Source organism: Mchenga conophoros, linkage group LG4 (assembly GCF_057382185.1).
Source record: "Mchenga conophoros isolate Kocher_MC1m ecotype Shallow Benthic linkage group LG4, M_conophoros_male_GT1.1, whole genome shotgun sequence".
Classification (NCBI taxonomy): domain Eukaryota; kingdom Metazoa; phylum Chordata; class Actinopteri; order Cichliformes; family Cichlidae; genus Mchenga; species Mchenga conophoros.
In genome coordinates, this window is record NC_140529.1 from 7,295,688 (window position 1) to 7,439,866 (window position 144,179).

The 144,179-nt window shown below is 41.0% G+C and overlaps 4 protein-coding genes and 2 long non-coding RNA genes across 6 annotated transcripts in view; 3 read left to right on the top strand and 3 right to left on the bottom strand.

Moving 5' to 3' along the window:
• The window catches only part of LOC146575436 (uncharacterized), a 4,026-nt gene extending 3,550 nt beyond the window's left edge, over positions 1 to 476 (top strand). The window contains exon 3 of the mRNA XM_085270152.1: positions 1 to 476. This exon is cut by the window's left edge and continues 1,677 nt beyond it. Within this exon, the coding sequence (XP_085126278.1) occupies positions 1 to 468 (468 nt within the window). The 3' untranslated portion in view covers positions 469 to 476.
• Positions 477 to 60,472: 59,996 nt separating this feature from the next.
• Positions 60,473 to 76,610, bottom strand: LOC146575437 (uncharacterized). The gene is made up of 3 exons (XR_014892122.1): positions 72,068 to 76,610; positions 68,026 to 68,280; positions 60,473 to 66,370 (listed from the first exon to the last, which is right to left on the bottom strand). It is a non-coding gene; the product is annotated as an uncharacterized LOC146575437 (long non-coding RNA).
• On the top strand, positions 65,999 to 85,468 carry col1a1a (collagen, type I, alpha 1a). Its single transcript, XM_085270154.1, has 49 exons — positions 65,999 to 66,248; positions 68,068 to 68,259; positions 68,517 to 68,539; positions 68,639 to 68,674; positions 69,724 to 69,816; positions 71,397 to 71,465; positions 71,549 to 71,593; positions 71,951 to 72,004; positions 72,091 to 72,144; positions 72,281 to 72,334; positions 72,433 to 72,486; positions 72,596 to 72,649; positions 73,405 to 73,449; positions 73,554 to 73,607; positions 73,703 to 73,747; positions 73,859 to 73,912; positions 74,415 to 74,513; positions 74,703 to 74,747; positions 74,876 to 74,974; positions 75,219 to 75,272; positions 75,370 to 75,477; positions 76,039 to 76,092; positions 76,208 to 76,306; positions 76,401 to 76,454; positions 76,546 to 76,644; positions 76,738 to 76,791; positions 76,883 to 76,936; positions 77,093 to 77,200; positions 77,289 to 77,333; positions 78,280 to 78,378; positions 78,474 to 78,581; positions 78,884 to 79,045; positions 79,151 to 79,204; positions 79,309 to 79,416; positions 79,533 to 79,586; positions 79,863 to 79,916; positions 80,006 to 80,167; positions 80,348 to 80,455; positions 80,708 to 80,815; positions 81,120 to 81,173; positions 81,559 to 81,666; positions 81,790 to 81,843; positions 81,938 to 82,045; positions 82,153 to 82,206; positions 82,299 to 82,406; positions 82,571 to 82,850; positions 82,941 to 83,131; positions 83,424 to 83,666; positions 83,809 to 85,468. The coding sequence occupies exons 1-49, from the start codon at positions 66,167 to 66,169 to the stop codon at positions 83,953 to 83,955; spliced, it is 4,344 nt and encodes a 1,447-aa protein (XP_085126280.1). The 5' UTR covers positions 65,999 to 66,166; the 3' UTR covers positions 83,956 to 85,468.
• Positions 85,469 to 98,392: 12,924 nt separating this feature from the next.
• On the bottom strand, positions 98,393 to 99,815 carry LOC146575439 (uncharacterized). The gene has a single exon (XM_085272555.1). The coding sequence runs from the start codon at positions 99,780 to 99,782 to the stop codon at positions 99,150 to 99,152; it is 633 nt and encodes a 210-aa protein (XP_085128681.1). The 5' UTR covers positions 99,783 to 99,815; the 3' UTR covers positions 98,393 to 99,149.
• Positions 99,816 to 110,856: 11,041 nt separating this feature from the next.
• LOC146575440 (uncharacterized) lies at positions 110,857 to 111,620 on the bottom strand. The gene has a single exon (XM_085270155.1). It carries the CDS (start codon positions 111,596 to 111,598, stop codon positions 110,903 to 110,905), a length of 696 nt encoding a protein of 231 aa, XP_085126281.1. The 5' UTR covers positions 111,599 to 111,620; the 3' UTR covers positions 110,857 to 110,902.
• Positions 111,621 to 122,803: 11,183 nt separating this feature from the next.
• On the top strand, positions 122,804 to 125,299 carry LOC146575441 (uncharacterized). Its single transcript, XR_014892124.1, has 3 exons — positions 122,804 to 122,923; positions 123,009 to 123,571; positions 124,717 to 125,299. It is a non-coding gene; the product is annotated as an uncharacterized LOC146575441 (long non-coding RNA).
• The last annotated feature ends 18,880 nt before the right edge of the window (positions 125,300 to 144,179 follow it).

Below are 144,179 nucleotides of genomic sequence, written 5' to 3' on the forward strand. Positions count from 1 at the left end.
ACTGAGCATCCGATATTTGTAAATGAGAAAGAACTAGGTCCTGTATCAGAGGTTGCTAATATGGACCATTTGCAATCAAAGGTTGTAGATTTTTTGGGGATTGAAGATGCTATACATCATGCCGTTAGAGTAAAGTGGCTTATTTTACATGGAAACAAATACATCTGTGACAGGTCTCTTATACTCATTTCAGCAAATGGTTTAAACCCTATCTTTGGACTTGTAAAAAACATTTTTATTGTTAATAGTGTACTTTATTGTTTTGAATACCAGGTGTATGAAACCTTGGGTTTCAACAAAGACTTTCTTGCCTATGAAATTGCAATTCCCAACCTTGCCCAAGCAACTGAACTGACTGATGTTGAAGACCTACTTGATTTTACGTCATATTACCCAGTCAATTTCAGAAACAGTGTCTATGTTATGACAAAATATAACCTTGAAGATGTCCTTTCTTTAAAAACCTGAAATAAATACCTTCCAATGAGTGACTTTCTTATTTCAAGGAAAAAGGTGAATGTTTCTTATTTTGAGATAATTTTTGTTTTACACTCTATCTAAAAGCTATTTTTGCTTGAAATAAATGTAAAATGGTTCATTTTTAGATATACAGACTAAATAAGGAAAAAAAGTAATATATACTTGAAACAAGTCTAATCATCTAACACATGAGACTGGAAACTAGCTTGTAATGTTCAAAACAAGATGGACAAGATAATCTGGCTAAAATTAAGACAATAAATCTTGTCAAGCTACAAGGAATTTGCAGTGTTGACGTTTCAGCTTGTGTGTCTTGTTCAGTGGTGGTCGTCTTTCAGCCTTTCTTACCTTGGCCATGTCTCTGAGTATTGCACACCTTGTGCTTTTGGGCACTCCAGTGATGTTGCAGCTCTGAAATATGGCCAAACTGGTGGCAAGTGGCATCTTGGCAGCTGCACGCTTGACTTTTCTCAGTTCATGGGCAGTTATTTTGCGCCTTGGTTTTTCCACACACTTCTTGCGACCCTGTTGACTATTTTGAATGAAACGCTTGATTGTTCGATGATCACGCTTCAGAAGCTTTGCAATTTTGAGACTGCTGCATCCCTCTGCAAGATATCTCACTATTTTTGACTTTTCTGAGCCTGTCAAGTCCTTCTTTTGACCCATTTTGCCAAAGGAAAGGAAGTTGCCTAATAATTATGCACACCTGATATAGGGTGTTGATGTCATTAGACCACACCCCTTCTCATTACAGAGATGCACATCACCTAATATGCTTAATTGGTAGTAGGCTTTCGAGCCTATACAGCTTGGAGTAAGACAACATTCATGAAGAGGATGATGTGGACAAAATACTCATTTGCCTAATAATTCTGCACTCCCTGTAGAGAACCTGCACTACCTGAACTACAGCAACCCCTACAACTAGCTAAGTAATGGCTGGCATGCATGGGGATGGTTGTACTGTACACCTTCTGAAAAACAAAACTATCCCCATGATGATGAGTAAACACATTTTACCTGGCCTACTCAGTTTTTTCAATATAATTCAGTGGGTGAAAAAAGCATGCAATCTTTTTGCAGCTTAGTATATATTTTCTAGCAACAGGCGACTGTGTGTTAAGGCTGAGGTGAGTGTTTTGTGACCTAGATGAAACCCTGGAAGATCATGAAGTGCTGGTCAATGCAGAATAATAGGATTAAGAACCATATTTTGTGATGGGGTCTCAGTTTTTATTTGTTGAATCTTACTAATACAACCTACCTTACGCTGTGTTATGACTCACCCCAGTAGTTGGGTAGGCTATAACAATGGAAGTCCTTGGTTCGACATTAGTAAGTTTACTGAGTGATATGATTGAACAGTCATTACTGCTATGCTAATTCTTAGCTTAGCAGGAAGTTTTGATTTAATATTTACTATAAAGACATGAACTGGTGTTTACATAACACTTTTCTGCTCTAATCAAGCACTTAAAGTATTTTAACTCCAAGCTTCATTCACCCAATCGCACACATTCATCCATCCATCCATCCATTCGCTTCTGCTTATCCTTTTCAGGGTTGCGGGGGGCACTGGAGCCTATCCCAGCTGTCATAGGGCCGAGGCGGGGTACACTCCAGACAGGTCGCCAGTCTGTCGCAGGGCTAGTGCTTTTTTTCTCTACATAAGAATCTTCTCTAACATTCACACACACAGATGAGATCAGGAGCAACGCAGTGTTCACTATCTTGCCCAAGGTTACTTCAACATGTTGCCTGGAGAAGCCAGGAAACAAGTTTAATGAAGACCAGGACACTGAAACGTTGACTATCATTCATATAACATTACGAACACCCACCCAGACCTCCAAAGTCTGCTGCATCATAATACCTGACTGACTTTGTCATCACAGGACAGTTATGAACTGCTGAATTGGTGATCATCAATTATTCAATAAACAATATGTAAAAAAGAAATAGATTTAAAAAACAGAAAACCAACCCTTCAGGAAACTATTGTAGAGGATTTGATCACTGTACATTAAATCTGTCTGTATGAGAACGTCATTAGTATTATTAGTAGTAAAACAATGAGTTTTACTTTAGAACAAAAGGTGACTGTGGATTTTTGGTTTTAGATTTTGTTGCCACACGCTTAATGTCAGCTAGAAGGAAATTCTTAGATAAGGAAGTACGGTGAAGATTACAGGGGCAGACTAAGACTACCAGAGGGGAAGGAAAAGAAAAAGAACCCAGCCACACGTTAGTCAGTGATGAGTAACAAACGCATTCAGTGTGTGTGTTAGCATTTGTGTGTGCATGCGCTGGTCTTCTGCAGACCTCATCAGCCAGCTCAGAACACAGCTGCTATAATGTCTCTGCACCACGACCAATAAAATACATTAGTATCAACCAATCAGTAGCACTCAGTTTGGGTGAACCCGCCCACCTCTTTGCTCCACCCTCTCAGGGATTTTCTGTCAAAGTCAAATTTAAGATGACTACATTGCAAATAAATGCATAATCCAACACAAATAAGCTTAACAGTGATGTGATGGGGCTGTTGCTGGAGTCAAGAGGCAGTCTTTGAGGCAAGTAGCCAGATAAAAAAAAAGCATCTGTGTCTGATGAAAACAAATATTACTCTGCTTGGCTTAAGCTCTGGTCCACCTGCAACCCTGAAGTAGGAAAGTGGAAGAAGATAGATGGCTAAATACAGAGTTTCTAAATTTATTTAACCAGAAAATAGGAATCTGTGTCTATCAATATAGTGAGTTTTGTCATTTTAGCTTGTTTAAATTTGAAAATATTAAATAATATAACCTATAAATGGTATCAAACAGTAAACAATAAGATAATAAGTTGAAATTGACATTTTTAAATAAATATTTTTTTTTTTAAAAAAGCAGGTGTGCCATGTATATACACTGTTCAAAAACCTAACGGAACACTTTAAGAAACACTAGATCTCAATGAAAAAAGATCATGCTGGGTATCTATACTGATATGGATGGTAAAATGCGTTATGAATGAAAAAAAGATGCTATTTCATTTGATGGAAAATATAGTGATTACAACAAAGAGTTGAATTCAAAGACAACCCTGAAATCAAAGAGAAAAATGCCTGGCCCATTTTATTGAAATTCCATTTCAGCAACCAAAAATGTTGCTCAATAGTTTGTATGGCCCCAACGTACTGTAATGCATTCCTGACAATGTCAGGGCACATTCCTAATGTGACGACAGATGGTGTCCTTGAGGATCTGCTCTTGGACGGTACCCACATATGGCCTTCAATTGGTTCAATGATTTCATCCCAATATCCATTAGCAGTCAGGGTGTCGTTGCCTAGCCTCCATAAATATGCCGCATCATTGACCAATGACAAACATGACAATTCTGATATTCTATGGCAAATGCCATTCAGGCTCCACAGTCAGCACAAGACCCACTAGAGGACATTGGACCACCCTTGTGAAGTCTGTTCTGATCATTGAGTCAGAAAATTTTCACACCGTTCTGACATTGCTCATCCTGTTCCACCATGAGTAACTGCCCGTCTCCTGGAATCTCCTCCATGCTCTGGAGGCTGTGCTGGGAGACACAGCAAACCAACTGACAATAGCAAATATTGATGTGCCATCCCAGAGAATTTGCAACCTTAGTAGGGTCCAGGTATCACCTGATGCTACAAGTAGTGACACTGACCCTAGCCACATGAAAAACGAGTGAAAGAAAAAAACAGTCAGAAAAGATGAGGATGGAAAAATGTCAGGCCATTCCTGTTTTGGGGGATGTATCATTGCACCTCTTGCTAATTTGTATATGCATTTTCTCTTCTATTTCTGCTTCTTTGTTTTCTTCTTCTTTCACCTTTTCCCTTTAGGTTACACCTTTAGGTATCATTTATCCCTACCATTCTCTTCTGTCACACCAGCACACTGCGTGTCCTCCTTCACTACATCGGCTTTTCCTGCTGTCTGGCAGGTTTATCTAATAACTTTCCTTCTCTCTCACTGCCTCCAAACAGGCCTTTTCTCTTCTTTTGTCTTTACACTGCAGTAGCATAGTTTGCACTGTGCTGGTCAACAGCACCAGATTTTAGGCTCTTCCTGATGCAACCCCCGTCATTTATCTACACTAATCTAATCTATACTGCCTGACACAGAACAGGAGTGGTTTGTACAACCAATTTAATCAGTATTAATAATGTTGAGAAGGCTAACTGAACGCATGCAGTCATATACCCAGTTCAAAACTACATCTGACCTCTCTTTCTAACTTATTATTTAATGTTGAGGCCAGTCAAACTTTGTAACACATCGTCTGTGAAGGTTCTCAGTCATCCAGGTCATCGTAGTCTGAGGAGCTTGGAAAGAAAAGCGTCTGGACTTGTATAAGTTGCTTGAAGATGTTTCACCTCTCATCTAAGAAGCTTCTTCAGTTCTAAGGTCAAATAGTGGAGAGTCCCAGATTTAAACCTAATGGGAGTTTCCCCCAAAGAGGGACAAAGGACCCCCTGATTAGATTAGATTAGATAGAACTTTATTAATCCCTCGGGTGGGTTCCTCTGGGAAATTCGATTTCCAAAAAGCACAGCACCGACAGAAGTTTCAGAGTTATGATCCTCTACCTAATCACATGAGCTGAGGTGTGAAAATGGGTGTGGGTCACAATCAGCCAGAGTTTCGGGTGAGCTCATTGTGAAATGTAATCCACATCAGATTTGTGAGTTCTGCTCAGTAGCGCTTTTTGATACGGGCGACACAGGCGGTTGCCCGGGGCGGCATCGTGCTGGGAGGCGGCATCACGGGCATCGGTAAAAACAAAATTTAAAAAATTGCTCGTAGCTACTCATGCTGCCCTGACATCATGTTAGGCACAGATCGGTTTTCTATCACCCTACGTTTGCGAGGTGCGTCTGCTGCTTGCGGCACAGGGAGGAGAGGGCGGGGCAGCAGGGGAGTCTCTGGCTGGCTGGAGCAGCATCTCATAACCAACTCGCAAAATAAAACAAGATAAAAACAAACCAACAAACACAAAAACACCAGACATTATGATACAGACTTATAATTTGCACCAATGTTTTTTCGAAATTCTATAAAGTGAGCGCGAGAGCCCTCAGTGCGCCTGCTCGCTGCTGAAGTCAAAGTAAACTTTATTGTCATCTCCGCTATATACAGTACAGTATATCAAGAGACGAGACAACGAGGCTCCAGTTACAGCAGTGCAAGTAAACAAACAATAAATATAAGAAGAGTAAGAAAAGAAATATAGACTTTAGGGGTAAAGGGATCAATAACAATTTAAAATTTATAATTTACAGTTTGATGATTTAAAGTGTCACACACAACCCGTCGAAAGGGGAGGGGGTGGCTGCTTCCAAATAGAGCACATTTCATTCATAATATTGTCAATCCAAGCCCATTATGTATTCATGATTTGAATCCTGGGTTGTGCGAAATCCCAGAAATAAACCCTAGACAAAGCAAATCTGTGAACTAAGGTGTAGGTCTATTAGGTTATGTTGTGGTGATCCTCGGATTGGGGGATGGGTGTTTGTACTGGAGTGCAAAATTAAAACCAATGGAAGATGGACAAGAAAAGTTCAAAGCAATCAGGTCCTCAGTTTAGAAAAAAGAGAAAAGAAGAGGAGGAGAAATGAGCCAAAGATACATTGTGTTACAGATTTTAAAATTAATTAGTCAGTGTCAATTGTTGATTCGTCCCGTTCTCATTGTATGGTGAATTATGATGGCTGTTTGGTAACTGTTTGTATACTATGCATACTCTCTCTCTCTCTTCATATGTGTGTGTGTGTTTATGTTTCTCTGGTGAAATTCTGTATGGTCCCGACAACAGTTTTATGTTAATGTACAATCCTTCATATGTTTTATGTGTGTGGGGCGCCAGAAGTGTTCGCCCAGGGCACCAAACAGTATCGGACCGTCACTGGTTCTGCTGATGAATAAAGTTGGATGTGTAATTTCCTTCCCCGCCACTAGGAGGCGAGTACGCCTTGAGATGACTTTCTGTTAGTCAACATTTCCTGTTGTGAAAGCCGTTACTCACGAGGCAACTGCCAAGTTAGCTGAAAGATCCCGGTAAGAAAAGCTAAAATAAAAGTTAAATTCACAATTTATCTTCACATACTAGTAGTTAATAGATGGCTATTTATTAGGATCTGAAATCTGTGAGATACAGCCGTGGGAAGCTGCGTCAGCCGGGCGAGCTATCTCACCACGAGCTCTGGTAAGGGATGCTACATGAATGTTAGCACCATAAAGACATGTAGTTGACTGCTGTTAATATATTTTCTGCTTTAAAAAACAAAACCAGTCGGAGTTGTGATATTTATGTTTAAAGAACTGTAACATCACTGATGTGCAGATGTTTAATTTTAAGTGCTAAAGAATATATTAAAATGTGCCCAGCTAACCGCTAGTATTAAGCTACTGCTTAGCGATTTCTGTGTATCTCTGTGTGTTCTAACATTACTGTGATTCATTTGAGTTTGTTAGCTTTCCAAAACTTTGTGCTTAAATGCACCCTTTTAGTTTTGTTGACTTAGAAGTCAATTCATTTCATTTCAAGTCAATTCAAAGATGCAAAAAGTTCATAAAATGTGATTATAAAATGTGAGGGATCTCATTACTCTTTTGAAGTATTAATGTTTTAAGAAGTTGATATATTTTTCTGAGAAATAATTCAAGTTGAAATATCTTAAAAAGAAGAACAGTTAGAAGGAAGCTGTTAAAAGGATAAATATGGGAGAGTGAATCTTACAAGTTTATTTATTTTTAAAAGGGTAAATATAAGATAAATATATCTGGGATGATCAGGAAGAGGAGTACAGAAGTCTGGTGAGGAACTTTGTCGCATGGAGTCACACAAACCACCTGCAACTCAACACCTCAAAGACTAAGGAACTGGTTGTGGACTTCGGGAGGTCCAGAGAAGGTCCACTGCCGGTTCAGATAGAGGGGGAGGAGGTGGAGGTGGTCAACAAGTACAAGTACCTCGGGCTGTGGGTGGACAATAAACTGGACTGGTCATGCAACACAGAGCACCTGTATAAAAAAGCCCAAAGCCGACTGTACTTCCTCAGGAGGCTGAGGTCTTTTAACATCTGCAGGAAGCTCCTGAGGATGTTTTACCAGTCGGTGGTTGCTGGAGTACTTTTCTATGCTGTGGTGTGCTGGGGGAGCACAGCAAAGAGGGACTCATGCAGGCTGGAGAAACTGATCAGGAAGGCTAGCTCTGTGGTCGGCATGAAGCTGGACACTCTGGTGACAGTGGCAGAGAAAAGGACATTAAAGAAACTGATGGACATTATGAACAATGCTGGGCATCCTCTGCACACGGCCATAAACAATCAGAAGAGTCTGTTCAGTGACAGGTTGCTTCTCCCCAAGACAAGAACTAACAGACTTAAAAACTCCTTTGTCCCACACGCCATCAAACTGTTTAACTCCTCTCTGGAGGGGAGAGGGAGGGGAAACAGGAGGACAAAGGAGGGGGGAACAACTAAGCTGTAGTGCCTCTTCACCTCACTGTACAATACCTTGTGCAATACTTTTGTAAATAGTCAACAGTGCAATAGACTCAATACTTGAAATGTGCAATTCACTTGTATTTTTATTTTTTATTCCTATTTATTCTATTTATCCCCTTTGTATATTTTATTTATATTTGTCTCTGTATTTATATATGTGTGTGTGTGTGTGTGTGTGTGTGTGTGTGTGTGTGTGTGTGTGTGTGTGTATATATATATATATATATATATAACAATTCTGTAACTGTAACTTCGGTCGTTGCTGTGCTTTTTGGAAGTCGAATTTCCCAGAGGAACCCACCCGAGGGATTAATAAAGTTCTATCTTATCTTATCTTATCTTATAAGGTATATTTTCTGTTGCGCTAAAACCTTGTGTGATGTAACTCAAGTTATTTCATGATGGTTGAGACATTGTATAACTAAAATAATTTGTTATACTTGAGCAATACCTGACTGAAAGATGAGTAATGGAAGAAGCATAGATAAAATAGCAATGTATGCACTCCGAACTGTGTGCATAGATTGGTTTTTGACCAGGACTGGATCATTCGAGATCTGAACCCTGTGGGTTCAGTGGCCAGCCAATCCCAAGAGAGTGACTGTAGACGGACCAGAGTACGGTGTGGCTAGCCGTGGGATCCATCTTCAGCGAACCTCAGGACTATAACTGCATTCCTTGACACAGATAAGACTAACACTTTAAAAATCTACCCGGGTAGTGTTAAAACCAGTGGACAGAAACACACACGCACACACAAGAAACTCTAATTTGTCTTTCCAAAGAGAAGTGGACTGAGCAACAGGAGCAGAAGCTCTTTAATTGAAACTCTTTGGAGAATTTCCTTAAAGAGCATATTTGGTTTTGATTTTATCTTGGGCCCTTTAATGTACGTTTGTGCATTGTAGGAAGCCGGCTTTAGACAGGCAGGGTTTGTAAACTTTACATCTTTCAATACAGTTTCTATTCAAATCACATCTTATCTATCATTGTGTGGTTCCTTCTCTGCTGATCCTTTCAAGGCTCCATAGTCTTACCTAGAACTTTCTGATACTGGTCCAAAGTTGTCGAGACAATAATTTAATGCGTATCTCATATTATTTATTTGTAATACCTGCTACAGAAACCATTGTGAAACCATTGTCAACCACCATTTGACCCTTAGAACTGAAGAAGCTTCTCGGATGAGAGGTGAAACGTCTTCAAGCAACTTAAACAAGTCCAGACGCTTTTCTTTCCAAGCCCCTTTGTAACACATCCTTTTGAATCCTTTTGTTATAGCTAAAGGCTGGCAACAGAATTGATCACTACTGATGATTAGTCATTGTCATAAAAATAGAAATAAAGAGAGGTGCTCATTTTAATAGATGGAGTAACAATTGAGTTAAAAAGAAAAGAGAAATCTGTCTTCTTTCAGTCCTTGGTCTTGTGGCTTGGAGGGAATTCCTCAGTGCCTCTTCCACAACACTTCAGGAATCACCAGTAATATATCAAGAAGGAGCCACTTGGCTCTCTGCGTCTCTTCCTGGACTGGTAGTAGTCCAGTTGCATGCCTGACCTTTGACTTTCACAGTTCACCTGGGACAGCCATCGCTACTGAAATCTAGTAAATGCCTTTAGTTGACTGTAGTGACAACATTTTCAAAACACCATGCAACAATTGGAGAATGGAGAGAGGTTAAACTTTATGGGTAGAGTTTTGCAGGTTACTTGACACAAGTGAGACAAGAGAAATCTGGGTTTTAAACTCTATCCCTCTGGGTCCAAGATTAAACATGTGACTCAGAATAGTGCAACAATCATTGAGATGGTAAACAGACTGGTTCTCCTGTAGCCCTTTTTCTACTCTTCCTGAGCACTCAAAGCACTTTACACATGCCTCGTTCACCCATCCAAGCACTTTTCTATCTAAGTGTATTCAAACTCTGACAGATGCAACCCTTGTGTTAGTATGTTGCCAACTGAAGCAGCCAGGGATCGAACCAGCAACCTTCTGTATAGTAGACGACTTGTTCTACTGTCCTTCACAACAAAATATGGCCCTTCAGAAGTATAACTTTGGATATTCAAAAATGACAAGCTGTGAAAGTGAGCTCATTAATGCCATACTCCAGTCACTTAGCCCAACCCAAGGACATTTGTGTTATTTAGTGAAACACTACCTCTCTAAAAGATGATTGTGTAATATTGTTGCCACCTGAAACACTCTTCTCATTATCAAGTTAATAAGAAGAGCGAATCATAACCGTGTTCACCCACAAGGCACAGCTATGATTAAATTTCCATCTTTCTGAGATGGCAAAAGCAATTCCCCATATGAACAAATTAAAGCAAAGCAGCCATAAACAACCTATTTTGTAACCTAAAGCCCCAGAAATCCCATTTAAAACACCACCATAAAACTTCAAAAACATGCAGGTCCAATCTAAGCAGTTTCTCCTTTTTTGCCCCCGTGTATATACAGCTTTTTTATCCATAACCCCCTGCTAATGTGGCTAAACGCTAACAGAAACCAGCAGTGGGTTTAGTGGTGTGTTAGTTAACGGGCTTTCAGAGCAGCTAATATGGAAAGAAGGACTGTATAAAAATTGCTGAGAGGGAGAAAAAGAGGGACATGAAAAGAGGAGAAGAAAGGAGAGGAAGAGGTGACCCGTGGCCCCCCGATGTAATGCTGGAAACCATCAGTGGGGGGGCCATTTAAAAGTTGCTCCATAAAGACATTTAACAGTTTGGGGGTGCCAGCGTGGCGAACAGGTAGCTGCTGATCTTTTAACTTAATGTGTGTTTTTTTTTCCAGATACTACAGCACTGAAGTCAAAGGTGGACAACATTTGGTCTTTCCTCAGTTATCTAACTGTTGTGAGAGTCTGGCATCTGAACAGCTGATCTACAGCTGATACAGAAAGATGGTCTATTTGGCAGAGATACTGACTTTTTTTTTTTTTTATTGTCTCCAATGTTCTTAATGTCAGAAATGAAGTAATACACTTATTCTTACATTTCACATATATATTTATATTAGGGGTGCAATGATACTCGTATCGATATTAAACCATTCGATACAGTGCTTTCGGTTCGGTACGCATATGTATCGAACAATACAAATTTTTAAAATGTATTTTATCAACTTTTCTTCTGACGATGCTGTCTGTGTTGAGCGCTCAGTGGATCTGCGTTCGACTACTCTGCCTAGGCTGCACTGTCGATTGCAGATCCACTGAGCGCAGCGCAAGCTAGCAAGACAGAAGTTAAGCTCGTTGCAACATGGCAACTGCCCGAAATTGAACCTCCCCCGCCCTCATTCAGATCTGGCGTTTGGAACTGTCTTGGTTTTCATGTGACGTATGACCCTGATGGTAAGCGTGTCATGGACAAAAGTAAAACAGTATGTTGGCTGTGCCACGCAATGCTCAATTGGTGGGAACTAGTACGTTAGCGCAGTTAGCTTGTTAACGTGTTGGCGCCGTCTAGCCCCACGCACGGCGCGATCGCTGTAACTCGTTAACGGAGATTTGCTGCATTATGGTGTTGATGTCATTTCAACGAGATTAACGCTGACAGCACTAGTGGGAACACAACGAATATGACTGCACATTTACGCCGACATCATCCTAGTGCAAAGACAAGTGGAAGCAGACAAAAACAACAAGCACGCATGCTACAAACTTTACCCGAATTATTTAGACAGCCATTAGCACACGATTCTCCTTATGGGGACCTGATATGTTTAATATGCTGCTGAGAATATAGCCCAGAAGAAGCGTATAGTATAGCTTTTATTTTGGAAAGAGCCATTTCTCTGTAATAAACTCTCTTTTCCAAAGATGAGTGATTTCTCGATCAGATAGATTTATTTTTTTTCATTATTTGTTGTTTCAGCAACATTAAATTTAAAAACTGTACTTTTGAGTTAAAATATATATTTATAATTTTAATAAATGACAAATTAAAAAGGCATGAACATTTTTTGTATTGAAAAAATATTGAACCGTGGCACCAAGGTATCGAACCGAACCGTGAATTTTGTGTATCGTTGCACCCCTAATTTATAGATCTATATATCATGCAGCAACATTAAGCCATGTACACTTGAAGCTAATTTGAAACTATGGGCTAAATAACTCCTGGCAAATAAAGTGGACGGGACCTGCAATAGTCATTGATAGTCTCTTCAGGTGAGCAACTGAAGAGACTATCAATTAATATTTTTGATTGACATATGACCTGCAATGATATATATTAGAGGATCGCACACCTGAAAGCAGCCAGTTGGCAGCTTCAAAGCAAATTGGTACCAGTGCGTACGTGACATAGTGTTTATTTGGACTTGTGTTTCTGACTTCTGACCAAAATGAGAATATTATATTTTTCATTGTTTCTACCCTATCTGAGCTATTGTGTTGAAGTATGGGGGAATACATACGTGACTAATATGAAACCATTATATTTATTACAGAAGAGAGCGCTTCGAATTATGCATAATGTTAAATATAGAGAACACACTAATAATTTGTTTATAAAATCGAAATTGTTAAAACTAGAAGACATAGTGAAATTACAGACTTTAACTATTATGTTTAGGGCGAAAAATAAAACACTACCTCTTAAGTTACAAAGTTTATTTGTATTGTGTTCAGAAAACGGGGACGGCAGAAGGAAGTTTTATTTTAAGCACCGGTTTGCTCGAACCACGCAAAGGCAAATGTGTCCAACAGTCATAGGCATAAGAAACTGGAATTCTCTCAGTGATCATCTTAAGTGTTGTATAAATGTTTCTCAATTTAAAATCTGCTATAAGAATAAAATGATAAACCAATATGAAGAAGTTGAAAAGAATAGAATTTAATTGTAGAAAAATGATCCTTTTAGTTTGATATTTAGTGGTATTGCTCATTGTTGAGTATATTGTTCTGTTTGCTTTGTTTTGTTTTGTTATGTGCAGAAAATTGTCATAGTGTAATTTTGGTTGCCTACTTGTATTATCACAGATAGGGGGCAGGTATCAATAAGAATTTATTCTTCTTCCTGCTCCTTTTCATGCATGGAAACAGTGTTACTTTAATTGAAAGGAAGGTTGTGTATGGGAATGCATTACTACTGTACCATGTGTGAAACAAAAAAAAATAAAAAAAAATAAAATAAAATAAATTATTCTAATTCTATCAACTATCACCAAACCTTTGTGTAAAGTATCTAGTTTAGCTAGAATGATCTAGATTGCTCCACTTTATATACTTTTTTGACAAATTTCAAATAGGAGCACAGGCAGTTTACCTGAGTTTTAAAAATCCAGTGAAGCTGAGTCCTAAATTAAAGTACACTAATACCAAAGCAGTCAGAAAACAATAGTTTCAAATGGTAAAGGAAAACCATAGAATCTACACAAGAGAAGTCACCATGAAACAATGACTTCAAACATTTGCTTTTTTGTTAGGAGACTTTTTTGTGTGTATGTGCTCTTATGTAAAAGTTCTCCAGGCTCACTGAAGGTCTTTCAAATTCGTTCTGTAAATATTTCATGTTGGTGTCCACAACATTATTTACTCTGGTCCAAATCAGTTGATGAGTTTTTAAACTAAACCTTTTGGTGATTTGGTTTCTTTTCACACAGAGAAAAAGTAAAGGCAATTTAACAAATTTGAAAGTGAATGTCAAGAGTTTGGAACCACACCACCACCTTTGAAGGGTCTTGTTTTGGTCCACAGCCAAGTGTGATTACTGTGTTCATACCTGCACAAATGAACACCACTAAGGGGAGAAACAAACAAGTACCAAATTAACCAGTTTTGTGTTGACACATAACACACAACAAAGAAACACTGTATCTTAAAATGCGAGACATAATACTGTACTTTTTCATCAACAAGCCGTTTCCCAAAAAGCTCTTAGCTGAAACCTTTGCATATCTCAACATGGTGTCCAGTGTGTCCTTAAATGTTTGAGGAAACTGGCGAAGAGGAAGGCAAACAAATAAGTGGCAGGTCTAAAAAACACACACCTCAGTCAAAGTCTGGACACAGCTTCTCATTTAATGGTTTTTCTTTATTTTTACTACTCTCTAGATTGTAGATACATACTGAAGACATCAAATATATGAAGGAAAATATATGGAATTATGTAGCAAAAAGAATTGATAAATTTGTCATATATTTTACATTCTTTAAAGTAGCCAACCTTTGCTTTGTTGACAGTGCTGCAAACTCTTGGCCTTCTCTCAATGAGCTTCATGATGTAGTCACCTGAAATGGCCTGTATTTATATAGCGCTTTACTAGTCCCTAAGGACCCCAAAGCGCTTTACATATCCAGTCATCCACCCATTCACACACACATTCACACACTGGTGATGGCAAGCTACATTGTAGCCACAGCCACCCTGGGGCGCACTGACAGAGGCGAGGCTGCCGGACACTGGCGCCACCGGGCCCTCTGACCACCACTAGTAGGCAACGGGTGAAATGGTTTCGCTTTACAGGTGTGCCTCGTCAGGGTTCATTTGTGGAATTTCCTGCCCTCTTAATGGAGTTGGGACCATCAGTTGTGTTGTGTAAGTTAGTACACAGCTGAGTACAAAGCCTTATTTGACAACTGTTAGAATTTTTATTATGGCAAGACCCAAATAACTAGGTAAAGAGAAATGACAGTCCATCACTACTTTAAGAACTGAAGGTCAGTCAGTCTGGAAAATTGCTAAAACTTTGAATGTGTCCCCAAGTACAGTCGCAAAAACCATCAAGCGCTATGACGAAACAAGCTCACATGAAGACCGCCCCGGGAAAAGAAGACCAAGAATCACCTCTGCTGCTGAGGATAAATTCATCCAAGTCACCAAACACACCTCCAGCCTGTGTTAGGGCTACGGAGAGTGACGGAGAGATGAACCAGAAGACCTGGCATCTACAGTCACCTGACCCAAACCCAGTGGGGATGATTTGGGATAAGATAGAAGCACTTGTTGGCAAAAGGGCCAACAAGGGCCAACAAGTGCTCAGCATCTCAGGGAACTCCTTCAAGACTGTTGGAAAACCATTTCAGGTGACGACCTCATGAAGCTCACCAAGAGAATGCCAAGAGTGAGCAAAGCAGTAATCAAAGCAAAGGGGGGCTATTTTGATAATAATCTAAAATATAAAACGTGTTTCTTTTTGGTTTACTGGTTTACTGTCATGAAAATATAGAAAAATAATTAAATGAGAAGGTGTGTCCAAACTTTTGACTGGTAGTGTATGTGGAACACCATTTACTTAGAAGGAAAAAGAAAGAGGTACAGCTGGCCCTTCAGTTGATCCATCTACTGTTTGTTTTCCTAATTTATCAGTTGGCAATCTTTTGTTATGATGAGTCCCGATGAGAGGAAACAAATATACACAAAGTAAGAAACAAAGGAAAGAAAGTTAACTGAAGTACTCACAGTTGCACTGTGATGAGTTCATTTAGTTCTGGCTTTCTCTTACTCCCTGACTTAACAAAAACACACAGAAACACCCCAATAAAGGCTTCTAGTTTCTAATGATGCAGTAAACACACCAGGTTTCCACCACGTTCTGAGCTTCTCCTTGATCTTTTTATATGCAAGAACCTGTTGCCGCCAGCAACACCAGCCCCAGTGAGAGTGCACACATGTACAGGTAGTAAAATCAGCTCCAGTGCTTTTTGTTTGATGTTTGTTAGTCCTGACCTGAACACAGCTGGAACAGTAGCACTGATAGAAAAATACTAAAGATTTTATCCTGTTAACATTTATTTAATATAGATTTGCATTTTTTAATTTCCCAGTTTACCATCAACAAGTTGTATAGAGAGCACAGTACAGCTATCAGTCTTTTATCTGTTTATGGTTATCCTTAACATCTTTACTTTGAAAAAGACTTTTAAAAAGCCAGCAATTACAAGTTAATTATATGTTTAATTACTGTCTTTTTTTTTTTCAAGTTAATGCATTTAGCATTTTTTTAAAATCATATTTAATTTAAGTATTGCAAAACTACAAAGTAGCAGCGACACTGCAATGATCAATGGCAACTCTGCATTCACCAACGAGCTGAACGAGTTCTACGCCCATTTCGAGGTTAGCCAGGCAGCTAGTGCTGACTGCAGCCTGAAAACAGAGGATGGTCACATCATCCGCGAGGAAAGGGGGACCAGCATCGGGTAGCACGACATCCAAGCTGAGAGTGAACACCAGGAAAGTGGCGGAACCAGGCAGCATCATCAGCCATCTGCTGCGTTGCTGTGATGAGCAGCTAGCAGGTGTGTTCATGTCCATCTTCATTGAGTCGCTGGCTACGTCTGTGGTCAAATACCGACAAGTTGCACTGACTTTGTTGGTTATTAAGGTGTTCGAGAGGCTGCTGAAGAACATCATCTCCTCCTCCATCCCAAGCACCACAGACCCGCTTCAGTTTGTCTACCGACCATCTCCCACGTCCTGCACACCACTCTCAGCCATGTGGACAAGAAAAAGGGTAAATATGTGAGATTGATGTTTGTAGATTACACTTCAGCGTTCAACACAATAGTGCCCTGCAGACTGTTCACAAAGCGCTAGGATCTAGGACTCAACAGCCAACTCTGTGCATGGGTGTTGAACTTCCTCACTGGCAAGTGTGTCTCTGACAACATCACCACCTCTGACAGCATCACCACCAACACGGGAGCACCACAGGGGTGGTGTACTCTCGCCACTGCTCTACTCCCTCTATACCTCAGACTGTGTGTCCACCCATGGCTCTAATACCATCATAAGGTTTGTTGATGACACAGTGGTGTTCGGCCTCATCTCCAACAATGATGAGATGGCCTACATGAATGATGTGAAGAACCTGGCATCATGGTGTCAGGACAACCACCTCCAGCTGAAGGTGTGAAAGACCAAAAAGCTGGTGGTTGACTTCAGGAGTAAGCACTGAGTCTACAAGCCCCTTATCATCAACGGAGCTCCAGAGGAGAAGGTGCTGTCCTTCAAGTATCTACAGTGTCTACATCTCGTTAGACCTAACATGGTCTTGTCACATTCATTTCCAGACCAAAAAGGCTAGGCAGCAACTGTACCATTGCCGACAACTGAGGAAGTTCAGGGTCTCTCTAGTGATCCTCAGGACTTTCTAATTAAGCACTGTGGAGCGCATCCTCACACAGAACATCAAATCCTGATATGGGAAAAGGTGTGTTCAGGATCAAAAAGCTCTTTAGAGAGTCATCTGTGCGGCAGAACGCTGCTGCAGGTCTGTTCTCCCTTCCCTACAGGACATTTACACCAGGAGATGTTGATCTAGAGCAGCTCAAATATTAAAGGACTTGTCCCATCCCAGTAATAAACTGTTCCAACTTCTGCAATAGGCTGAAGGTTCAGCACCATTAAGGCAAAAACAGAGAGACTCAAGAGGAGCCTCTATCCTCTTTAGGATAGCACCGTTTACACTACTCTGGTCAGTCTGTTGAATTACTCTGTTTATATTACTCTGGTCACGTGTTTACTAGGGGTGCAACGATATTCGTATCGATATTGAACCGTTCGATACAGTGCTTTCGGTTTGGTATGCATATGTATCGAACAATACAAAATTTGTAATTTATTTTATCAACTTTCCTTCTGACGATGCTGTCTGTGTTGAGCGCTCAGTGAATCTGCATTCGACTACTCCGCCTAGGCTACACTGTCGAGCGCAGATCCACTGAGCGCTCAACACAGACAGCATCGTCAGAAGGAAGAGTGCAGGGTAAGCTAGCGAGACAGAAGTTAAGCTCTCCTTGCAACATGGCAAATTGAACCTCCCCCACCCTCATTCAGATCTGGCGTTTGGAATTATTTTGGTTTTCATGTGATGTATGACCCTGAAGGTAAGCGAGTCATGGACTAAAGTAAAACAGTATGTTGGATGTGCCACGCAATGCTCAATTACATGGGTGGGAGCTAGTGTGTTAGCGCAGTTAGTGCAGTTAGCGCAGTTAGCTCGTTAACGTGTTGGCCGTCTAGCCCCATGCACGGGGCGATCAGGGGTAGCTCGTTAATGGAGATTTGCCGTGTTGTGGCGTTAACGTCATTTCAACGAGATTAACCTGAAAGCACTAGTGGGAACACAACGAATATGACTGCACATTTACAACATCCTAGTGCAAAAACAACAAGCATGCATGCTACAAACTTTAGCCGAGTCATTTAGACAGCCGTTAGCACATGATCCTCCTTATGGGGACCTGATATGTTTAATATGCTGCTGAGAATATAGCCCAGAAGAAGCGTATAGTATAGCTTTTATTTTGGAAAGAGCCATTTCTCTGTAATAAACTCTCTTTTCCAAAGATGCATGATTCCTCAATCAGATACAGGGCTTGCAATATCGCTAGCCCGACGTCCAGGGGCTAGCGGTGAGCCACTGTCAATATGTGACATATTGAAATCGCGTTTGAATTTGCGCTTGTTTTTTTGCTTTCACTTTGCAATCGCTCAGACAGCACTGATTGGTGAGTGATGATAATTTGTGCACCAATTCCTCTGACATCGTCTTATTAATCGTTAGCTTACTACACAAACATGACAAGTGAAATCTCCCGCAGCAAGCTTAAACATGTGAGAGGTTGATCACGCAGAGAATCGCTGAGCGTTATGTGTGTGTAAAAGCAGCAGGATATATATTTTAGTTCTGCTGAGCCAAATAAGACAGGTCAGGGTGAAGAAGTGACAGCCAAAGAAAAGCTTACCACAAAACGGAAAAGTTATGACAAATCAGACTATAAGGCAAAAAGAAAGTGCAGCTTTATGGTTTCATGGACAAAATAATTTCTGTGGCTGCAATATGATGAGCTATATAACCAGGGCTGCACATAAGTGGTCCACAGGTGCGCATTCACTGTCAAAATAAAAAACACGCACAAGGGTTAGGGTTAAATTTAAAAACTGTACTTTTGAGTTAAAATATATATTTATAATTTTAATAAATGACAAATTAAAAATGCATGAACATTTTTTTGTATCGAAAAAATATCGAACCGTGACACCAAAGTATCGAACCGAACCGAACCGTGAATTTTGTGTATCGTTGCACCCCTAGTGTTTACTCTACTGCACTGCTCTGTCAATACATTACTGTGCTAAAATGGCACAAGACACTTTAACATTCCATTCGCACAATGTACATTTTCAGATTTTTAATTTAAAGATTTCCAGATTTTTTAAATTTAACTTTCTTACTGCATATATTGTCTCATTTTGCACAGTAAAAGGAGGAGTTCAGGACACACTTTACTGTGTGTTGCACTCATATGACTATGCATGTGACAAATAAACATTCTTGAATGTACTCATTTAAAATTGGGCTGCTCTTACCACAGCTGAAGCTTTGAGATTTTACAGTGATTTTACGCCTACTAAAAGAAAACACTCTTAAAAACTCTTAAATCTCTTAGTTTTTATTTTCACTTGACTCCATTACCCACAATATACATTATCTGCATTCTACTTTCATTTTTCTAGTGTTTTCTACTGTTGTCATTTTTAAATGCGTTGTGGTTGGCTATATACACAGCCCTCATTATTACTTATTTTAGTAATTTGTGATAGGTCGCTTTATTACCCAGTCTTATGGTTCAGTATTAGGTCTGCTGCCAAATTATTAAATCATTAGTTGCAGATATTATGCTCATGTGGTAATTATTCATATGATTAGTATATGTAGTCACATTAGACTGAAACAAATAACAAAAACAAAATTACAGATCTGTTAAAAATCCAGACCTATCTGTATCTACCATGAATTAGAAAATGACAAGAATGAAAATAACACAGCCTACAGCTGCTTTCAGCTATGTTTTACAGGAGTTTTAATAGAAGAGCACCAGTGTCAGTAATGTTAATAGCAGCATAGTAAACCGGTACCTAAAGACACACGTTATCTCTTCTCTCCTCACTGTACCACTGAATGAAAGGAGGCTTTTAAAAAGCTCTTCACACCTGCGTGGCCAAACTGTGGAGAAAAGGGAGTTATAGTTGCTGACAGACAGCTAGATTTATTTCTCAGTAGAAGCCTGAAGGATTATTGCCTTTTAGGATAAAAGGGTATTTTAACATAACGCCTGCTGTCAGAAAAAAGAAAGAAAGAAAAGACAAGTGGTCATTCAGTCCGCACACGTAGGCAAATAAGACTTTTCAAGTTCTCTCAGTCGGAGGACCATTAGTTCCCAACATACGCACATAAATATACACACACACGCAGTCTCTAATTTGACGTGTATTTATAGTAGTCTGAGTGGCCTGGACACCACAATGGATGGAGGAAAATGTAGAGGCGTGATTACACACTACTATTCCCAGCCCTCCCCCTCCCTTCCTTTAAGTAGCACACCAAGTCTTTACTGTTCATGCTGAAAGGTCAAGAATAAAGAATCCTACTTGATCTCAACATAATTAAATTCAAATATGCAGAATAACAATAACAAGTAATACTAGTTCTGCAAGGGTAAAGTGGTGGAACAGCATAATGATTACATGAAAATGAGGACTACCATTTTTTTTAACCATTGTACATTTGCACCACTTCTAGTTTTAGATGATTTAGGAGCTCTCCAAGAAACTTGAGCACAATTTATCATTCCAGCATGGAGTACAAAGCAAGGACCATAATAAAAATACCAAGCACAAAAAAGATTCAATTTACTGGCATAAACTTCTGGACAAAAGTATTAGACCACACCTTTTTTTATGTAGCTGTTTTCAGTCCCTTTGCCTTAATGGGATTCCATTGCTGATCTGCTCCTGACTCAGTACTTTGATTCATATGGTTCAGTCTCAAAGGACTATGAACTATGAAAGTTCCCCCTATTACTGATAAGGTTTCCGAAAGAGACTCAGGCGCAGGCCAGGGTTTTCCTTTAAGCGAAGGACAGTGCGTTTATTTACAGTGAACACATACACCAAGTGGCTATATACAACGTGCAGGGGAAACGGGTCCGGGTCGCCAGGGTCCGTGGGAAACAGGGTTGGGAGAAGGGTGTTCCACACTTTCTGTACAAAAACGTTCCCCCTCAATCACTCCTCTCCGCATCGGGTTCCAAAAACGATCTACACACAAAATGTCGGGTTAGCAGAATAATTATAAGACATTCTCAAGGTACAGGTTAGCAGAAACACAAGTCTAACTGACACTGATAGCTCAACGATCCAGCGAAGACTAGTGCAGACTCGCCATCTAAGTAGTGCAGTAATCAGCTGGGATCAGCGGCCGGTGTGGTGATGAGCAGGTGTGTGGGCCAGCAGCGGGAGCACGCAGTGAGCATCGCTGTGGCGAGAGAGAGAGAGAGTGAGAGAGAGAGGGCGAGAGCGAGAGAGCAAACAAACCACAAACATATTGCCCAATAGAGGATTGACCAGCGGGGCACAGGGACCATGACAATTACTGTGTCTAGGAATTAAGAGGGTAAGTAGCAGCTAAATGCTGCTAATCAAATTCCCTTGATTAACTTGGGGCAGGGATAGCTCAGTAGGTAAAGTGGTCGCCCCATGATCGGAAGGTCGGCGGTTCGAATCCACTTAACGGCTACCCTGAGGTACCCCTGAGCAAGGTACCGTCCCTACACACTGCTCCCCGGGCGCCTGCTTAGTGGGCTGCCCACTGCTTCACAGAGTGAATGGGTCAAATGCAGAGAAAAACAAGTAATTTCCCCATGGGGATCAATAAAGTATCCATTATTATTATTATTATTATCACCAACTGCCAGTGTTGGGAAGGTTACTTTTAAAATGTATTCTATTACAGAATACAGAATACATGCCCCAAAATGTATTCTGTAACGTATTCCGTTACGTTACTCAATGACAGTAACGTATTCTGAATACTTTGGATTACTTAAAATATTATCATGCTTTTTACAACAACGTGAATGTACTATTGCTGTGTGATTTATTACTATTACTGAAGGTCCGCGACTCCGAACTGTAGTAAAGGGACCTCTGACTAATACGGGGTCCCTGTTGGCTCGTAGCCGAAAAATAGCTTTACTTTGTTGTGTGGGTCAACTTTTCTGGCGAGAGACAGAGACAGGCGTTGAAAGGCTGCTCCAACGGAACTTATTGTTTTCGGAGGAAAACACGAACACAGTGTACAGTCGAGTCTTAATAGCTTACTTACAACTGGGCTCGTCAGGCTCTCTTCTTGGCTGAAGTGGTTATTATTACATTTATATGCTTCCAGCTCCCGTTTTTCCTCGATGACAACTCGTACCTTTCCACTCCCCTTTTTCTCCTTCCTCGCGCTCACAGACCCATAACGTGTATGGCAGTCCATTCTCCCTGCAGCACGGACTACACTGCCCATGATGCTACATTCTTTAGAGCTATGCTTGTAGCATTCTGCCTGTTAGCTTAGCACAACAACAACAACAACAACAACAACGAAAAGGCGCTCTCTCACCCAGGAAACACACAGTCGCAGAGAGAGAGAGAGAGCGTCGCCCTGTAACCATGGGAACCGTAACGCTGCCGCCTGGAACAACAGAACGTAGCTGTCAAACAAAACCCAAACAGTCCTGACCCGCGACAAAATGAAACAGGAAAGTACCGCAGTGTAATCCATTTATTTCAACAAAGTAACTGTATTCTGAATACCACCTTTTTAAACGGTAACTGTAACGGAATACAGTTACTCATATTTTGTATTTTAAATACGTAACGGCGGTACATGTATTCCGTTACTCCCCAACACTGCCAACTGCGACTATTTGTATAAAGAAGGAGTTTTGGCAGTTTGAAGGTCTGGAGCGTTCAGGTGTGTATTAACACAATGCTGTCAGTGCAATATTTTCAGGAAGTCTCAGCCAGTCAGGCTATATACTCAAATATAGGCAGCAAAACACAAGAGCTACATTTCAGGTAATGACAGTTCAGTTATAAAAAGACTGAACAATTAAAGCATGTCTTTCACAGGTTACCAGAAAAAAAAATCTACTCTCTAAACAGAAAATGATACTTATATGTAGGGATGGGTATCGTTTAGGTTTTATCCGATACCGGTGCCAAATCGGTACTTTTGAAACGGTGCCGGTGCTTAAACGGTGCTCGAACCGGTGCTTAAAGAATGGAGAACACAAACTTTGTCCAAAAACCTCTCATGTTCAGCTGGTTTTTTTTGTAAAAAGATAACAATGTGTGCCTTTTCTGCAGCTATGTGGCATATATGGCATCACTCTTGGCTGGAAGCAGTGCTTAATCAATAGAAAAAACACAAACTTTGTCCAAAAACCTCTCATGTTTAACTGTTTCCCACTTCTTCTTTGGTCATTTTAGCCTTTTTGGCCAGGGTGAAGGGAGTATCTGCCATCAAACAAGAAGACAGCTGCATGTAGCTATGATGATGTTTGCTAGTTCACCTTACATGCATTAATGTAATAACGTGGTTAGCCTACTCAACGTAAATTACACACAAACAACATGAAGCTACTCACGCAGAGAAGAACGGCTGCTGCTGCATCATCATCCTCATCATTTCTGCTACACTGGCAGGGCTAGGGACCAGGACTCTATTCTTCGGGTTTTTGGGGGATGTTGCTCCGGGTCCGATAACTGGCAACCCACCCAACGTGCACGGTGTGAGGTCTCGCAGCAAGCTATCAGATACGGCGCATTTCTGGGCTTTTAAAAAAAACGCTATGCGTCGCCAGGTGTTTCATCGGATTTGAGGTGTTACCTCCTTTGACAGTATCACAGTATCAGCTTAAAGCACTTGTTGCAGGCTGCTGAGTTTGCATATTTTGCTGTGAAGTACAGCCAGACTTTTGACCGCTTCGCCTTGGACATTTTTAATCTGTAGCTCTGCTCTAACAGAACGTACGTACCCGGCCCCGCCTACTATCCTCGGAAACGTAAAATGATTGGCTAGAAGTTTATCACAGCTCAGGAAAAAAAAGCACCGAAATAAAGCACCGAAATGTGCGCTGCTTTTCGGTCTGGTTACTACCGTTTATGTCAGAACCGGTGCCATCATGGCACCGGACACCGGTACCCATCCCTACTTATATGTGAATAAATAATGTCTTTCTAAACAATTTTCTTTGGCCAGAAGAGACAAAAACAGAGGTGGTTGGCACTGCTCTATATTTAATGAAAACCAAACACAGCGTATCAGCACGGTGGTGGAGGAGTGAGGACGTCACCTTATTTTGGAGCCATAGTATTGCATTTGACCACAAACACCTTGGTTTATCAGAGTACCTTTTCAACAGCGAAAGTGTGGCTAAAATTGGGTCATGCAACAGAACAATGATCCCAAGAATGACACGACGAAAACAGACAATCAGCAAACAGTCACTCAATCTACTAACGTAAGGACTCGACTGTTTCCATTTCAGAGAAATCTCAGTTAATGTGAAACTTTGAAAGAAATGAAGCAGTGGAGAGTTTTGAGAGTTTAAGGGATACATTTGTGTTTCCATGTAGCTTTAATTTTTTTAATTTGCTTTCCACAAAGTCCCGCACTCTGTTTGGATTGAAACATGCCGATATGAAAGATTATGCAAGGCAATATTAATCAAGTAAAAAACACTAGAAGCACACCTCATAGCCTTTTTAATAGAAATAATCTACTTACTGTGTGTGTGTGTGTGTGTGTGTGTGTGTGTGTGTGTGTGTGTGTGTGTGCGCGCGCAATTTGCACTCAAACACCTGCCAGGTTCTGGAAGGACACAAGGGAAGGAAGAGAAAGGGCCTTAAATTTCCAGTGGTTGCGTTTACTGTGCCTCCAGAAATATCAGTTATGACAAATTCCTTTCATGTGTTCAAGTCATCACACACACACACACACACATTTTAAGGTATGATCTTCAGTGAAAATGAACCAAGGCCAGGTATTTTTGGCTCATTTGGAATCATTTTTCCACTTGCTGCTCCAGCAGAATGTGTGTGCATGGACACTGGGACACTGGTGACAGAGAGAATTTCTGGAAAACTGCCCTCTATCATCTCCTCTTGCCAAAAGACTGAAGAGCAGATATTTGTCTCAATATTTTGTTTTTATTCTGTCACCAAAATTGAGCTTAACACAAGCTGTGCATAAATTTAGAAGTTCATCAATTTCCTGTTGCACCCTCCATTGCTGTTACTTAACCTGGCTGCAACTTGCACACCAAGCAATTTTTTTAAGATTTACTAATAACTTGCTCATCTAAATCTGGTCACTCCTGGGTACAGAAAACGAAAATATTGATGGCTGCAAAGCTTAAGTGGAGGATTAAAAACCAAGGGTCCATGTTTTATATATTTAGTATCAGGTTAAATCCACTGGAGTTGGATGGTTGAATTTATTTAGTCATTTCAAATGCTGCAAACTCCAAAGTAGTGACATTTAAAAAACGTTTCATTTTCCCACACATTTTCACACACACATGCTCCAGCACACTGATCAGTGCACATGCCCTCACATCAGCTCCTTTGTCCACGTGGAGAAAGTAAAAGTAGCAGGTTTTTCAATCAGGCAGTGGGATGATACACACAGACACGCACACACTTTAAATGCATATATGCGTTCTTCATGCTATGGCACTGTATCAATTAATACAGGAAGACTATCACTGCAACTGACCAATCAGGATGTTGTGATGTCAATATTAAGTCAAGGAAAATTAGCAAAGGAAGGGTATCACAACAAAGTAAATATGGAAATATTATTTTCATACCATGATTAAGTTTAGAAGTCTGTACACTAAAACTACCTGGTTATGTTTAAAAATGGGGTCATTAAAGTAAACTCTATTAAAAAGCCCTTCTGGATTGGTGTTCTGGCAAAAGGCACTGAAGACAAACACTGTCCACGTGAAGTCTTCTCCCCCAAGTTGTAAAGTTGAGACATCAGTAAACTGTAACTGGTCCGATACACTGATGATCCTGACAACTGTTAATAAGATGTAAGAAGAAAACCAAACAACAATATCTGTGTGCGCATTTGTGTTGTTTGCTCCAACACCTTTGTCATACTGTAGTTCTTTTTAGCCTTTTCATTGAGTATGATGAAAAGTGACTTACTAATATCTTCTCTTAATCTTTTAAAGTGTAAACAGTTTTATGAAGTCCCAACTGAAAAAAAAGGAGAAAGAAAAACAAACTCTAGCCTGAGTTTTCATTTAGGGTGTTATCAGAGCTCTGTATCCCTCTCTCTTTGTCTCATTCTAAATGTTCCTTCTTAATTGTCCTTCAATACCTGACACCACATGATAATGAGGCATGACTAAACAAAAACATTTTCCCCATTCCACACATTTAATGCTCATCTGAGATTCCTTCCTCATCCTCACAAACACACACACACACACACACACACATATACACCTCTTTCAGTATAGCTAAACCACTAATCATAGGAAAATAACAGGGGTAAGAGCATGATCATAAAACCACATATTTCTCCCTCCTGCTTCCATAATGTCACATATTACAGGCATGTGAAACACCTGCTTCAGAGCACACAAGCGGCACGATGAGAGTGTGAGATAAGAGATAAGGAGAGCCGGGTTTAGGCAGGGAAAGGGGGGATCTTTAGGGGATGTGGACAAGCATGAAATTTGAAGGGTTTAAACAGGACAGAGAAGCACTAATAGAGGAATGTGTTTAAAGGTGTATAATTATTCAGCAATACAATTTCCAGCACATTGCGTTAGCTATTAACACTCAGGAAATCTTGTTAAATTTCTGCTTCAGCATTTTCTCTGTTGGCTCTGTTCTTAGGCTCATTCACATGAGTGGCCATCTTTCAAACCATCTTTCTGAGTAAATACACCTATTTAAACATCCTACATGACCTCCTTCTCCAGCTATTGCATTACAAGATTTTCAGCAAACTTGATCTCTGAACTCATCAAGGTTATCAAAATTTGAACCTGTACTGAGTTTTTAGTAGATGCACCGATGTTATTACTCTGTTACTGCGTTCCCAAATGATCAGATTAGTGTCCATGCTGCCCAATGCCAGCCCACACCCAGGTATGCACCATCAGTGAACAACAACTGGTAAGTAATAATATTCAGACATTTGTGTTCAGGAGCACAAAAAAATAGAAAATTTGTGTCAAACAATCAAACAATAATGTTGTATTAGCTATTATTGTATTAGTCCACTTCAGTTGTTTCTTGCACATTCCTGCTCAGTTCGTATATACATTTGAATGCTTGGAAATTTTCCTAACCTTGAAATTTGCTTTCCGTGCCTCTGGAATAAAACTTAAAGGTGTTTTAAATCTCTAACGTCTTGTGCTGCTGAAGAGGTTAAATCTACATCTGAACCTCAGCTATCTTGAGGATCATAGGAACCCTTCCTTTTAGTGATCAGAAGCTCCAGTGTGTAAATCCACAGATGCTAAAAGTCACTGAGTAACAGTGCAATAAATCAGTAGTCAAGTAAAACTAATGCATTTTAACTGGAATAATTAAAAGAAAAACCCAAGCAGGTTATTAGGTTTTATTTTCTAAACCTAATAAAGAAGTTTTACTGCCTAAATCTTCTGCCTTTAAGGGCTGAGAAAAGTCTGTTTATGTTCATGCACATGAAGCATTAGCTGTGAGACTGATGTGATAAAGAATCATGTTCGTGTAAAAATGCCCAGGAACACAGAAAAAGGGAAAGATTCATATCCAAAAATTCATTTTGTGACAATTTCATGATCTGCTGTGAGTCTCATTTTTTTAAGTATTTGTTTTGTTTTGTTTGTCTTTCCATAAAGGACAGGTCATCAGTAAATATTTTTAATCTGAGATAAAAAACTGTAGGAAAGAGAGAAAAAGGACAAAGTGAACCTGCAGTAACAGAAGGCAAAAGGAAGAAACGAATAAAAATACAGTGAACTGCACAAAACTATGCATGTGTGTTTAATTATTTAATTGTGATTATACTTAAAATACAGAAAATGATTGACTTTCAAGTAACACACACATTTTTGAATTATCTCTGAGTATCAGTTGTGTCAGAAGAGTATTTAAAGGGAACCCCCGCTATTAAGACATGTTTGCGCTATAATATGTACAGTGCTTTCAATAACACATATGTGGTATTAAAATACACCAAATGTTTTCCTTTTAAGCACATTTTATATTAACAACCGATTTACAAGTAGGTCGCCATTGTTATTTATTTCTCAATGCACTCTGGGTAGTGATGTCATACAGTTGCATCGCATCCAGTTCACAGTTAGCAGCGCACTGGAAATGGCTTCTGTTCAACCTTTCCAGTTTGAACCAGAGCGAACCGAGTGAGATAATGAAAATAGTCAACCAGCACTTAGTTTAGATGAAGATGAAAACAATACGCCACACGAGGATGAGAGAGTGACGGAAAACTACTGGTGTCTATGCGGCTACTGCTTTCCAATGGCAACGGCGACTGATCTTTAAGATGGCGCCGGTGAGGTCGGCTGCCGTCACGACTGCTCCGACCACTTTTTCTTTGTCTTTGTTTTTTAAGTTAGTTTTCAGCGTTTCTAAATCGGCAAAATCATCACCATTGGGTACATTAGGTATGACAGTGACACTCTTGTTTCTATTGGTTTACAATGTACTCACAATTCGAAGTTTTTAACTCCGGATCCGAGCTGGCCGAGTGAGATCTCGAGGGAGAACAAAGGGAAGCGGCGGCGGCCTAGAGGGAAGCGAGCCGGCGTCAGGAACAGGCTGAGAGCTCGTGCACACCGCACACCTCTGCCTAGCATCCTGCTCGCCAACGTCCAGTCACTGGAGAACAAGCTTGACGACCTCAGGGCCAGGATAAAGTTCCAGAGAGACATTCGGGACTGCAATCTCCTCTGCTTCACCGAGACATGGCTGAACCCAGCGGTGCCGGACCACGCCATCCAGCCGGCCGAGTTCTTCTCGGTTCACCGCATGGACAGGACACGGGACTCGGGGAAGTCAAGGGGAGGCGGCGTGTGTTTAATGGTGAACAACAACTGGTGCAACAGTGCGAACGTTGTTCCTCTCACACGCTCCTGCACACCAAATCTGGAACTACTGTCCATCATGTGTCGTCCTTTTTATCTACCTCGGGAATTTACATCGGTCATTGTAAGTGCCGTTTATATTCCACCACAAGCGGACACGGTCACCGCCTTATGCGAGCTGCATGAGGCACTCACACAGCACCAGACACAACACCGGGACGCTGCGCTTATTGTGACGGGGGACTTTAATAGCGCCAACCTCAAACGCGCAGCGCCGAACTTTTATCAACACATCACCTGCCCCACCAGGGGTGAAAGGACACTGGACCACTGCTACACTACGGTCAAGGACGGCTACAAGGCACAATCCCGCCCCCCGTTTGGCAAATCTGATCACGCCGCCATCTTCCTCATGCCAAAATACAAACAAAGGCTGAAACAGGAAGTTCCGGTTCAGAGGAAGGTCGCGCGCTGGACGGATCAATCGGTGGCCGCGTTACAGGACGCACTCGATGACGCAGACTGGGGCATGTTCAGAAACAGCTCCGACGATGACGTCAACGTGTTTACGGAAGCGGTTGTGGGATTCATCGGGAAACTAGCGGATGATACCGTGGAGACAAAGACTATCACAACGTTTCCCAACCAGAAGCCGTGGGTGGATAAAACCATCCGCGACGCTCTGAGATCCCGCACCGCTGCCTACAACACGGGACTCATGACGGGGGACATGGACCCGTACAAAGCCGCGTCATATAACGTGCGGAGGGCGGTGAAAGAGGCGAAGCAGCGCTACGGGAGGAAACTAGAGTCACAACTCCAACAGAGTGACTCTAGGAGCCTGTGGCGGGGACTAAGGACAATAACGGACTATAAAGCACCAACAACCGGTATGACGAACGTGGCCGTGACTTTGGCAGACGAGCTGAACACTTTCTATGCTCGCTTCGAGGCTGCAGCTAAGGTCTCCAACAATGCTAGTGTTAGCGGCGCTAACGGCTGCAGACAGGAAGATACTGCCAGCACCGGAAACGTGCTCGTCATCTCCGAGCATGAAGTAAGGAGAGCCTTCAAGAGAGTGAACACCAGGAAAGCAGCAGGACCAGACGGCATCCCAGGTCGTATCCTAAGAGACTGCGCATACCAGCTAGCTCCTGTGTTCACTGAGATATTCAACATCTCTTTATCTCAGTTGGTGATCCCCACATGCTTCAAAGAGTCCATCATTGTTCCTGTCCCGAAGAAACCCCACCCTGCTTCTCTCAATGACTATCGCCCTGTAGCCCTCACCTCAGTAGTGATGAAGTGCTTTGAACGCCTGGTCAGAGACTTCATCATTTCTTCACTACCAGACACACTGGACCCACTACAGTTCGCTTACCGTCCAAATCGTTCCACAGACGATGCCATCTCTCATCTCCTCCACACATCACTCACTCACTTGGACACTAGAAGGGGGAATTATGTTAAAATGCTCTTCATAGACTACAGCTCTGCATTTAACACCATAATTCCCTCCACACTCACCACCAAGCTGGAGCATCTGGGACTCAGCTCATCTATGTGTCAGTGGATCTCCAACTTCCTAACTGGCAGACCACAGGCAGTAAGGATGGGCGGACATGTCTCAGCCTCCACCACTCTCAGCACTGGAGCCCCCCAGGGGTGTGTTCTGAGCCCCCTGCTGTACTCTTTGTACACATGACTGTGTGGCCACTACCAGCTCCACCACCATCATCAAGTTTGCTGACGACACCGTCGTGGTGGGCCTGATCTCTGATAACAACGAGACGGCCTACCTGAAGGAGATTAGGAATCTGGAGCTGGTGCCAGAGGAACAACCTCCTTCTAAACGTCAGTAAGACAAAGGAGCTGATAGTGGACTTCAGCACTAAGCAGGAGAGGAACTACCAGACCCCCGTCATCAACGAGTGCCCAGTGGAGAGAGTGGACAGCTTCAAATACCTCGGAGTTCACATCACGCAGGACCTGTCATGGTCCTGTCACATCAACACCGTGGTGAAAAAGGCCCGACAGCGTCTCTACCACCTCAGACGCTTGAGAGACTTCCAACTGCCCTCCAAGGTGCTCAGGAACTTTTACTCGTGCACCATAGAGAGCATCCTGGCGGGAAACATCTTAACCTGGTTCGGGAACAGCACCATGCAGGACAGACGAGCTCTACAGAGGGTTGTGCGGTCAGCTGAGCGCACCATCTGCTCCGAGCTCCCTGACCTGCACTCAATCTACAGCAGGCGGTGCTGGACCAAGGCCAGGAAGATCGTGAAGGACCTCAGCCATCCCAACAACAGACTGTTCTCTCTGTTGAGGTCAGGAAAGCGATTCCGCTCCCTGAAGACCAACACAGAGAGACTGAGGAGGAGCTTCTTCCCGCAGGCGATACGGTCTCTCAATCACACCACCACACAGTACTGACCCACACATATGGTTCTTACACACACACTGGACTTTCTGGACTTTGGTTTTGCACAACACTGGTCACTATATTCTTCATTTCCGGTTAATACTTGTACAGCTGCTGTTATTGTGTATATATTTATTTAGATTTAGATTTCTTCATACATTCTTATATAGTTCTATATTGTGTATTTTGTTGTACAGTTATTTTATTTTCAACTTTAATTTATATATTTATCTTTATCTTATTCTTCCCAGTTAAATTTACCCTTCATTCTAATTTGTGTTGTACAGTTATTTCATTTTTAACCTTAATTTATATTTTATTCCTTCCTAGTTAAATTTACCCTTTTTAATTTTTCATATTTATTTCCTATCTTATTCATAGCCTTTTCCTTTTTTGTTTTCTTTAGGTCACGAGCAGTTGTCCAAGCATTTCACTACATATCGTACTGTGTATGACTGTGTACGTGACAAATAAAATTTGAATTTGAATTTGAAAGCGTTTGTTGTAAAGCACTAAAACTTTGAAGCCGTATGGCTTAATCCAGATGTTCTTTGGGCAGCACTTGTTAGCCTCCATGACCGGTGTCCGGTCTTTAAGTGATAACGTGATGAATCCTGCTTCTGGGCCCAAAGTATTCTGCATTTAATAAGACTGTTGTGTTTTTAACATGTTTTAATGCTTTGTATCTTGTTCGATTTAATCTCAACAAGCCCCTAAAAACAGTCAGTGATCACTGTCGGCTTCTCACGGTTTTTATTACCGCTAATTGTTTTAAAGTTGAGTTTTTAAACCTTTACGATGTAACTAGCCCAGCCCATGCCGCAGTATGTTAATGACTAACCTCGTATTGTGGATGGATTTTCTAGGTAGTTCTCCTGACTGACGTTTGGTCCGTTTACAGGATCCTGCCATGTGATTGCATTTGCCCCTAACCATCGGGAACCCTCATCTTAACTTTTATCGAGTGGAAAAAAGTCCTCCGTTTGTTAGCGTTTGTCCTCCAGCTTTACTGTTATGCTAACATAGCTTTGTCACACTCGCGGTCACATAGCACATTGTTATATACCAGCTAGTCCAACTTCAGTAACTCTACAAACGTCACTGCTGTTTACTTTCCTGTCGTCATGTTATGTCGGAAGTGATAGCAGAGCTGTACGTTTGAATTTGATAATAAATCTAATAAATCAGAACATGGTATATTATATTTAGATGGAAGCTAGCGAGCTAACTCCCTGCTAACTTCTAACTCAGTTAAATATCATGAAATTCCGTTTTCATGGATGTTAAACTTAATTGTTACACCTAGCAGAGCAGCTACACTGATCATTTTATTACAGAGTTTGGGCTCAGACTAATAACGTCAGACTCAAAGGCCGGATAGTAGTGATATGCGGATTGATCCTGAAATATCGATTCCACCGATACCAATCATTTATGTTCTAGAATCGATTCTCACATTAAAATATCGATATTTCAGTAATTTAGGTTAAATTTGTAGTTTATCATTAACAGGAACACAGTGGAAAGAAACTATAACATTTGGATTGTCTACATTCAAAGGAACTACTTCCTCTTCCGCCTTTCATAGTCATGTGCGAAATATGGCTGTATAAATGTCTTGCAGCCCCCTGGCGCGCGCACTCACAACCGTGACTGAGCGTAATTGTGCGGACGTATTTTACCTCCACAAACAGCTGAGACGTGGTTTGCGATACATGTGGCAAAAAGTGAGGTGTTGTGGCCATACTTTCTCAACCTTGAGACCTCAGAATTAGGGAGACATTCAAAAGGGCTGTTGGGGGGGGATAAATATATTTTACAGGGTTTATTTATCGGATAAAATACGTTAGATGTCACCGTTATTATTGGCCGGCCCGGAAACAGTGGGGGTGTCCAAATTCAGAGGATGCTTCCACCTGAGGACGCGGCCTTTGCAGTCTAAAGAAAGCCGGGTAGTACGTCACGAGCTCCCTCGGTGGAGTGAAACTCTGCCGTCTGCTCCTTGCTGTCTAAAATATAACCGGGCGCTGGCATAAACTCTCGACCGTCTCACACTTTCTTTAATTAGTTTTCTGTTTGATGTTTATTCAGCTGTGTGAAAACCCCGGAGGAACCCACTCGATGGATTAATAAAGTTAAATTTAATTTAATCTAATCTAATAACTTTAATCTCAGCCAAACCGATTTACTCACGAACAAATAAAACACTGAAAAAGGCAAACAATAACATTTTTAAGTTATCAAAGTGACTTATATATCATGTTTAACCCGAGTAGTGAAAGACCGCGGGGGTTTGAAGACGATGCGTCGGTCGGCTCAGATATTTGAAGTTTACACAGCTACATTCTGAAAACCTGAAACCTGAAAATATGTTAAAAGTTGTTTTTTTTTGCGACCCAGAAAGAGAAATAAGAGTAATATTAAAACTAAGTAGCTGCCGCCATTGTTGGAAACTGGAATTGGCTGGGCCATGCTAGGAATTCTGCAATATGGTTTTTCAATTTTGTGGTCCAGGTGGAAATTCGGGAGAATGGTGGCTCCGGGATTCTCCCGGAAAAATCGGGAGGGTTGGCATGTTTGGTTGCGGCAACACCACTAACCTTATCAAACACCTCAGAGTAAATCATATCACAGAATATGACGAGCATATGTTGAGACAAACTGTAGAGGAGGACAGGGACAGATGCTGCTAGGGCTAGACAGACCTCTCTCTTGGAGTCCTTTAGTGCTGCAGGCAGGCAAGGTGTTCAAATAGCCACAACTTCAGTTTTTTTTTAAATTTCTATATGATGAACTCTGCATTATTAAGTGATAAGAACAAGTAATCTGATGTCCTGTAATCATTATGACGCTATAATTCGAGATACAATAAATAAAATACGTTTTTGTATAAAGTATCGGTATCGGATCAGTATCGTCGATACCACCCTGAATATTATTTGGCATCAGATCGGAAAGGAAATCAGTGGTATCGCACATCACTACCGGATAGTGCTGGTCTACCACGTCGTAACCAAGTCACTAATAGGTAAGTTAATTAATACGGTTGCTACACTTTAAAAAAACAAAACAGGTTAGCTGAACGAAAGCACCTATACTACCGAAAACCAATACACGTCATCGTCCCAGAATGCATTGTATGCGGAAAAAACATGGCTGCTCACACGGCTCCAAAATAGTTTTAAACAACAAAGATTTAATGAATAACAAAAAAATTTTAGTTATTTTCAAGTATGTTTTATGTAGTGGAGATAATTTGTAACTTATTTAGAGTAACATGTCATAATACTCGGGGTTCCCTTTCAGGGTCTGAACTTACTGCTCCGTCTACTTCTGTTAATGAAAATAAACACATAGCAGCTGATTCCAGTCTAAAAAAATCCAGCTAGGAGGAAGGGTTGGAGGCTTTTACACACACACACACACACACACACACACACACACACACACACACACACACACACACACACACACAATTGCAGTGCACTCAAGTCCTCGTGGTAGGGAGTGGTGAAGTGTGAGTGAAACCAGGGCAGAGAGGAGTCGTTTACAGAGAGGTTAACTTGTCATGTTCCACCCAGACTGGCCACATGCACATCTATGACATTTGTTATTGTGTTTTTAGTGTAAAAAAATAAATAAATTGTTAAATTTTGTTGTCAGTGATGTTTACATTACATTTGAACATCATTGTAAATTTAAAAAGTAGATGAGGTAGGGGGGTTATATCTATATCTATATATCTCACTGTCAGGGATAAAGAGAATTACTGAAGCCATAGCTGCATCTTCACATGTGCCTTTGAAAATGATCCCCTATTGTGCTGCTGAGTATAGCTTCAGGTCACCTTGCACTGTTTGTTTTTGATGAGACTGCACACATGGCTAATGTTAGCTAGCGTTGCTAGCAGGCCTACTTCAGAAACTGTAATATAACTTATAACCTGCACTGACAGGTCACCAGGACCACAGAAGCACAGTGTTGCAACCTGGTATAACTTCTGTAGCATTTCCCTCCCCTCACCACCGACTGGTCACTGCTGATGGCTGCCTCTCCCTAAGCCAGTTTCTGCAGGAGGTTTCTTCCTGTTAAAAGGTAGTTTTTCCTTCCCACTGTCACCAAGTGCTTGCTCATAGTGGGGTCATCTAATGTTGGGGTTTTCTCTGTAGGGACTGAATGAACTGAATTCATTATTGTTTGTACAGAATGGATGGATTTTAGCTTGGGTCTTCACACATCCACACTCCTCTAATGGTTTCTGTATGGTCATATTTTTGAAATACAAAAGAACAAAGGACAGAGGATGGAGTAAAATGGAAAGTTAAAGTATGACAAAGAAAGAGGAAAGAATGAAGACACTAGAAGCGGATAGTGAGTGATGGCAAAAAGGGTAGAGAGAGAAAGCAGAGAAACCGATGTCTCTGACAAAGGGGAAAAAAAGCTGAAATCGCAGATAAAGAAGGAAGGAAGAGAGGGAAAAAGTTGGGGAAAGCCAGGGAAAGACACACAAACAGTGTGATGTGTGGGTTAAGAGTGGAAGAGGAGTAGGTGGAGATACAAGTGCCATAAAAATACAATGAAAAAAATGAGGCTCTGAATAAAGTGGGACATTTGAGCAGGAGAGAAAAGACAGAGGGAGGAGAAGGCTGAAAGGTGGAGGGAGGCAGAGGGAGGAGAAACAAAAGGAAGGAAGTGTGAAGAGAAAATGAACTGACTTCACACAAGCCTCATTAGAGCAGAAATGCTTCTGAAAATAGGAGATATTATTAAGCTGTTGTGTGAATACAAATAATTAATCAAAAATGATCTTAATTGAGAATATGAAGTGAAATTAAAGTTTCTTCTATCACTGGATTGGAATGTATTTCCACAAACTATAAAGATCAAAACACGTGGCTGTGATATCATGTTTAAAGAAGGGACCGGAATTAAATTTGTAGGAGTAAAGTCATTGATCAGATTGATTATAGATCAATGTCAGTTTTCAAATTTCTTCAAATGAGTGCCCAGGTTATTTTGAATTGCATATGAACTCCTTTTGCGGTCACCTCACACACATGCACACACACTCTGCAGGCAGTGGTCAAAGGCTCTGTAAAACACTGACATCAATGGAGAAGAATGCAAACCCTCTCTCTCTCTCACCCTCTCCTCTTCTCTGTCTCCTCCCCCTCATGTGTCAGACACACATATTGGTTAGATTAAACTGCCACGGAGAGAAGGAACGACAGAGAAAATGTTCTTTTTCCCACATTTGATCCAGTGTCTGTTTTTCCTCTCATCTCTCTTTTGACTTTTTGTCTTGCAGCTCAGCTCAGACAGTTGAATCCTTGTAAGAATTGTTTTTGATCTTATCTTTCAGGCATTTTTCTTTAAAAGCAGAGGAAACCAACAGCCCCATAATCTATCAGACCTTGTGTAAGATTTCTCAAATTTGGAGTAAAGTCCAATTAAAATCCAAAATGGTGGAGTAAAATCACTGGATACTTTTGTTGTAGTTTTTAGTTTCAAACAACAGCCAGGATAAAAGTATAAATGAACTCAACTGAGTTGTACCCTGACAATGTTCCACGTATCAAACACTGTCCATCCGTCCATCAACTATCAAGAACTGAAACCAGAAAATGATTTAGTTCATGAGTATTACAGTCATTTAGAAAAACGCAGTAATTTTTGCACAATATCTCTAAAATTAGAAATATCCTGTCTCAGAGTGACGTTGAAAAACTAGTTCATGTATTTGTTACTTCCAGGCTGGACTGGACTGGAATTCATTATTATCAGGAAGTCCTAAAAACTCGCTGAAAAGCCTTCAGTTAATCCAAAATGCTGCAGCAAGAGTCCTGACAGGGACTAGAAAGAGAGAGCAGATTTCTCCTGTTTTGGCTTCCCTTCATTGGCTTCCTGTTAAATCCAGAATTCAAAATCCTGCTCCTCACATACAAGGTCTTAAATAATCAGGCCCCATCTTATCTTAATGACCTTGTAGTACCATAGAGTGCCCGCATTAGAGCACTTCAGGATTCAGGAGACAGACGCTATCTCTATTTTTAAGATTTGGCTTAAAACTTTCCTTTTTGCTAAAGCATATAGTTAGGGCTGGATCAGGTGACCCTGAATCCTCCCTTAGTTATGCTGCAATAGACGTAGGCTGCCGGGGGATTCCCATGATGCACTGAGTGTTTCCTTTTCCAGTCACCTTTCTCACTATGCGTTAATAGACCTCTCTGTATTAATGTGAATCTACCTTCAATATAAAGCACTTCAAGCCGACTGTTGTTGTGTTTTGGTGCTGTTTAAATGAAATTGAATTGAATTGAACTCTCAAATGTAAATAGGTAACAGTTAAAACCTTTAAGCTGCATAACCTGAAGCTTGGGATTTATAAGTTGTATCATTAAACATGCTAGTAAAGGTTCTATGGTTATGCTTTTCTTCTACTTAGAGAAATAGAAAATGCTAATGAACCAATAATTTTATCTTTTTCAGCTTCCATATAACTTACAGGTAATGTCAAAACTGAAAAAGAAGGTCAGCTATGAATAATAGTCAAAAACCTCAAACCTGGCTAGTAAAGATATTTACAGGGACATTTCTGATTAATCAAACTGAGTTGTACAATTTAATTGTAAAAACAACTGCTGGTTTTAACCCAGCTTGTTGTTTATTAACTTGCAAGAGACTCAGGCTACGTCCGCATGTAGACAGGTATTTTTGAAAATGCAGATTTTTCTAAGCGTTTGCACCTTTTCGTCACGTAAACGGTGTTTTCGGTCACTGAAAACTGAGATTTTTAAAGACTCCTGGTAGCGTGGAGAATTTCGAAAACTCGAAAACTTTTGCATTTACATGTGGATGAAGAAAACGGAGAAAACCCAGCGTCAAAGGTGTGCGCCTTTTTTGACGTCACACTGTGGACCGCATTATTGTTTCGGTGAAATGAATTTCTACAATGGCGGATTTAGACAAAATACATTTACTGTCAATTTTACTCTCTGCAGTTTTTAAATGCTTACATATACACACACAGTTACTATCCCTCCACACATAGGACTCAGTTCTGCTTCTATGCGCCATTTTTGTTTACTCTTTCCCACCCAGGTTTCTAGACTTCTGATTGGCCAATATTTTTACACGATAGGAATATATCACCACCTGTTGCTTTGGCATGTTCCTGGCAGCGTTTTCCTTCATTTTTGGCATTTAGGTGTGGACGGGATTTTTTTTTTTAAACGAAAACGGAAAATCTCTGTTTTCAAAAATACCCGTGTACATGTGGACGTAGCCTAAATTAAGTCACAAGTCGAGTAAATTATTGAGTCTGAACTTTTAGGTAAAGCTTTTAGCTATCAAAGACATTGATGTAGTATCTGCTGTTAAGAAAAAAGGCTTTAAGTCAACTTTAACATGATTGCTGATGTTAAGCTTAATAACGCTTTACTGATTTGTGCTAGCATGTTTATATCACACAACTACATGTAATTTTGTAAACTGTTGCTAGCTACCTAGCTAGCCATTGATTTACTTCGGGTAAAGCTAATTGGTTGATGGAATAAATAACCTGCAGATACTTTTAATAACAAAACATACAGTACACAGACAATTATCACAAACCGGTTTATCTGGAAAAATGAACAAAGGAAACAGGAAGTGATAAGAAAGGGCTGCTGTTGAGCACTGTATGTTAGAGGTTTGCTTAAGCGAGGAGATCATTTGGAGCACGTTCTCCACCGAGACTATGATTGTTGTTTAGGCTTCAAATGAATAGCTTCTCTTTATGGGTTGTGCCAGCTTTGAGTTATTTGCTCCTGGTTTGCACTGACTACACTTCCACATGCACTCTGTCCTAGAACTACACACATACAAGAGGTTTCCCATTTACAGGATTCACAATCAAAATGTAGAATAAATGTATGGGAAACAATCTGCCAAACAGCAGCTGATTCTTATTCTGTAGAATCCTTTGGTGGTGATCTCAAAAATACATATATGTACTGTATGTACAACTATTGTCCCAGTACCTGGATATACTAAAGCTGATGGACAGCATGCTTGCTGGATTGACATATGTACATCATAGCACTTTTGCACAAACTCCCAGTAACTGCAAAAGCTCTCCAAGGATGGCTTTGTTTGTTTTTATAGCTCTGTTATGGAATTGGTATTTTTCTGTTTTACCCACACTTCCTCGTATACACATCACTACAGATAAAGAAAACTACACGAACCTTCTTTTTTAAATTCTCATTCTATTATTTATGAAAAAACTTGCACTGTTATTGTTAAACGTCCAGAGTCTTTAAATAAACAGTGAAGAAAATAAAAGTGCATTCTCCTGCTTTCTCTGTCTTTTCCTCACTGTATGCTTGTCTCTGATCCAGTCCCTGGATTTGTCTTCAGGTTTTGCAACGTCACCCTGCCACGTCGATGATGGGCTGCCTGCCTCTTGCTTTTTCTAACTGCCTCTCTCTCTCACACGCATGCACACACAAGGTCATGAGAGGTAATGAAGCAGGGAGGAAATGGGTGAAAATGATAAAATATGGTAGACAAAGTACTTTTGGAAAAGCTGCTCTGCACGTTAAATATCACAGGGAGGTGGGTAAAATGGGAGACGGCTTTAAAAGTGCATCGCTTTAATTTCTGAGAGGGAAGAGAGCGCTTGAGGCACCGAAAAGGGAAGAAACAGAAAAAGTGTAACGCTAGCAGACACAAAGAGAGGGCTCCAAATACACTGAGAGCTGAGTTTACACTATGACCTGTATGGACAGGGCAGTCCTCAGCTCACACAAACTCAGAACACTGCAGGCATCCCGGGAAGAAAAAACACAAAAAAAACACAAAAAAGAAAATGTGATCCATTAGACCGGGCCACCTTCTTCAAATTGGTCCATGGCCCAGCTCTGATGCTCGTGAGCTGTTGGGACTTGCAGTGGTGGACAGAGGTCCCATTTTTCCTGCTTCTAACACATCAACTTTGAGGAAGAAATGTTCACCTGCTCCCTAATATAGCCCACCCACTAACAGGTGCCACAATTCAGACATAATCAGTGTTATTCACCTGTCAGCAGAGATGGGCAGTAACAGTTACAAGTAACGCATTATCACATTTTCTTTTACCTCACCTGGGTGGCCAGGTGTGTGTGCATCACTTAGACCTGTCACTAGTGTGCACTATGAAAAGAAGGCAAGCCAGCAGAGGCATTGTGATGCTTTGAGCAATGATCTCCTGGGGAACATCGGGTCCTGTCATCCATGTGGAGGTTACTTTGACCTTGTTGTGTCCCACTGGTGTACGTGTGTTAAAAAATAAGCCTGAGCTGATTCACTTGATATTAGTGAGTCATACTGATTGTCCTTACAAGTAACGCGTTACTGTAATCAGATTACTTTTTTCAAGTAACGAGTAAAGTAAGGGATTACTATTGCAAAAACAGTAATTAGATTACCGTTACTTTCCCGTAGGAACGCTGCGTTACTGCGTTACTAAAACCGTGATTTTTTTTTGCGAGAATGTCTCATGACAGTGACGTAAGCGAGTGCGACGTTTGTGACAACAGCTGTGTGCAGATCAACAATGGATCATATATCGAGTGCGGGAGAGAGTATGAGTGTGCGTGGAAGTACTGACCTTACTTTAAGTTTGATTCCATAAAAAATGACAAAAACATTAGCGTCCGTTGTGCGTGGGAAGAAAACTTCTTTTTACAGCAAAAAAAAACCCTCTAAACTTCCAAGCAAGCACCGAGTAGCTATGACGTAATGGGAAACTCGCGGATTCTTCCACTGACTGCTGCGCCACACCTGCACCAGGGTAAACCTCCGCCTACCCCACTCCTGCTTTACAGGTGAAAATAGAGCAACAGGACCGCTGAGTCTTTGACTTTATTTATTTTCTGCTGTGTTTTACTTGCATCTATTTGAAAGACTGAGTGTAAACACAAAAAAATGTTTTATTTTATGTGCTGGAATGTGCAGAAAATAGGTTTAAATGTTAAACTAATTTATTCAAGTCAGAGAATGTTGCATATAACTTAATTTTTGCTTGATGCATAAAGTTAAAAGATTAAAACTAATAAAACAAGTTTTAAAAAAGAGACTTTTCCATTTGATTACATTTTGTATGATGGATTATGCAGAAAAAGTAGAATTGGGCTGAAAAATCTATCACTTTATCACCTATTCAGGTTGTAAATCGTGTTTTTAAAAAGTAACTAAGTAACTAAGTAATTAATTACTTATGAAAATAAGAAATCAGTAAAGTAACGGGCTTACTTTTTGGGGGAAGTAATCAGTAATTAGTTACTGACTACTTTTTTCAAGTAACTTGACCAACACTGCCTGTCAGTGCTCATTGGTGTATTTAGAACTTCTGTTTGTTTGAAAGTGTCAGTGTGTTGCTCTATTTGTTGCCTGACTTTAGTTTTTGATCTTAGAAGAATGTTAACATGTAGCTTTTTGTACAGTTGAAATCATCTTAGTACTCAAACACGTGTGTCTGCAGCAGAGAAGGGTACTCTGGGTAATGGAGTCCTACACCTATATTTTCCTATGCGATAAAATGAAGGCAGTATTGAGAATTGTAGCTGTTGAGAGAATAGATACCTTTCTTCTTTAGAGTGTGTTTTTACAGGCTGTCATGTCCACTGACCTTTTTGCCACTGAAGCACGGGGTTCAGCAGCAGTAAGAGAAAAGCACATGTGATTTCCAAAAACTCCAGATGGAACTACAGAGAGCCATTCCACTAGTGGTGTGCGGATCGATATTGAAATATCAATATTTTAGTACTTTGGGGTAAATTTGTAGTTTTTCATTACCGTGGAAAGAAACTATATCAGTCGGATCGTCTAAATTGGAAGGAACTACTGCCTCTTACGCCTTTTACAGTCATATGCGAAATACGGCTAAATGTGTCAGCCCCTGGCGTACGCACTCATAACAATGGCTGAGCGTGAACGGAGTCATGTGTGGACGTATTTTAACTCCACAAACGTGGTTTGCGATATATGTGGCAAGACAGTGAGGTGTTGTGGCAACACCACTAACCTCGTCAAACACCTCAGAGTGAATCATATCACAGAATATGACGAGCTTATGTTGAGACAAACTGAAGAGGAGGAGAGGGACAGGTGCTGCTAGCTGAGACAGACGTCTCTCGCGGAGTCCTTCAGTGCTGCAGGCAGGCAACATGTTCAAACTTCAGTTTTTTTATTTCTACATGATAATTCTACATTATTAAGCAATATGAACAAGTAGTCTGATGTCCTGTAATCATTATGAAGCTATATTATTATGATTACATTGCCAACTTATGAACGTTATGGTGCAAAGCCCCCTCACACTGGGACGTGAGTGGGAATAGGACAAACACCACAAAATTAATTCCTGTGGCAGCTGGTGAAGCTTTTAGTGTGTCAGAGAAACTGCTCCACCCCCACCAACATTTTACCATCCCTGACCTTCGACCTCTAACAGGGGATGAGCTGTGATGTCTCTCAGACCGACCTCTGCTGTCATGTAGACGCTTGTAGATGAACACACACATACTCACAAACTCATATACACAAACCCCTTCATTAATTAAATGACATCCCTCATCTGTTTTAGTTTTTCCAACCAGGACTCCCAGCCTGGAGTTCTTTCCCATTATCCTTTCCTCATCCTGAAGACACACTGAGGTGGATTTACATCGCCGCTGTGTCCATCATCTGGCCATAACTGCGGCAACACTGTGCTAAATGTTTCCAGATGGGCCACAAAAAACATGTTTGAAGAAAAAAAATGAACAATAGACGTTTGCTGTGGCTAACAGAGGTCAGCAAATGAAGCACAGAATGCACACAGGAAGAGGAGGGGAAGAGACCACAGATCAGTGTTTCTGTTTCAGGACATTTTGCTGTATATATGAAATAATGCACAGGGAGAAGCAGTTGTGCTCCCTATCTGATGATTACAACACAGTCTTTAACCAGGAGGATTCAGTACTAGTAAATATTACTTGTAGTAAAAACAATCAAAAAAGACACACAGCTAGCAGTTTATATCTGAACTATTAATCCATGTTGTTAACTAAACAGGTTATCACATGGGTATCAGTGTGTAAGTTTTATCTGCTGTTTGTTTGGGTCGTTAGAGTAGGTGTGTAGCCTCAGAGGTAGGATAGCCAAATGCTTCTCTGCATCTTCCTGTTCCTGGGCTGTGGTTTGGTTAGCGGCCAAGGAAAAACATTAGCTAACAGAGCTGTGGAACGCTGGAGACTCCACAGACCAGCCTCTGACTCAGGAGGAGTTATTGGATCTGGATGTAGAAGAAGGATTAGCTCCACCCGCTCCCATTAGAGACCCATGTGCTTATTATCGTGAATTGTCTCTCTTTTATACTATACAGTGTATAAGTTTTAGAACAAACTCTACATCACTCTTTGGTGTAGAGCCATGTGGTAGAAAGCACAGACTCACCATAATAGTTAGCAGCATAATTTTAGTGAGGAGTGCATAAACCCTTCTGATTATATGAAATGTAAATGATGGTGATTCAGGTGTATTAGCCTACTTGAGATGGGATTCTGCAAATACTATTTAACCCTGTGAAGCCTGAGTCATCAAGCCTGACAACCATAACCCTAACTCTAACTCCTCTTTTGCTCAGTGAAAAGATCTATGGGTACACATTTAGTCCTCCTCAATATAAAAAAGGAGTGTAATTTCAACAGTATGTGTCAGTTTTTCTACATGATAATGTGCCTGCATGAATAAATGTGTGAAATTACAGAAAAGTTCTGGTAGCTCACTGCCCAGATGCCCCTTTAATTACAGTTATAGGAAGTTAATTCACCTTAAATCTTGTCAATTCAAGTGTTTATCTAATATTTAATTACTTTGGTGTAATATGCATGGCTGTGGGGGAGGCTGTAACACCTATGAAAATACTGTTATGTTATGTTATGCCCTCTTTGCCATTTTCTAACGCTGTCCAGTGGGTCAGATAGGAGTTGTTGTCCGGTCAATTCAATAGTCAATGCTTCTGTCCTAAAAATAGGGCCAGGTCATCAGCTAGAGGCGGGGTTAGGGTGTGGTGGCATTTTATTTACATTTTAACCTAAAGTTTTTATGGACTAAATGATGTTATTTCAGTTTAAAATCCAGCTGAGCCTAAGTCATCATCCACAAGGACAAATACATAAAAGGATAGTGCTATGGTAGCTAGAGTGTCTGGACCTCAAAATGAGCAGAATGACTTTTTTAATGCATGCAAATGACACCTGATGAAGTTAGAGAAAAAAGAACACATGCACACAGGTTTGGTGGGACACTGGGGGTACGGATTTACTGCACAGGAAATAAGGGAAAGCAGGAGGTTATGACATTTTATTAGCACACAGAGTCAAAGTTGTTCCCTTTCCATCAAACAAAAACATTGTTAGCACTATTTTAATAGCTGTGCTGACCTAACAGATGACATTCACTGATAGTAGTATACCATGGGGAAATAAATTATACAGCATGTATGTCATCGTGTATTCAAACACTTCAAACACTTTTTCTCACTCCACAGCTTTCAGTTAAACTGTTCAGAGTTTGAAGAAATGAACAAATACATGAATCAGCTTTGTCTTGCAGCCATCACATGAATTTACGTGCACACTGAAAAGAAAAAGAAAAAAGGAGTAAACAGACTATATTAGCATTTCAGAATTGACATTCATGCTCAACTGGAAAGTAGAGTTTAGCTATGCTGCATGGGCCTGTTATAGGTGAACCACCAGCAGATTCCAACCCTAGCCTCATCCTATGTTTGGATGATAGAAAACATACTTTCTGGAAAAAACATCTGAATAGTGTTTGAAGCCATTAAAAATGAATGTTTTCTTTGACATGTCATTGGACGTTAATATTCTACTTGCCCAGGGTTACGGTTTGGGTTAGTGGGGTTGTATCTTTTCCACTGACAACTTAGACCTCAGAGGGTTAAAGGAATTAAGGATATACAGGTACAAATTTGCTGGTGCAAATAAAAAGTGAAAGTGACTGCTGAAATATTTTCAACCCTGTTGGAACTGTACTTTTTCCCTCCCAGTGTGATTAATACAACTATAATCCTACTTTAGCTCTTTGAGGTCATCATTAATTGCACATTTTTTCTTATTATATTTTCTAAATTGTTCTCCCAAGTCTTGCCACGTAGAACAAATAAAATGATCATTCAAGAATAAGTGATGTGTAACGAAGGGAGTTTAACTGTGATGTGTTTAAATAGCATTTAACCTTTTGTGTTATGTTTGATTGCATGCTCTGTGTCTGCAAGGGCCAACAACAAAACAAATAATTGAAAATGTTGGGCAAATTGGGTCATTTTATTTTAAATAGTGAATACTTTTGAAAATGCAGTAGTTATGTTCCAATCATGAGTTCGTTTCATGTTTTTCTAACTTTTCATCCATCCACACTGATGAAACATTGCTTTACATTCCTGCAGAGACAGTGGCAAAAGAGGGCATGAGCCCAAATCCGGTAGACTCTGTAATGCTACTGTACAGTATGTTAGGAAAAAACTGTACATGCAAAAAACGTTTTCTTTTAAACGTGTCATAAACATTAGACAGTGGTACATTTGATAGCAGCCGTGTGTTTGGCAGTGTGTATTTGAAGCAGAAGCAGCAGCTCTTCATTTTGAATGGAGAAAATTGGATAGCATGCTAGTATTTCATACTAATTAACACCACTGTATCATTATCATTACACCCTGCCCTAGATATAGCGTCTGTGCCTGGGGGTGGGGCGCTGTGTGTATGTAGTCATATTTGTCTGGGCATGTGCTGGATGCATAACCACGTATCTTACGTATAAATGCAACATGAGGTGCGTGACTTCAAACTCCAAACCAGCCTCCTACACTTTCATATCAAAATGATTCTGTAGGCTGATTATGTCAGTTTCTTTTTTAAGTCATACGCAATGTACACAAGCAACATGATATGTAATATCTATCATGATAAAAACATGTTGAGAATAACAGTGAAAAGTAAAAATACTGATACTGTGTCAGTAATGCACATACAGTAATATTATCAACAACTGTGTAACTGCTCTTTGTGAATGCTTTGGTCGTTTTACAGACACTTAAAGTACGCATGAATGTGACTGATTGTGAAATTTGTTTCTCCACATTTAGTACAGATTGCAATAGCATCATCAGATTTTTTTATCCACCATAATTGCAAAGTAAAACTATTATTCCAAAAGCTAAAATGAGATATCAGTGACATTTTAGTCTCTTGTCAACATCAGTGTACATTTGTAAACTATATTTCAAGCTACAACTAGCAGCGGGTTTGCTTAGCTTAGCGCAGAGGCTGGAAATACCCTAGCTTTATCCAAAGCTGGCATGAGTACTTCCAGTTGTCTGTTGTTGGTTTCATTTGTGCAAAAACAAGAAGAGGGAATTTTTAAGTTAGAACTTTGCACTGTTTTATCTTTGACGATAGCCAGGCTAGCTGTGTAGCCATTGCTAATAATTATGCTAGGCTAGGTTCCTGAAAATGTCAAACTAGTCCTTTGATTTCTAACTTTATTACAAGGATATTAGCAAACAAATGTCAAAAGCTTTGAAAATTCCAATGCTAATATACCATCCACTTGTATTATCTCACTCTAAACTTCATTCAAATTTTAACACAAGCTAAGTGCAATCTATATCAGTATAGGTAGACAATAGACCAGAACAGCCTGAGTCACAACAGAGGATATTTTCCTTCTGTTGATCATTTCTCTCTCTGCAGTCTGGCAGCAGTGCAATGCTCATACTTTCCATCCTCAGCCTGTCTGTGCTGTGTGTGTGTGTGTGCGTCAGGAGGAGGGGGGATGGGTTTGATATTCCTTGCAAGTTGGGAAGCAGGGAAAGTAAGTGGGACAGAGAGACATAAAGTGTGTTAAACATTCCTCTCTCTCTCTCTCTGGCTGTACTGAGTCACTCCTTGGTCTGCTTTTCCATTCCTTCACTCTCAGCTGGTCTTGTTCTCAACTCATTTTCATCCAACCCATCCTTTACCCATTTAAAAAATCTTCATACTTTTTATTCTTTTCTTTATATTCTCCTCTCCTCCTATTTTCAGCACATGGACACTTTAACTGCATGACTGTCAAAACTCGCCAACACATTATTGTTCAGTCCTCAGCATGCTGTGCTTCACAGTCGAGCCAACCAACTCTACAAATGCCTAAACCTTCTAAACATTTACTGCAAGTGTGTGATTGGCTCTTGATGGGTGATGTCACTCGTACCCGAGGGTCTCCCTCTGCTGACAGAAAGCCTGTGAGGAAGACGTGTCCCGCCTGTCCGTCTGTCTGTCTGTCCTTGGTTTGCTGTTGAGTAGAGCCAGACCTTACAGCATCTCTCAGTGAAACTCACAACCAAAAACATGAGCTGCATGCTGTAAGTCAGCATTCTTGATTTGTAGGCCCTTTATATTTCTTACAATACATTCCCCATTTCATTTTTTTCATGTTGTCCAGTCTAACACAGGAAAAAAGCAACTCTTTGCCTCGATGTCAGAAGGTCTGCATTCGGTTTTCTAGTACATGAACATGAACACTGCTGACTGCAGTCTGCAGCTGTTTGCTGACACCAACATGGAAACAGTGAATAGTCCTTAAAAGTGCAGCCACTTTTCTCCATCTGTTCTTCAGCGAATGAAAACCTGATATGTTTTTGTTGTATTTTAATGATGTTGATTGTCTGATTGTCCAAGCTTTGGACATCGCTTCCGAGTCAAACGAAGGCAGCTTCTTTAAGTGCTCTTCATTTCATTGTGCATACTTGCTCATGTGATTTTGGCTTCTTTGATGTTTATGTCACCGGTTTAGGTTTCAGTTATTTCTTGTGGTTAGCAGAGGAGCATGAAACATTTAGCACAAACACACACGTATATATTTAGATGCCAGACATGCTCCTCAAGTCTGTCTGAGTTTACCTTGGCTACAAATCAAAAGCAGGCAAAGTTGTATGCGCGTGTATAGTTTGTCTTCACAGAGCTGTCTTATTGGCACGGTGCACCAATGATGGTTTACTGCTACTACAACTCATATTGCAGATACAGGTAACGTGACTCAGGTGAAATAAATAGTACCAGTGGTGCTATATTTTGGGAAAACTGCTGCTCTGAGTTCGGTTTGCCCTCGCTGACAGTGAGAGTGGGATAGTGACTTAGAGGAAGAGTTACAGAGCAGCAGGAGGGAGAGAGAGTGAGTCATATATGTGGACGTGGCTTCCCTCTCTCTTATTCTCTCTCTCTGTCTCTCCCCTCTTTGGCCTCGATCGCTGCGTCTCCTTTCCTTCTCTGCCCTCCTTTTGCTTCCCGAGTCCAAGCGAGGCCTTCAATTATCTGCTTTTGGCAAAGAAAGACAGAGAAGGAGAATTTCTTCATCTCCACTTTGCCTTCTTCTTCTTTTTCTCTCTATGACTCTTTGTGTTGCTGTCTCTCTCACCCCAGTAAATATCTTTATAATGTTCTTATAAAGGTACAGTTCAGTTCCAGGAGACGGTTTTAATGACAGGTGGCAACAGAGCCGAGTTACCTGCATTTTTCTTTCTTTCGCACACACACACACTGAATATGAATCTTCCTATAGTGTTTTAATGTCTGGCACTGGTCTGGTTCAATGAGCAGATACGCCTCCATTTCCATGTTAATGCCCAGACATCTGTATAATAATATGTGACTCAGTCGCCTCTGTTTCCTTTCTTCCCCCTAAGTAAATCTTTCTAGTTACATCTAAAACTTAAGCAGAGTGCGGTATTTCTGCTTTCCGTTTACCTTTGATATTAAAAGTTGTTACTCCAACATTGCAGCCAAGTTGAAAGGCTTGCTACTAAAAAGACAGCTCATAAGATCCCTTCAGTGTGGAGTGTCACCTACGCTGCATTCACACACATGGACACAAAGCAGGAACACACTTAGTTTCAGGTTATTTAAAGGCCTGTATGTGTGATCATTTAGATGTGTCATAGTTTCAATAGGATTTTTTTTTCCATAAAAGCAAAGTTGTTTAACGCTGATTTGGAACTGGCTCACACGCTACCTCGTCCACTTAACCCTCGCACGTACAAATCACATGACCAATGTGATGACGAAGCAGCAAGCAGCACCACTGATTACTCTCCAGTCATGTTGAAGGTGCGCACTTCACACCATCAGAGAAAATACCTGTTTTTAATCCTAACAGTGCAGTTGTGCAGATTTTGCCCACCAGCCCAAAAATTAATAAAAAACCATGCTTATGTTGTCTGTGATGTGGAGACATCTAACTGTAAATAATAAATTAAAGGTTTTTAAGATGTCTTATGATGTGATAATAATAATATTGTTAAACTGTTGAGTAATACAATCAGATTTCTGGCATTCCAGAGAATCTATCTATCTACTACTTAGTACCTACCTTTTCTCTGTAGTACAAAAGAGCATCTTTTAATTACTACAAGCCCTTTTGATGAGACACACAATGCACTCCCTGCAGTTTAGCATGTAGGAAAGGCCTATTAAACACATCAAACGAGCTTAACATAAGCTAACCAGCCGCTGGATGTTATATTTTATTACTTTCATTTTCATATTTGAACACTGAATACCAAACTCAGTTGGCGAGGTTCTGTGCGACCTATGCCGGAGGACCAGGAGTGGCCAGGTAACAGCCGCAGTCCAGTTCCTGACACCCCAGCTGAAACACATGATTATTAGGTATAATCCTTACGTCCTTACCATTCCTTGCCTTACACACACTTTCAGTAAATCATTAGCCTGAGGTGCCGTCACACAAATACACACACACACGCATATACAGAGGCACAGTCTACATAAAACCCTGTTATCTGATTTTTTCCAGTAGTGTAAACTTCAAACAACCAATGGCTTCCGTTCGTAAAGAGCCCATTACACACACACACACACACGCACACACACACACACACACACACACACACACACACACACACACACACACACACACACACACACACATTTTTAACCATTATTTAGACTCCCAAAAGCAATAATGAGAAAGCAGCAGGTAGACTAACCTTTTCATCCTCTCTCTCTCTCTCTCTCTCACACACACACACACACACACACACACACACACACACACACACAGACAGGCTGTCTTGCTGTGTGTGTGATGACAGACAGCTGTGTATTCAGGTTTTTACAGCCTGAGAGGAAGTGTAAAGTCGACAGCAGAGCAACATCAAAGCTGCTGCTACTGTATAGCGACATGCACGTTAGTCCAGCACACCAGCACTGCACTCACTTCTGCTGTACTTCTTCACTTTAAAGCAAGCAGCGATGACAAATTTAGTCCAAGTTCAGTTCACCACAGCTGTTTGAAACTATTCTTACTGTTCAGGGCCCACGTAATTACACATTGCTGGCACTTTTTTTTTTGCCATTCTGCCCTCACGTAAGCTGTACATATTAGTGTGGAAGTTATTTAGCTATACACAATATATACATACATGCACGCACATAAACAATCAGAAAACACAGTCATTCAAAATAAACATTTATTATTTTTCAAAATACAAATGTGTTCATACAAATCTTTATTGGAACTCCTGAAGTGGACAGACGGACGTAACCTCAGTGGAGAAGAGACTGAAATGCTAAATGCTCTCATTTCTGTGCTCTGTGGAGACTAACTTTAGTTAGTAACCGTGTCGACTAAATGTCAAACCTCAGACTGGAGGGGAAATGTGGTTGGTTTCTATTCTTTTTCTTTTTTGCTTCTTTTCTCATGACCTTTTTATCTGCTGCCTAATTACTTTGGTGTGGCCAAGTTACAGGTGTTAGGGAAGCAGCTGTCGTTGAGGGAGTGGTCCACATCCAGATAGCGATCACTGCACTGCACTCAGGCACACCTCTTCTGGCAGGCCAGTTTTCATACCTGTGCCTGGGCATGGGATGCAGTGATCCATTAGATAACCAAGCTAGGCTTGGAGTCAAATACTTTTGGGCACAATACAGAGGCTGTAGTGTGAGTACACACGTAGTATCTTGAGATCCTATTAAGTGATGAATGTAGAGCATGAGACGTTGTTGTGGCATTAGCAGTAATGTGGGACACTTGACCTTCATGATGAACATGTCGCATTCTGCCAATGCAACATGTTGAGTGGTCATGCTAGGAGTTGATTGTTGCAGCATCCAAGGTTCACTGTGACTGCATCTGCCAACAGACCAGATCAAGAGGGATTCACATCTGTGTGTGTGTGTGTGTGTGTGTGTGTGTGTGTGTGTGTGTGTGTGTGTGTGTGTGTGTGTGTGTGTGTGTGTGTGTGTGGTTACAGTGAAGGCAGCTCCACCCTGCAGTTGTCTCTCTGCTAACTGACCACAGTACATTATGAACACAGCACAGTCAGACAGGGAGTGAGAGAGGGAGACAGTCAGTCACAGCAATACACGGAGTAATAACTGCTTCTATTTCAGTCTGTTCCCTTCCAGCCACTGACACACACACACACCCTTTTCTTACTCTGTCTTGCTTTCCATCTTCTTTCTTCTCTTTTTTTTCTCGTCAAAAGCTCTCATTTTGTTTTCTGCATCTTCTTCTATGTCCTTATCTTTGCTTCCCTCATTCTCACTCTCCTCCTTCCTGCATCACTTCCCATTCCCCTCCTCATCAAACCTACTATTTTTATGCACTCTGCTTTTCTTTTATGTGTTTTTATTAAAATGCTATTAAATCCATCTCACAACAATAACATTACACGTTCTGCTCTCTGTGTAGCTCAGTGTTTTTTCACATTTAGTTGTGTCCAGCACAAAATCAAAAGATTTTTGGCATGAGATCAGTATTTTCTAAATATGTACTTTACTATCTTTCAACACATAACTTTAGACTGTATTTGAATCACTTGCCAAAGAACCAAACAAGTTTTTAAAACCAAAAGATGCTACCTTCCAGATTACCTGTCTTACATTTACATTTGCCCAGTATGAGCATTCCTTTAAGCACTGCACACACAAACAGGCTCAAATTCTGGTATGCAGTGTGCTTTATTATTTTCAAAGTCTTGGATCCAAATTACAGGGGTAAAAATACATTTGCAGGAGTTTAAAATGTCTGAAAGAAGGACTAGCTGCTTGAAAGTCTTCTCAAGTCAGGCCAGTAAGGACTCAGAGCCAAGCAGGAACTAATTTGAGAGTGTTAATTGTGTTGTTTTGTTGATTTGAGGGTTTTTGAGGTACATTAACTTCTTTAGTCAACCTATACTAAATGTAGCAGATTTTAGGAAATGTTCCACATAAAACATATGAAGATACATATGAAGGATTTCACAGCTGATAACTTCAATAAACCAATCAGACATTTGGTGGAGGGCATTCTCATGATACCACAAATATATATAGCTGACTGTGTCTTGCTCGAACAGTGGATTTATTTTGAACATTATTATCTCTTTCTGCCTTTCCATCCATCTGGCATCCTGCTGTTATCCCTCCTACATTTTTCCACCTGTTTCTGCGCCTATTTTTTTTTTAACAATATAGCTTTAAGCAAGAGGGGAATGCCTCACTCCCAGGGGTAAAACAGATGGATCAACACAAAATGATGGTTTAAAAATCCCCCAAACACCTGGCCTGGGTTTGTTTTTTAGTGTTTAGTGATGAGCTATGGATTCACATTTACCTTACAATTATACAAACCATTATCAGTAATGTCAAAACTTTCATTTTGAAGATTAATAAGTACATATATAATAATGAAATATAACAAAACAAAGTTATTAAAAATTATCATTATCAAAAGTATTCATAAAGAAGTCATTATCTATCTATTGTATATTACTTTAAAGAAAAAAGACTCATTAGTCCAACATTAGAGTGATTAAGAAAATAACATTAAGTAGTAACTAAGTAGACAAAGCAGACAAAAATATAAGAAATACTTTTTGAAAACAAAATATAATGTTGGAAACTAAAGCCTATATGACATTATCACAGCCTGCAGCAGGTTTTGACAGGGCAGGTATTTGAGTCCAAGAATAAATATGTAGAATATAAAAGAATATAAAATGTCCAGTAATATTTGATGATAGTTATGATAGTGACATTTAAAGTGAACATGAAAGGGTCAGACTGTCTCCTTTTTACATTCACACAGCCACTGGTTCTTGCAGGGTAGCATGCGTCTTAGCTTTGCAAAAGCTCAGTTTTCCCCACACACCCTGAAACACCAAACTAGTGTTTTACAAATTATACACTCTGAAGGCTGAGAAAAAGAAAAAGTCATGGAGAGAACTCTAACTGGAAGAAAAGGCTAACGCAGCAGGCATAGTGTGAAAGTACACAATAACCTTTAAAGTCACTAACCTGTGAACAGTGGCAGTGGTGTATCAGTGGGGTATAGAAAGAGACATATCTTAAATTTGAACTTAACCAGAAACTTCAAAAGAAAACTTCATTTTTTTTCTATTACTTTAAAAAATGGTGAGTATGGATATGTGGCCAGACATTCAAAGTGAAACAAATACAAATGGTCAAGTTTTCTTCAGTCACAGTATCTTTCTGCATCACTCTTTTTGGTGAGCTCTCCTGATGACATGTTCAAGCTTTCCACTTTATACAATTAAGCTTGCCAAATTTACAGAACCAGTCGAATGCCTGTGCAAATACCAGTGGGTGAGTGTGTCCTAAACTTTGACTCTACTGCTCTGGGGTGGTTGTAGCTCAGGAGGTACAGCAGGTCATCTGCTAATGAGATGGTCTGTAGTTCAGGTCATGGCTGCTCCAGTCTGCATGCCAAGGTATCCTTGGGCAAGATAATGAATCCCAAGTTGCTCTCCAATGTGTAAAGGTTGAATGTGTATGATGGAAAGCAGTTAGGTGTCAAAAAACTGACTGTATGTGTGAATGTGATTGTGTAAAGTCTGTTACATACTCTTACATCCTTAGAGATTGTTTTTAGACATTCCAACACACTCTCATTCTCAACGCATAAAATACCAACAACTTGTCACAATCGTCGGTATTTTACTTTTTAAGTGAAAATAATAAACCTAAAAAAGCATTATGTACATTAAATCTGTTCACTTTCAGATCCTGAATCACTTTGGAAAACAATATACGATGGCCACAACATGAAGCTATTTTATAGTTGAATTAGCAGATACTTTGACGTGTTTGTGTATATCTTTCCGCCCTAAGCGGGTTTATATTGGAGTCAATTGAGAACCCAGAGCGTTTAATGAGGACGTGGAAATGTACCTTTTGCTTCACTGTGAGATGCCTAGGGACGTGGTATTTTACGCATTGGAAATGATAATGCTCTGGACATTTGGTGAGACACGGGGCAATCATGGCTCAAGACTTGGCAGTTCGTCTTGTAATCGGAAGGTTGCCGGTTCGAGCCCCGGCTCCAACAGTCTCGGTCGTTGTGACCTTGGGCAAAACAAGGACACTGGTGGTGGTCAGAGGGCCCGGTGGCACCAGTGTCCGACAGCCTCGCCTCTGTCAGCTACAATGTAGCTTGCCATGGGTGGATGACTGAATGTGAATGTCCTTAGGGACTAGTAAAGGGGCGACCGTGGCTCAGGAGGTTGGGAAGCGCATTTGTAACCGGAAGGTCGCCGGTTTGATCCCCGGGCTCTCTGTCCTGGTCGTTGTGTCCTTGGGCAAGACATTTTACCCTACCCTACCGCCTACTGGTGTTGGCCAGAGGGGCCGATGGCGTGATATGGCAGCCTCGCTTCTGTCTGTCTGCCCCAGGGCAACTGTGGCTACAGCTGTAGCTGCCTCCACCAGTGAGTGAATGAATAGTGGAATTGTAAAGTGCCTTGGGTGCCTTGAAAAGCGCTATATAAATCCAATCCATTATTATTATTATTAAAGCGCTATACAAATACAGGCCATTTACATTCTTAGATTCTCTTTGAGACCTTAATATTTTTTAAATCTTTTTTAATCTTGATTACTTATTTATTTACTGCATATAGTATTACTGTGACTATTCTCTTTCAGCAAATACCCTAAACAGCTAATCATGTACTCAGTGGAATTGTTAAGCACAATCTGTATTTCCTTAAATTATGCAATAAACTTTGGAGATGATTAATGACAAAGCCCCACTGATTATGTTAGGTATGTCATAATTTGGAGTTTAGACTTTGCAAATTTATTTTCTTTCCCTGCCAAATAGGAAGCTTTGCAAGTTTCCTAATTTACTGTTACCGAGAAGTAGATGGCACTGACACAGCCACACTCAAAATCGGGTAGTGATAGCATCATTGAGCTACCAATATATAGTGCACATACAAATTGCTGTTGTGCTGTTAATAACAAAGGAATAATGTAGGAAACAAGGAAATTATGTAACTTCACAGACCTTCCTGATTGGCAGAGCTAACTTGAAATTTCGAGTTATGTATGCCTTTTTTTTTTCAGCTTCCATACTTTGTCGTTTTCTCCAAAAAACAAAGACAACATTCTTTCAGGTATCTGAGAAACTAAAACTTGGGGCCAAAACATCAAAACAATTGCAAAATCCTTGGCCAATGTGGCTAACATTTGCGCAAGCTTTGATCATCAAGCTAATTTTATGTTAAAATTCTAACACTAAGGGACAGTCACAACCAAGATGTCATTCCTGTTCTAGTTTTCTAAAGACTGAATGAAGTGGTGAAGTCTCTGCGTATTAGTCCACATGGTCACAGAACTACTTCCTGTTTCCAGTGAGCTGTGCGTTTGGGGCCCTTCGTTGCGTGTGACAGAGCTGGGCTGCAGTAAAAACAGTTTAGAGAGTCGTATCTGGACATGGTAGCTGTAGGGGTGGGAAGTCGTTTCTTTTACAACCTTTTTCTCCTGTTTCGGGTAGGGAGACAGGTTAGAGGTTTGTATTTTCTTTTGGGGTTGATTCACTATAGGTAAGTTAGTTCTGATTAATTTCCAGTGTGTTTTGTTTGTTGTTTTGGCCATGCCCACCCTGACGCTCGCTACCTGTCAAGTTAATAAAACGACCAGTCATTGTAAAGCTGTGTGATTTACTTCTTTTTATTATTTTTCTTGTGTTTCACTCCAGCTGTCATGGTCCCCGCACCTCACCAGCTGACAGCAGTCAGGCGCTTTGTTTTGTTTTTTCTCCTCTCTCGCCTCTGCTCTCCCTTTCTCTCTCGTCCTCTTCCACTCTCTCTTTCTCCTGCCGGGGCGGAGCTCAGTATGGGCTCCTGCTCCTGGCCCACGCACCTGGAGATGATCAGCACACCTGCCGCTGATTATGAGAATTGGAGTCCTACTTAAGATGGTGAGTCTGCTCTACTCGTCGCTGGATCGTTGAGCCATCAGCGTCAGTCGTCCTGCACTCTGCAAAGTTTGTTCGTCAGTACGTCTGAACCAGGAGATTAACTGTTTCTCTTTCTGTGTATAGATTTCCCCTGGACCTGTTTTCCTTGTGCACGGTGACTGAGCGTGAGCAAGAGTGATAGAGGAAAGAAGAGGAGCTGTGTGTGGTTGCGAGGGCTGTGTGGAAATCTCCCCTCCCTGGACTCCTGCCCCTTTCACTCCCGGACCCTGGAACCCCGGCCCCTTTTCACCAGACACCGTTGTGTGTGTATATATATTTCACCGTGGAGAACACTGTAAATAAATTCACTTTTGATTTGAAGAAACTTGTGGTCTGCGCCTGAGTCTGCTCCACTAATCGTGACACCAGCCCCCCAGGCCGGTGTATAACATAATTGGGGGCTCGTCCAGGATCTGAACCCGGGACCTCTCGCACCCAAAGCGAGAATCATACGCCTAGGATGTCGGCTCAGAGCTTCGCACCTCATTGAAGTAATTTAGGAAATAGCAACACTATCACATAAATCATTGTCCAACGGCAATGACTTCTGCAAGGTCTCTCCTTTTTTGGGATCTGAATTTGATTCAAACATTCTTAGCTAAAATCCAGGGTATTTTGAAGAGCTGCCTCTTTTTTGAGAGTTAGAGGGAGAGAATCCTTAAAGGGCGCCTTTCAGATAGAGAATAAAAAGATTGGTGTAACCATATAATATACTTGCATTTATATAAAGCTTTTCTAATATCACTGACAACTCAAAATGCTTAAGACTGTAAGTCACATTAACCATTATTACTACTATAATACTATATTACTATTAACCATTTCAAAGAGCACTTTACTTCACAACTTTGACAAATTTAGAATTCCCAATCAGACTAACATCTACATCTTGTCTGCCAAAGGAACCATCTGGAGAAGACCAACATGGGGGATGAAAATGTACAAAAAGGTTAAGCCAGATGGTTGATTTGAACCCAGAAGCTCAGTGTGGTAGGTGATGATGCTGACCACTAAACCACCATGCAGCACCAAATGTATGGTGTGACATTTTGGGGAAAGCTGTGGGTTTTAATCTTTTAAGCATTAAAGTCTTGTATAAAATAAGAATATGAATTTGGTTTATCATCAGTTCTTGAAAACTTTTAATTGAATTAAAACAGCAAGAACTTTACATCAGTACAGTTGCACCATTTAGGCTTTAGTTCCTCCTAAGCCGTATGGTGCATCAAGCATTTAATGCTTTCCATCATTGGCGATCAGCAACAATTGCTTCGGCTTCATCCCAGTTAATGCCGGCATGCTCCAGATCATCTATTATGGTCCAGCGCCAGTTGGTCTTAGGTCATCCGTCTTTGTGTTTCCCTCTACCATGTCATAGCATCGTTGGCTGGCCAGTGGAGTGGTAGGTGGAGGATGTGTTCTGCGAACCGAAATTGACGTTGAGCAACAATATCGGCTAGGGAAAGAGCGTTTGCTCTTCGTAGCACCTCTTCATTGGTTATCCAGCCCTGATAGGAGATTTTCAATGTTTCCTGGAGGACCTGTTGTTGGAGCATGTTCAACCAACAGTTGCACCATAATATTGGGGAAAAAAAGAACCTAACAATTTTTTTTTTATGTTAGTAGGAAAAAGATTTTTTTCAGTTGTACCATATTCAGAAAAAAGGGTTTTCCTGTGAACATAAAATAATCTGGATAATATATTATGACATATCAACCCTGCTTCTGGATCCAACTTCCTACTCCGTTCATTAACCCTTTAGAGCCGGTCGGAGCGGCACGCTCTGTTTTGCCTAACTATTTTTAAATCCCGGTAGCTCTGCAACCACGTAAGCTAGCGCAACAAATTTTTTTTCATATGAAACCGGAGGAGTTGTACTTACATCTGATGCCATCAGCTTGTCCTAGGTCACAGTTTCCTTCCACATATAGCTTTGCAAAAACTTCATAAAAAGCACTTGCATCAACAAAAACATAATATTCCAGAAACACGCTTTGGCGATCCGATCAGCTGTTCATAACACTTCCTACGTTGGAATAGACGTCAGCACGAACCATTACCTGCCCGAAACCGGAAGTGATGTCATTTTTGCGGAAATGTAGTTTTTTTTACCATCAGGGCCTCATGGCCTATACTGGTGTTTTTAAAAGTTATCTTTGACTTTATGACTTTCTGTGTCTTTTCTGGGATGCTTAGGACTCATATTGCACTGCTGGAAATAGTTTATTTTGATGCATACGCTGCTTTTTTGCAAATTTGCAGTATAATATTTATTTTCGTTTTTCCTGCAGTGTATAAAAATTGGTGTATTTCAAAAATAAAACTATGAAGATACTCAAAATAAATTTCCTGTGGTAGGAAACTATTTTGTGCAACTTTTTTGTATTTACAGTTTTGAGGGATAAGCCTCTTAAATTTCTCTAACTAGAAATATATGTTAAAAAAGCAAAAACGATTTTCAATTTCTTTGTAGTTTATTGCACTTTTTTGCAATTTATGTAATTACTATGCACTTAATGAATACATATTATTAAAATCTGGGCTATAATGGTTGTATTGATGTATAGCAACTTGAAATGCTTCCAAAAATGGCACTACAGCATGTAAAAATATAATATAAGCTCTGGCGGACTTGGTTCTATGGTAGGTCTTAAAGGGTTAAGACTGTTGTAATGCTTTGTATCTTGTATTATTTACTATGTAGAGGCCCTTTAAAAAATCATTGGTCATTGTTGGTTTCTCTGGCTTTTTATTAGCACTATTCATGCCCATCATGTCTTTCATAACAGTTTTTAAGACCTTTACAATGCCCATGGCTTCACACTTAACCAGACACAAAATGTCTGAATGCTTCAGCAAACAGTCACTCTAAGGCTAACTAAGATTTCAGTGGGTTATTGAAGCTTAGAATCATTTAAACCATTTAAAATGATTTTTACTAAATCTCTATCTTATCTGTTTTCACTGATGCCTGCTGTGCTGGTGTCTTCCTTCTGCTTTCCCTGCCTGTAGCTTTCCATATATTCCTGCTGAGATTTTTTCTGAATGATTTTCCATTAAAAAGAATTTGACTCTTCATTCCTTCAACGACATCTAGCCAATAATTCCTTTTGTCTCTTCAGTCTATGCCAGTTCACAGCATGTGGATAGTTCCTTCAGTTCAAATAAACACCTTTAGTTGATAACTATAAAATTCAATTTAGAGATTTTTTAGAACAATAAGTTTGCTCATCTACTTATTCTCCAGTGCTCCAACCAAACCAAAAAAGTTGACATAGCTAAGTCACACCATAAGTGTTTAACTAAATCAGCTTTTTAAGCATTTTTTTCACAGTTAATATATCCAAATCCATGAAGCTGAAATGAAGACAACACTTTAGTCCACAAATCTATATTAATGTGCTATATTGGTGCTTTTTTCTTTCTCACAAATATTGTCATGGTTTTCTGCATTGCACAAGCATACAAGAGCATGCAAGACCTTTGATACTTCAATCAATCAATGAAAATTTAAATTCTGGTATTTCTTTAGTTATTTTAGTGTCTCTGTATGTCCTCACTGAACTTTGGGGGATTATTGATATGATTTCAATCTCTTCTTTTCCCCCGCCCGTTCCCTCCAGATATTTCCAGGGTTTCTATCCAGCTCTGCTCTTCCGGTGATATTTCGGAAATTACAGATTTGGATTTTTTTGCACCACTGATCTCCAAGCCTTTATTACTATATAGCTTCACAATGTTCTTTAATTACATTGCACTCATATGAATGGGCTTTTTTGTCTCTGGGGTCAAACCTACTTTTGTACTGACCTGACACTCGAAAGATGGTAAACATAGACTTTTTGAAACCAGCCAATCAACTTACAACTAATTACCAGAGTTCTGTGCATGCAATGTCTGCAAGGAATGACTTTTGGGAATCAAAGCCTTTATGTACATTCTTACAGGGGGGAAATGTACATGATTATGCACTCTATAATTTAGGTCACATTACTTTTTGGCTGAGAAAACAACAGGAAAAACACGCACGTTTTGATGGTTTATTGTGTTGCATTTTGACCAGCATGACCCTGTTGGTAGTGGACAAGGGCGTGCATGAAGGAGCTGTTAAAAGAAATCCCATTCCATATCTTTAATTCGGACTGCTTTAAACTGCAAAACCTTCAATTATATCTTTTCTAAATTCAGTTTTACTGAATGTTTCAGATGCGTATGCTGCCATTTCATTCCAAACATCACAGAAGGTTTTTTCATTTCTTATTGCTGTGTTTAGCAACAACATCTTGTGCTTTTTTTTTTTAATTCATGTTTGGCAGATTCAATGTTTTTACTAGTATACTGGCTTGTGCATGTTCAAGAATTTATATGCCGGATAAGAAAAGTAAAATTGTAAGAAATAATACAAATCTGTATCTTAAGACTTAGCTAAATGTTCACCTCTGTCGTCTACATAGAGAATATAGTTTTATTCAACTTCTAAAGAGTTATTTTGCTACGGCTAATCAACTATGCTATAGCTTGGCTAGTCATCAGTGTGTCTTGGCTTTCAACAAATCTTTGATGCTGGTTAAAACTGTTCACATTTAAGAGAAGTGTTGTGTTCATTTCTCATAGTCAGTAAATAAATCAACCAAAGCTATCTAGACTAGAGACCCTGCACACCATGTAGTACAATGATATTGTAAAGTAAGTAGCAGTCTCATTTTTAGACTTTTTACTAAAACAAAACAATATGGACCATTTTGAGAAAAAAAAAACAACCTATGTTTTACCCTTCTAAAATCCCTACTGTCTTTGCAACCTTGTTTTTAGTTGGGTTTTTTTGTTTGTTTGTTTTGTTTTGTTTTTTGCAGCCACAGAAATTGTGTAAAGTAAATGGGGGGCTGTCCGGGATCCTTTTTGTTTCCATGGGTGAGTGTTTAATTAAGAAAATCCTCTTCAGCAAGAGTATTTTAGCTGTGTTGCTATGCTGTCCTCCCATCTAAGCATGTGTTCGTTATTTTGCTTTGGTACATTACTAGACTTTGATAGTTAAGTGTATTTCTGGCCTGCTTCTGACTTTAGAGTTTATCATTAAAGGGCCAGACTGATATACACTGAAGAGATATGATACAGTATAAGACAATACAACGATAGTTTTTATTTATTTTTTTCTAATTTTTTAGTTCATTTTTATTTCTTAAGATGAGATTTTTTGAAATATTCCACGTTCTTGCTCCCAGTAGAAAGGTGACACCACTCTCAAGTTGGTACAGTAAATATGAAGCAACCAGCAGCATATCAGCAGACTGGCTTCTTGGCTTGTGCTAAAGTCACCTATTCACATAGCATGCTATATTAAATTTGTTCAATTAATTAAAACACATTTTCCATTTATACTTGAGAAGGCTTTGAGGATTGTAATCAGCAAGAAAGTACAGCAGTTTACCATAGTTTAAAGAAGGAATGGCATTATTACTATTAGTAACATAAAGCATATTGCTGCAGTACATATCATATCAAGTGTGTTTGAAAGGTACGTCAAAGGTGTCATTATAAATCTGTGATACTTTTATATTAAACTCTTGATATACAAATACCTGAAATCATGTCTAAACTTGAACTTAGTAAAATTGATACCCTTATGACAAAAAGTACTTACTGAGGCAGTGACTTTGCTAAGAGCCAAAAATACATATTCTCAAAATCTAAACTTAATCTTTCAATGTGTAACCTCAAGTCAAACTTTGAGGTGTGCTGCTGAAAGGAGGGCGATGGGTTTTTTCATTAGAGATGGGAGCAAATGCAAACTCTTGCAAATGTGTGTATGTGCGAGTTTGTGACACTCTGAGGATTCAGTCAGAGCTGGAGGTCGAGCCGGGGAATGATGAGGTGGCGCTTTCCTCCCTTTTATTCTTTTCTCCCTCTCTGTTCTTCCTGAAAGACAGATTGCATTCCATCCTCCCTGTAAAAAAAAAAACGAACAGGCAGACACATGGATAATATGAAGGTATCTGCAGTGTGTGTGTGTGTGTGTGTGAGAGAGAGAGAGAGAGAGAGAGAGAGAGAGAGGAGGAGGAGTGAATTAGAGGCTTGCTTGGCCAGCTTCAGACTGTGCAACGTGTCTGATGCTGGTGGATCAGATGGCAGAAAGCTACTGTGTGTCTCCCCACAGCTCATCTGCTCCATAATGTCTGCTTTCTGCTTAATTACAGCTCACCTGCAGTCGGGCCGGCGCTGCACACAGAATACTGTTGGGGGGGGGCAGAGAACCTTCTATATAAACCTGTATTTGTACTGGGGGGGGAATTCAACAGCAAAAAAGGGCTCTTATTATTTAGAGCCGATAACAATCATAATCTGTGCAAACCCCACAATTGTGCAGGTATTTCTAAACAGAGGCAGTTTTAGCCCACTGCAGCTGCTCACTCCAAAAATGCTAACATCTGGTTCAGTCATATGCTATTTTTTTAACAGTCATCTGTTATTTAATCTGTCATTTGATTGTTCCATCCTTATGGAACACAAGTTAAAATATCAAATACATAGTATGATGATTCAAGTAGATCTTAGTAGTCTTTCTAACACTTTCAGACATAATTAGAATGTTTGGGTTTTTTGTTGTTTTTTTCAAGTTTGCAGGTAAATTGTCTCTTTAAGGGTTCTGTTCTTATCAAGTCCTAAATTTCTAACTTCAGAGCATCTCAAAATGACTTATGTATTTGTTTTTCTCAAAACCTGTCGGGTTTTTGTTTTTTGTTTTTTTTACATTGACCATGGTGATATGATTTAACACATTTCTAAGCGTAAATGTTACACAAGATTACTATTATCTCATAAAGTGACAATTATTACACATGGTACCCTTTTTATGTACTGAGGCTCCAGTTCATCCAGAACTGAAGGGGACAGCATGAGTGGTCTAGTCTATCCGTGGTCTAGTCTATCCGTACATGCTGAAGAAGAATAAGAACACTCACAGTTGCAGAAAAAATTATTGTGCATTTGTTTACAAAAGTGTTGTTCAGCGTTTCTGTTTCTACTGTGGTGATGAAGGACCCACCAGAATTCTAAGGGGAATAAAACTGCACAATCAATCTTGTTAAAGCAGGTTTTTAAAATAACCTTCCCCAAAGTAAATGATTTTCTGTCTTCCCAGAACAGGTGTAAAAGAGGCTCTAATAGTTATACAATACACAAAGTTTAGACTATAACGACCACCAGAGAGTTTCTGCTCTGGACATATGTCCCATGGTTTCATGTTTTTTGACACAAAAGTAAAAAGTAATCACAGGACTGATTGACGGACCTACAGTATCTACTTTTTAAAATGGAAAATCAGAGTGTGTTGAGTTATGATGACGTATACTGAACCAACCTCTGCAGCCCATTCTTTATCTCTGCTTTGGGCCTCATAAGCTACCATTAACATGCGAAACGGCACAATCATAGCTAGCAATTTATGATTTTGGCCACCCTTAAGGTCATCCACCTTTATTGTCCTTTTTACTATAATCGGGGTCGTAATTTACAAAACAAACATTTTGTTGTACTCAGCAAGATTTAACAATAGCTATCAGAATTAAAAACTCCCGAGGAAACAGTTTACTAGGGTCTGAGCTTTTATATAGTCAAATTTCTGTTTTTAGTCAGAGGAGTCACCCTCTGCTGGCTATTAGAAATAATGCATGTTTAGGACATTTCCGCTGTTAATTCCCTTTACAAACCCAGAAGCTACCTCTATATTTTACATGTGTTCTGTGAATTTGATAAGGAAAAAGGCCCCAAAAAATTGTGAAATAAACAGGATGACATGTGAAGTGTTTGAAATTAACAATCTCTTTACTAAAGTTTCCTGGGCTTACTGACGTAAGCATGTATTCCAAAGTTAGGAGAAACCAAACATGCAAACCCCATATAGAACAGGTCTACCTACCCGAGTGTGAATCCAGGAGGCGATAGTTTTAACATATTAGCCACTATGCTCGGTAATGTTCTGAATGTATTTCCATCAGACCTGAATCAGGTGATCAAAAACAATGACACAGTTCTACAAATGCTAACTTTTCTTGTGTCACTTATAATCCTATAACAGAAAACAAATCCCTTCCGTCATCGACTTTCAGCAGATTCTTTTGGTTATTTATTGATTGTGATCCATGGACTGTCACAAGTGAGCTTTACTGGGACACTCCAGTCTTTTAGTTCTGCAGTATAGTTTGTGGACTTGTGAAAGGCAGATTTCTCTTTTTACACACATGCATACTGTATTAAAATAAGTCATTAGGTGGACTTTGTCAGTGTGATGATCTATGTTCCAGTGTAAATGTCTTCCTCCCCCTCACCCCAACTGGTCACAGCAGATGTCTGGCCCTCTCTGATTCTGCTGGAGGTTTCTTCCTGTAAAAAGAGCTTTTCTTTCCGCTGTCACCAAGTTCTTGCTCATAGGAGGTTGTCTGATTGTTGGCATTTTCTATGTTACTTTAGAGTATAAAGCATATTGAGGCCACTGCTGTTGTGATTTGGCACTGTATAAACTGAAATTGAATTAAATTAAATGGAATCTGATAGAATCAAACTGAACTGAATTGAAATAGTTCTAAACATGGAGCATGTTATTATACAGTTCTTTGAACAATTTTTCCAAACCTGACATGAAACCTGCACGCTGATCACAACGAAATTTAGAAACTAAAGCAGAAGATACACATACAGCCTGAGGCAAGTGTCTGTGAGGCTGCAGCCATGTTCAGGACATGTTAACACTCAAACAGATAAAACTATAAAAACACTCTGTTAAGCTGAAACAACTGGCTCAAATCTACTACCAAAACCCCAACTCAAACCAGAACTACAAGATGTAAAACTGGACTAAAACTGATAGATTCTGAGACATCAGATTGTGAAAAAAACCCAGAAAACTGAATCTAAACAGTCTTAGCTTTAGCTCAAATCAAAGCGAATCAGGAAGTGGACCACAACCAGGAATAAATTCTGGATTAAACCCGTGCCTGTTGCAGGAGATCCTCCTCCAACCGTCCGATGCTCTTATGGATCAGGTTTCCTCCTGCTCAGCCCCCCTCCCCTCCTGCTCCTTCCTCTTCTGATCCAAACTATAACCCTTCTGGTGTGGAGGCATGGAAGGAGGGACCTTCTGTTTTTCCCTTCTTCTTTCTCGCTGTTTTTTTTTTTTTTCCTTTGAAGGAGTCGTCCATTCTTGTCTTCCCTAAACGTGAGCAGAAGCAGCAACGGGGTAATGAGGGTGCGTCCCTACAGTCGGTCCAGTCTCCGGTACCTCCCAGTTCTTGAGGCTCCCATATAAAAACCCTTGTGGAAAGTCAGTGTAGGCAGTAGGGAGTTTTCTGCTGGGGTCAGGAGGATTGTGAACAGACGAGTGGATCCTGCCCCAAACACCCGTGTATGAGTGGAGTGTAGCAGAAAGAAACATCCCCAACTTTTTTTCCTCTCTTGCCTCAAAGAGTCTACATGTCTAGTGGCATCTAGACATGTTCAGCTTTGTGGATTTGCGGCTGGCGCTGCTGCTCAGCGCAGCAGTGCTTCTGGTCAGAGCGCAGGGCGAGGACGACCGTAAGTTTCATCACTGTTTACTGGAGCTTCTCAGACTTTTTCCCCTTTTACTTTATTGCATTTTTTTCTTTACTGGGTTTGGAAAGTGGATTTTCTCTACGTGGCTGGACGGCTTCTGAGATCTTAGAGAAGAGGAGAAAGGAAAAGTTTTAAGTAGAATTAAGTTTGCTTTGTTGTGCTCTATTGTCTCCAGACAGATAGACAGATAAAGCAGGGTGTGTGTAATGCATTGGGCATCTCAAGAAGGCCCCTGTCTCTCCCTCTCCTTGTGTTTGTCTAAGTCTCTCCAACCCCCACCTCCCCACCATGCATGCAGAGCGAGTTGCTGCAAGTTTTCCATTCTCTCCTCCAGGCGAGGGTTATCCAGCTGCATAGGTTTGAACCTCCCTTTACCCCAAAATTGGAGCATTCAAATGCCTAACCCTAATCCTGTGGCATTTTATCAGTTTGACACGACTACCTGCGTCACCTGTACCCATTCAAAAAATGGTTTCCACGAGATATGAGCCAGAAGGCGAAGCCTCTCACAGGCCTGATTGATGTGACAGGGAATTTGCAGCCTGAGGCCAAGTGCTGAGTTGGACAGGTGACTGAGAGGGAGAGTAGGAAGAAAACAGGGAGCGGAGGAGGAGAGGAGCAGGCGTAGTCTTGTCTGCCGGAGTATTTGACCTCCACAGCCTGAGCCAGCTTTCAGCTTTAGAGCCCACAAAAGCTCAGGTGGACTTTTGAAGAGATCATTTTGCACAGAAAGAGGGAAGCGGATGCCTCTGCTGGTGCTTAGAACAACCAGTATTCTCCTCTGAGAAGACAAAGGAAAAGCAGTTCAGCTCTGGAAACAAGAGCCCAGGAGGCGAAACTCGGTTTTTCCAGATGTTCCTCTTCTTTTGGAAAGGACTCAGCTGTGCATAAAAAGCAGATGTTTTCTGGCCCTCTGAACGATCTCACAACGCCACCCAGAGGCTGCTCTCAGCACTGCCAGACACATCTGGCCGCCACGTCCCCCCGTGCCATCTCCTCCCCCTCTTTTCTTTCCACTCTTTTTTTTTCTTCTCTAATTGCATCCACATGTGGAGTGTTTCCACCAGTCACTGCCAAGCCTACAGTCTGCAGTTCTCCAGGCGCTTCTGCTTTTCCCCTCTGAGCTCAGCACTTTGGTACGCTGGAAGATTTAAAAGCACTCTGAGCAGAGTCCCAGTTTGAGTTTTGCTGAGAATCAAATGCAGCCGCCACAGTGTCGGGGTGGAAAATATGACTTTGAGTTGATGTACAGGGAGATTAAATCCCATTTTACTGCGGGGTTAATCAGTGTCTGTGTGTGCAATGATGGCGTGACCTGCAGACAGACACGGCACACTGGTGCCCTCTCTGTCACCTCTGACCTGTTCCGGTCTGATTCCAAAGCCCCCCAGTTCCTGTCCACGTCTTTATCACCGCTAAGCTTTGTGTATTTATGTTGCTGCTGTCATTATTTCCTGTTTCACACGTAGATTTTACACCAGTTTAGCAATCTATCTTTTTCTAACATTTTTCTCCAAAAAAGTGTTTTATTGAAACTATTTTTTCACTGTAATTCAAAATTCTCATCTCAGTTAATCAGTCTGACTAAATTTGAGAACAAATCAAATTTTTTAATTTGAGAAAATGATCCACATATTCAGGGTTTTTTCACAATTTATTTTTAGCTTCATAATTAAAGCACTTTAGTTTCCTGCCCTAGTTTTACCTGGACTCCCACCAGTGTAGATACTGAGTCTGCATGTGCGTTCAGGTAGCTCACCTGTCTCTTACCGTCCCTCTCCCTCTGTGTCGCCCCCCTCAGGCACGGGCAAAAGCTGCACTCTGGACGGCCAGGTGTTTGCAGACCGGGATGTGTGGAAGCCGGAGCCATGTCAGATCTGTGTGTGCGACAGTGGCACGGTGATGTGCGATGAGGTCATCTGCGAGGATACAACGGACTGCCCCAACCCCATCATCCCCCACGACGAGTGCTGCCCCATCTGCCCCGATGACGGTATAATAACTGCATCTCTCTCTGGACAAAGCACAGATACACAAAACAGTTTTTGCACATCACATGTTCTCATTTAAACTGCCCCCATGACACGAATCCATCATCTGTCCTCAATGACATGCCAAGAGTTACTGGTGTGAGTGAGACACTGTCTTTGAAAAATTATTTTTTAGTTTCTGTTTGAACACTTAAAGCATTATTATGAGCTTTTCTGGGTGCTTTCATCTGTTAATGCCAAACCTGTTTGCTCTCTGCAGGCTTCCAGGAGCCTCAGACTGAGGTAAATATACATTTTCCACTGACACTTGTAAATAAGTTTGTACAACTCCCATGAGATCAGATACACATTGAACACACTGTTTTCTTCTTTTAACCACAGGGAACCGTGGGAGCTCGTGGACCCAAGGGAGACAGGGTAGGTTCACACCCTCTTCTTTCCTTGTTTTACTTGTGGAGTAACTTTTGGTTGTGTGGTGAGCTCAAGATCTGTCACTGTTTTTGCTGGAGCTGATCAGTTACACTGATAGAATGTAGCTCCATGTGTTTTAAATCAGGCAGATGTGGAAACGTGACTCAGATGACTTTGAAATGCAGTGAAACTGCAAACTGCTTTTAGCTTTCATTACACATCATACTTAATCTAAAACCATTTACCCATCTTCATGCAGTGAGGTGGGAGAAAACAGTATCTTACATGTAAAGTTTCTGTAAACTGTAGTTTTTGATTTGTGTTTTTAAATGTCACCCTAGGGCACTGGTTGTCCTTTGTTACATCCAATTTTGATAGTTTAAGTCTGTTTTTTTTACCTCACACAAAACATGATGAGGTCAGGTTAAATCCTGCAGAGCAGCATGACTTGGCTTACATTTCAAAATCAAACCAAATATTATCATGGAGAAATATTATTACCTATATAAGGATTTGGTTTTTATCAATGAAAAAAACAACTTCTTTATCCATGATTTTCAACCGTGGAGCTACATTCATTTAAATTGGCGCAATCTTAGGAGGAAATTATGACTTCTGATTATTTATTTGGATTGGATTTGATTGAACCTTCATTGGTCACTTTACAAGTTGAATCTTAGACTCTAAAAGAGGCTCTGTGGACCAGCTGTGTTGTTTTTAAGAGTGCATTTAATAGTGTAATAATAATGTATTTCGTGGTGCTATTTTGGCTACCGAGCATGATGGTGACAAACAGGTGACTGTTCCTGGTTAGTCTCATAGTCAGCCTCAAAGTAAACTGCACTTTTAATGATTTAAAAGCCTTTGAAGACACAAACATGGAATCAAATATTAACCAAACATATGTCTTCAATGATAAGGCCAGACCATAGGAAATGCACATGATTAATGGTTTAACAAATCAGTTTTCTGTTTTAGAGTATTGGACTGTGGACATCAGAACTTTTAATCCAAGCGACCTTCTTGAGTATGACCCTGATTTCCTCTATCTACAGGGTCCTGCTGGTCCCCCTGGTAGAGATGGTATGCCTGGCCAGCCTGGACTGCCTGGACCTCCTGGCCCACCTGGACCCCCTGGCCTTGGTGGAGTAAGTTGTTGAATTTTAGTTATTCTGTATTTCACTCATTAAAGGTCAATGGTGGCCGGTCAGTTAGTAACGTAACTATGTTGTTTAATGTATGCAAATGATTGACAGCGTGTTAATCGTGCTGCAGCTAGAGCGGAAAAAGTCAACTGTCAAAGCTGAAGCCCAAATGTGATGTGATATTAGTGTGATGAGCTGTGTCTGGAGTTTGGCACAGTGTCTCTGATCAGAAGGTCAAGAAGTCATTACTAAGGATGGAACGACGCCTCATTTCCTTTTGAATGGAAAGCAGACAATATTCTGGAAGTGGACAAACTTTAGAAAGTTAGAGTTTGCTAAGCTACCATTTTTAATTTTAGAGGTTTATTTACATATACATACCCACTGACTCCAGGTCTGATTTAGAAATCTGATCTGACATCTCCAAAGACTGAATTCTGCTACAGGATCATTGTTCCACATGCTAGGCTAGCACTGCATATCTTCATGCCTCTGTGCAGCCTGTTGTTGACATGACTGCTAATATACCAAAAATATTGATTGAAAATATTTTAAATAGTAACAAAATATAATTTATTATTTGCTGATTCATTTTACCATTTGCCTCTGTGCTAAAATATTAAGAGAACACACTGTCACACTCATATTCTTTAATGAGATACTTAGTTAACATTCAAAGCTAATTTGCATTTCTGTATCTTGCTTAAACATGAGTCCATACTTTTGTAGAATCAACTTCTAATTAAATATTCTATGTTTCAGTTTGCCAATAACTTCGACTACATATGTGTATGCTAAAGTAATAACTATAGCGTGGATAACATGTATAACTTTACCGAGGGTTAGCATGATGCTGTTTTAGATATGGTTAAATATCAGCGTCAAATTTTCCATGATTCAGGACTTTAACATCTATTAACATACTTCAGCATTCACTCCATGTAACCACAGTTCAGTAAACTCCTACAGTCTTCCCTGTGTATACATTATCAGTGACATACTTCTATGCCAATGATTCACATTAAGCTGGACAATTAGAGACTTGGCAGTCACCATTAACATATGTTTGACTTCAGACAGAATGTTCCCTATCTACATTATACAGTATGTATCCTCCAGAGACACCTTTAAATACTACTGTTGAGGTCAAAGGTCAATGACTTGATACGCACTGCTCATTTTAGAACTGGATTGTTATGAGTGGCATTAGCATTGAGATTCCATATCATCAAATCTGCTGCTGCAGTTTTGTTATTGTGTTTGCTTTTATTTGGAAATATGAAAAAATTATGCAGTGGGGAAGTGCATGGTAAAAGAAACAACAGACAACTATACTTGATGGAACATGACACAACTATGCAAGATTTAGATATTTAATTTGGACTATGGCTCAGATGATCCAGAATCAGTGATTCTATTCAACTGGAAAAAGTACATTTAGTGTTGAGATTTGAAATGCATCATAGCTAACATGTAGCCTATGTCATGTCACAACACAGATGGAATTTAATATTTTTTCATCCTAAAAACAATCATTTTGGTATTTTTGTGAGATTAACATGTCTGTGTTTATTTTTTTCCAGAACTTCTCCCCTCAGATGTCTGGTGGCTACGATGACAAATCTCCTGCCATGCCTGTGCCTGGACCCATGGTAGGTTACATATGTATTTAAATACACTATATTCAAAATATTTCCATGCGCAGCATCTGAGCTTTTCTCTGTTGGATTTATAGGGCCCAATGGGACCCCGTGGACCTCCTGGACCTCCTGGATCTAGCGTGAGTATATGATGGGGGTTTCTATGCTTAGGTTAAAAACTGAAACCTGGAATGCTAGCTGGCATGAATCCAGTCCTTCCTTTTTCTGCTGCAAATAAGATAAGATAACCTTTATTAGTCCCACACGTGGGAAATTTGTTATTTGTTGAAATAACACAAAGACTGTGTTTTTTTCTGATTGATTACTATTAGGAAGTAGTATTGATATTGATTACTGTTAGGCTGCAAAAACACCTTTTATTTTCTTGAAAAAAAATTTGAAAAATTAACAAACTGCTGCTTACAGTGTGTTGAAAAAGTGAGTAGCATCAACATATTTGGTGTAGTGATGGTGTTTGTGTTTGTTACCAACTATAGGGACCTCAGGGATTCACTGGCCCCCCTGGTGAGGCTGGAGAGCCTGGATCTCCTGTGAGTATTCAGGACAGGGAAACAAATGCACGTTGCACTTTGCTGTGATGTTAACACTCTCACCTTATGTTTGATTTTCGCTTCAGGGTGCCATGGGTCCCCGTGGAGCTGCCGGCCCCCCTGGAAAGAACGGCGAGGATGTAAGTGCACTGGATTGATATCATATCAGTTCATCTACCTATATATATATATAGGTAGATATTATATTAAAAAAGAGACTGAGGAATGTCTTGAGACATCATTTCGTCCCCATCTCCCCAACTCTCTTTCTCTCAGGGTGAGTCTGGCAAACCAGGTCGCCCCGGTGAGCGTGGACCTTCTGGCCCTCAGGTAAGTTGCTGATTCTTACCACCGATATGTAAAACAAAAACAGAGCTGAGATAATAACTTTTGTCACCTCCTTGTTTTTTTGTTTTTGTTTTTCCCAGGGAGCTCGTGGTTTCCCAGGAACCCCAGGTCTGCCTGGCATCAAGGGACATAGAGTGAGTCAGAACTTGTGCCACCCCATTCAACTCATATTCAACTCAAAATAAAAAATGTTGAAAGTCGTGGCTGGAAACTTCATCTTTGCATGTCTCTTATTCTGTGTAGGGATTCAGTGGCCTGGATGGTGCCAAGGGAGACAGTGGCCCCGCTGGACCCAAGGTGCCCCTCCCTTTGTTATAACACTTGTTCTCACCACATAAGTTGTAGAAAAAAGTCACCCACAGGTGGGCTACTTCAGTTATAATGCAGTGTTGAGTAGCTGTAATCGTAGCAGTGCTATAAATGACAGTAGTAATTGAAAAAGTAGTTGTAATATTGGCACTGATATCTAACTCATAGTGGTCCTGGTGGTGGGAGCACTAGTGCCAGAATTTGAAGTACAATAAAATTAATCGCATTTAATTGTAATTATAGACAGCACCATATCACAACTCCCTTTTAACAGGAAGAGATCTCTGGCAGAACTATCAATATGGTTCTCAAATGAGTACCGTTTAGTGTTTAAAGACACACTGAAAAAATTAACCCATAGATGCAGAAAAATCATTAAAACAGTTTCAGCATTTCCTCCATTATAACCAGTGTATTTTCTTCACCTACCACTCCACCGACAAGTTGGTCATACAACATATTTTAACCTAAAGCTAAATACTACTAGTATTAACAGCTAACAGTTTGAGTATCAGTGTGGACAGTAAAAGCTGTGGCTACAATAATGCTACAAAAAGCAGTAGTATCAACCATTTAAACACTAGCAAGTTACATTAGCAGTCACTGGCTACTTTTTAGTTATAGCAGCTTGATTGGCTAAATGCTGCATTGACGAGCATAATTTCTGAAAGTTTGATAAAGTTTCTAGAGTTTAATCAATGATTCTAATCTTCTCGCCGGCCCATGTGTTTCTGTCCATTTAGGGAGAGGCTGGCACCCCTGGTGAGAATGGAACCCCTGGTGCTATGGTGAGTAAAACAAGCACCCCATCTCTGCTACATAATTATAGTAGTATAGTTTCTTCTCTCCACAACTGATTTTGGCTAACTGACACTGTCTTTGTCTATCTCAGGGACCTCGCGGTCTGCCTGGTGAGAGAGGCCGTGCTGGTGCTACTGGAGCTGCTGTGAGTCCATACATTACATAGTTGCAGCTAGTGAAATCAATTTATTAGTGAATTGAGAAACCAGTCGACCACTCACGTTTGTCTTTGACCTGCAGGGAGCTCGTGGTAACGATGGCGCTGCTGGTGCTGCTGGACCTCCTGTAAGTCTTTCATTGTCCAAAGCTTCAGTTCTTAAAATCTCAGCTTTGTTAGCACTGACCCAAAAAGATGCACTATGTATATCTGAGTATCTGTGTTTTTGTTCTTCTCAGGGTCCCACTGGCCCCGCTGGACCCCCTGGATTCCCCGGTGGCCCTGGAGCCAAGGTATAAACTGCTCCTGACCCGCTCCAGTAATCCTCAGTGCTATCCATTTTTCTTCTGAAACGCAGTATAATCTATTTCCTCTCCTCTCTTAGTTGTGTTTTTACTGTGCCGACTTTGAAGAATTTATTTTCTGAAGCATGTAGGTAGCCAACACGTACACCTGACATGTAGAATGCAGGTCATAAAAAACATCTGAGCTCCCACTACTGTTTGAGTATAAACAGTAACTATTAAGAAATTAGATGGATGGGCGCTATTTTTATTTTTATTTTTTGCAGAGTTCTCAGTATATTTTAAAGCTTATGATAGAAATTCACAGTAATTGTCTGTGCATGTGGAACTGGGTCATAGCTGAAGCTGTGGGGTTCTTTTTGGCTGAGGTTAGATGTTGAGTGTTTTCTCTAAAACAAATCTTCTGTTTATGCCGACAATTTTATCTTTTTTTTTTGTCTTCCACCACCAAGCTGTTTGTATTACTAAATAATCTTTTCTTTCTCCCCAGGGTGATGGTGGAGCTCAGGGTGCTCGTGGACCCGAGGGCCCTGGTGGAGCTCGTGGTGAGCCCGGAAACCCCGGACCTGCTGGCCCAGCTGGACCTTCCGTAAGTATGAGTGACTGTAATAAAGATCCTTGATGAAAACAACAACAAATGGGCCACAAAAAATAGGCCACTAGAATCTGATTCAAGGCAAAATAAAACAATTTACATTATCATTTAAATTGTTAAAAGAAATTAAAAATAATTCTGCCTTCTGGGACAATAAATAAACTTCCTTCCTTCTCCTCTCAGGGAAACCCTGGAGCTGATGGAGCCGCTGGAGCTAAGGGAGTACCTGTGAGTATCTTTAAACAAATTTACTCTATTTTTAATACTTTCTTATTTTTACTAAAGCTACAGATAGTCATCACTTTTTCTACAGCATGACATTAAATGACTGTATTGTTGTGTGCTGCCACCTACAGGGTGCTGCTGGAGTTGCTGGAGCTCCTGGTTTCCCCGGACCCCGTGGACCCCCAGGACCTCAGGGTGCTGCTGGTGCCCCCGGACCCAAGGGCAACACTGTAAGTAAAGATCTCTTAGATCCAAAAAAAAAGCAAAATCACCCAAAATTTAAACTTGTATGTTTTGTGTGAATACTTTGACAGTTACAACCTACAGAGATAAAAACAAAAGTTAGAGATTTGTTTTGGGCATTTGTTGTTTGCTGAAATTATTTTTCTTTTAGATTTATCCAAATAATAGTAATTTCTCCCTAGTTTGTAGTTTGTTTAATTTTATGTTTTCTTGTTTGTTTGTGTCCCATAGGGTGAGGCTGGTGCCCCAGGATCCAAGGGAGAGCCTGGTGCCAAGGGAGAGGCTGTGAGTTCACCATAGATCATGACAGAGCACACTGCACTAAAATTATGTGTGTATCAGCCTCTTATGCCACATTGCATGTTACATTGCTCTTCTACAGGGTGTTTCAGGAGTTCAGGGACCCCCTGGACCTCCTGGTGAGGAGGGCAAGAGAGGAGCCAGAGGAGAGCCTGGTGCTGCAGGAGCCCGTGGCGGCCCTGGAGAGAGAGTATGCATCTCACTGGATTCCACTTTATCCGTACCCTAATCTGTAAAATGATGGCAGAGGGACCTCTAGTGGTGTTTCAACACAAAGGACAAAAGACTGAAATCTTTATACTGATGGTCAAATCTAAATGATTGAGATTACTTGTGTGCAGCTGTAAACATTACAAAGGTTAGTTTGACTGAAAAAGCAGATTAATCTCTGCTTGGAATGAAAACATAATAAACACCATTGGGCTCTTAATCGTGATGTAACCAAACTACTGAGTGAGGTTCAAAATGTTCCCAAAACATTTGACCAAGAGTATTACAGATATGGACATACTGAGTGGTGCTAGTACTAAGATAGAAACATTCATTTCATTGGTTAAAAGCATTAAGTCTTTTGGATGTTAATTTAAGTTAAAAATGATGCCAGAGACCTGAGGCCCGGATCTCTCTGATGGAATTCGACTGTATGCATGATACAGGGTGTTCAATTTTAAACCTACAGTTTGAACACATTTCTGTTTAAACACTTTTTACTGTTCAGAGCTAAGCAGGACATGTTTGATTGTCTTTACAGGGTGCCCCTGGTGGTCGTGGTTTCCCTGGTTCTGATGGCCCTGCTGGACCCAAAGTAAGGAAAATGCACACATACATACAACAGATATAAACCTTAATTCCACCCGCAGGCTTCCACAATTTTGGTTTAACTAATTTTTGAATTTCCACCATTCTTATTTTCTTCTTAGGGTGCCAATGGTGAGCGTGGTGCCCCCGGTCTTGTTGGAGCTAAAGGTGCCACTGGTGAGTCTGGCCGCACTGGTGAGCCTGGTCTGCCCGGAGCTAAGGTGGGATAGCATACTGTCTGTCAAATAATTCTCTGCAGCATCATTTATTCATTATACCCAGTCCCTCCTCTGACCTCTGACCTCTGCTTTGTAGGGAATGACTGGCAGCCCCGGCAACCCTGGACCTGATGGCAAGATGGGACCTTCTGTAAGTTTGTATGCAGTATAGTTAACCCTAGTTCTTATAATTTATGTCAAGAAATAGCAAAACCCTTAACATGCTTAATCTTCCTTAACAGGGAGCCCCCGGACAAGATGGCCGCCCTGGGCCTCCTGGCCCTGGTGGAAATAGAGGCCAGCCTGGAGTCATGGGATTCCCCGGACCCAAGGGTGCTGCTGTGAGTAGCGTTACAACATCTATACATTATATTTAATCATGCTTAGTAATAGTGGGCATCTAAAATATGGCCTCCGTGTTTTTTTGTCTATAGGGTGAGGCTGGAAAGCCCGGTGAGAGAGGAACCATGGGACCTACTGGACCTGTTGTGAGTGCTCAATATTCTGCTGTTTTCTTTCTTGTTATCTATCATCAATGGTAGGATTGTGTGTGTGAAAGCCTTCTATCTCTCTACCCAGGGTGCACCTGGAAAGGATGGTGATGTTGGCGCACAGGGCCCCTCTGGACCTGCTGTAAGTAAACAACACTAACTGGCTACACTTCGATATTAGCACCCAAGTTTGTGTTGATGTCTCTCTACTGAAAGCTACATAGCTGCAAGAATAAGTCACATCTACTCAATGCATTACTGCCACCGTTGCTGACTCTCCCTCTCTGCTCATCTTAAGGGTCCTGCTGGTGAGAGAGGAGAGCAGGGACCTGCTGGATCTCCTGGATTCCAGGGTCTCCCAGGACCCCAGGGAGCCATTGGTGAGAGTGGCAAGCCCGGAGAGCAGGTACTGATTGAAGCGGAACTATGACTGGAACAGCATCATTTCCAGTGAATAAAAGTGCTTATTCCTGTATTTCTGTTTTTCCTTTTAGGGTGTACCTGGCGAAGCTGGAGCCCCAGGACCTGCTGGAGCTAGAGTAAGTCACATATCCTCATAATTTTCACAGTTAGATAAGACTCTAATTGTGGTTTAAATATAATTAAATATATTCATTAGTTCTTTGTCCAAAATCCTACATGGTGTAGAAAACAACTTCCTAAGTTGCTAACTAGCTTGTTCAAACACATTAAAGTTATTACTAGCAGCTTATAACTGCTTTTTTATTCTTTAAAGTGGATTCTTGTCCAAAATGCTCGATGTTAGACCTGGAAAACAACTTTTAGCCTGCTAACTAGCCAGCTACTTTCAATATTAGGATTGCTAACAAGCTACTGTATCATTAATAGTGATAGCAACTATGCAGATGCTATCACTAGCTTCAACTCACATTACCTGTAAACAAAACAAAGGTACCATACCAGTGTCGATATGGTCACAGGAGGAAAACCCTTGCACTGCCATTTACAAAGTAGCGCTTCGTGTTGATCAGACATTCTGTTTTACCCTGTCATTCATAAATGAACAGATAAATTATGATGAAAGCTTCACCTCACATATGAACCTCCCTTTGGGGAATATCATCCAACTAGAACTGATATTAGATTAGATTAGATTAGATTAGATTAGATAGAACTTTATTAATCCCTCGGGTGGGTTCCTCTGGGAAATTCGATTTCCAAAAAGCACAGCACTGACAGAAGTTTCAGAGTTACAGAATATTATATATATATATATCTATATATATATATAGATATATATATATATACACACACACACACACACACATATATAAATACAGAGACAATATAAATAAAATATACGAAGGGGATAAATAGAATAAATAGGAATAAAAAATGAAAATACAAGTGAATGAATTGCACATTTCGAGTATTGAGGTCTATTGAGGTCTATATAGCAGATCTAGTTCTCATGGTTTCAACAAACCATCCAATAAACTCATTCCAACCTACTCTTCTCCTCAGGGCGATAGAGGATTCCCTGGTGAGCGTGGTGCACCTGGGCCAGTTGGACCTGCTGGTGCCCGTGGATCCCCAGGAGCCTCTGGAAATGATGGTGCTAAGGTGAACACATCTTATATAAAAACTAAGAAGTTCTCAGTTGTGAGTAGATTGACTAAATTGCACATATTTCACTATTCTGAACATCTCTTCCTCAGGGAGATGCTGGAGCCCCTGGTACTCCTGGTGCTCAGGGTCCTCCTGGACTGCAGGGAATGCCTGGTGAGCGCGGTGCCGCTGGTCTTCCAGGACTGAGAGGAAACAGAGTGAGTTGCCTTCTGTAGTCCTATTACTCTTAGTATTCGGATAGTACATTGGCGGTCACTGCCATTGTAGACTGCTATCCTAGGTGAGATTTACTTTAGCAATCCAACAAACACTGATCAGTGTTTCTACTATATGTCCATCCATTTTATTGTCATTACGACACAATTGGGATGCAAATGCCCAGTGTAATCGCTGATGGGCTTTACGGTGACTTAGCAAATGACCCCAGCATTGTAAGACCTGATATACTATGTGAATGTTCGTCTTATTACCAACATCTTTTTTCCTTTCAAACACACAGGGTGACCAAGGACCTAAGGGTGCTGATGGAACAGGAGGTAAGGATGGTCCTCGTGGTTTGACTGGACCAATTGGACTTCCTGGACCTGGTGGCTCCCCAGGAGACAAGGGAGAGTCTGGTGCCCAAGGACCTGTTGGACCTTCTGGAGCCCGTGGACCCCCTGTAAGCACTGCTGTGTCTGCTACAGATAATGTTTAATTTAAAGTTTTTAAGTGTGTTAATCTTTGAATGTTCGAATTCATTCTGATTCGTCTACCTACATCTTAGGGTGAGCGTGGTGAGGCCGGACCACCTGGACCTGCTGGATTCGCTGGACCTCCTGTAAGTAAATTCTACAATAGTGTCCACGCTATTTTTCTTACTCTAACACAGAAGGTACTAAAAAACTATTTGGCTTTTTCTTCACAACCACCAATCCACTCTAGGGTGCTGATGGACAGCTTGGTGCTAAGGGAGAGCCTGGAGATAATGGTGCTAAGGGAGATTCTGGTCCTCCCGGACCTGCTGGACCCACTGGTGCTGCAGGACCTCAGGTTTACACAATAACATACTCCCAGCATATCCCAGTTCACAAATTACAGCTATTTAGACATACATGTGACCACATTGTGTGCTGCTGTTTCTTTGACACTATGCTGTTGCCTTTCAGGGTCCCGTTGGAAACACTGGCCCTAAGGGAGCCCGTGGACCTGCTGGACCTCCTGTAAGTCACTCTTCCTACTTTCCCAAGCAACTTACATTTCTGACATTAGCTTAGAGGTGACAGTACCTCTAGCCAAACTGGCAATACTTCATAAAACTGGGCAAAGAAAATTAAAAAAAGGAAAGAAAGTAGTGAAAGATTTTATTTATTTTCCAAACACGTACCACCATCAAATCCATTGTTTGATACATGTCTGTTTTTTGTTTGTTTGTTTTTTACTGACTTGATGCAGTATTTTTGCAGCCTGAGTTAGCTAATTGGCCTCGATCTCCCTAGGGTGCTACTGGCTTCCCTGGTGCTGCTGGCAGAGTTGGACCTCCCGGCCCCGCTGTAAGTTTTTCTTAGGTGTTTCTGACACAGTGCGCAAAATCTATGTGTTTTCCTGGAATTATTTTCAATTCTCCCTGTCCTCCCCACAGGGTAACGCTGGACCTCCCGGAGCTCCTGGACCAGCTGGCAAGGAGGGACCCAAAGGAAACCGTGGTGAGACTGGACCTGCTGGTCGCCCTGGTGAGTTGGGTGCTGCTGGACCCCCAGGACCTCCTGGAGAGAAGGGTAGCCCTGGTGCTGATGGTGCTCCCGTAAGTTATATCAACTTTCAGTACATTCTAAAATGCTGTGACACAATTTATAATAAACCATAGCCTTCAATAATCTTCTTTCAGCAATATCATTAAATTTAATTTCCATCCTTTCACTGACTGCACAGTTTCTGCTACCTGTGTCTCAGTGTCTAACTACTTTCTGTCTGTCTTTCACAGGGTAGTTCTGGTATTCCTGGACCTCAGGGTATTGCTGGACAGCGTGGTATTGTTGGTCTGCCTGGACAGAGAGGCGAGAGAGGTTTCCCTGGACTTCCCGGAGCTCTTGTAAGTTCCTATTGGTATTCTAAAACCCAGAATTTAAAAAATTTAAAAATGTTCAGTGGATCTGATAAATCCAGAACATCAAGTTACATGATTCTAAATCAAGAGAAAAGTCTATCTACTTCTAAAAGACACAAAACAATAACATTTAATTCTCATTTAGCTAAGCAAAAAATAAGACAGACCAGTCTCAGTCAGTTAGAAATATGAATGAGGTTAATATAACTGGACTGACTGCAATTGTTGCACTAATAGGGAGAGCCTGGAAAGCAAGGCCCTGGTGGTCCAAACGGTGAGCGTGGACCTCCCGGACCCATGGGACCCCCTGGCCTGGCCGGAGCCCCTGGAGAGTCTGGACGTGAGGTATAAAGTCCCACTAGAGCAAGTGGAGAGCCAAGGGGTGGCTCTCCCTTTGGTTACCCTACCCAACCAACTGTGAAGCCCATTGAAGGACCAATTATATGCTCATGAACATGTAGTTGCATCTAGTGACTGCTATATTCCTAATAGAACTTTTTGCGTGACAGTATTTTGCTATAAACACTATTTCTGACACATCTCGTTATGCATTCAGCCATATAAATTTTAAAATTTTTCAACAAACTTTCAGTGAAGTCAGTTCTGAAGGATTTTGTTAAGCTTAACTTGCTCTGTGCCTGTGTTTAAGGGAACCCCTGGTAACGAGGGCGCAGCTGGTCGTGATGGAGCCCCTGGACCCAAGGTAAGATAAGCTGACCTCACCAACAGCACACAGCTATCTTATTTTTTGTTCCATAGCGCCAAGTATGTTGGCAGCCTACAAGTTAGCATGCTAACATGTTAACATGCAACTAAATAATTTGTGTAGCATCACAAGTTATCTAGCCTAAAGCTTACCTATTAGCCATCATCCACAACTTCTAAAATGGCAACCAGAGGAAGAAGTCACACTTTCTGTGAGTACTGCCATGATTTGTGAATCCCACCCTGGAGGATATATATGTGTGTTCAGCATGTTCATACATATTCATACACTACTAGAATTTTTAACATAAAGCTTAACGGGCAAATGTAGTCAGATACACTGTTTGAAGCTAGTGATAACCTAGTTTTTATTTTTCCTTTAGGGAGACCGTGGAGAGAGTGGCCCTGCCGGAGCCTCTGGTGCCCCTGGTCCTCCTGGCGCCCCTGGACCTGTCGGCCCTGCTGGAAAGACTGGTGACCGTGGAGAGACTGTGAGTGACAAATCTGCTTCATTAATGTTTCAGCTTGGTATGTCATGCCAGTCAAAGACAAGGCTGTAAGTCACTGCAACCCTGTCTCCACGTAAAACTTTTTTTTTTTTTCCAATTTTCCAGGGACCTGCTGGCCCTGCCGGCGCTGCTGGCCCTGCTGGACCTCGTGGCCCTGCTGTAAGTAACAATATTGGTTGCAAAACTACACTGGATGGAAGAGCATGCAAGGAAGGTTAAACCAAATGATGTCTGTCATTTTTCCTTATGACAGGGGGCTACTGGACTTCGTGGTGACAAGGGAGAGGCTGGAGAGGCTGGAGAGAGAGGCATGAAGGGACACAGAGGATTCACTGGCATGCAGGGACCTCCCGGACCTGCTGTATGATAGTTTATGCTTGAGTCTGCATATACTATAGTCAAAGAAAGTAATGCCATACACCAGTAAACTTAGTTTTAAACTGATTGTCTTCTTTTGTGCACCCATAGGGACCTTCTGGAGAGTCTGGACCCGCTGGTGCTGCTGGACCCGCTGGACCTAGAGTAAGTTAACTTAGTCTGGAGCAGTTGTGTAGTTTCAGCTTTACCTAGTTTATTTTCAGATACTGACATTTGAAATTTCCTGGTATCTGTAGGGTCCTTCAGGAGCTGCTGGTTCTGCTGGTAAGGATGGTATGAGCGGTCTGCCTGGACCCACTGGACCTCCTGGACCTCGTGGACGTTCTGGAGAGATGGGACCTGCTGTAAGTCTAACAAGCTAACCTTCTTTACATTCAGCTGTTTACTTAAGTTGTGCCACGTTGTACCTTTATACCTAGGGTTTTTGAGGGTTACATTTTGATAAAAGCAGCACATTACTAATGAACTAACCAACCCACACTTTTTCTTTACCCTTCTCCTTCTGCAGGGTCCTCCTGGACCTCCTGGACCTCCTGGAGCACCTGGTGCCCCTGGTGGTGGATTTGACCTTGGCTTCATGGTCCAGCCTCAGGAGAAGGCTCCTGATCCCTTCCGCATGTACCGTGCTGATGATGCTAACGTTCTCCGTGACCGTGATCTGGAGGTTGATAGCACCCTGAAGAGCCTGAGCCAGCAGATTGAGCAGATCCGCAGCCCTGACGGAACCCGCAAGAACCCAGCAAGAACCTGCAGGGACCTCAAGATGTGCCATCCTGACTGGAAGAGCGGTGAGCAGTTCAATACAGTGACAGGAGAGCTAGTCCAAGGGCAGTCAGATGTAGGCCTAGCGGAGTTTTGAAGTTGTTTGTGTTTTGCAGGTGAGTACTGGATTGACCCTGATCAGGGCTGCACTCAGGACGCCATCAAGGTCTACTGCAACATGGAGACCGGCGAGACCTGCATATCCCCAACTCAGCGTGAGGTTGCCCAGAAGAACTGGTACATCAGCAAGAACATCAAGGAGAAGAAGCACGTCTGGTTCGGAGAGGCTATGAATGACGGCTTCCAGGTAAGCGTCCTAATTTATAGAACCTACCTGTTCTCTCTTCTTCTATTCTTCTTTATAGTTTCTTCTTCTGTCAATTTCCATATTTCTCTTATCTGCAGTTCTATTGTGATTTTCTGCAGCTTGAGTTCATTTCTCTTACCCACTTTCCTAAATGTCTGCTTAGGTTCCTCTTCTACTCCTCTCTACCCATCTCCACTTCTTCCCACTTTGTCTTTACCCAGTCTTTTTCAACACCATCACACCTTTGCCCATCACAGTCAGTAATCTATCCCCTATTCACTGTCTTGTGCAGTTCGAGTATGGCAGTGAGGGCTCTCTGCCAGAGGATGTCAACATCCAGATGACCTTCCTGCGTCTCATGTCCACTGAGGCATCCCAGAACATTACCTACCACTGCAAGAACAGCGTCGCCTACATGGATGCTGCCGCTGGCAACCTCAAGAAGGCCCTCCTCCTCCAGGGCTCCAACGAGATTGAGATCAGAGCCGAGGGCAACAGCCGCTTCACCTACAGCGTCCTCGAGGATGGATGCACGGTGAGGAAACCTTTTACATTAAACTCAATATGTTAATTATTCAAAGTTAACAGAGATTGAGACGGGTTAGAGGCTAGAGGTTCTAATCAGCACTGTTCTGAATATGAACCCTAATTCTGATTTTCGTTGTCTCTCCTTCCAGTCACACACCGGTACATGGGGCAAGACAGTCATTGACTACAAGACATCGAAAACATCTCGCCTGCCCATCATTGACATCGCTCCTATGGACGTTGGTGCTCCAGACCAAGAGTTTGGCTTTGAAGTTGGACCTGTCTGTTTCTTGTAAAAAGAGAAATCTGGACTTGAAATTGTTGTTGTGTGCGTGTGTGTGTTTAATTTTTTTCTAGCAGTCATCTCTCTCTAAAGCAAAAGCAAAAAAAATGCCCCCAACAAATCATTCTCCCGATGCCATTTTTCTGAAAAATCTGACCCTTCGTTCTACAAGTTTCCATTTGGCCGTTGCTCCGATGGTCCGCTTTGCCTAAAACCTGCACTTCGACGAGAACAAGATGGCGGTGGTGTAGAGGCATCTGCATCGTCGCATTTGGGACCACTACTTTTTTTTTGTTTCTGACTTTTTTTTGTTTGTTTTTGCCATCACCAACACCAAGGATCCTGTAGAGAAGACATTTTGTTTCACTGGCAACAAGAAAATAATATATGCCTCTGTAAAGTGTAAAAGAAAATTGACTTCCCCTCATCATGCGGCCAAACCCGGCCTCTCTGGAGTTTACAGAAACAGACACAGGTGACTTTTGTATTTTTATACACCTCTGCGGTGAGAGGAATGAAAGGACAGTCCCAACAGACAGAACCCAATTGCTTTGTACCACGTTTCAGGTGTTGATGAATAAACGGTGAAACTGACAGCCATGTTTGTCTCTGTTGTTCTGCCCTTCCCCTTTTTCCACCTGCCCCTAGACAACGCCTCCTCAAGAGTTGTTCCTTCCTCACCTGCTGATGTTGTAGCTGTTGTGATTTGTTTGTTGTTGTGGTCTCTTTCATGTTTATTCCTCTCTATGTCTCCCTTTTTTTCCTAAAGAAAAGCCACATTAAAACCACCAGCAGAGAAACATGGGTTTAAACCTCTTTTTTTAAGGAAAAAAACACAAAAAAATCCTTATGCCTACCTCAGAAGTGAAAGGAATTCCAGCTCTAAAAAAAGGGCCCAGTGTTTTTTAAAGTGAAGCCTGAAGTAGAGTTGTGGTGGTCAGTGGGGGTAGTTGAGGTTTGCAGACACTTTAACAGAAGCAGAGAGGGCAAAAGCCTGAAGGTGCTATTCTTTCTTTCTCAGAGGTCTGCTGGCTGCTCAGTATGACTATACTGTTGTGTAGTAGTGTAGCTACGGTCACTCTGGCATGGCAGGGTCCTCCTCATGGTGCTAAAATAAAACCACAGTTTTTTTTTCTTGGTGTCCAGAATGAGACAGACTTCTTCTATTTCCAGCTTTGGTAATGTTGGCAACCAGCGTAGCGCCTCTTTAAGCCTCTTTTTTTATGTTTTGAACTTCCCCCTTCACTTTTAACTGTCATCCAGATTCTAGTCCACCAACTATCTGTTGTGGTCTGTTTCTTGTTTTTCTTTTCTTGAAGTTTCTCAACAACAACAAAATTCGAGCTGTGATAAAATGCGCAGAAAGAGAACCATCAGTGAGAGTTTGTGAGAGAAGGCAGACAGACACACCCATGGGGGAAAACACCACAAGGATCTGTACCTATTTTGTATATGTATAATAAATTGAGATGTTTTTAATTATTTTGAATGCTGAAATAAAGCATGTTAAGTGGTCGAACAATGAATCCTGCCTAATTGCCTGACTGACCCCCTGCACTTCTCCCCCCCTCCAAAAAAAGAAGAGACTTGAAGTAAAGCACCTTTTGCCTTTTTTACAACTTGTACAGTAACAGAAAGAGACAAGATTAAAGAAACATGACAGAAAGATTTCTGCCTCTTGTTTAATATTTTGCTAATATATTCCTCTGTAGACGAAAGATGTTAGCAGATTTTGAAACATTTTTGAAGGTAGCACCTTGACTTGTGTCTCTTGATCATGTAAGCCTTTGCTTCTCTTTGCAGTTTTGAGTGCTGCCACTTAAAATAAGCAGGTGAATAACGCGGCTTCTAATTGTGAAACCTGTCCAACTTACTGGGGGTCAGAAAAGATGAGGAGAGCAGCCTACCTTTCAGTCAGATTCCACATTGTGACTTCTTCCATGCCATTAAATCCATATAGAAAAATGCACATCCATAATCCGCCAAGAAAGTGTCAGCCTGATAGTCCATTTACGAGTAATTCTGTCCATCTTGACAAGTCCCTACAACAATCTTTTACCCCACTGTTTCCACAGCTGGTCAGCCCATCTGCTCAACTCAGACTGCAGAACTGAGGGGCTTGTTGGTGCTGGGACGAACCAGCTCTGCTCTCAGACTGTTGGCATCAATTTGGCTTCACAAAGACACTGATTGTCCACCTTGAGGGAGCCAGGGAAGAGAGGGTAGGTTTGCACTCCCCGGTGGGAATCTGGATTATTTCCGCAAGAATTTAGGCCTTTATTTGAGGCCTGGGCAGAGGAATGTTAACCTCTCCAGTTTCGGACAACAGAGGAGGTTCTGTTTGCAGAGAGGAAGCTTCTCTTCAGGCTTGTGTGACTTTATACCAAGAGTAAACATCAGAAGGGTGCGATGAGGCCAGAAAAAAGGAGAGAACAGATACAGCTAGAGGATGACTTTTAAGCAAGATCTTTGAAGGGACAGTTTCTGTTTATTCTTTTAGGCACCAGCTACTAAATATATGAACACATAAAATAAGATAAGATAAGATAAGATAAGATAAGATAAGATAAGATAAGATAACTCTTTATTGTCATTGCACAGTCATACATAGTACAGTAGTACAATGAAATTGGAAAAACTGTCCTACGTCGGCACTACATATAACACAACACGACACGATATGACACATCACAACGTAACAAACAACACAACACAGTATATTAACTTAGTATAAAAAAGAAGAATAAGTGTATGTGTATTGCACACTGTTATTATTGCACATTAATTATTATTGCACCTTGTTATAAATATAAATATTATTGTTATCGTTTTAAACATTGTTACCTCCCCCTAAAAAGTCCAGGGAGGTATCCAGTCAGGTCAGCTATTTACATTGATCAGGGCTATTGCCCTGTTGTAAAAGCTGTCCTTGAGTCTATTTGTTCGGGACCTCAGCAGCCTGAACCTCCTGCCAGACGGCAGCAGCTTAAACACCCGGTGTCCTGGGTGTGTGCAGTCCCGTAGGATGCTGCGTGCCCTCTTGAGACAGCGAGTGCTGTACAGGTCCTTCAGGGAGGGAAGAGGATGTCCAATGATTTTTTGGGCCATGTTGATGACCCTCTGGAGTGCCTTTCTGTGTGCTGTGGTGCAGCTGGAGAACCACACACCGATGCAATATGTCAGCACACTTTCAATGGAGCAGCGGTAGAAGACGGTCAGCAGCTCCTCCTTCAGGTCCATTTTTCTGAGGATTCTCAGAAAGTGGAGACGCTGTTGGGCCTTCTTTAAGACCGCAGAGGTGTTAGAGCTCCATTGGAGGTCTGTGTCTATGTGCACACCCAGAAACTTGAAACTGGAGACCCTTTCCACGCACTCCCCATTGATGCTGACAGGCTGCAGCTCGGACTTCCTCCTTCTGAAGTCAACTACCAGTTCTTTTGTTTTGGTGGTATTGAGGTCCAGGTTGTTGTCTGCACACCAATCTGACAGCCTCTGAACTTCAGCTCTGTATGCAGTCTCATCTCCCCCTGAGATGAGCCCCACCACAGTGGTATCATCTGCAAACTTGATGACTGTGTTGTCTGGGTGGGAACTAACACAGTCATGTGTGTACAGAGTGTACAGTAGGGGACTCAGTACACAGCCTTGTGGAGAGCCGGTGTTGAGGCTGAGGGCTGAGGAAAGATGAGGCCCCACTCTAACTCTCTGTACACGGTCTGAGAGGAAGTCTCTGATCCAGCGGCAGGTGGTGGAAGGAAGTCCAATTTCCAGCATAAAAAGAAGCTTTGTAACAGATTTAGCTACTGTACCACCTAACTTCCATCGTCAGTGTTCTATCATCTAAAGATGGTATTGACATGAAATTCTCACCGATCCAATCCACACATGCAAAGAAAGCAAACCATAGATGACTGTAAACTATGTGTAATAATGCAGAACACACAGGGAAAAAGTATTGAGGCTGGTAACTGAAATTTATTTAATACTTTCTACTCAAGCCTTTGTTGGTGAGAACCGTTTCAAAGATCCTCCTGTGTGGAGAAACTAGTCCCATGCATTGTGACTTTGGCCCATTCCTTGGCTGTGTGTTTGGGATCGTTGTCTTGCTGAAACCTACACCCTCATTTAATCTTCATCTGTCTCTGTACATTTTTCCTTTCATCCTTCCTTCAATTATGTGAAGCATGCTAGTACTGTATGCTGAAAAACAACCCCACACTATGACGTTCCCACCTCCAAACTTTACTGTTGGTATGGTGTGTTCGGGTCATATGCAGTGACTTTTGACCTCCAAGCATGGTGTGTATCCAAAGAGTTTAATGTTGGTCTCATCTGACCAGACTATATTCCCACAGTATTTCTCAGGTTCGTCTAAATGTTGTTCAGCAAACATTAAAATCCCTTCCTCATGCTTTTCCTTCAGAGTCTTGCATGGTGAGTGTGCTTACAGGCCATAGTGGCTGAGTGCATCAGAAACAAAAACAAAACAAAACAAAGATACCACCCAGGACTCTTGAGAAACTGCAATCCTCTATCACACAGGAATGGAACAACATTCCTCTCTCAAAAGTCCACCACCTCAGTTTCCAAATGTTTATGGAACATTAACAGTAAATATGGTTTTCCCCCAGTTACTTTCTTTCTTTTCATCTTTTTGGAATTTCTACAAACCTTTTTCATTGCTCACAGTTAACTCAGGATTACTCAGAGTTGACTGACTGTTGTTTGAGCTCAGTGTGTCACCTTTTGCTATCTTTTCTATTTTATTTACCATTAATTTAATACTTGAGTTAAATTTCAATCTCCAGAAACCCAACCTTATCAGTTCATTTTCAGTTGCCTTTTTTTAGGCATTTTTTTATTGAAAGGTAAAGACGCTACAATAATACAAAAAGTACTGTTGTGCAGCACACTCTACATTTATTTATATTCATAGTATCAAGGGTTCAGTACCCTATTAATGCCAACCAGAGGCGCTAAATAATCACAATTGTGTAAATCCATGCCACCACATGGAAACACCTCTTAGGCTGTCTCTGTATCACACAGTGTCAACAGCAGTTGCACAAGTACTCTTTGTGATTCTCTGGCTTTCACCTTCACAATAATGATGCTCAGACTCCTTCAATTAGCTGCTCTTCCACTATGTCTAGCAGGTAAATTCCTGAGTTCTGTAGGTACTGATATAAATATTAATGCTTCTAATAACTCCAACTGTGTGCTTCAATTGTGTTTTTTCTGTAGGGCTCTCATCAAAAACTGTCCATCAGAGTCCTGCTCAGATGTTCAAAGTGGCTGGAAAACAAGTCCTGATTAACTGCAATCACAGTAACAGTGATTTTTACATGATCCAGTGGTACAAGCAGTCTACAAGGAGGAATGAAATGACTCTCATTGGGTTTGCACGATATGACAGTCAGGCTGTTGAAGGCCCATTCCAAGCACTTTATAACGTGAGCGGAGACGGCAGAAGTGCTTCGTCTCTTCACTTTTTAGCCCACGGCAGTGCGATATATTTTTCTGCTGCAAGTGAAGCACCCTGCTGCATCACCCGAGCGGTCTGTAACAAAAACCCTCACCACACTCATCTGCTGTAACCACACATTCTGCAAACACTTTGTCAATATCTGGTGTCAGACAGCCGATTGTGCAGGATTAAAACAAAACTTTGAATGGTGGGGCATGGCATTACCAAAGACAGTTTGACACGTTTGCGCCATGAAAAATCGTCACTCTTCCCCAAACCCCTGCAATTCTGGGAGCCTGACCAGGCCCTGGTGTTCTTCTTCCTGATGTTCAAACAATGCCAGTCCTTAATTTTTCACCTTTTTGCCATTCCCTGTTAGTATTATCACAACCTCACTTCTTAACAGTTAGCAGAGCTTCATGAGGTTCTTGACATCGTGCTAAACCCCTTGCCTTGTAGCTACATTTTGAGTGCGTGCATGTGGGTGCAGAACATTCAATTCAATTCAATTTTATTTATATAGTGCCAAATCACAACAAAAGTCGCCTCAAGGCGCTTTATATTGTACACTAGATCGCACAATAATAGATACAGAGAAAAACCCAACAATCATATGACCCCCTATGAGCAAGCAGTTTGGCGACAGTGGGAAGGAGGGGCGGGGCCATCTGCTGTGACCGGTTGGGGTGAGAGAAGGACGACAGGATAAAGACATGCTGTGGAAGAGAGACAGAGGTTAATAACAGATATGATTCAATGCAGAGAGGTCTATTAATACATAGTGAGTGAGAAAGGTGACTGGAAAGGAAAAACTCAATGCATCATGGGAATCCCCCGGCAGCCTATGTCTATTGCAGCATAACTAAGGGAGGATTCAGGGTCACCTGGTCCAGCCCTAACTATATGCTTTAGCAGAAAGGAAAGTTTTAAGCCTAATCTTAAAAGTAGAGATAGTGTCTGTCTCCCGAATCCAAACTGGAAGCTGGTTCCACAGAAGAGGGGCCTGAAAACTGAAGGCTAGCCCTCCCATTCTACTTTTAAATACTCTAGGAACAACAAGTAGGCCTGCAAAGCGAGAGCGAAGTGCTCTAATAGGGTGATATGGTACTACAAGGTCGTTAAGATAAGATGGGGCCTGATTATTTAAGACCTTGTATGTGAGGAGCAGGATTTTGAATTCAATTCTGGATTTAACAGGAAGCCAATGAAGGGAAGCCAAAACATGAGAAATCTGCTCTCTCTTTCTAGTCCCTGTCAGGACTCTTGCTGCAGCATTTTGGATTAGCTGAAGGCTTTTCAGCGAGTTTTTTGGACATCCTGATAATAATGAATTACAGTCGTCCAGCCTGGAAGTAATAAATGCATGAACTAGTTTTTCAGCATCACTCTGAGACAAGATATTTCTAATTTTAGAGATGTTGCGCAAATGGAAGAAAGCAGTCTTACATATTTCTTTAATATGTGTATTGAAGGACATATCCTGGTCAAAAATGACTCCAAGGTTCCTCACAGCGTTACTGGAGGCCAAGGTAATGCCATCCAGGGTAAGAATCTGGTTAGATACCATATTTCTAAGATTTTCAGGGCCGAGTACAATAACCTCAGTTTTATCTGAATTAAGAAGCAGAAAGTTAGCGGCCATCCAGGTCTTTATGTCTTTAAGACATTCCTGCAGTTTAACTAATTGGTGTGTGTTATCTGGCTTCATGGACAGATAGAGCTGGGTGTCATCAGCATAGCAGTGAAATTTTATGCTATGTCTTCTAATGATACTGCCTAAGGGAAGCATGTATAATGTAAACAGAATTGTTCCTAGCACTGAACCCTGTGGAACTCCATAATTAACCTCAGTGTGTGAAGAGGACTCTCCATTTACATGCACAAACTGGAGTCTATTAGATAGATATGATACAAACCACTGCGTTCAGCACCTGTAATACCTACAGCATGTTCTAATTGCTCTAATAGGATATTATGGTTGTTAGATTTTGTATTGTTGATTGTCATTTATGCTTAGAAATATTTAACCATGTATGCTTAGAGGTGTATAATCAATTGTGTAGTGATAGGATGTGTGATCTTTAACAGGCTACAAAGGCTTGGTGTGTATTCCACACCTACATCCTGGGAGCATGGGAAGAGGTCGTACCTTTTCTTATTGTTTTATGGTAGGATTAACGTAGCTACGTCTGTTCTAGTCTAAGTGCTTTTTGTTTAGATGAACTGCTGGACTTCCTCACCGTGCTATCTAGGGTGAACCATCTAGGGTGAGGGGGGGTCTACCCTCTTCCTGACCAAGGATGTTTGCCTTTGTGCTTTCATGTATATGACCCTTTGATCAGCAGTACCACACACACACACACACACACACACACACACACACACACACACACACACAGTATTCTTTGTTCACATGTATATCTATGTAAGATGCTATATGTTAATGACCCTATGCATATTCATGTAACCACAATAAAAGGAGTGCTATGGGGAGCCTGGCTGAGAGTCTGATGGAGGTCAAGTGGTGGGACGACACTTGGCTCTAGCCAGGTCTCTCTCATGCATGAGTAAACCAGAGAACTTTGGTGCCTTGAGTCTTGCTTTTTGCTGCGTAGCAGATTGTCCTTAACGTTCCAGCAAATAGGTTCGAGCTACAAACCTATCAATGGTCAACAGTATCGAATGCTGCACTAAGGTCTAGCAGGACAAGCACAGAGATGAGTCCACTGTCAGAGGCCATAAGAAGGTCATTTGTAACCTTCACTAAAGCTGTTTCTGTGCTGTGCTGAGCTCTGAAACCTGACTGAAACTCTTCAAATAAACCATTCCTCTGCAGATGATCTGTTAGCTGTTTGACAACTACTCTTTCAAGGATTTTTGATATGAAAGGAAGGTTGGAGATTGGCCTATAATTAGCTAAGACTGCTGGGTCTAGAGATGCTTTTTGAGTAAAGGTTTAACTACAGCTAGCTTGAAGGCCTGTGGTACATAGCCGATCATTAGAGATAGGTTGATCATATTTAAGATCGAAGAATTAATTAATGGCAGGACTTCTTTGAGCAGTTTTGTAGGAATGGGGTCTAAAAGACACGTTGATGGTTTGGAGGAAGTAATTATTTAAGTTAACTCAGAAAGATCAATTGGAGAAAAAGAGTCTAACTTAACATCAATGGTACTAAGAGTAACTGTAGATAATATTACATCTGTGGGATGATTATTGGTAATTTTTTCTCTAATGATAAAAATTTTATTTGTGAAGAAGTTCATGAAGTCATTACTAGTTAACGTTAAAGGGATGGTTGGCTCAAAAGAGCTCTGACTTTTTGTCAGCCTGGCTACAGTGCTGAAGAGAAACCTGGGGTTGTTCTTGTTTTCTTCAATCAGTGATGAATAGTAAGATGTTCTGGCTTTGCAGAGGGCTTTCTTATAAAGCAGCAAACTATTTCTCCAGGCTAAATGATGATCCTCTAAATTTGTGACACGCCATTTCCTCTCCAGATTACGAGTCATCTGCTTTAGGGTACGTGTTTCAGAATTATACCACGGAGTCAGGTACTTCTGATTAGAGACCTTAGTTTTCACAGGAGCTACAGTATCCAGAGTCGTACGTAGTGAGGAGGTGAAATTATTAACAAGATAATCGACCTGTGTTGGGGTAGCGTTCAGATAGCTGCTCTGCTCTGTGTTGGTACAGGTCATTGGAGATGATAACAGTGGGTGGATTATATTCTTAAACTTAGTTACAGCGCTTTCAGAAAGACATCTACTGTGATAAAGTCCACTCTCCACCGCTGTGTAATCAATTATTGTAAATGTAAATGTTATCAGGAAATGATCAGACAGGAGAGGGTTTTCAGGAAACACTGTTAAATGTTCAGTTTCTATGCCATATGTTAAAACAAGATCTAGAGTGTGATTAAAGTGGTGGGTGGGTTCTTTTACATTTTGAGAGAAGCCAATTGAGTCTAGTAACAGATTAAATGCCATGTTGAGGCTGTCATTTTTAGCATCTACATGGATGTTAAAATCACCCACAATAATTATTTTATCTGAGCTCAGAACTAAATTAGATATAAAGTCTGAGAAATCAGACAGAAACTCTGTGTAAAGTGGATGATATATGGTAACAAGTAAGACTGGCTTCTGAGTTTTACAGCTCGGGTGGACGAGGCTAAGCATCAGGCTTTCAAATGGATTAAAAGTCTGTCTGGGTCTTTGGTTGATTAATAGGCTGGTGTGAAAAATTGCTGCCACACCGCCCCCTCGGCCTGTGCTTCGAGGTTTCTGTAGTTAGAATGACTCGAGGGTGTTTTGATTGATTGATTGATTGATTGATTGAATCTTTATTTTGAACATGTTGAAAAAGTATAAAAAAAATAGAATTAAAAGAGACAAATGAACAAAGCAAACAAAAGGAAAACGAGCAACCACAACTCCAAATAACGTCCATGTTCAAAAAGGAGCAGGAAGAAGCATAAGCTTATTTAATCCCACCCCTTTTCCACTATCTAGTATCAATAGACTACAGAAATACCTCCTTGCAATTACATTATATGTTATGTGTAATTTTTTTTTTTTTTAATATATACACATATATGTTTCTATCTATCCATACATACGTATATACACACATACGCACATATACACATTTTCAATAACCCAATTAACACCTCAAGGATACACAACCTACAATTATATATATATATATATATATATATATATATATATATATATATATATATATATATATATATATATATATATATTAGGGGTGCAACGATACACAAAATTCACGGTTCGGTTCGGTTCGATACTTTGGTGTCACGGTTCGATATTTTTTCGATACAAAAAAATGTTCATGCATTTTTAATTTGTCATTTATTAAAATTATAAATATATATTTTAACTCAAAAGTACAGTTTTTAAATTTAACCCTAACCCTTGTGCGTGTTTTTTATTTTGACAGCGAATGCGCACCTGCGGACCACTTATGTGCAGCCCTGGTTATTTAGCTCATCATATCGCAGCCACAGAAATTCTTTTGTCCATGAAACCATAAAGCTGCACTTTCTTTTTGCCTTATAGTCTGATTTGTCATAACTTCTCCGTTTTGTGGTAAGCTTTTCTTTGGCTGTCACTTCTTCACCCTGACCTGTCTTATTTGGCTCAGCAGAACTGAAATGCTTTTACACGCTCACTCACATAAGCTCAGCGATTCTCTGCGCGATCAACCTTTCACATGTTTAAGCTTGCTGCGGGAGATTTCACTTGTCATGTTTGCATAGTAAGCTAACGATTAATAAGACGATGTCAGAGGAATTGGTGCACAAATTATCATCACTCACAGATCAGTGCTGTCGCTCTCTATACACAGTTCTCACGATTGCAAAGTGAAAGCAAAAAAACAAGCGCAAATTCAAACGCGACTTCAATATGTCACATATTGACAGTGGCTCACCGATGCCAATGACATAATTACCCAGCTACATTTCTGAAAGAATGCAAAAGCATTGACATATATTTTTCCTACAATAGCCCGACGGGCAGGGAAGAGAAAGATTTTGGTAGCCCGACTGAAAAAAATCGCTAGCTCCAGGACGTCGGGCTAGCGATATTGCAAGCCCTGTATCTGATTGAGGAATCACTCATCTTTGGAAAAGAGAGTTTATTACAGAGAAATGGCTCTTTCCAAAATAAAAGCTATACTATCCGCTTCTTCTGGGCTATATTTTCAGCAGCATAAGGAGAATCATGTGCTAACAGCTGTCTAAATGACTCGGCTAAAGTTAGTAGCATGCTTGCTTTTTTTTGTCTGCTTCCACTTGTCTTTGCACTAGGATGATGTCGGCGTAAATGTGCAGTCATATTCGTTGTGTTCCCACTAGTGCTTTCAGGTTAATCTCGTTGAAATGACCTTAACGCCACAACACGGCAAATCTCCGTTAACGAGCTACCGCCGATCACTCCGTGCATGGGGCTAGACGGCCAACACGTTAACGAGCTAACTGCGCTAACACACTAGTTCACACCAATGTAATTGAGCATTGCATGGCACATCCAACATACTGTTTTACTTTAGTCCATGACTCGCTTACCTTCAGGGTCATACGTCACATGAAAACCAAAATAATTCCAAACGCCAGATCTGAATGAGGTTCAATTTGCCTGTTGCAAGTAGAGCTTAACTTCTGTCTCGCTAGCTTGCCCTGCGCTCTTCCTTCTGACTATGCTGTCTGTGTTGAGCGCTCAGTGGATCTGCGCTCGACAGTGCAGCCTAGGCGGAGTAGTCGAACACAGATTCACTGAGCACTCAACACAGACAGCATCGTCAGAAGGAAAATTGATAAAAGAAATTACAAATGTTGTATTGTTCGATACATATGCGTACCGAACCGAAAGCACTGTATCGAACGGTTCAATATCGATACGAATATCGTTGCACCCCTAATATATATATACATATATATATATATATATATATATATACATATATATATATATATATATATATATATATATATATATATATATATATATATATACCCATACCAACATACCCGTGCATGCGCACACACATGAAAATATTAGACAAGAACACCCTATCAAATCTCTACCTTTTCCCTGTACCCTGTAAAAGCCATATCCTTAAACCGCTTTTTAAATTGCGCCATGCTTGGACATTGCTTCATATCTTTACTTAGTCTGTTCCACAGCTTCACTCCACACACAGAGATGCAAAAACTTTTTAATGTTGTACGGATACGAGGATGTTTTAAATTTAATTCCCCCCTCAAATTGTATCCCCGTTCCCTTTTAGAAAACATTTTTAGAATATTGTCAGGAAGCAGGTTATTTATTGCTTTATATATAATTTGTGCTGTGAGAAAATGAACCAGATCTGTGAATTTTAGAATTTTTGATTTTAAGAATAGTGGATTTGTATGATCTCTGTAACCAGTTTTATGGATTATCCTTATGGCCCTTTTTTGTAATATAAAGATTGATGATAGTGAACATTTGTAAGTATTGCCCCAAACCTCTGCACAGTAATTCAAATACGGTGCAATCAGGGAACAATAGAGAATGTGGAGTGATTTGTGGTCCAGAATGTGTTTTACTTTACTCAAGATTGAGACACTTCTTGAAATTTTGTTATGTATATGATTTATATGAGACTTCCAGTTTAATTTATCATCTATAAACACACCAAGAAACTTATGTTCAAGTACTCTTTCAATTTCCACACCATCTACATGAATCTGCACTTGTGCATTTCTAAGGGAATTCCCAAATAAGATAATTTTAGTTTTACTTAGATTTAGCGATAGTTTGTTCCTGTTAAACCATTTTTTAATTTTGCACATTTCTGAAGTAATTGTATCCAGCAGCTCCTTTAGATTCCCCCCAGAACAAAAAATATTTGTGTCATCTGCAAATAATACTAATTTTAATATATCAGATGCCTTACAAATATCATTTATATAAATAATAAATAATTTTGGACCCAGTACAGAGCCTTGTGGAACACCACAAGCAATGTCCAAGCATGATGAGGAATGGACACCCAGCTTCACAAATTGTTTCCGGTCACTTAAATAATTTTTCACCCATTGCAGTACAACCCCCCTAATCCCATACCGTTCCAGTTTATTAATTAATATGTCATGATTGATTGTGTCGAATGCTTTCTTGAGATCCAGAAATACTCCAGCTGCATACTGTTTCTGATCTATAGCATTCGTAATCTCCTCAATTGATTCAATTAATGCCAGAGATGTTGATCTTTTTGATCTGAATCCATATTGACTGTCAGAGAGTAATTTATATTTATCTAAGAATTTGTCTAATCGTTTATTAAACAGGTTTTCTAGGATTTTGGAGAATTGTGGTAGTAAAGAAACAGGCCTGTAATTTGTGAAGTGGCGTCTATCCCCGGTTTTATACAGCGGCACAACTTTAGCTATTTTCATTTTGTTTGGCACTTTTCCCGTCTGAAATGATAAGTTGCAAATATATGTTAGAGGGCCTACAATTCCTTCAATGACCTTCTTGACGATTTTCATGTCAATATCATTACAATCAGTAGATGTTTTATATTTACACATGTGTACAATGTCAATTATTTCTTTTTCCTCCACTGATGTGAGGAACATTGAGTTCCTATCAATCAGGTTTTCACTACAGTCTACTGATGGCAGTGACTCAGGAATTTGTTCTGCCAGTTTTGGTCCAATATTTACAAAATAATGATTAAAGCTGTTGACCTTATCAGCAGTGTTTTCCATAATATTGCCATTATCGATAAAGTATTGTGGATAACTTCGTTGTCCAGAATTATTTTTAATGATACCGTTTAAAACATCCCATATTCCTTTCATATTATGTTTATTGTTGTTCAATATTTTACTATAATACTCCTTTCTACATACACGTATAATATTGGTCAACTTATTTTTGTATTTTTTATATTTATTTTCAGCTTCTTTTGTTCTTTGTTTTAGGTATTCCCTATAGAGTGTATTTTTCTTTTTACATGCATTTTGTAAACCCTTAGTGATCCATGATCTATCTGAATATTTGTGCTTTCTGTTGTATTTTATTGTTGGACAGTTTTTATTGTACAACTCCATGAATATTCTTAAAAATATGCCATATGCAATATCAATATCAGCTTCTTTGTACACATTGTCCCAGTCCTGATTTAATAGATCGTTCTTAAATGCAGTCATAGTTTCTTCTGTCCTTACACGCCTGTATCTCAGTTGTTCTTCATGCTGGTTTTTCTTATAATTAGTGTCATAAACTGCAAAAACTGGTAGGTGATCACTGATGTCATTAATTAATATTCCGCTCACAATGTTGTTTTCCATATTGTTAGTGAAAATATTGTCAAGTAAGGTGGCACAATGTGGTGTAATTCTGCTAGGCCTGGTTATTTTAGGATGTAAACTCAAACTGTACATAGTGTTTAGGAATCCGTCGGTCATTTTATGCTTTTTTGGATTCAACAGGTCAATATTAAAATCACCACAGATAAACATAACTTTTTGATTTGTTTTAGAGAATATTTCCTCTATGAAGTCATTAAATACTTGAATACTAGAGCCAGGTGTTCTATATATACAGCTAATTATTACATTTTTTTTCTTTTTCCTTATAAATTTCAATTGTTATACATTCTAGTAAATTATCAATTACAGTTGTCATACTTTCTACCACCTTGTAGTTTAGGTTTTTATCCACATACACAGCTACTCCCCCTCCACTCTTGTTCCTTCTATTTACAAAATTCACTTCATATCCCTCCAGTCCAAAGTCCATTCCTTTCTCCGCATTGATCCATGTTTCAGAAATGGCAATAATTCCAAATGGATTTGTCAACTCATTTAGATATTCCTTTATATTGTTGAAGTTGGCATACAGACTTCTGCTATTAAAATGGATTATTGATAATTTATTTTCCGTGTTGATGGTGTGCTTAAACTGTTCATCAGTGAAGTAGCAGCAGTTACTGCTGATGTTGTAGAAGAAATTATTTTCCGGGTCTATATCCTTTTCTAAGTCTAGAACATTATGGTCTGTGTATCGAAATGTTCTCAGTTCCAGATTATCATAAAGAGAATTCCAATGAGTTATGTTGATATTGTTGCCGGATGCAGATGAAGTTCTTTTGGACTGTGCCATGTGTTGTGTTGTGTGTCACGTCACATGTGTATTCATACCTCCAGAGTAAGTTGACCTCAGTATTTGTCCAGCTCTTCCATATTTCTGATGACCAACACTTTGGCTTGTTCCGGTGTTCCATTGAGTTTAATGAATACTTTGCAGTTGGTGGTCCATGTATTTTGAATTTTTCCCTGTTTCTTCAAGTAACGTGCTTTCCTGGCAATGTCCGCATTTCTTTTTATCAGATGTTCGTTCATGAAGACATCGGATCCTTTCAGTTTCTTTCCTTGTTTTAACAGTGCTGTTTTCTGTTTTCTGTTTGCAAATCTCACAATGATGGCTGGTTTGTCACTGTCATTTTTTCGGGGCAGAGGGTGGCAAGCCTCAATGTTGTTATAATCCACTTCCACACCTTTGGACCGTAGAAAGGTAACCACTTGATGCTCCGTGGAGTTGACATCTTCCTCTCCTGGCCCTCCTACATTGTCAGTGGCGACCGCCCGGGCGTATGACCGGGGTTTGATGCGAAGCCCCGTGATGATAACATCGTTCATCCGGGTGTACTGCTCCAAATCCGCCACTCTGTTCTCCAGGTACGCCAGCCGCCGATCCTTCTCGGCGTTCTGGATGCGGAGAGCCTTAACTTCCTCGACCAGGTCCAGGATGGCTTTCTGCTGCAGTTTGACAGTAGAAATCTCCTCTGTCATAAACTCCAGCGACTTCTTAATATCGTCTCCTTCCTCGGCTGACAGAATTTTTTCGGGCCCATGCTGAGAGACGCTCTTGTAGCTTTGCCGTGACGACTGGCTAGCTAGTTGATGCTAGCGTCCTTCCTCTCACTCGATTGATTGTTGATTCATTTAAACTAACATAATCATCCTGCTGCAACCAGGTTTCTGTAAGGCTGAGTAAATCGATTTGTTGATCAATTATTAAGTCATGTACTAACAGAGACTTGGAGGAGAGAGACCTAATATTTAATAATCCACATTTCACTGTTTTACTCTTTGGTTCAGATGTGGATACTGTATTGTTCTTTCTTTTTGATTTCTTATGTTTAAATTGTTTATTGCTGGTTTTTAGTTTGGTTTTTGGTCTGTTTGGGAGCTGACACAATCTCTATGGAGATGGGTTTTTGGCCAAACATGGCCAAACAGTTCAATTTAACCTATTAGGTGAATAAAGCTAGAAATAACATTGATCTGTAGCTCATCACACCTTCAAAAGTAGGAACATTTTTTAACAGACCTGCAATTTCAAGACATCACTTCAATTCAGTTTTATTTATATACCACCAAATGACAGCGAGTCATATTGCAAAGGCCCTTCAATAATAGCAATCACTTGGTGACAGTGCAAAGGAAAAAAATACCTTTTTACAGGAGAAACCTGGCTCCATGTGCCACACCTGTTTGGTGGTGACAGAAAGTAAGTAATATCACTCTCTCCAACTCTGACTCAGTTTTCTCATGAACTGGCAGCATATCTTCACAAAGTACTGAGCTAATGGTGTAGGGCTGATGGGAGGAGGTTCCCGCCCACCTTGTGATTTTCTGTGCGTTAAGGATGTGGATGAACAGTATGACTGCAGATTCACTGAGAAAAACAGCAACTGAAGGCAACAGCACAGATACACCAAAGCTAGTTTAATAGTTGAAATAAAGAAGATGTTGATCTTATTCTTGATTCTGATTCATAATATTCATTTGGTTTCAGGTAATGGCGTGAAACAGGGATATTTTTGGAATAACCGCTGCCTAAAGCGCACACCTTCTTCTTATTGCTGTGTGTAAAGTATTTTATGGTGTTCTTTGCTGTTTCTTTCACAGGTGTCTCACTCAGTGACCAGGTCCACCAGACTCCAGCTGATATGTGCAAAAACCCAAATGAGACAGCCACACTCAGATGTTTGCACACCATTTCCACCTATAACAGGATCCTCTGGTACAAGCAGTCACAGGGTGGACAGTTACAGCTGCTGGGATACATGTGGGGAAGCCGTCCCACTCTAGAGGCCAATGTGTCTGCAACCTTGGATGGTAGTGCAGATGAGAATAAAAACTGCACCTTAACAATTGAGAAACTCCAGCAGGACAGCAATGCGGTGTACTTCTGTGCAGCTAGTTTACACAGTGTTATCTATGGCTGCTTCTCAGCACAAAAGCCTCACCACCACACATAATATCATCTGTGTATTACTGTTCACACCCCCTTAGTTCTTACTGTGCAGGCAGAAATGTTCCTGGGAAAGTGAAGGCTTCTATTTTTTAAATGAGTTTTCAACCATTGTATTTTCGCTGTCAATTTCCAGACTTTTTTCCAAGTAATGAAATCTCAGAAAGTTGGTTCTGTTCATCTGGAAATTCTGCCACTGTGAACCAAACGCTTCAGGCTGCACTTAATAATTAGTCTAGAGTTTTTCTTGCTCTTAAGCTGCATCCACACAGAGAACAGTTCACTTACCATGCATCCCTTTGAAGCTGTTGATTGGTTGTTTGCAAACATTTCCAGATCCAGTTGCCTAGGTAACCCTCTAATTTATTTATTTCCAGGTCATATTTTGTCAACTTACAGCTTCTCACACTCTTATTGGTAGCTACTTCAATATCTCGCCTAGAAACTGAGAAAATGTTATCTTGGGTCCCACCCACCTCACGTCGACGGGGGTCATTTCATCCACAGCCACCTGAAGTAGCATAATGTCATTCAGTGTCTCCGGTCAGTGTAATATAAACACATCGCATATAGCATAGTAGTTAGACTTTAATTTATATATATGTATTTGTGTATTTATACACTGAAATCAAACATTACATTGTAATCTTTTTTTTAACCATGTGCCTGTATTAAAAAAACCAAAAACAAGCTTGGCTAGTTTAGTATTATTACTAATAAATATGTACAGTGGCCCTGACAGCTCAAAATGGTTTATACTGAACAATGACTCATCTATGATTCTGTCCTTCCTCTGCTCATGAGGTGGCAGCACATCTTTACATACTTACTGAACTAATAGATCATGGCAGACAGGAGAATGTCACCTCCCACTTTAAGACTTTCCGAGTATCAAGGATGTGGGTGAACAGTATGACTGCAGATCCACTGAGAAAAACAGAATTTGACCACATCAGCTGCACAATAACTAAATACTTTAAAATACCCAAGAATGAAAATTTTATTCCTGATTCTGATTCATAATATTCATTTGGTTTCAGGTAATGGCGTGAAAGACGGAATAACCGCTGCCTAAAGCGCACACCTTCTTCTTATTGCTGTGTGTAAAGTATTTTATGGTGTTCTTTGCTGTTTCTTTCACAGGTGTCTCACTCAGTGACCAGGTCCACCAGACTCCAGCTGATATGTGCAAAAACCCAAATGAGACAGCCACACTCAGATGTTTGCACACCATTTCCACCTATAACAGGATCCTCTGGTACAAGCAGTCACAGGGTGGACAGTTACAGCTGCTGGGATACATGTGGGGAAGCCGTCCCACTCTAGAGGCCAATGTGTCTGCAACCTTGGATGGTAGTGCAGATGAGAATAAAAACTGCACCTTAACAATTGAGAAACTCCAGCAGGACAGCAATGCGGTGTACTTCTGTGCAGCTAGTTTACACAGTGTTATCTATGGCTGCTTCTCAGCACAAAAACCTCACCACCACACATAATATCATCTGTGTATTACTGTTCCTGCATCTACTCAGCTTTTTATTTCAGTTGTTACAGCTGGAGTTCTTACTGTAGAGAGATCAATTCCTATATGGAGGTACAGACTTTTATTTTGAAACAGCTAATGTGATTATACAGTTCTTCCTATTATGTTTTCCTTTTTCAAAAAATAATCTGTACATAATCTGTTATACAAATTTGCAGAATTGGAGAAGTAAAAGAAAAATGGCTACTCAAAATTTATTTACATGTATTTTTTTTCTTGTTTTATTTTACACAAACATGCCTCTAAAAATAATTAGTGGTAATTGTTGGCCTCTCTGGATTTTTATTAGCACTATTCATGTGCAGCACTTCTTTAAGCTCAGTTTTTAAAACCTTGATATGTGATCACAGCCCATGGGCAAGACACCAAATATTTGAACTCTAAAGACATCAGCGTGGACATCAGGATATCTGGAATTTTTCATAGCGTGTCATTCAAATCATACAGCAGGATATTATCAATCAAAGCTTTATTCGTCACATGCAGGTTGCCCTGCAGTGAAATAGGACCCCCCCCCCCCCCCCCCCCCCCGACCTTACACATATAGCACAAACATTACATAGGGATACAGGTCGGAGATTGGTAGAATCAGAGAAAAACATTGAAATGTACACTACACTGGGTACAAGAGGAAAAAAAGAGACCCCTACTCATGCTATGCTTCCATGGTAGGACAGCATGAGAACAGGAAACAAAAAAACTCCTCTGCACAGAAAGCACATAAATGTCCACAGCACAACATTGTGAAGACATGACAAGCCACAGGGGTGGGTGGGGGATGAGGAGTAATCCGAAGCGAACACAGCAGCCGCCCTGCACAGCGCTACCATTCCAGCGCGGCACACAGACCCGCCGTGTTCCCTCGCAGGAAACAAGCATCGAAGGCGTTGGAAGGGGAGGGGGGATGAGTTAGTGCCTATCAGTGTAAGTGTATGTGTGTGCGTGTACATAATTCAGCGGAGACACAGTGTCCTTCGGCCAATCAGGCTAAGTAAACAGTCCTCCAGCTGATCCAGGTGTCCTTGCAGGGATGGGAAGAATAGTCATCACACAGTCGTTATCAGGGAGTTGTTTTGGTGGGCTCCAGCCTTGGGCCTATTAACGGCTAACCTCATCTTGTGAATGAATCAATCTCCAACCTTCCTTTTATACCCAAAATTTTTGAAAGAGTAGTTGTCAAACAGATAACTGATCATGTGCAGACGAATGGTTTATTTGAAGAGTTTTAGGTTTCAGACCTCATCACAGTACAGAAACAGTATTGCAGAAGGTTACAAATGAAGTTAATGCGTAAGTTCAATCAGGAAGATCAGTAGTCACACATCTGTCTGCTTTTTCGGTATTTGGTGGCTAATTATGCTTTACATCACTTACACTTTTCCATACTGTCAAGCTCATTGCTGACATCACTAATCCAATCACTTTCCTGCCCTTCTTCGGGCCAATCAGCCTCCACTCCACATACAGTCTCACTGGACATCAAACATTCTCCCTTGTGGAACCAACCTGCTACTCACTTCTCCCATACTGCTCATGCTCTATTTAAGCTTCCATCTTCATCTCCACCACTAACGTCTAGACTGGGGTCCTACCCTGATGGGCCATCGGTGATGGGTTTGTAGCATAAACCCATTCGCTGGAACGTTCAAGACAATTCAGCTACACAGCAAAAAGCATTGAACACCAAGCAGAGCTCTTTATGATTCTCGTATACGAGGGAGACCAACTGGACACACGCCGTTCCTTCGCTTGACCCCAGTTGCTCTCGTCTGCTCCCCCGTAACACTGCTCTTTTATTGAGGTTACATTAATATACATAGGTTCATTAACATATGACGTCTACATACACACAAAGAGTACCTTGCCTGTGCGTTGTCTAAGTGTCTGTGTGTGTGTGTGTGTGTGTGTGTGGGGGGGGGGGGGGGTCAGTGTGTGACCCCATAAACGACTTCCCTAAACCTGGAAGTCCAGCAGTTCATCTAAACAAAAGGCACAGATATACGTGTGTTTGCTATACCATATATCAGCAAGAAAAGATACGACCTCTTCCCATGACCCTAAGATTGTGAGTGTGCATGCCAGAACACTCTGGAACAGACTATTAAGGATCAAACCTCTACCAACATGATGTTGATTATACAACTCTAAGCATATATGAGTAGATATTTCTAAGCATAAATGACAATCAACAATACAAATCTAACAATTGGAGTCTAATTGCCAAAAAGTTTAATTAAATTCTATATATCAGTGAATCATGTTCAATTCCTTCTGTTGATATTTCCTTACTGAAATGATCTTCTTATGGCCTCTGACAGTGGACTCATCTCTGTGCTTGTCCTGCTAGACCTCAGTGCAGCGTTTGATACTGTCGACCATAATATCCTATTAGAGCGATTAGAACATGCTGTAGGTATTACAGGTACTGTGCTGCAGTGGTTTGTATCATATCTATCTAATAGACTCCAACTTGTTTGTGTAAATGGAGAGTCCTCTTCACACACTGAGATTAATTATGGAGTTCCACAGGGTTCAGTGCTAGGACCACTTCTGTTTGTATTATACATGCTTCCCTTAGGCAGTAGTGATGGGATTTCCAGCTCTTTTTAGAGAACCGGCTCTTTCGGCTCCGAACCGGCTCTTCAGGTTGTTTTGTTGCTTTAATTAATTTATTATTAACAATAATATAGAATTATGCAGAAAAGGAATTACTAATGTAAAAAAAAAAGTGGTTTTATTTATATATGTTTATATATAAATATATGCGGTGGCCCCTAGAGACAAAACACGTACAAACTCTAAAACACATTTCTAGCATGAACTGAACTTCCAAAACAGAGCTACCTAGATCACTTAAATTACACAATTGAAAGCATGAAAGCATATGTGTATTGCTTGTGTATTTATACACAAGCACTCAACTTTCAACTTTTAACCATTTAAATTTTCAGCTTTTTCCTTTTAAAAAAAATTTAAAGTGAAACAACACAAAACACTGCAAACCACAACACAATTAAATATAAATTAAAATATGAAAACAAAAAGAAGATGCATATTCTCTGTCATATGGACCTGCATGAATAAACTTTCTGAATCCTTTATCATCTGCAACTGAAAATAGTTGTGGATGATTACTATACCTTTCTAATGTGACGTTGTTGTCCCTGACTCTCTTTCTCTCTCTCTCCCTCTGGCTCTATTCCTGTGCTACCAGCATAAAGCACAAGGCTCGTATGCGGAGTGAAGCGGGGGGGGGGGGGAGTGCGAGAGAGAGAGAGGGTGAGAGAAAGAAAAAAAAAACACGGCTCGGGATAAGGAGCCGGCTCGCGTCGTTCACTTCAAAGATTCGGCTCTAAGAGCCATTTCGTTCGCGACCGACCCATCACTATTAGGCAGCATCATCAGAATGCATAGCATACATTTTCACTGCTTTGCAGATGACACAATCTTATCTATCCATGAAGCCAGATAACACAATTAGTTAAACAGCAGACCTGAGTGACCTCTAACCTTCTGCATCTAAATTCAGATAGAACTGAGGTTGTTGTACTCAGACCTAAAAATCTTAGAAATATGGTATCTAACCAGATTCTTACTCTCGATGGCATTACCTTGGCCCCCAGTAACACTGTGAGGAACCTTGTAGTCCTTTATGACCAGGATATGTTCTTCAATACACATATTAAACAAATATGTAGGACTGTTAAATCCAGAATCAAATTTGAAATCACATAAAATGTCTTGAATAATCAGGCTCCATCTTATCTTAAAGGCCTTATAATACTATATCACCCCAAGAGCACTTTGCTCTCAGACTGCAGGCTTACGTGTGGTTCCTAGGATATTTAAAAGTAGAATGGCAGACCCTTCAGCTTCCAGGGTTCTTGTATTGAACCAGCTCCCAATTTGGATTTAGAAGACAGACACTATCTCTACTTTTAAGAACTGTCTTAAAAATTTATTTCTGATAAAGCACATAGTTAAGGCTGGATCAGGTGACCTTGAATCTTCCCCAGCAGGCTTAGGCTGCTAGGGGCTTCAAATGATGCACCGAGCATTTCTCCTTCTCTCACCTTGTTTCACTCATGTTTTTATTCACCTCTACATGTAAACATTAGTTGTTAATAATCTCTGGCTCTCTTCCACAGCATGTCTTTGTCCTGTCTTCCTCCCCTTACCACCGACTGATCTCAGAAGATGACAACCCCGCCCTGAGCCTGGCTCTGCAAAAGGTTTCTTCCTGTTAAAAGGGAGTTTTTCCTTCCCACTGTCGCTAAAGTGCTCACTCATATGATTGTTAGGGTTTTTTCTGTATTATTGTAAGGTCTTTACCCTACAATATAAAGTCCCTTGGGGCAACTGTTGTTGTGATTTGGCGCTGTATACAATTGAGTTGAATTGAATCAGCTCAGGTATTAAGGTGTTAAACTTTATTGTTTAACACTTCATGATTACTTCATGATCAGTGTGAATACAGAAGAAGAGTTTGGACTGGAAGACCCACTGTGGTTGAGCATCAGACACAACTCAAAACTATGCTAGAGAGCAGTTCACTTTCCATTGACCAGACTTTTCTGTGCATTAAATTATGAGGAATATATGGAGCTGAACACATCTCTGTGTATCACTCATGATGCACAGGCTTTGAATCACTTGTGGTTTCCTGTAAGGCAGACACCTGTTTCTGTGGCTGCTTTTATAATGTAGTCAACTACATACTAGACTATTTCAACATCACGCAAAAAAAGGAATCTTTCTGACATCACTGAGACTCAAAACAGGTAACAATTATTATGAAGATTTCACATTAAGAAAGTATCAAGTGTGAAGTGCTGATGGGACTGATGAAACCAACATGTGACAGAAGAAATTAAGAGGGAATCAGTTGTCACTTTGCTGTGAGAGGCATTTGAGAGTTGAGAATGATGTCACCATTTATCATCAGCACTGTTTCTCTCCTCTGTACTGCAGGTATGGTTTTAAAATCTTTATGCTATCTTTATGTATCTTTTTCTTCTTAAAACACATATATTGCTAAAGTTCACGTTAAAAAATACTTGTTCATGTGCTTGGTTCTAGCTGTTATATGGACTAACGATGTCACACAGACCCCTACCTTACTCCTGAAAACCGGTGACTCTGCCCAGATGTACTGCCATCACAATCTGCGTGGCAGTTATTACCATATGTACTGGTTTCAGCAGTTACCAGGGGAGAGCTTGAGGTTGATTGTCCACATGCTGCCTTACAAGGCCCCAGACTTTGGAAACTTTAGTCAAGAAAAATATTCAGCCAACAAGATTGTAAGTGAGAGCGGAGCTTTCACAGTGAAACATCTGGAGCCAAGTGATAGTGGTGTGTATCTCTGTGCTGTCAGCTCACACACTGATGCAGATACCTGTCAGGCTATACCAAAACTCAACAAAGATGACTGAATATTGGGAAACTGTCAATTTGCGATCAAGGTAATGTGTCACGGAAGTTTGCAATGTGTCACAGTTCTGGGCAGGTTCGACCCAGCATTTTGAGTTCTTATGTTTTGTTTTATTTTTGCATGATTGTTTTGTTTCTCTGATGTTATGATGATTATTATTATTAGAGTTCCATGTTTCTGTTTATCCGCGTTTAAGGATTTGTTATTTCATGTATTGTTTGAGTTGCATGTGTTATATTCTGTCTGCCTCTCTGTCTGTTTGGATTGAGGTTGGATCAAATTCATGCCATAAATGAACCACTCGGGAGTTGATTTGGAACTGTATCAAGACCACCTCCTCCAAAGAGTCTGGGTGGGATTGATACTCTCTAATACTAATTATAGGATTTGCATCTACTAGCTATGCTGAGGGGTAGCTCTGGCAGCCGCCTGTATTTTTGGTTGATTCCAGCCTTTTTTTTCTTGTTCTGACACAAGCGGCATCTGATGTGGTCTTCTGCCACTGTAAATCTACCTATATCAAGGTTCAACATGTTGTGTATTCAGAGATGCTCTTCTGCATATCTTGATTTTATCAAGTGGTTATTTGATATACGACTGCCTTCCCATCAGCTCAGAAAAGTCTGACTATTCTCCTCTGACCTCTGGCATTAACAGAGGTTAATTCCTACCCCAGGAAAACCCCAGGAAACTGCCACTCAGTGGATATTTTCTCAGTTTCAGTTTTCTCAGTAACTAATTACTGATTACTTCCCCCAAAAAGTAATCCTGTTACTTTATTGATTACTTATTTTCAAAAGTAATTAATTACTTTAGTACTTTTTAAAAACACGATTTACAACCTGAATAGGTGATAAAGTGATCTGTCAACCCAGTTCTACTTTTTCTGCATAATCCATCATACAAAATGTAATCAAATGGAAAAGTCTCTTTTTTTAACTTGTTTTATCAGTTTTAATCTTTTAACTTTATGCATCAAGCAAAAATTTAATTATATGCAACATTCTCTGACTTGAAGAAATTAGTTTAACATTTAAACCTATTTTCTACACATTCCAGCACATGAAATAATTTTTTTTGTGTGTTTACACTCAGTCTTTCAAATAGATGCAAGTAAAACACAGCAGAAAATAAATAAAGTCAAAGACTCAGCGGTCCTGTTGCTCTATTTTCACCTGTAAAGCAGGAGTGTGCTCTGGTGCAGGTGTGGCACAGCGGTCAGTGGAAGAATCCACGAGTTATATATATATATATATATATATACCCATACCAACATACCCGTGCATGCGCACACACATGAAAATATTAGACAAGAACACCCTATCAAATCTCTACCTTTTCCCTGTACCCTGTAAAAACCATATCCTTAAACCGCTTTTTAAACTGCGCCATGCTTGGACATTGCTTCATATCTTTACTTAGTCTGTTCCACAGCTTCACTCCACACACAGAGATGCAAAAACTTTTTAATGTTGTACGGATACGAGGATGTTTTAAATTTAATTCCCCCCTCGAATTGTATCCCCGTTCCCTTTTAGAAAACATTTTTAGAATATTGTCAGGAAGCAGGTTATTTATTGCTTTATATATAATTTGTGCTGTGAGAAAATGAACCAGATCTGTGAATTTTAGAATTTTTGATTTAATAGATCGTTCTTAAATGCAGTCATAGTTTCTTCTGTCCTTACACGCCTGTATCTCAGTTGTTCTTCATGCTGGTTTTTCTTATAATTAGTGTCATAAACTGCAAAAACTGGTAGGTGATCACTGATGTCATTAATTAATATTCCGCTCACAATGTTGTTTTCCATATTGTTAGTGAAAATATTGTCAAGTAAGGTGGCACAATGTGGTGTAATTCTGCTAGGCCTGGTTATATTAGGATGTAAACTCAAACTGTACATAGTGTTTAGGAATTCGTCAGTCATTTTATGCTTTTTTGGATTCAACAGGTCAATATTAAAATCACCACAGATAAACATAACTTTTTGATTTGTTTTAGAGAATATTTCCTCTATGAAGTCATTAAATACTTGAATACTAGAGCCAGGTGTTCTATATATACAGCTAATTATTACATTTTTTTCTTTTTCCTTATAAATTTCAATTGTTATACATTCTAGTAAATTATCAATTACAGTTGTCATACTTTCTACCACCTTGTAGTTTAGGTTTTTATCCACATACACAGCTACTCCCCCTCCACTCTTGTTCCTTCTATTTACAAAATTCACTTCATATCCCTCCAGTCCAAAGTCCATTCCTTTCTCCGCATTGATCCATGTTTCAGAAATGGCAATAATTCCAAATGGATTTGTCAACTCATTTAGATATTCCTTTATATTGTTGAAGTTGGCATACAGACTTCTGCTATTAAAATGGATTATTGATAATTTATTTTCCGTGTTGATGGTGTGCTTAAACTGTTCATCAGTGAAGTAGCAGCAGTTACTGCTGATGTTGTAGAAGAAATTATTTTCCGGGTCTATATCCTTTTCTAAGTCTAGAACATTATGGTCTGTGTATCGAAATGTTCTCAGTTCCAGATTATCATAAAGAGAATTCCAATGAGTTATGTTGATATTGTTGCCGGATGCAGATGAAGTTCTTTTGGACTGTGCCATGTGTTGTGTGTCACGTCACATGTGTATTCATACCTCCAGAGTAAGTTGACCTCAGTATTTGTCCAGCTCTTCCATATTTCTGATGACCAACACTTTGGCTTGTTCCGGTGTTCCATTGAGTTTAATGAATACTTTGCAGTTGGTGGTCCATGTATTTTGAATTTTTCCCTGTTTCTTCAAGTAACGTGCTTTCCTGGCAATGTCCGCATTTCTTTTTATCAGATGTTCGTTCATGAAGACATCGGATCCTTTCAGTTTCTTTCCTTGTTTTAACAGTGCTGTTTTCTGTTTTCTGTTTGCAAATCTCACAATGATGGCTGGTTTGTCACTGTCATTTTTTCGGGGTAGAGGGTGGCAAGCCTCAATGTTGTTATAATCCACTTCCACACCTTTGGACCGTAGAAAGGTAACCACTTGATGCTCCGTGGAGTTGACATCTTCCTCTCCTGGCCCTCCTACATTGTCAGTGGCGACCGCCCGGGCGTATGACCGGGGTTTGATGCGAAGCCCCGTGATGATAACATCGTTCATCCGGGTGTACTGCTCCAAATCCGCCACTCTGTTCTCCAGGTACGCCAGCCGCCGATCCTTCTCGGCGTTCTGGATGCGGAGAGCCTTAACTTCCTCGACCAGGTCCAGGATGGCTTTCTGCTGCAGTTTGACAGTAGAAATCTCCTCTGTCATAAACTCCAGCGACTTCTTAATATCGTCTCCTTCCTCGGCTGACAGAACTTTTTTCGGGCCCATGCTGAGAGACGCTCTTGTAGCTTTGCCGTGACGACCAGCTAGCTAGTTGATGCTAGCGTCCTTCCTCTCACTCGATTGATTGTTGATTCATTTAAACTAACATAATCATCCTGCTGCAACCAGGTTTCTGTAAGGCTGAGTAAATCGATTTGTTGATCAATTATTAAGTCATGTACTAACAGAGACTTGGAGGAGAGAGACCTAATATTTAATAATCCACATTTCACTGTTTTACTCTTTGGTTCAGATGTGGATACTGTATTGTTCTTTCTTTTTGATTTCTTATGTTTAAATTGTTTATTGCTGGTTTTTAGTTTGGTTTTTGGTCTGTTTGGGAGCTGACACAATCTCTATGGAGATGGGTTTTTGGCCAAACATGGCCAAACAGTTCAATTTAACCTATTAGGTGAATAAAGCTAGAAATAACATTGATCTGTAGCTCATCACACCTTCAAAAGTAGGAACATTTTTTAACAGACCTGCAATTTCAAGACATCACTTCAATTCAGTTTTATTTATATACCACCAAATGACAGCGAGTCATATTGCAAAGGCCCTTCAATAATAGCAATCACTTGGTGACAGTGCAAAGGAAAAAAATACCTTTTTACAGGAGAAACCTGGCTCCATGTGCCACACCTGTTTGGTGGTGACAGAAAGTAAGTAATATCACTCTCTCCAACTCTGACTCAGTTTTCTCATGAACTGGCAGCATATCTTCACAAAGTACTGAGCTAATGGTGTAGGGCTGATGGGAGGAGGTTCCCGCCCACCTTGTGATTTTCTGTGCGTTAAGGATGTGGATGAACAGTATGACTGCAGATTCACTGAGAAAAACAGCAACTGAAGGCAACAGCACAGATACACCAAAGCTAGTTTAATAGTTGAAATAAAGAAGATGTTGATCTTATTCTTGATTCTGATTCATAATATTCATTTGGTTTCAGGTAATGGCGTGAAACAGGGATATTTTTGGAATAACCGCTGCCTAAAGCGCACACCTTCTTCTTATTGCTGTGTGTAAAGTATTTTATGGTGTTCTTTGCTGTTTCTTTCACAGGTGTCTCACTCAGTGACCAGGTCCACCAGACTCCAGCTGATATGTGCAAAAACCCAAATGAGACAGCCACACTCAGATGTTTGCACACCATTTCCACCTATAACAGGATCCTCTGGTACAAGCAGTCACAGGGTGGACAGTTACAGCTGCTGGGATACATGTGGGGAAGCCGTCCCACTCTAGAGGCCAATGTGTCTGCAACCTTGGATGGTAGTGCAGATGAGAATAAAAACTGCACCTTAACAATTGAGAAACTCCAGCAGGACAGCAATGCGGTGTACTTCTGTGCAGCTAGTTTACACAGTGTTATCTATGGCTGCTTCTCAGCACAAAAACCTCACCACCACACATAATATCATCTGTGTATTACTGTTCCTGCATCTACTCAGCTTTTTATTTCAGTTGTTACAGCTGGAGTTCTTACTGTAGAGAGATCAATTCCTATATGGAGGTACAGACTTTTATTTTGAAACAGCTAATGTGATTATACAGTTCTTCCTATTATGTTTTCCTTTTTCAAAAAATAATCTGTACATAATCTGTTATACAAATTTGCAGAATTGGAGAAGTAAAAGAAAAATGGCTACTCAAAATTTATTTACATGTATTTTTTTTCTTGTTTTATTTTACACAAACATGCCTCTAAAAATAATTAGTGGTAATTGTTGGCCTCTCTGGATTTTTATTAGCACTATTCATGTGCAGCACTTCTTTAAGCTCAGTTTTTAAAACCTTGATATGTGATCACAGCCCATGGGCAAGACACCAAATATTTGAACTCTAAAGACATCAGCGTGGACATCAGGATATCTGGAATTTTTCATAGCGTGTCATTCAAATCATACAGCAGGATATTATCAATCAAAGCTTTATTCGTCACATGCAGGTTGCCCTGCAGTGAAATAGGACCCCCCCCCCCCCGACCTTACACATATAGCACAAACATTACATAGGGATACAGGTCGGAGATTGGTAGAATCAGAGAAAAACATTGAAATGTACACTACACTGGGTACAAGAGGAAAAAAAGAGACCCCTACTCATGCTATGCTTCCATGGTAGGACAGCATGAGAACAGGAAACAAAAAAACTCCTCTGCACAGAAAGCACATAAATGTCCACAGCACAACATTGTGAAGACATGACAAGCCACAGGGGTGGGTGGGGGGTGAGGAGTAATCCGAAGCGAACACAGCAGCCGCCCTGCACAGCGCTACCATTCCAGCGCGGCACACAGACCCGCCGTGTTCCCTCGCAGGAAACAAGCATCGAAGGCGTTGGAAGGGGAGGGGGGATGAGTTAGTGCCTATCAGTGTAAGTGTATGTGTGTGCGTGTACATAATTCAGCGGAGACACAGTGTCCTTCGGCCAATCAGGCTAAGTAAACAGTCCTCCAGCTGATCCAGGTGTCCTTGCAGGGATGGGAAGAATAGTCATCACACAGTCGTTATCAGGGAGTTGTTTTGGTGGGCTCCAGCCTTGGGCCTATTAACGGCTAACCTCATCTTGTGAATGAATCAATCTCCAACCTTCCTTTTATACCCAAAATTTTTGAAAGAGTAGTTGTCAAACAGATAACTGATCATGTGCAGACGAATGGTTTATTTGAAGAGTTTTAGGTTTCAGACCTCATCACAGTACAGAAACAGTATTGCAGAAGGTTACAAATGAAGTTAATGCGTAAGTTCAATCAGGAAGATCAGTAGTCACACATCTGTCTGCTTTTTCGGTATTTGGTGGCTAATTATGCTTTACATCACTTACACTTTTCCATACTGTCAAGCTCATTGCTGACATCACTAATCCAATCACTTTCCTGCCCTTCTTCGGGCCAATCAGCCTCCACTCCACATACAGTCTCACTGGACATCAAACATTCTCCCTTGTGGAACCAACCTGCTACTCACTTCTCCCATACTGCTCATGCTCTATTTAAGCTTCCATCTTCATCTCCACCACTAACGTCTAGACTGGGGTCCTACCCTGATGGGCCATCGGTGATGGGTTTGTAGCATAAACCCATTCGCTGGAACGTTCAAGACAATTCAGCTACACAGCAAAAAGCATTGAACACCAAGCAGAGCTCTTTATGATTCTCGTATACGAGGGAGACCAACTGGACACACGCCGTTCCTTCGCTTGACCCCAGTTGCTCTCGTCTGCTCCCCCGTAACACTGCTCTTTTATTGAGGTTACATTAATATACATAGGTTCATTAACATATGACGTCTACATACACACAAAGAGTACCTTGCCTGTGCGTTGTCTAAGTGTCTGTGTGTGTGTGTGTGTGTGTGTGTGTGTGGGGGGGGGGGGGGGGGGAGTCAGTGTGTGACCCCATAAACGACTTCCCTAAACCTGGAAGTCCAGCAGTTCATCTAAACAAAAGGCACAGATATACGTGTGTTTGCTATACCATATATCAGCAAGAAAAGATACGACCTCTTCCCATGACCCTAAGATTGTGAGTGTGCATGCCAGAACACTCTGGAACAGACTATTAAGGATCAAACCTCTACCAACATGATGTTGATTATACAACTCTAAGCATATATGAGTAGATATTTCTAAGCATAAATGACAATCAACAATACAAATCTAACAATTGGAGTCTAATTGCCAAAAAGTTTAATTAAATTCTATATATCAGTGAATCATGTTCAATTCCTTCTGTTGATATTTCCTTACTGAAATGATCTTCTTATGGCCTCTGACAGTGGACTCATCTCTGTGCTTGTCCTGCTAGACCTCAGTGCAGCGTTCGATACTGTCGACCATAATATCCTATTAGAGCGATTAGAACATGCTGTAGGTATTACAGGTACTGTGCTGCAGTGGTTTGTATCATATCTATCTAATAGACTCCAACTTGTTTGTGTAAATGGAGAGTCCTCTTCACACGCTGAGATTAATTATGGAGTTCCACAGGGTTCAGTGCTAGGACCACTTCTGTTTGTATTATACATGCTTCCCTTAGGCAGTAGTGATGGGATTTCCAGCTCTTTTTAGAGAACCGGCTCTTTCGGCTCCGAACCGGCTCTTCAGGTTGTTTTGTTGCTTTAATTAATTTATTATTAACAATAATATAGAATTATGCAGAAAAGGAATTACTAATGTAAAAAAAAAAGTGGTTTTATTTATATATGTTTATATATAAATATATGCGGTGGCCCCTAGAGACAAAACACGTACAAACTCTAAAACACATTTCTAGCATGAACTGAACTTCCAAAACAGAGCTACCTAGATCACTTAAATTACACAATTGAAAGCATGAAAGCATATGTGTATTGCTTGTGTATTTATACACAAGCACTCAACTTTCAACTTTTAACTATTTAAATTTTCAGCTTTTTCCTTTTAAAAAAAATTTAAAGTGAAACAACACAAAACACTGCAAACCACAACACAATTAAATATAAATTAAAATATGAAAACAAAAAGAAGATGCATATTCTCTGTCATATGGACCTGCATGAATAAACTTTCTGAATCCTTTATCATCTGCAACTGAAAATAGTTGTGGATGATTACTATACCTTTCTAATGTGACGTTGTTGTCCCTGACTCTCTTTCTCTCTCTCTCCCTCTGGCTCTATTCCTGTGCTACCAGCATAAAGCACAAGGCTCGTATGCGGAGTGAAGCGGGGGGGGGAGTGCGAGAGAGAGAGAGGGTGAGAGAAAGAAAAAAAAAACACGGCTCGGGATAAGGAGCCGGCTCGCGTCGTTCACTTCAAAGATTCGGCTCTAAGAGCCATTTCGTTCGCGACCGACCCATCACTATTAGGCAGCATCATCAGAATGCATAGCATACATTTTCACTGCTTTGCAGATGACACAATCTTATCTATCCATGAAGCCAGATAACACAATTAGTTAAACAGCAGACCTGAGTGACCTCTAACCTTCTGCATCTAAATTCAGATAGAACTGAGGTTGTTGTACTCAGACCTAAAAATCTTAGAAATATGGTATCTAACCAGATTCTTACTCTCGATGGCATTACCTTGGCCCCCAGTAACACTGTGAGGAACCTTGTAGTCCTTTATGACCAGGATATGTTCTTCAATACACATATTAAACAAATATGTAGGACTGTTAAATCCAGAATCAAATTTGAAATCACATAAAATGTCTTGAATAATCAGGCTCCATCTTATCTTAAAGGCCTTATAATACTATATCACCCCAAGAGCACTTTGCTCTCAGACTGCAGGCTTACGTGTGGTTCCTAGGATATTTAAAAGTAGAATGGCAGACCCTTCAGCTTCCAGGGTTCTTGTATTGAACCAGCTCCCAATTTGGATTTAGAAGACAGACACTATCTCTACTTTTAAGAACTGTCTTAAAAATTTATTTCTGATAAAGCACATAGTTAAGGCTGGATCAGGTGACCTTGAATCTTCCCCAGCAGGCTTAGGCTGCTAGGGGCTTCAAATGATGCACCGAGCATTTCTCCTTCTCTCACCTTGTTTCACTCATGTTTTTATTCACCTCTACATGTAAACATTAGTTGTTAATAATCTCTGGCTCTCTTCCACAGCATGTCTTTGTCCTGTCTTCCTCCCCTTACCACCGACTGATCTCAGAAGATGACAACCCCGCCCTGAGCCTGGCTCTGCAAAAGGTTTCTTCCTGTTAAAAGGGAGTTTTTCCTTCCCACTGTCGCTAAAGTGCTCACTCATATGATTGTTAGGGTTTTTTCTGTATTATTGTAAGGTCTTTACCCTACAATATAAAGTCCCTTGGGGCAACTGTTGTTGTGATTTGGCGCTGTATACAATTGAGTTGAATTAAATCAGCTCAGGTATTAAAGTGTTAAACTTTATTGTTTAACACTTCATGATTACTTCATGATCAGTGTGAATACAGAAGAAGAGTTTGGACTGGAAGACCCACTGTGGTTGAGCATCAGACACAACTCAAAACTATGCTAGAGAGCAGTTCACTTTCCATTGACCAGACTTTTCTGTGCATTAAATTATGAGGAATATATGGAGCTGAACACATCTCTGTGTATCACTCATGATGCACAGGCTTTGAATCACTTGTGGTTTCCTGTAGGGCAGACACCTGTTTCTGTGGCTGCTTTTATAATGTAGTCAACTACATACTAGACTATTTCAACATCACGCAAAAAAAGGAATCTTTCTGACATCACTGAGACTCAAAACAGGTAACAATTATTATGAAGATTTCACATTAAGAAAGTATCAAGTGTGAAGTGCTGATGGGACTGATGAAACCAACATGTGACAGAAGAAATTAAGAGGGAATCAGTTGTCACTTTGCTGTGAGAGGCATTTGAGAGTTGAGAATGATGTCACCATTTATCATCAGCACTGTTTCTCTCCTCTGTACTGCAGGTATGGTTTTAAAATCTTTATGCTATCTTTATGTTTTTCTTCTTAAAACACATATATTGCTAAAGTTCACGTTAAAAAATACTTGTTCATGTGCTTGGTTCTAGCTGTTATATGGACTAACGATGTCACACAGACCCCTACCTTACTCCTGAAAACCGGTGACTCTGCCCAGATGTACTGCCATCACAATCTGCGTGGCAGTTATTACCATATGTACTGGTTTCAGCAGTTACCAGGGGAGAGCTTGAGGTTGATTGTCCACATGCTGCCTTACAAGGCCCCAGACTTTGGAAACTTTAGTCAAGAAAAATATTCAGCCAACAAGATTGTAAGTGAGAGCGGAGCTTTCACAGTGAAACATCTGGAGCCAAGTGATAGTGGTGTGTATCTCTGTGCTGTCAGCTCACACACTGATGCAGATACCTGTCAGGCTATACCAAAACTCAACAAAGATGACTGAATATTGGGAAACTGTCAATTTGCGATCAAGGTAATGTGTCACGGAAGTTTGCAATGTGTCACAGTTCTGGGCAGGTTCGACCCAGCATTTTGAGTTCTTATGTTTTGTTTTATTTTTGCATGATTGTTTTGTTTCTCTGATGTTATGATGATTATTATTATTAGAGTTCCATGTTTCTGTTTATCCGCGTTTAAGGATTTGTTATTTCATGTATTGTTTGAGTTGCATGTGTTATATTCTGTCTGCCTCTCTGTCTGCGTCTTTGTTTAGTGGTTTCTTGTTTCCTGTTTTATTTTGAAGGTCTGTGTATCCATCATGTTTCATCCGTGTGTTCTCCCTGCTGTCCGTCATCACTTACCTCTGCCCATCCTTCTTCATGTTCGTGTCCTGGTTCGTGTTTCGTAGTTTAGTTGTTCCCAGTTCAGATAGTCTGCAGTCCAGTTTGCCGTTTTTCTATTTTGTACTTTACTTTCAATAAACCACCTTCACACCTTTACAAGTGCCTGCGTTTGGATCCTACTTCATTATCTCCACATGGCTCACTTCACTCGCCGTGACACAATGTCCACCCGATAGTTCATTTGGATTGAGGTTGGATCAAATTCATGCCATAAATGAACCACTCGGGAGTTGATTTGGAACTGTATCAAGACCACCTCCTCCAAAGAGTCTGGGTGGGATTGATACTCTCTAATACTAATTATAGGATTTGCATCTACTAGCTATGCTGAGGGGTAGCTCTGGCAGCCGCCTGTATTTTTGGTTGATTCCAGCCTTTTTTTTCTTGTTCTGACACAAGCGGCATCTGATGTGGTCTTCTGCCACTGTAAATCTACCTATATCAAGGTTCAACATGTTGTGTATTCAGAGATGCTCTTCTGCATATCTTGATTTTATCAAGTGGTTATTTGATATACGACTGCCTTCCCATCAGCTCAGAAAAGTCTGACTATTCTCCTCTGACCTCTGGCATTAACAGAGGTTAATTCCTACCCCAGGAAAACCCCAGGAAACTGCCACTCAGTGGATATTTTCTCAGTTTCAGTTTTCTCAGTAACTAATTACTGATTACTTCCCCCAAAAAGTAATCCTGTTACTTTACTGATTACTTATTTTCAAAAGTAATTAATTACTTTAGTACTTTTTAAAAACACGATTTACAACCTGAATAGGTGATAAAGTGATCTGTCAACCCAGTTCTACTTTTTCTGCATAATCCATCATACAAAATGTAATCAAATGGAAAAGTCTCTTTTTTTAACTTGTTTTATCAGTTTTAATCTTTTAACTTTATGCATCAAGCAAAAATTTAATTATATGCAACATTCTCTGACTTGAAGAAATTAGTTTAACATTTAAACCTATTTTCTACACATTCCAGCACATGAAATAATTTTTTTTGTGTGTGTTTACACTCAGTCTTTCAAATAGATGCAAGTAAAACACAGCAGAAAATAAATAAAGTCAAAGACTCAGCGGTCCTGTTGCTCTATTTTCACCTGTAAAGCAGGAGTGTGCTCTGGTGCAGGTGTGGCGCAGCGGTCAGTGGAAGAATCCACGAGTTTCTCTGTGAATTTCCCATTATGTCGTTGCGCACTCGGTGCTTGTTTAGGGTTTTGTTCGGTGTAAAAAGAAGTTTTCTTCCCACGCACAACGGACGCTAATGTTTTTGTCACTTTATATGGAATCAAACTCAAAGTAAGGTCAGTACTTCCAAGCTTTAAACGTTGCACGCTCATACTCTCTCTCGCACTCGATATATGATCCATTGTTGATCTGCAGACAGCTGTTGTCACGAACGTCGCACTCGCTTACGTCACTGTCATGAGACATTCTCGCAAAGAAATCACGGTTTTAGTAACGCAGTAACGCAGCGTTCCTACGGGAAAGTAACAGTAATCTAATTACCGTTTTTGCAATAGTAATCCCTTACTTTACTCGTTACTTGAAAAAAGTAATCAGATTACAGTAACGCATTAGCGCGTTACTGCCCATCTCTGTATTATATGCATGGAGAGAGAGAGAGAGAGAGAGAGAGAGAGAGTTATGCTGTGAAATGCCACATGGTGGAGCCATTCTTACTTTTCAGAACATTGTGTAATTTTAGATTAATACCAACACCTGATATAAAAATGTACACAAGAATATGTTAAAGTGTTCTCATCTTAAAAAACAGGAAGGAACAACCAAGAACCAGATGACCATTCACATGTAAGGAGGTGGAGTCATGCTGTGCATTACCCACACCCCTTTCATCCTCTTTCCTCCTCAGACCTCAGAGACACAAGCTGATGTGACAAAACTGAGGAGGAGCTCTCCATTATAGAAGACATTAAAATGATCTACTTTCTCTTTTTCTTTTTTCTAGCAGGTACTGACTCATATTCCTTCTCTCATTTATTCATTGCAAATAATATATAACAAGAAAAAATGTTCTTGTGTTCTCTCCAGATTGCTGTGTGGGTATCCATCAGACTCCCCCTGCTCTCATCAAAAAGCCCGATGACATGGTGCAGCTAGTCTGCACCCACAATCTAACTGAATACAGAGTGATGCTGTGGTACCAACAGCCAGCTGGCCAGACAGATATGAAATGCATTGGATATATCAACTATCAGGATGTCACAGTGGAAGAGACATATAAACAGAATTTCGAGATCAGTGGAGATCTTAGTACAAGTGATATAAAAAATGTTTCACTAATAATCCAGTTGACAGGAGCTCAAGACAGTGCAGTGTACTATTGTGCAGCTCGTTTTGCACGGTGACACAAAATCTTTCTGGTATTTACAAAAACCCCAAAGCACAGGCTACAAGTGCTGATAGATTTGTAGATGGCACAGAGGAGCAGCCACCTGTTTCTGTGGCTCTCATTTGGGTTTATGTCCTATTAAGGCTGTTCTTTCCCTAAGACGTTGTGCAGAAATACAGTAGCAAGGTTGGTGTGTGTTTCCAGCAGCATTCATAGGGTTCCTTGGAAAAACTCCTGACAGCTCTTTCTAATACACCTCACTAACATGGCTACGGCGGGCTAATAATGTGTGACGATACTATTTAGTTATCACGCATTAACCAAATAATGACTTGGAATCAGCTGAGACTGAAATTTACATAACTGGGGCAATAGTGTGGAAACAAATGTGACAGTGCAAAATCAGTTTGTAATAGTAAAAAGTCATTTATTTGTTCAATGATTTCATTTTAACATTCTTTGTAATGTGTTGTACCAAATAAAACTTGGTTGCTTTGATATTCATTCTAGGCCATCTCTAGCAGTGGATGGGGATGGACACCAAATTGGCATTTTCTCCAAGCAATTGAATGTTTTAAAAGAAATCATTTTGTTCAGCCAATGGAAAAAGTACCATAACACAGCAATAACATGAAAATAAGCTTCTTATCTTATAAGATATTCTATTTTTTCTGATCACAGATACATATTTAAATGTGAACAAGAGGGTGAGACGTGTGCTGAAGGCAGATTACATGTTTACATTTTCTTTTTACTAGATATTCATTTTACTCACCAACATTTTTTTTGTTTTAATAATGATGTATTGCATTTATATAGCGCTTTCCTAGGCACCCAAAGCACTTCACAATTCCACTATTCATTCACTCTCACATTCACACACTGGTGCAGGCAAACCACAGTTGTAGCCACAGCTGGGGCAGACTGACAGAAGCGAGGCTGCCATATCGCGCCATCTGGCCAACACCAGTAGGCGGTAGGTTAAAGGACACTGCAAATAATGTAACTAATTTGTAATATCCATTTTCACACTATACATAATTATTGTGTTCCTCTTGCTACAATAATACAGGGAAAACCACTCGGCGAAGGAAAAACTCCCTTTTAAGAGAAACCTCTGTAGAGATGCACAGAGATGAATAGTCATTGTTTTTAGCAATTTCGATTCAAAATACATTCTTTGTATATTATAATGGGATGGGTATAGAAGCAGGTCATCTACCAATTGGTTGTGGTGGTTGGTGGTTCGATTCCTGGCTCTATGCAGACAACAGTGCCCATCCACATCAGAAGTTTAAAGGTTTAAACTTTGTTTTTTTGTTTGATTTTCTGTCAGACAAAATTAATTATTTCCTCTTAATTTATTAAGTGCAGTAAATCTCTCAAGTATTCACCAAAATTCCCTTTTCAGAGAATTTTCACTTGTTTTGGAGCACCTCAATATAAAATCTTTTCACAGTACGCTGTCCCCTAAAAATGAGACTTGACTTTTAACTTCTTCTAGATTCTAAATGAGACGGCTACACTTTAACTGGTGCTGACGTGAGACTTCATCATCGTGGTGAGATGCTGTTGCCACTTTGTCTCCTCCCTTTCCTGCACCAGACTCAGAGTTACTGTCAGTCAGCAGGTGTGAACATGAACAGTTTTTTAATATCAGTTATTATTGCACTGTTGGGAATCAAAGGTAATTATTTACTTAATATTTCTGTCTGCTCAATGCTGCAAGTTTCATGACAAGATTTGATTTAACGTTAGTATTTTTTCTACAGGGGCATCACCAAATCAAAATGAAAATGTTCATCAGACTCCGACTGATCTCCTGAAGAACATAACTGATGGAGACAAGCTGACCTGTAAACACAAAGTCAAGAGCTACGACACTATTGTGTGGTATCATTGCCCAGCAGGAGACACCTCTCTGAAGCTAGTTGGTTTTACAAGTTATAAGGAAATTCAGACTGTGGAGAAACCCTATGAGGGCTTATTCAGCGTGAGTGGAAATGGAGAGGTTGAAGCATTCCTGCACTTGGGCAAACTCAGGCACCCTGAAAACAGCGGGCATTATTTCTGTGCAGTTTCTAGTCCCACCACAGCAGAAAAGCCTGAAATTCCTCTACAAAAACCTTCATCTGACCCTGAACACCTGCAGCAAACCACATGCCCACAAACCTTTGCAGACAGTGGGAGGAGCTGCGCTGGAGAAGTTGACAGAAAGATACAGCGAATTCTAGTCCTTTTCAAACGGTTGAGTTCAGCTGGGATTCGAGCTGGTTTATCACATTCAACATGAACTGGTCTCATCTCTTCATACACATCATCATCTTCATTAAAGGTATTCATAGAGACTCTCTGTCCTTTAGAATTTTGACTTAGAAGTGGTTTCCATGTTTTCTATTTGTATAAAAACTATAAAACTTTGTAATTTGGGCATTCATAATTGCATTCAGTTAATGGTTTTATTAGTGTTCAATGATCAGACTTTTAGTTTAAACCCTGAAGTCTGAATCCTCAGTTCTAACAATAGCTCGCTGTGCTTTCCCCAGTGTCTTTGCATTCAGGTAACAAAAATCATTGTGACTGAAATATATCAAAAACAGTTTGTGTTATTTATGTAGAGAGTTCTTCTACTTGTTGTCCAATAGATAGTTTAGAGGTTCGACTTGAGATTATTTCCTGTCGGTCTTATTTCCTACTACTTGACACTCTTTTTTTATACTGCCAACACTTTATTCACTGTTAGTCACTTATAGTTTTTTATTCACTTATTCAGTCACTGTCATTTAAAAACTGTGTACATACTGTATATTTTAAGTATTTTTTTTATCTCACTCTTATTGTCTGTTTATGCCCTGTCCTTATTTTTAAAGTCATGCTGCTCTGTTGTATCTTAATTGCCCCTTGGGGATAAATAAAGTCTCTGATTCTGTCATCAATGAGGACCACAAAGGGTTAATCTTTTATTGGAAAATTAAGTGCTGCAAAGCATCTGAACTAGTTATTTCCAATTATTTTACCCTTCCATGGTCAGCCTTCAGCAGAGACATGTTCCAGATAGTCAGCCACATTAGAGTGATTAGTTCTGATTTTCAGTATTTCCCTCCCTCTGAGTCCGTCTACAAGACAGCAAGACACGGGACAATACAGACCAGGTTCTAAAAGATTAGGAATTAAAGTTGCTAATAGCTGTTATTTTAAATAGGGAGTCCAGGGGAATGTACGCACAAGTACAGGTCATTTAAAGAGGTTAAGAGAGAGAGTTAGGGATAGGGTTTATAAACTCTCTGATGTCTAATCGTATTATTAATTATCAATTAGCCAACAAACCCTCTTTTAATTCGTCATATTCTCAGATTGAACTACATTTTGTGTACTTTTTATTCTAATCCTATAATTAGCAGTTGTCTCAGTGAGCATAGAATCCTTCAAAAGAAATGCCATCAATTTACAACCTGTCAACTTTTCTTTGTTTCTCTACAGGAGTGTCCCTCGATAAAGAAATAAAGGTTCTTCAAACTCCAGAGCAGCTCCTGAAGCCGCCGAATGAGGAAGTCAGGCTGACCTGCAAACATAAAAACCAAAACTTTAACACTATTTTGTGGTATCAGCGCTCCAAAGGAGACACTGCTCTGAAGCTGATTGGCTTCATGTATTATCAGTCTCCAACTATTGAACCATCATTTGTAGGTCAGTTCAACATTAGTGGAAATGGAGAGAGTGCAGTGGATCTTCACATCCTGAGACCGAGACACCCTGAACACAGTGCAGAGTACCTTAGTGCCGCAAGATAGCACAGTAATGAATGCAGCTCATCTCTCTTACAAAAACTGCATATGCTAACAGATGGTAAACCACTGGTATCATGTGATGAGGTTGGAAAGCACTGAGATAAGAAGCTTTTTTCCTTCAACGATGCTTCAGTTTAGCCTCCATAACAGTACAGACTGATAAACAATAGAATTAAAGCGATACCCCACAAGCGTTTTACAGCTGAGGGGTAATGATGATGTGGTTCAAGCTTCTGGTAGTCAATAAAAGGTAACAGTTTTTAAGCATTTAACATTCTTTGTAGTTTTTAATGTTACTTATAGACTAATTGGTCTATATTATAATTTCCATGCTTATTTGGGAAACTGTAAAGGTGAAAATAAAATCTATTAAAAAATGATTATGTGTGTGCTTATGTATTATATTAACATAACTATGGCAAGTTATGTCATCCTCCAGCAATTTTATTTTGTGTGAATTCAAAGTTTACAGTAAAAGAAGTGAATGATTGTTCCTAAATCAGTCCAACCAGCAATTCAGTGTGAGTTTAACAGCTCCTGTGGTCAGGCACAGAAAAGGAAGCTAATTCTTTCTGCAGGTCCAGTGTATGTAATGTGTTACTGAAACCCTCCACGTCACAACTTCTGATGATAAGAAGAACAGACCAGACACACTCTGGTGGTTGAGCCTTGTGTTTTCACTGATACGCTTTAGCCTCTGTGGAATGTTTAGTCCAAGTACACGACTCCTGGATCTCGACTCAGGACAGTTATATTTCTCTGTTAACCCAAATGTTTTTAGTTCACACCTACACCACACAATGAAGAAAAGATTAAGCTAATTTGTGCTATTTCTGAGGGTTGTTTGGGTTTCCTTTTAGGATGTTGCAAGCCAGTTCAGATGGGTACCATGGTTATGCATTTAACCCCATCAATTTGGTGCTATATATAAAACATATTTTAAACTAAGGTCTTCCTTGTGTGTGTGTGTGTGTGTGTGTGTGTGTGTGTGTGTGTGTGTGTGTGTGTGTGCGCGTGTGGTGGCGGGAGGGGGGTGCAGAGTAGCTTTTGGAAGAACAAATCCCACAATTGTTAAGTCCCGTAGTGTAACCACCCAAAAAACCATATGATGGCCCTGCTCTTTCTCATGTTCAAATGCTGTAATATCTCCACTTTTTCATGTCATTTAGTATAACTATGATCCACTTATCAAAATAAACGATTCCAGAGTCTATTAAAGGTTAGATTCAGCCAACAGGTGGAGGTAGAGCACGCAGCATAGAGGCTTGATGAATTAGAACCTCCCCATTCCTTTTTTTTTTTCCTGTCCCATTTGGTTCTTTAGCCGTCAGAATTGTTGTCTGAAGACCAACAAGGATACCCAATGGATTTACTTTACCAAGTGGATCATCACGGCCTTGCCGTATTGGTCCATTTGATCAATCTTTGTTGTTATTATTTATTTTAGTTTATTTTCAGTTGTTACAGACAGACATGACTGAGGGAAAGGAAAGGGAGAAAGAAAGATGAAGGAAAAGAAAAACAGAAGGGAAGAGGGACAGTGAGAGAGGGCACTTAAAAAGAGAAAGAAGAGGAAAAAAATCTCCTGGATCACCTGTTGAGAGAAAAAGAAGAGAAAACAAGCAAAAAAAAAACAGAGCAACATACTAAACACAACACCATCACGTTAATCTAGCTAAGTGTAAACAGCAGTAAATACTAAATATTGCGTGTTGTTGTGTAGCAAGCAGGACCGACAGCGCACAATGTGCTTGGAAATAGCAGACTATAAAGGTGTAGTTTATGTCTATGAACAGTGAACACCCGTGTGCACACCTGTGTGGATCAGCGCGCTTGTATTCAAAAGGTTTCCCCATGTAATGGTCTGCTAGAGGATGTAGAGAGCCATAGCCCCGTCCCCCAGGGCATGAAGCAGGCATGGAGGAGATCCAGGTTCCAGACTTCCAGAGGCCCCAGAGTGCGAGAACCCAAGGAGGACCACCGGAGGGGCATCAGTGCCACCCTCATGGGAAGAGCAGAGGAGAGCCCCAGATGAGGTGTCACCCAGTAGCCACGGAGCAGAAGCCAGAGGGGGCTGCAGTGGCGTGCCCGCCAGCTCTGCCGGCAGCCAGATGTGCCAGAGTGAACCGAGCCGCAGGCCCAGTGGCCGGAGGCCCGAGGGCCCCCTTTGCCCCGGAAGAGGCCTGACCGAGCAACAGGCACCAGGCCCCGCCAAGTAGTCACCGGGAGTGAGCTGGTACATACCTGGGTGCCCAGGCCCGGACACCAAGAACCACCAACGCACCGACCCCTGAGGGCATCTGTTACCAGCAGGGAGTGTGGTGTGGGGAGACAGGGGAGTTCCCAGAGAGGTGGAGTGTAAGACCCGACCTGACACATAGACACAGACAAACAGGCACACACAGACACAAACATGCATTCCCACCCTCATGCACACATATACAAATACTCAGCACTCACCCAACGTAAGGATTGACATAAATGACAATGACATCCACCTGAAGCTGCCGGAGGACACCGTAAAGAACATCGACTTCGATAGAGTACATCGCATAGCAGATATAACACCGTCACCCTCCGTCATTACTTTAATTGGAATGTTTCCGTTTCGTTTCTTTTTTTTGTTGTTGCTCACAGTTCATGTGGTTTCTTTCTTTCTCTTGTCTTTCACTGCTGTGATCACCTACTTCCCCACTCACCTACAAACAACACCCTCTATTTCTCCATATTTTCACACCACGATCACGAAAACACATCCGTTCAACGGCAGCACATTCACAACAGCCTCACAGCACGCACAGACTTGCAGGACACATAAGCAAGCCACGCTTGTTCATATTAGTGAATATTCACACATAGTCAGACTTATGGAGCCTCTCACCACACTTTTTTTTTCTCTCTCTCTTTCTATTTACAAACAAGGGATGTTTCCACACTCTCTCCACCTGTCTAAACGAAACACCCAGCGTACATCATTAGACATACACTCACAATTATGGGCATTCTGAGGCTTGTCACATGGAATGTAAATGGAGCTGGCACCAGAGGAAAGAGGTTAAAGATATTTAACCAGCTTAAAAAACTACAGGCAGATCTTGTTTTATTACAAGAAACTCACAGACCTGTCACAGGTTTAAACGAACTTAAAACACCTGAGTTTCCTAACGTGTTTGCAGCCTGTTATAATTCTAGACAACGGGGAGTAGCAATTTTAATACATAAAAATGTTAATTTTACAGTACTCGATACAGTTATAGATCCAGAGGGTAGATTTCTAATTATTAAACTATCAATATTGAACAAAAAACTATGTATTGTAAGTATATATGGTCCAAATGTTGATGAACCCTCATTCTTCCACGGTTTTTTTAGTGCACTCTCTGAACACCTCGATTGCGCACTCATTCTTGGCGGTGACCTCAACCTTGGACTAAATGAAGAAATGGATAGGCTCAACACAACAGGAACTCAGCGCAATTGGCAATCCACAAATATAATCAAACGGTATATGAGCGACTTTGGCCTTCGCGATGCATGGCGCTCCCTTCACCCCAACAGTAAGGAATATACTTTTTTCTCGCATGTTCATCACTCTTGCTCTCGTCTGGATTATTTTTTGGTCAGCAGCTCACTGCTGAGTGACATTTCAGACACTGAGATTCATCCTATAGCTGTCAGTGATCATGCTCCTGTATCTTTAAAACTAATGCACAAGAATAATACTACGCAAAGTAAAAACTGGAGATTTAATACATCACTGCTTAAAGATGAAGACTTTATTAAATATTTTAAAAAGGAATGGACTTCATATTTAGACTTTAATGACACTCCCGGAATATCTGTTTCTGTTCTATGGGAAGCAGGGAAAGCTGTGATGAGAGGTAAAATAATTTCTTTCTCATCACACAAAAAGAAAGAAGAAAACAAAAACATTCAGGAATTAGAAAAAAACATCAAATCACTAGAAGAAGCCTACGCGTGCGACCAAGATCAGGAAACATTGAACAAAATATGCAAGACAAAACTAGAATTAAATGAAACTATTAATAAAAAAACAATTCCTTATACAAAGACTTCGCTTGCAGAATTTTGAACACAGTAACAAATCAGGTCGATTTCTAGCTAACCAGTTAAAAATAAATAAAGAAAAAACAACTATATGTGCTGCTAAAGATTTATCGGGGAACACAATATATGATCCTGGAAGAATAAACAACATTTTTAGGGATTTCTATGAAACTTTATACTCACCACAAATAAACCCATCTAAAAATGAAATTGATCTATTTCTTGACAACGTAACTCTCCCAAAATTACTAGACAGTCAAGCAATGGAACTGGATTCACCACTGACGCCAAGTGAATTCCAGGAAGCCCTGATAAGAATGCCCAATAATAAGGCTCCAGGTCCAGACGGCTTCCCAGCAGAATTCTACAAAGAATTCTGGACAATTCTGGCACCAGTATTCCACGGAATGTTGCAGGAAATCGAGGAAAATGGCAGACTACCACCAAATATGAACTCTGCCAACATTAGTCTCCTGCTAAAACCAGGCAAAGACCCTGTATATCCCTCAAGCTATCGTCCAATTTCTCTTTTAAATGTAGACCTTAAAATAATCTGCAAAGCTCTCTCAAAGAGATTAGAGAAAATAACCCCCCTCTTAATTCATCCTGACCAAACTGGTTTCATAAAAGGTCGGCACTCCTCAACAAACACTCGTAGATTACTTAATTTAATAGACTACTCATACAATAAAAACGTCGAAACCATAATATTATCTCTAGATGCAGAAAAAGCATTTGACAGAGTTAATTGAAAATTTTTATTCGCAACTTTACACAAATTTGGTTTCGGAAACTCTTTTATAAACTGGATAAGAATATTATACAATTCCCCAACAGCTCGTATCAGAACAAATGACCAGACATCCTCCAGCTTCTGTCTCCTGAGGGGCACCAGACAGGGATGCCCACTCTCCCCTTCACTTTTTGCAATTTTTATCGAACCTCTAGCAGCAGCATTTAGACAGGCTACAACAATTAAGGGCATAAAATGTAAGAACATAGAACATAAAATCAGTCTCTATGCGGATGATGTGTTGCTTTTTCTGCAAAACACACAAACCAACCTCTCTGAGGTAATTACTCTAATAAACTGGTTTTCAAGAGTTTCAGATTATTCAATTAACTGGCCAAAATCTACAGTTCTCCCCATCCCAGGATCCTCCAGCAGCCACCAGGCCCAGGCTCTTCCAGCAGCCACCAGGTCCAGGCTCTTCCAGCAGCCACAGGCCCAGGATCCTGCAGCAGCCACCAGGCCCAGGCTCTTCCAGCAGCCACCAGGCCCAGGCTCTTCCAGCAGCCACCAGGCCCAGGATCCTCCAGCAGCCACAGGCCCAGGCTCTTCCAGCAGCCACCAGGCCCAGGATCCTCCAGCAGCCACAGGCACAGGCTCTTCCAGCAGCCACCAGGCCCAGGATCCTCCAGCAGCCACCAGGCCCAGGATCCTGCAGCAGCCACCAGGCCCAGGATCTTCCAGCAGCCACCAGGCCCAGGCTCCTCTAGCAAGGCACCAACAAATAAATCAACAGTGACTTCAACGGGCCATCACAAGGAAATACCAATCTCATCATTTTCAAAATGCCACCTAAAAAAGCAAACCCAGGAGTTGAAGAGGAGTTGGAGGAGATTAGGAAATCGCTTAATTTCATGTCTGATGAACTGAGCAAAGTGGCTAAACAACAAGGTATGCTACATGACCTAATGGATGAAATAAAACAACTAAAAAACCTCATAAAGGACAAGGACAAGAAAATAGACGACTTGGAACGGCGAATCGAGGACCTTGAACAATACACAAGAATGGATGATTTAATCATAAGTGGTCTGGAGTCGCAACACCGAACCTACGCCAGAGTAACAGCTGGCGGAGGTAAAGACGGTGAAGATGCCCCGGTAGAGGAGCAGCAAACGCTTGAACAGCAAGTGATAAAATTCCTTCAAACGAAGAATGTAAGTATTCAGAGCCATCATATTGCAGCATGCCACACGCTCCCCAGAAAAGACAGTAAAACAAAGCCAGCAATCATTCTTCAGTTTGTGAGTCGCAAAACAAAGATTGAGTTACTGAAACAGGGTAAGAAGCTAAAAGGGACTGGTGTGTATTTAAATGAACATTTAACGAAAAAGACTGCTGAAATTGCAAGACAGGCACGCATCCTGAGAAAACAAAATAAGATACAAGCGACATGGACGAGGAACTGCAAAGTAATGATAAGACTAAATGGCAATCCCGAAGAAGCGAAAGTTGTGATGATAAGAGAACTCAAAGACTTAGAGCAATATAAATAATCAGGAATCTGCTATGGAATCTATTGGAAAAGTGACGATTGGATAATGAACAATGGGTATGGAAAGTATTTCTGGCCTTATGGCTCAAAAACAATGGAAACAACAACAACAAAAACACATAAATGACAAGTTTGGACACAGATTATAGGTTTCCATTCAGAGATATTGAAGAGGAAGACTTTGATTATGAAAAGGACTGTCAAGGTGGTTATTTTGCCACACACGCTGAGAAAACGAACTTCAAAACGTTTAACTATGCAGAGCACAACATGAATGACCCTGAAAGTAGCATTGACCCAGATACCCACTTCTACAATAACACCAATAATACTTGTGAGTACTATACAGATGACCAATTCAATGTGAATATTAAAATGGCAAATGCATTGTCGGTCATACATTTCAATAGTAGAAGCCTGTATAAAAAATTTTCTAAAATTACAGAATGTTTAAGTAAGTTAAAAAAGTTTAATATAATTGCAATATCAGAAACATGGCTCGATAATGAGAAAGTTAGTGAAATGGGACTGGAAGGATACGAATTATTTACAATGAACAGGGTGAATAAAAAAGGAGGTGGTGTTGCTTTATATGTAGATACAGTTTTGAAATGTAGTCTGATTGAATGCATGTCAAGCACCATAGATAACTTATTGGAATGTGTCACTATTGAAATTCATGTTGAAAAAGCTAACAATATAATTATAAGTTTCATCTATAGGACACCAGGTTCATGCCTTGAGATATTCAATGAAAAACTTGCTGCTATGTTTAGCAACCTAAATGATAAAAAAGTGCAAATAATTTGTGGTGATTTTAATATAGATTTGCTAAACCCAAATGGACATCAGAAAACAACAGATTTCATAAATACAATGTATAGTAACTCCCTTTTCCCTGTAATTATAAAACCAAGTAGAATAACAATTGATACAGCTACATTGATAGATAATATATTCACAAATAAAATTGACCATGAAATAGTAGGTGGACTTCTTATAACTGATATAAGCGATCATCTTCCTGTTTTTGCAATTTTTCAAAATTATTTTGGGATTAAAACTAAACAAAAGAATCAAATATTTGATATGATACGACATAGAACAACAAGAGCCATTGCTGCCCTCCAGGTGGACTTAAAGGAACACAATTGGAATGAGGTTTTTGCAAATGAAGATTCAAATAGTGCATATGATGCATTCTTATCAACTGTAATTTCACTATATGAAAAACATTGTCCTTTAATGAAAATCACTAGAAAGCATCACAGATCAAATAAGCCATGGATCACAAAGGGGATAGAAGATGCATGTAAAAAGAAAAATAATCTATATAAGAGATTCATAAAACAGAGGACAAAAGATGCTGAAATAAAGTACAAGTTATATAAAAATAGATTAGTAAATATTATAAGAACAAGTAAGAAAGAATATTACCACAAATTATTGGAGCAAAGTAGAAGTAACACACAAGAAACATGGAGGATATTAAACAGTCTAATCAAAAAGGGCTCAAAAAATAAGAATTATCCAGATTATTTTAAAAAAGATAAAGATATTGTGCTTGATAAAACTAAAGACATTGCAAATGAATTTAATGATTTCTTTGTAAATGTTGGCTTTAATTTAGCAAAAGAAATTCCAGAGTCAAGAAATAATAACGACCTAAATAAACATATTACTCAGAATGTGTCCTCCATGTTTATTGGTGCTGTAACTCATAGAGAAATAATTAACATTGTGAAGACATTTAAAAATAAAAAGTCCACTGATTGTTTTGGTATTGACATGATATTAGTTAAAAGTATTATAGTGTCACGGTCTGGGGGGCAGACCGTGGGGGATGTTGGAGAAAGGACCCAAACGCTGGACTTAATGAAATGAACAGTGGGTTTATTTACAGTGAGGTAAATGTACACCACACATTGAATCTCCAAAAGTGCTCCCTCGACTCCCGTGACGTGTCTTCTCCCAAGTGCTGGTATCCCGTGCTCTCTGCCCCTGTGCCTTCACACACCCCGTGTGTCTTGCAGTCCTGTGTTCCACTCTCCTGAGGAAAAAACACAGACACAGCCGTTATGGCACCAACTCCAGCAGGCATACACTGACCAGCACTACAAACACTGACATGGAGTCTAACTCAACGATCCTGCGCCGGAGGAAGCTCCATCGCTCTGTTAAGTAGCTCCCCCGACGATCCTGATCAGAAGCAGGTGTGTGGTAAGCTAGGCGTGACCAGCAGCTGGCAGGGCCACACCCATCAGGCCTGCAGGTGGCTGTCCTTCATCCTCCAGCCTCACACACATACACACACCAGCATTGAACACAAGAACACAGTGCAGCAAACATACATCCAATACACTAATAACAATAAAGGTCCACACTGTTCACGAACCCCGAGTCCCCGGAACCGGGTCCGTGACATATAGAATATATAGTGCAACCTTTCGCATACATTTGTAATCTGTCCTTTCAAACTGGTGTGTTTCCCTCACAAATGAAAATAGCAAAAGTTATTCCAATCCATAAAAACGGAGAGAGATGTCAGTTTACCAATTATAGGCCAATATCACTACTCCCACAGTTCTCAAAAATTTTAGAAAAGTTATTTGTTAATAGACTTGATAAATATATTGAGAAGCATAATCTCCTAAGTGATAACCAATATGGCTTTAGAGTGAAAAGGTCCACTTCAATGGCAGTGATGGAACTTGTTGAAGGGATATCTAATGCAATAGATAATAAGGAATATACTGTTGGTGTTTTTATAGACTTAAAAAAGGCGTTTGATACAATTGATCATTCTATATTAATGAATAAACTAGAGAGATATGGCATAAGAGGGATAGCATACAAGTGGATGAAAAGTTACCTGGATGAAAGATATCAATATGTCGAATTCAATAATGTAAAATCTAAGCAGTTGAAGGTAACTTGTGGTGTTCCTCAGGGCTCTGTGCTGGGCCCTAAATTATTTATATTATATATAAATGACATATGTAGTGTTTCCAAACTGTTAAAATGTGTATTGTTTGCTGATGATACGACTCTGTACTGCTCAGGTAAAAACTTAGAACAGCTTCTGACTACAGCGGAAAAGGAGTTAAATATATTAAAAAACTGGTTTGATGTAAATAAGTTATCATTAAATATAAAGAAAACAAAATTGATTATTTTTGGCACTAGACAAGTGAAAAATGTATCTAAAATAAGGGTTAATGGAATTGAAATTGAAAGAGTGTACGAAAATAAATTTCTTGGAGTGATAATTGATGATAAGCTGAGTTGGAAGTCTCATATAAACCACATGAAAACAAAAATGTCAAAAACCATTGCTATTCTCTATAAAACAAAGCATGTCCTGAACAAAAAATCATTATACACACTTTATTGTTCTCTGTTGCTTCCATATATGACTTACTGTCTGGAGATATGGGGTAATGCATATAAAACGAACACTCTTCATATTTTCAAGTTACAAAAAAGAGCTATAAGAATTATAAACCAATCAAACTATATAGAACCAACTAACATTTTGTTTATTAATCTGAATACCCTGAAATTTTATGATTTAGTTGAATATAAAATGGCACAGATAATGTATAAAGCACAAAATAACTTGCTCTGCCCCAGTACTCAGAAGCTGTTCAAAGTCAGAGAGAGTCAATATGACTTAAGGGGAACAGATTTCTTTAAGAAAAACAAGATGAGGACAAATATAAAGCAGAGATGTGTTTCTGTTAGAGGAGTTAACCTGTGGAATAGTTATGACAGTGATTTAAAAAGGTGTAGTTCATTTTCCTTGTTTAAAAACATGTTTAAAAATAGAGTATTAGAAAAATATATATATCAAGAATGAAAAGAACAAAAAGGAGAAAAAAAACAACAACCTCTTGATTCTTTACTTTGATGTAGTTACTTATCTAAGGTGGAAAGTTTTTTTTTTCTTTGTTTTGTTTGTTTGTTTGTTTGTTTGTTTGTTTGTTTGTTTGTTTGTTTGTTTGTTTGTTTGGTTTGGTTTTTGCTTTGTTTTATTATTTTCTTCAAGCCCTGTGTACAGGAGCTGCATACAAAAAGATATTTTGTGAAAAGGGTTGGCGTAATAAGCAAATGCTTCAGCCAATACCTTTTGATTAGCCTTGTCTCATGCATTCTTTCTTTATGGTAGATTTTTGTTCTGTTTTCACTGTTTTTTGTTTTTTTTTTCTCACTGTTTTCACTGAGATTTGAATTTGAATGCTAATCAATAAAATCAAATCAAATCAATTAACTGCTCCTTCCATAATTCTTCCTCTGCCCCACTGCAATCCAGAAATATTAAATATTTAGGTATTAATGTTTCTCCTAAGCTTTCAGACTTAACTAAATCCACCTCCATCGTCCCAATACCCAAAAACTCCAACCCATCTTGCCTCAATGATTACCGCCCAGTAGCACTCACCCCCATCATCACTAAGTGCTTAGAGCGACTGGTCCTAGCACACTTCAAATCCTGTCTCCCCCCCACCCTGGACCCCCACCAATTCGCATACCGCCGGAACAGGAGCACAGAGGATGCAGTCTCCATCGCAATGCACTCTGTCCTCTCACACCTGGACAACAACAACACCTACGCCAGAATGCTGTTTATAGACTTCAGTTCAGCATTCAATACAATCCACCCCTCACAACTCATCAGGAAACTGACAGACCTGGGTATCAGTTCCCTCATCTGCAAATGGTTACTGGACTTCCTGACCAACCGCCCCCAACATGTCCGGCTGGATAACCGCTGCTCATCTACCATCACAATGAACACCGGTGTACCACAAGGCTGTGTGATGAGCCCTTTCCTCTACTCCCTCTTCACCCACGACTGCAGACCTGCTGATGGTTCCAACACCATCATTAAGTTTGCAGATGACACCACGGTGATTGGCCTCATCAGTGACAACGATGAGGCCGCCTACAGGGAGGAGGTGGATCGTCTGGCTGAGTGGTGCGACAGAAACAACCTGCTGCTTAACACCGAGAAGACCAAGGAGCTCATCGTGGACTACAGGAGGAATGCTGACCCACATCCACCCATCCACATTAAGGGGACGGCTGTGGAGCGTGTGAGCAGCTTCAAGTTCCTGGGAGTCCACATCTCCGAGGATCTCACCTGGACGACCAACTGCTCCAAGCTGGTCAAGAAGGCTCACCAGCGCCTCTTCTTCTTGAGGACTCTGAGGAAGAACCACCTGTCCTCAGACATCCTGGTGAACTTCTATCGCTGCACCATCGAGAGCATCCTGACCAACTGTATAACAGTCTGGTACAGGAACTGCTCTGCCTCGGACCGGAAGGCGTTGCAGAGGGTCGTGAAAACTGCCCAGCGCATCGCCGGAGCACCACTTCCTGCCATAAAAGACATCTACAGGAAGCGGTGTCTGAAAAGGGCTGGGAAAATCATCAAAGACCCCAGTCACCCATCACATGGACTCTTCACCCTCCTGCCCTCTGGGAGGCGCCACAGGAGCCTCCGGACTAAGACCACCAGGTACCGGAACAGCTTCTTCCCCACAGCTGTCAGACTCCTGAACTCTGCCTCCTGACATCTGACCCACGTTAAACTCATGGACTGAACATACACACACCCACAATGGACAACTGTACCCTCAAACACAATAATAACATGGACTGAACCACCACTCACAACCACTAGCACTTTATATAGCCTCTGTAGAAACTATCTACACCCTCACTTATCTTAACTGCACTACTGTATAGCTCTGTGTAAATAATCATTCTGTACATTCGATAATCTTTAATCCTACAACTGTTTACAACTTGCATAGTTCCCATTTCTGTATAGCTGTATATCCCAGATTCTGTAAAGTTATTTATTTCATATTCTGTATAGTTTTTCATATTTATATCCTGTTCATATCCTGTACATAGCTTGTACTCACTACAGCCTGTACATACTTATAGTTATAGAATATTCACAACATACTTCATACCGTGTACATTATAACATACCATAATAGACCCATTTCTGTAATATACTCACATATCTATATTATTGCTAATATATATTGTAATATATCTATATCACTAAAGCACTTCTGGATGGATGCAAACTGCATTTCGTTGCCCTGTACCTGTGCATGTGCAATGACAATAAAGTTGAATTCTATTCTATTCTATTCTAAATTAAATCACATCCCACTTCTAAAGAAAGTAGAAGGCGATCTGACTAGATGGAAATCTTTACCCATATCACTCATGGGAAGGGTTGCCACTATAAAAATGATGATCTTGCCAAAAATAAATTACTTATTTTTGATGATCCCTAACAAACCATCACAAGATTGGTTCAGATCTCTGGATTCATATATTTCCAAATTCCTTTGGAAAGATAAACCCCCGCGTATCAGCTTAAAAACGCTACAAAGAACCAAGGATAGAGGAGAATTAGATCTGCCTAATTTTCACCAATACTTCTTAGCCAACAGGCTTCAGTTCATCTCAGAATGGTCAAAACATACCTTCCTAGATGAGCCCTGGCTAGATGTTGAACAGGCACTATGCAAGGATCTAGAGATTTCAGACCTACCATTTATTAGCTCAAACATCAAAAGACATGAATGCTTTAAAAGTATCAACATCAGCTTCTCTCAGAATCAGAATCAGAATCAGAATGGGTTTTATTGCCAAATGTTGAGCAGGTTTACAACATTAGGAAATTGCTGCGGTGCTTCAGTGCAAACATACTGTCATAAAAATGTAAAAATAAGAATAAGAATTAAAGGTGCTAAGTGGATAGATATATACATGATATAATAATAATAATAATAATGGATACTTTATTGATCCCCATGGGGAAATTACTTGTTTTTCTCTGCATTTGACCCATTCACTCAGTGAAGCAGTGGGCAGCCCACTAAGCAGGCGCCCGGGGAGCAGTGTGTAGGGACGGTACCTTGCTCAGGGGTACCTCAGGGTAGCCGTTAAGTGGATTCGAACCGCCGACCTTCCGATCATGGGGCGACCACTTTACCTACTGAGCTATCCCTGCCCCTTATACATGAGTGCAGGTGGTGATCAGTGACAAACATGGAATGATGCAGTGAACACAGCGTAGGGTCATGTGCTAGTGATGGGAACAGTCATATGGTTATTGTTCATGTGTCCGACAGCAGAGGGGAAGAAACTGTTCTTATGGCGAGAGGTTCTGGTGCGAATGGACCGGAGCCTCCTGCCTGAGGGGAGCAGGTCAAACAGACTGTGTCCAGGGTGAGAAGGGTCAGCTGAGATCCGAGCTGCACGCCCCAGTGTCCTGGAGGTGTACAGGTCCTGCAGAGATGGGAGTCTGCAACCAATCACCTTCTCAGCAGAGCGCACGACACGCTGCAGTCTCTGTTTGTCCCTGATAGTGGCTCCAGCGTACCACACGGTGATGGAGGAGGTGAGGATGGACTCGATGATTGCGGTGTAGAATTGCATCATCGTCCGTGTTGGCAGGTTGAATTTCTTCAGCTGCCTCAGGAAGTACATCCTCTGCTGGGCTTTCTTAATGACGGAGGTGATGGTGGGCTCCCACTTCAGGTCCTGGGTGATGGTGATACCCAGGAAGCGGAATGAGTCCACAGAGGTGATGGGGGTGTCAGACAGGATGATGGGGGGGAGTGGAGCTGTGTGCTTCCTGAAGTCCACAATAATCTCCACTGTCTTTTGGGCATTCAGCACCAGGTTGTTGTGGCTGCACCAGGACACCAGACGTTCAACCTCCCTCCTGTAGGCAGACTCATCCCCGTCCGAGATGAGTCCAATAACGGTGGTGTCATCTGCAAACTTGATTAGCTTGACAGACTGGTGGGTGGAGGTGCAGCAGTTGGTATACAGGGAGAAGAGCAGAGGAGAAAGAACACAGCCCTGAGGGGAGCCGGTGCTGATGGTCCGGGAGTCCGAGACATTCTTTCCCAGCCTCACATGCTGCTTCCTGTCCGTCAGGAAGTCAGTGATCCACCGGCAGATGGGATCAGGCACATTCATCTGGGAAAGCTTGCCTTGGAGATGGTCTGGAAGGATGGTGTTGAAGGCAGAGCTGAAGTCCACAAACAGGATCCTGGCGTAGGTTCCTGGGGAGTCCAGATGCTGCAGGATGAAGTGTAGGGCCATGTTGATTGCGTCATCTACAGACCTGTTGGCTCTGTATGCAAACTGCAGGGGATCCAGGAGGGGGGCCGTGAGGGTCTTCAGATAGGAGAGAACCAGGCGCTCAAATGACTTCATGACCACAGATGTCAGAGCCACGACAGCATGGTGGGAGTTTCTAAAAATAACGGAGTCTTCACTAATCCCATGCAAACGTACACCTATCTGGAATAACCCTGACATATTACAAAACAATAATATGATTAATTTCCCAGAATGGAGTTGTAAAGGAATTAAATACTTAAAACATATATTAGAGGGAACAGAATTTATCCCATTTGACAGACTAGTTGCACAATATGGGATCAACAAGAAAAATTTTTTAGAATATCAACAAATTAAATCCATAATAAAAAAGAAATTTAACCTCAGTCAAGTTGAATTACAAACACCACCAAGTGCGGCACATTTCCTTACTCTTAAATCCCCCAAATTATTATCTAAAATATACAGAACACTTTCTAAATTAGATGAATCAATATCCCTTCCTATTGCAAAGTGGGAAGCAGATTTATCAGTCAGTTTAGACCAAAACTTCTGGTCTCAGGTATGCTTAAAAACCTTTAAATTGATTAAAAATCCCAGTCTGCAATTAATACAATACAAAATACTACATAGAGTGCACTATACAGGTCATCGGATGTTCAAGATGGGCTTTACATCTTCCAACAACTGCTCACACTGTCAAAGCAATACACCAGACACTTACATTCACGCTCTTTGGTTCTGTCCACCAGTGCAGAAGTTTTGGCGTGAGATATGTGAAGACTTATCAAAGTGTCTGAAATGTAACATTCCAACTTCCCCCTTAGTGTGTTTGTTGGGCAGCTTAGATAATTTCATTTCAGAAAAGAATGTAGCCTATATGGTTTTCACTGCCCTATGCATAGCCAAGAAAACTGTCCTCATGAACTGGAAAAATAAAAACAATCTTAATTCTAACCAATATAGAAATTATCTATTAGATTACATTAGTTTTGATACAGCCTCGGCCACCACATCAGATCAATTGCTCAGGGCTCCTTTGATCGGCTCCATCACCTAGTGGGGGTGGGGGGTCATAGTTTGGTCCCGCCTTCAATGTTGTGATTGGTGTGGGGGCAGGGACAGGCTTAGGGCGTCGGGGGGTTCCCTGGAGGCATCTTCCTTGGGGGGCTCAACCCGGGGTAGCGGTAATGTCCGGTTGGGGGCTCTTTTCTGACTATTTCCTCGTGGCTGCGTGCAGCGGGGCTAGGGGAGGGTCTGTGCTGATGGACGTGGGTTACTGACCTGGTAGCCTGTCTGCCCCTGGGTGGGTCCGGGATGGGCATGAGGGTCTGGGGGCGCTCCGTCTCTGGGCCGGGGCCCTGGCCGGGCCTCGGGGCCTTGGGTCCTGGTTTGTGTGTTGCCGGGGTTGTGGGCGGGTGGGTGCATGGGGGCCCATCCCTGGCGCAGGGTGCCGCCGGTGTGTCGAGCCGCCTGTGGGGCTCTTCAACCGGTGGGGGAGATTGTCACACCTTGCAGGAGCTTTCCTCCCCTCAGGAACTCTCTGCAGGAGGGGGAGATACAGGAGAGGTGGAGGAAGATCTCAGCCTGGGCGTCTATTGTCTCATGTAGTCTGGAAGATGAGTGGATGGTGGGGTGGGTGCAGTTTTCTCTGTGGTGGGGTTGGGTGGACTGTCCCGGGCTCTGTGGGGCCGGGGGGCGCTGCTGCGCTGGGCCCCGGTCTGGATGGGCCTGGGCCCCCTTTCCCTGGCGGGTCGCAGAGTATGGGAGTGCCTACTAGGGTCAGCGGGGGAGCTGGCCCCAGGGAGGGGTCACCTGCCCCTCCCTTCCTTCCCTCCCCATCTCCAGCTGCCTCCCTCTTCCCGCTCCACCACAACCACCCACACATGCAGGGCCTTGGAGTAGGGATATGTCACCAGGGTGCAGAGGAGGCTACCCCCCTCCCCTCTGTCCCCTTCTGGCTGCCTCTACCTCAATTTTATCCCACAACTTAGACATTCACATTACTCACACCCTCATTACACATACATATAGGATCTTGGGGGTGGGCACAGAGTCCAAATTACCATCAGGGTGTACACCTCACCCCTGGCATCGTTGCCCACCTCTCAATTTTAAATACACGTAGACATTGAGGGCTAGCAGGAGGGACTATGCGCTTACCTGCTGCTCTCTGGCAGGTAGCTCCATGCCCTCCTGGGTTTTAATTGCACCTTAGAACACACATGCATCAACACTACAATGAGCGGGTGGAGGGAGGTTTGGAGTCTTCTCTCACCCCCATTCTCTGCGGCCTGCTGGAGCGGGGGGGCTAGGAGGAGTTGGCCGTCCGACTGCGGTCTGGGGTGTGGGGCATCCCTGCTGCTGCAGAGTCGGGGCGGTCTGCCTCTCCCCACCGCAGGGAAAAGGGTAACACCACCTGGGTCTGGGATGCGGTTCCCCCCTCCAGGGGCGGGGGCACCTAGACCCGGTTTGTAGAGTACGCTTGGGGAGTGTGATCGTGTATACAGCGTCTCTTTAGGTCTGTCTCCACGTCGGTTGAGTGTGAAGTGCACATGAGAGCATGAGGGTGGGAATGGATGTTTGTGTCTGTGTGTGCCTGTATGTTTGTGTCTATATGTCAGGTTGGGTATCAGACGCCATCTCTCTGGGGACATCTCGGGCCCTCCAAGGTTTGGAGGCCTATCTCCACCCACCACCACTTCCCCTGCCGGTGGCGGACTCCCTCAGGTGTCGGTGCGTTGGTGGTTCTTTGTATCTGGGGGTGGGCGTCCAGGTACACACCGGCTCACTCCTTGGCGGCCGCTTATTGGGGCTCGCTCGGGCCACTTCGGAGGTGGGGTGCCCCCGGCCTCTCGGCCTGGGGCTCGGTCACTCAGGCACAGCTGGCTGCCGGCGGAGCTCACGGGCGCGTCACTGCAACTCCCCCTGGCTTCTGCTCCGCGGCTGCTGAATGAGCCCTCATCTGGGACTCTCCTCAGCTCTTACTGGGACAGTGGCGTGGCTGCCCCTCTGTGGGTCTTCCTTGGTCTCTTGTGTTCTGGGGGCCTCTGGATGTCTGGAGTCTTGATCTCCTCCATACCTGCTTGATATCATAAAGGACAGGGCTGTGGCTCCCCACACTCCCTAGCAGATCATTACATGGAGAAACCTTTGGAATGCAAGCATGCTGATCGGAGGAGTGTGTTTCATGGTAAACAGAAAGTGGTGCGATGCCAGAAGCATTTCTACTCTCTCCAGCGGCTGCTCGCCACATCTGGAGTTCCTGAGCATTAAGTGCCGCCCTTTCTATCTGCCCCATGAGTTCACCTCAGTCATCGCCACGGTGGTCTACATCCCACCCCAAGCGGACACAGGTATGGCTTTGTCCGAATTACATGATGTGCTGAGCTCGCTTCAAAACAAGGACCCGGGCGCAGCCCTCATTGTAGCAGGAGACTTTAACAAAGCGAACCTCAGACAAGTCATGCCAAACTTATACCAGCATGTCTCGTGTCTAACGAGAGGGGATCGGATTTTGGATCACTGCTACACGCCATACAAGCAGGGCTACAAAGCTGTCTCACACCCGGCTTTTGGGAAGTCTGACCACAATGCCATCTTCCTCATTCCCCAGTATAAACAAAGCATACGGAGGGAAGACGGGACCACGAGGGAGGTAAAATGGTGGACTGCCCAATCAGAAGCTACGCTACAGGACGCACTCAACGACATCGACTGGGACATGTTCAGAGCATGCGCAGTCGACATCAACGAGTTTACGGAAGTAGCAGTATGCTTCGTCAATATGCTAGTGGAGGAGATTATCCCCACTGCGAGAGTCACCACATTCCCAAACCAGAAACCATGGTGGACAGATCGATCCGCACTGCAGTAAACGCCAGGACCGCCTCCTACAACGCGGGTCTCGCCACTGCCGATATGAGCGCCTACAAAGCTGCCTCATACGGCGTGCGGTGAGAAATGCCAAACACCGGTACCGGGAACGTGTGGAGTCCCGCTTCCACCAGGGCGACACACGGAGTATGTGGCACGGACTACGCACCATTACGGACTACAAAGCCAGGGACACTGCGCCGATTAACGCCGACTCTGCATTCACCAACGAGCTGAATCGGTTCTACGCCCGTTTCGAGGTTAGCCAGGCGGCTAATGCTATCTACCGCCTGACTACCGAGGACAGTGACGTCATCAGCGAGAGACCGGTGACCAGCATCGCGGAGCATGACGTCCGAGCGGCACTGAGGAGAGTGAACACAAGGAAAGCGGCGGGGCCAGACGGCATCACCGGCCGTCTGCTGCGCTGCTGTGCTGCCCAGCTAGCAGGTGTGTTCACTTACATCTTCAACGAGTCCCTGGCGAAGTCTGTGGTCCCCACATGCTTCAAAAGATCCACCATCATCCCTGTGCCCAAGAACAGCAAACCCTCATCCCTGAACGATTACCGGCCAGTTGCACTGACCTCGGTAGTAATGAAGGTGTTTGAGAGGCTGCTGAAGAACATCATCTCCTCCTCCATCCCAGACACCATAGATCCGCTGCAGTTCGCCTACAGATCCAACAGATCCACAGAGGATGCCATCGCCCACGTCCTACACACCACTCTCAGCCACGTGGACAAGAAACAGGGTAACTA

What these genes read in the sequence shown, in the direction of transcription:
- col1a1a (XM_085270154.1), top strand. Translation starts at nt 66,167, where the DNA reads ATGTTCAGCTTTGTGGATTTGCGGCTGGCGCTGCTGCTCAGCGCAGCA. An exon ending in CTGGTGCTACTGGAGCTGCT is followed by an intron (nt 73,608 to 73,702) that starts GTGAGTCCATAC and finishes TTTGACCTGCAG; the next exon opens with GGAGCTCGTGGTAACGATGG. An exon ending in CTGGAGAGTCTGGACGTGAG is followed by an intron (nt 80,816 to 81,119) that starts GTATAAAGTCCC and finishes CCTGTGTTTAAG; the next exon opens with GGAACCCCTGGTAACGAGGG.
- LOC146575439 (XM_085272555.1), bottom strand. Translation starts at nt 99,782, where the DNA reads ATGACAGAGGAGATTTCTACTGTCAAACTGCAGCAGAAAGCCATCCTG.
- LOC146575440 (XM_085270155.1), bottom strand. Translation starts at nt 111,598, where the DNA reads ATGGGCCCGAAAAAAGTTCTGTCAGCCGAGGAAGGAGACGATATTAAG.